The sequence below is a fragment of the Schistocerca cancellata genome, chromosome 2 (assembly GCF_023864275.1).
Source record: "Schistocerca cancellata isolate TAMUIC-IGC-003103 chromosome 2, iqSchCanc2.1, whole genome shotgun sequence".
Lineage (NCBI taxonomy): Eukaryota > Metazoa > Arthropoda > Insecta > Orthoptera > Acrididae > Schistocerca > Schistocerca cancellata.
Window position 1 is genome coordinate 552,747,139 of NC_064627.1, and position 144,179 is coordinate 552,891,317.

A 144,179-nucleotide genomic window follows, 5' to 3' on the forward strand; every position below is an offset into this window, starting at 1 on the left:
CCTCAGTTGGACCAGCGTTCGTGCTGGACGTGCAGACCGCGTGAGACGACGCTTCATCCAGTCCCAAACATGCTCAATGGGGGACAGATCCGGAGATGTTGCTGGCCAGGGTAGTTGACTTACACCTTCTAGAGCACGTTGGGTGGCACAGGATACATGCGGACGTGCATTGTCCTGTTGGAACAGCAAGTTCCCTTGCCGGTCTAGGAATGGTAGAACGATGGGTTCGATGACGGTTTGGATGTACCGTGCACTATTCAGTGTCCCCTCGACGATCACCAGTGGTGTACGGCCAGTGTAGGAGATCGCTCCCCACACCATGATGCCGGGTGTTGGCCCTGTGTGCCTCGGTCGTATGCAGTCCTGATTGTGGCGCTCACCTGCACGGCGCCAAACACGCATACGACCATCATTGGCACCAAGGCAGAAGCGACTCTCATCGCTGAAGACGACACGTCTACATTCGTCCCTCCATTCACGCCTGTCGCGACACCACTGGAGGCGGGCTGCACGATGTTGGGGTGTGAGCGGAAGACGGCCTAACGGTGTGCGGGACCGTAGCCCAGCTTCATGGAGACGGTTGCGAATGGTCCTCGCCGATACCCCAGGAGCAACAGTGTCCCTAATTTGCTGGGAAGTGGTGGTGCGGTCCCCTACGGCACTGCGAGGGATCCTACGGTCTTAGCGTGCATCCGTGCGTCGCTGCGGTCCGGTCCCAGGTCGACGGGCACGTGCACCTTCCGCCGACCACTGGCGACAACATCGATGTACTGTGGAGACCTCACGTGTTGAGCAATTCGGCGGTACGTCCATCCGGCCTCCCGCATGCCCACTATACGCCCTCGCTCAAAGTCCGTCAACTGCACATACGGTTCACGTCCACGCTGTCGCGGCATGCTACCAGTGTTGGATGGAGCTGTGATACTTACCAACATATGGCTCACAATTTTAGACGAACATTTAATAACAGGTAGGTTTTTTAAATTAAAATACAGAATGTAGATACGTTTGAACATTTTATTTCGGTTGTTTCAATGTGATAAATGTACCTTTGTGAACTTATCATTTCTGAGAACGCATGCTGTTACAGCGTGATAACCTGTAAATATTACATTAATGCAATAAATGCTCAAAATGATGTCCGTCAACCTTAATGCATTTCGCAATACGTCTAACAACGTTCCTCTCAACAGCGAGTAGTTCGCCTTCCGTAATGTTCGCACATGCATTGACAATGCGCTGACGCATGATGTCAGTCGTTGTCAGTGGATCACGATAGCAAATATCCTTCAACTTTCCCCACAGAAATAAATCCGTGGACGTCAGATCCGGTGAACGTGGGGGTCATGGTATGGAGCTTCGACGACCAATCCACCTGTCATGAAATAGGCAATTCAATAGCGCTCCAGCCGCACACGAGCTATGTGCCCGACATCCATCATGTTGGAAGTACATCGCCATTCTGTCATGCAGTGAAACATCTTGTAGTTACATCGGTAGAACTTCACGTAGGAAATCAGCATACATTGCACCATTTAGATTCCCACCGATAAACTGGGGGCCAATTATCCTTCCTCCCATAATGCCGCACCATACATTAACCCGCCAAGGTCGCTGATGTTCCACTTGTCGCAGCCATCGTGGATTTTCCGTTGCCCAGTAGTGCATATTATGCCCGTTTACATTACCGCTGTTGGTGAATGGCGCTTCGTCGCTAAATAGAACGCGTACAAAAAGTTTGTTATTGTCCCGTAATTTCTCTTGTGCCCAGTGTCATAACTGTACACGACGTTCAAAGTCGTCGCCATGCAATTCCTGGTGCACAGAAATATGGTACGGGTGCAATCGATGTTGAAGTAGCCTTCTCAACACCGACTTTTTTGAGATTCCCGATTCTCGCGCAATTTGTCTGCTACTGACGTGCGGATTAGCCGTGACAGCAGCTAAAATACCTACTTGGGCATCATCATTTGTTGCAGGTCGGCCGGCCGCGGTGGTCTAGCGGTTCTGGCGCTGCAGTCCGGAACCGCTGGACTGCCACGGTCGCAGGTTCGAATCCTGCCTCGGGCATGGGTGTGTGTGATGTCCTTAGGTTAGCTAGGTTTAAGTAGTTCTAAGTTCTAGGGGGACTGATCACCACAGATGTTAAGTCCCATAGTGCTCAGAGCCATTTGAACTATTTTTTTTTATATGCCCAATCATGACCTAAGATGTTGAGTCCCATAGTGCTCAGAGCCATTTGAACCATTTTTTTTTTGTTGCAGGTCGTGGTTGACGTTTCACATGTGGCTGAACACTTCCTGTTTCCTTAAATAACGTAACTATCTGGCGAACAGTCCGGACACTTGGATGATGTCGTCCAGGATACCGAGCAGCATACATACCTCACGCCCGTTGGGCATTTTGATCACAATAGCCATACATCAACACGATATCGACCTTTTCCGCAATTTATGACGGGTAATGTATCACGAAGCAAATACCGTCCGCTCTGGCGGAATGTTACGTGATACCACGTACATATACGTTTCTGACTAGTACACCGCCATCTGGTCCCGGCGGAGGTTCGAGTCCTCCCTCGGACATGGGTGTGTGTGTTTGTCCTTAGCATAATTTAGGTTAAGTAGTGTGTAAGCTTAGGAACTGATGACCTTAGCAGTTAAGTCCCATTGGGACTCACACACATTTGAACATTTCGAATATCACAAAGCGAAAAATGTAGTCCAACTAAAACATTCATGTATGAATGCAGAGTCTCGCGGCGACAACATTGAATAAAATGTTCTCGGGTTTCCAACCGCGTCAATTGGTTAAAACTACACGAGCTTTCGGCCAAGCACTCCTTGGCCACTGTCAAGTGTTATGACAATGGCCAAGGAGTGCTTGGCCGAAAGCTCGTGTAGTTTTAACCATTGATGCGGTAGGAAACCCGAGAACCTTTTATTTAAAACATTCATATTTCTTTGCCTACTACACGAATATGTTATTAAAAAATGAGGGTTCCTATTTAAAAAAACGGAGTTGTTATCCGTTTGACCTATGGCAGCGCCATCTAGCGAGCCAACCATAGCGCCATCTGGTTTCCCCCTTCAAGCTAGACGAGTTTCGTTCTTTGTAGTTTTTTCGTTTCATGCATATTTTGTGAGATATTTGGCCCGGTCACTATCAATAGACCACCCTGTATACTGGAGTCCCCTGCGCCTTTTCCCAGTCGCTTGGCACTTTGTATGGGCGAGAGATTCACGACAAATGGAAGCTAGTAATATTTGTGAAATCTAACTGGGATTCCATCCGAAACTGATGCTCTCAAATCTTTCAGTTGTTCCTCTGCACCAGGTATGTTTATTACTATGTTGTCCATACGGGAGTCTGTCCGATTGCCAAATGACGGTATGTTTGTACGATTCTGCTGTGTGAACGATTTCTTGAACGTGAAATTTATAACTTCGGCTTTCGTTTTGCTATCTTCAACTGCCACACCAAACTGGTCGACAAGGGACTGAATGGAAGCCTTAGACCCGTTTAGCGATAGGTATGTTGCGAAACGAAGGCAGTCGAGAAGAGGAAACTCCATTCATTCACTATCGCTGACACGTACACAGGAGATTGGTCTCACAGGATATAGTTGTCGAACTGACGGGTGCATTACATTATAATATGGGTATACCGAACAGCATCAAGTCGACCATCCATCCTGTGAGGTCCACGGGAACACATCCAGGCCCAAACTGCTACAGACACAAGGCCACTGCGGGATGACTCATGGATATATTTGGATTTGAAAGGGGCGACTTGTGGTCTGTATGCTCTTACTGGGCCATCATTCGCTGAGGACAATACCAATTCGTCGGAAAGTATCAGGTTCTGTCAATCACAATTGACATCGTCCTCAGCAAACGCTAAATGGCTGAGCAGAATTATCACGGACTCTCTTCTTGATGGCCGGACGTTTGCTAAGTAATCCGGGCTCCCGAAGCCGGCGCCGAACTCTAACCACTGATCAGGGAAACGCAATGGTATGTTGCAACCACACCGCGTTTAAAAAAAGGATTTTGCCGTGACGTGTTGACAAGCTCGTTATCCTGGATAGGTGTTGTTTCACGCCAAAGTCCAGTTCCCACACGCATTCTGGATTTTATTCGTTATCACGCAGTGCCCTTGTGAACGCTGTACCGTGTCTCGGCCTACGACGAAGCATGGAGCACGAATAATGTGATTTTACAGAAAACAATGTTGTGCAGGTATCTGACCTTACTCTTGTACTGTCGTTGACTACTGTAGGTGACAAATGACTGTCTTACATACCCAAGTCGCCCCGACAGACTGTCAGACATTTACCGTATTTTCCGTATGAAACTGTGTGAATGATTATCACGAATTGAGTCGAATAGAGATAGTGAATATTTTTCCACTCCAAGGAGTTCATTCCCCACCATAATATCATCAATTTGTAGCCAAAATTCTGACGTATTTTCTGTGGGATATTAGCTGCCATAGTCGAAAAGCGTTTCAAATAATGGAATGGCCGACTTTCCAGGCGAGAGGAACCACGGTCAGGGGCACAATATAGAGAAAAAGCATCAAAATTAAAATACAGGCTCGAGCGAACTTCATTTGTCAAGGTCGTGAGTTTGAGTTCAATTTTTTTTTGTGATGCCTCTAATGAACATGATATTGGTAACTGACTCTATGAATGCACACCATGCCATAACTGATGTGGCTGGAGGTGTTATAACTGTCATCACCAGGAGCAGCCCCATCAGTCTAATTTTTGAGGAATGTGTTTTGTGCAAGGAGTCTGAGGTGAGCTGTCTGAAATTACATGTTAGAACTGAGTTGTGACCTGTGCAGGAGGTTTTTGCAAATCTGATAGTGACCTGGACTCACAATCTAGTGAGCATGAGAGGAATGCTGTTTTCATGGGCATTGTGGACAGGTGTATTGCTGGTGCGAGAGCCACAGACACTAATCCAGTGGTACTGTGTCATGTTCTGAGAAGCCATGCCCGAGTATTTTCTGACTCACTGGGGTGATCAGTGGATTTCTGTACCACTTTACATTGTGTGAACATCTACAGTTTCTTGTTAAACCCTACCCTATTCCACTGGTGTACAAGAGTAACATGGAAGCTGAAATAAGTAGGATGCTGGAACAGGGTGTAACAGAGTGAGCAAGGAGCTCCTATAACTCGCCATTACTCATAGTACCAAAGCAGGACAAGTCTGTGCATTTGGTGTTGGACTCGTGACAAATAAATATGATTATTATGTCGGAGATGGATAGGCCAGAAAGACTGGAGGAACTTTTGTAATGCCTTCACGGTGTGAAAGTTTTATCGTCTATTGATCTCCAGTCCAGCTACTGGCAAATAATGCTGGACTTGTCATGGAGGCAACACACTGCATTCCTCTGCTATGGTAGTTGCTACAAGTTTAAATGCCTCATTTTTGGGTTGAATGTTTCTTCAGCCACCTTCATAAGAGGCCTGAACAGCATACTAGCTGATGACCTGAGAGCACGCATAACTGTGTACGTGGATGACATTCTCATTGCAGAGAAATCATGAGAGGAATACAACTGGGCTCAACGTATTCAAGAAAGTTGGGGTGATTGTGAATCTGGACAAATTACAGTTCAGACATGAAAGTGTAAAGTTTCTGGATCATATTGTGTCAGCAGATGGGATTCATCCAGACCTCGACAAACTTGCAGCCATTGTGGAGTGTGTGACACCTGCTTCAAAGTCCCAGCTCAGGAGTTATTTGGGACTCTGCAACTTCTACAAAAGATTTTTGAATCTCACTGTTTTGTGAAGCCCTCGTTTGTGTGCACTGACGGGATCTGGGACAAGCAGGCACACAGCGAATTTGAAGGGCTAAAAAATTCACTGATTAGCGCTCCATTGCTCATGCGCCCAGATTTGAATCAGGAGTTCTGTCTGATGACAGACAGCTCACTGACTGGGATGGGAGCGATATTGTTCCAGACGGAAGGTGGAAAGGACTCGTCTACCTGGAAAACTTTTATGTATATAGAGAACAACGGCGGTCTTATCACATTTCCATGGGACAATCCTGACGATACCCTTGTCGCTGATGAACATTCACTGTCGAAAACAACATACAGAATTCCATTATTTAAGAAGTCTCTGAGCCACTCACATATACACTCCTGGAAATTGAAATAAGATCACCGTGAATTCATTGTCCCAGGAAGGGGAAACTTTATTGACACATTCCTGGGGTCAGATACATCACATGATCACACTGACAGAACCACAGGCACATAGACACAGGCAACAGAGCATGCACAATGTCGGCACTAGTACAGTGTATATCCACCTTTCGCAGCAATGCAGGCTGCAATTCTCCCATGGAGACGATCGCAGAGATGCTGGATGTAGTCCTGTGGAACGGCTTGCCATGCCATTTCCACCTGGCGCCTCAGTTGGACCAGCGTTCGTGCTGGACGTGCAGACCGCGTGAGACGACGCTTCATCCAGTCCCAAACATGCTCAATGGGGGACAGATCCGGAGATGTTGCTGGCCAGGGTAGTTGACTTACACCTTCTAGAGCACGTTGGGTGGCACAGGATACATGCGGACGTGCATTGTCCTGTTGGAACAGCAAGTTCCCTTGCCGGTCTAGGAATGGTAGAACGATGGGTTCGATGACGGTTTGGATGTACCGTGCACTATTCAGTGTCCCCTCGACGATCACCAGTGGTGTACGGCCAGTGTAGGAGATCGCTCCCCACACCATGATGCCGGGTGTTGGCCCTGTGTGCCTCGGTCGTATGCAGTCCTGATTGTGGCGCTCACCTGCACGGCGCCAAACACGCATACGACCATCATTGGCACCAAGGCAGAAGCGACTCTCATCGCTGAAGACGACACGTCTACATTCGTCCCTCCATTCACGCCTGTCGCGACACCACTGGAGGCGGGCTGCACGATGTTGGGGTGTGAGCGGAAGACGGCCTAACGGTGTGCGGGACCGTAGCCCAGCTTCATGGAGACGGTTGCGAATGGTCCTCGCCGATACCCCAGGAGCAACAGTGTCCCTAATTTGCTGGGAAGTGGTGGTGCGGTCCCCTACGGCACTGCGAGGGATCCTACGGTCTTAGCGTGCATCCGTGCGTCGCTGCGGTCCGGTCCCAGGTCGACGGGCACGTGCACCTTCCGCCGACCACTGGCGACAACATCGATGTACTGTGGAGACCTCACGTGTTGAGCAATTCGGCGGTACGTCCATCCGGCCTCCCGCATGCCCACTATACGCCCTCGCTCAAAGTCCGTCAACTGCACATACGGTTCACGTCCACGCTGTCGCGGCATGCTACCAGTGTTGGATGGAGCTGTGATACTTACCAACATATGGCTCACAATTTTAGACGAACATTTAATAACAGGTAGGTTTTTTAAATTAAAATACAGAATGTAGATACGTTTGAACATTTTATTTCGGTTGTTTCAATGTGATAAATGTACCTTTGTGAACTTATCATTTCTGAGAACGCATGCTGTTACAGCGTGATAACCTGTAAATATTACATTAATGCAATAAATGCTCAAAATGATGTCCGTCAACCTTAATGCATTTCGCAATACGTCTAACAACGTTCCTCTCAACAGCGAGTAGTTCGCCTTCCGTAATGTTCGCACATGCATTGACAATGCGCTGACGCATGATGTCAGTCGTTGTCAGTGGATCACGATAGCAAATATCCTTCAACTTTCCCCACAGAAATAAATCCGTGGACGTCAGATCCGGTGAACGTGGGGGTCATGGTATGGAGCTTCGACGACCAATCCACCTGTCATGAAATAGGCAATTCAATAGCGCTCCAGCCGCACACGAGCTATGTGCCCGACATCCATCATGTTGGAAGTACATCGCCATTCTGTCATGCAGTGAAACATCTTGTAGTTACATCGGTAGAACTTCACGTAGGAAATCAGCATACATTGCACCATTTAGATTCCCACCGATAAACTGGGGGCCAATTATCCTTCCTCCCATAATGCCGCACCATACATTAACCCGCCAAGGTCGCTGATGTTCCACTTGTCGCAGCCATCGTGGATTTTCCGTTGCCCAGTAGTGCATATTATGCCCGTTTACATTACCGCTGTTGGTGAATGGCGCTTCGTCGCTAAATAGAACGCGTACAAAAAGTTTGTTATTGTCCCGTAATTTCTCTTGTGCCCAGTGTCATAACTGTACACGACGTTCAAAGTCGTCGCCATGCAATTCCTGGTGCACAGAAATATGGTACGGGTGCAATCGATGTTGAAGTAGCCTTCTCAACACCGACTTTTTTGAGATTCCCGATTCTCGCGCAATTTGTCTGCTACTGACGTGCGGATTAGCCGTGACAGCAGCTAAAATACCTACTTGGGCATCATCATTTGTTGCAGGTCGGCCGGCCGCGGTGGTCTAGCGGTTCTGGCGCTGCAGTCCGGAACCGCTGGACTGCCACGGTCGCAGGTTCGAATCCTGCCTCGGGCATGGGTGTGTGTGATGTCCTTAGGTTAGCTAGGTTTAAGTAGTTCTAAGTTCTAGGGGGACTGATCACCACAGATGTTAAGTCCCATAGTGCTCAGAGCCATTTGAACTATTTTTTTTTATATGCCCAATCATGACCTAAGATGTTGAGTCCCATAGTGCTCAGAGCCATTTGAACCATTTTTTTTTTGTTGCAGGTCGTGGTTGACGTTTCACATGTGGCTGAACACTTCCTGTTTCCTTAAATAACGTAACTATCTGGCGAACAGTCCGGACACTTGGATGATGTCGTCCAGGATACCGAGCAGCATACATACCTCACGCCCGTTGGGCATTTTGATCACAATAGCCATACATCAACACGATATCGACCTTTTCCGCAATTTATGACGGGTAATGTATCACGAAGCAAATACCGTCCGCTCTGGCGGAATGTTACGTGATACCACGTACATATACGTTTCTGACTAGTACACCGCCATCTGGTCCCGGCGGAGGTTCGAGTCCTCCCTCGGACATGGGTGTGTGTGTTTGTCCTTAGCATAATTTAGGTTAAGTAGTGTGTAAGCTTAGGAACTGATGACCTTAGCAGTTAAGTCCCATTGGGACTCACACACATTTGAACATTTCGAATATCACAAAGCGAAAAATGTAGTCCAACTAAAACATTCATGTATGAATGCAGAGTCTCGCGGCGACAACATTGAATAAAATGTTCTCGGGTTTCCAACCGCGTCAATTGGTTAAAACTACACGAGCTTTCGGCCAAGCACTCCTTGGCCACTGTCAAGTGTTATGACAATGGCCAAGGAGTGCTTGGCCGAAAGCTCGTGTAGTTTTAACCATTGATGCGGTAGGAAACCCGAGAACCTTTTATTTAAAACATTCATATTTCTTTGCCTACTACACGAATATGTTATTAAAAAATGAGGGTTCCTATTTAAAAAAACGGAGTTGTTATCCGTTTGACCTATGGCAGCGCCATCTAGCGAGCCAACCATAGCGCCATCTGGTTTCCCCCTTCAAGCTAGACGAGTTTCGTTCTTTGTAGTTTTTTCGTTTCATGCATATTTTGTGAGATATTTGGCCCGGTCACTATCAATAGACCACCCTGTATACTGGAGTCCCCTGCGCCTTTTCCCAGTCGCTTGGCACTTTGTATGGGCGAGAGATTCACGACAAATGGAAGCTAGTAATATTTGTGAAATCTAACTGGGATTCCATCCGAAACTGATGCTCTCAAATCTTTCAGTTGTTCCTCTGCACCAGGTATGTTTATTACTATGTTGTCCATACGGGAGTCTGTCCGATTGCCAAATGACGGTATGTTTGTACGATTCTGCTGTGTGAACGATTTCTTGAACGTGAAATTTATAACTTCGGCTTTCGTTTTGCTATCTTCAACTGCCACACCAAACTGGTCGACAAGGGACTGAATGGAAGCCTTAGACCCGTTTAGCGATAGGTATGTTGCGAAACGAAGGCAGTCGAGAAGAGGAAACTCCATTCATTCACTATCGCTGACACGTACACAGGAGATTGGTCTCACAGGATATAGTTGTCGAACTGACGGGTGCATTACATTATAATATGGGTATACCGAACAGCATCAAGTCGACCATCCATCCTGTGAGGTCCACGGGAACACATCCAGGCCCAAACTGCTACAGACACAAGGCCACTGCGGGATGACTCATGGATATATTTGGATTTGAAAGGGGCGACTTGTGGTCTGTATGCTCTTACTGGGCCATCATTCGCTGAGGACAATACCAATTCGTCGGAAAGTATCAGGTTCTGTCAATCACAATTGACATCGTCCTCAGCAAACGCTAAATGGCTGAGCAGAATTATCACGGACTCTCTTCTTGATGGCCGGACGTTTGCTAAGTAATCCGGGCTCCCGAAGCCGGCGCCGAACTCTAACCACTGATCAGGGAAACGCAATGGTATGTTGCAACCACACCGCGTTTAAAAAAAGGATTTTGCCGTGACGTGTTGACAAGCTCGTTATCCTGGATAGGTGTTGTTTCACGCCAAAGTCCAGTTCCCACACGCATTCTGGATTTTATTCGTTATCACGCAGTGCCCTTGTGAACGCTGTACCGTGTCTCGGCCTACGACGAAGCATGGAGCACGAATAATGTGATTTTACAGAAAACAATGTTGTGCAGGTATCTGACCTTACTCTTGTACTGTCGTTGACTACTGTAGGTGACAAATGACTGTCTTACATACCCAAGTCGCCCCGACAGACTGTCAGACATTTACCGTATTTTCCGTATGAAACTGTGTGAATGATTATCACGAATTGAGTCGAATAGAGATAGTGAATATTTTTCCACTCCAAGGAGTTCATTCCCCACCATAATATCATCAATTTGTAGCCAAAATTCTGACGTATTTTCTGTGGGATATTAGCTGCCATAGTCGAAAAGCGTTTCAAATAATGGAATGGAGGGCTTCGTAGACAACAAACTGTTACCCCCCCCCCCCCCCAAAAAAAAAAGAATGACATGGATTCGAAGTTGAAGCTGTACGTTGTTTACTCAGCTACAGTGACCATTTACGAGCTTAAATATATTCACTTAACATGCAATCTATATATTGGTAACAGCAGCACATTCTTCGACGTACCTTCTTGGAACAGATCTGAACTACTGACAAGATCAGTTCCTTGAAACATTTGAAGTAATACTTTCTCTTCTGCATGCTCGAAAGGTATATAGAAAAAGGTGGCATTTTTCATTTCATTCGCGTCCCTTTTAAGGTTTCTAGTTTTTTTTTTTTTATTATTCAAGGAAAGTGAGGTGAGCTTTATATTTTCATTGCGTGTGTCATATTTCATAATTCTACGCTAAACATTTTCCAAACATTGGTTTTTAATAGTAGGTATGTTACACCACAGAGGTTTGGAGCACAAGCACTGTGATCTCTGGTTGCTGGTAGAATTGTCGTTGCAGTTGGGATTCATGGAGCAGACTGTAAAAACGTCGGGTGTTGCCTACGATATAGTGCTGATGGATATGGCTTGCAGGTCACAGAGATATAGAAAAGGATGAATTGTGAATTATGATTTGATAAAGGTTAATTGGACAGGTGAAGAGATTTCTGGTAAGGTGTTGCTGCGTTGCTTACTTGCACGTAATCGTGATGTGTTTGAAAGATGGAAAGTTTTTATAATTTTCTTCTTTATTGGTGTGGGTTAGTTAGTTCATTGTTCAGACTAGAGTAAGTAAGGTTATCTGTTCACGTGGCATGCACCGAGAGGTTGTAGATTTTACCACTCCTTTACCATTTCCACGAAGTAATCTTGGCAGAGCAAAATGTGTTATAAATGATATTTTTTCGTAATAATGACTGTAATAGTCAGATAAAGAGTTTCAGTTTTTGCAGTATAGTTTTTTAAAGGTCAAACATTTACCAAGATCGAATTCCAGCAGCGTCTCCACACGAAAGAAAGTCATTTTTCAAATTGTTCGTGTCGCCTCATTGCTCTTTGCGGCACGCAGTGATTGAAGCACAAGCTGCTTAGAACAGTTTCACGAACTTGCGCTGTGCTGCACAAGACTTTCCTTTCCTTTCAGTTTACTTGCTGCAGTTGCTTATTTTATGTACAGTTCGAGCAGTACCGAGTTTTCGTTGTCACAAGTAAACCACACGAAGTTTTTTAGGATCAGTTTACAGTACATTTAGATCATTCATTTAGCTATGCTTTTCAAATTCATTATCAGATCAGTTTGTTTCAGATCCCATTTCATATGTAGACAGCTACCCTCACAGTGCATTGTTACATTTGCCTGTGTATTATTCAGGGATTGCAATTTTTTTCAGTCAGATTACGTACGTGAATTCACAAGGGATCTTAGAGAAACGTTTGGGTGATTCATTCTTTCAAAGTTCAATTACTAATTTTATGTTTCATTTTCATTTTGTTGACTTCGTATGTTGGAACTGCAAGTCACGTATTGTGACGTCACTCATTGCAGCACTGTTCGCAGTATCGCACAATAGTTTCACAGAACAGCTTATTTAATTTCACGACCCTAATGGAGCACGTTCACCAACGATAATTTATTTGTGCTCTGTGCTGTGGTAAGCAAGTACTAGAAAGACATGCCTTCAGTAGCCTTCCTTCACATTGAATAATGTTCTGATATTAGTTAATATTTAACACGGAAGCTGTACCGTCAGTGCACCTCATTTATATAATTATATTCCATTACGATTTTCCCATAATACTGAATTACACTTGTATGTCTACACTTCTTTCTTTTGTTGAAATATTATTGACCTTGAGCATTCTGGTACATTTCTGTTTTCCACGTTAAAAAATGAATGAAATTTCCAGTGAAACTCAGCTTCACAGTTCCCATTGTGTATCCAGCGGATCCATCCTAATAAAACATCTGTAGTCCCTGATGAGTAGGGACTCGTTGCTTGGTGTACAGGACGACACTAAAAAACAGTTAGCAAGACGTCCTCAGGATATACTGAGCGAAATAACGTTGCAAATATATTCGTCAAGGACGCTCATTCATTCGAAGCGCATTAGGGAATGACGTAACGCCATTTGCCTCCTTATCTACAACTGCTAGCTCTTACCATATCCGGTCTAGATAAAGCATCATGCCGCATTCAGTAAACACTGTCAGTTTTATTTATGACCAAGTTTCTACCAGTAACAGATCTTGCACTGGCTCAGTTCCTAAACTCGTTTTTAATAATTTTTTTAAAAAATCGCAATTTTATCCTAAAAAATCATATTGTTATCCAAATACAAGCGCTATTGGATTCTCATAGCAAACCGTTCCTTGGTCTGATGTCATCTCATGTCAACACTTGTTCCCGTATGTCAATAAATAATCAATAAGATACAGATATCATGAAAGCTACGAAGAGAACATAACGAAACTTAAACATTAAAAGTAGTGACACCAAGTAACAGCACAGCACGTACGTTGTTGTTACTATACTTTGTGTAAGCTTCATAGGCTCTGTTATCAATCTACTTGCTTTTTTATTTGCTCGTATCAGAACGTGCACACATACAATTAAAAATAAACTTGATTACATAACAATCACAGTGACATATACGTAGATTACAAAAAACTAAATTAACAAGACAAATGAATTGACCCAATCTGCATTCACATAACATTTTTCCAAAACTGAGTCACATCAAGGGCAATATCACCGGCAAGCAATGAATTTAGTTCCGAACATGAAAACAGACAGAGAGGGCAGTGGCACATATTGCTGTTTGTTCTTGACCACACTCGAACTTGCTGTCCTCAAAAGCCCCAAGACTTAAATGATGACTTAGCACTACCGACAGCAATTATTATTCGATTAAGGGGTCTCCAGTCCTCGCTGTAACCAGCCGGAAGATGCTCACCCGGCTCCATCCAGTTTTGGTGCTGGTATTTCCACAGTGAGTCTTGCCTTATCTGGCGCTACTTCCAAAGACATTGGTATCTGGATCAAACTTTTCAACGATTTCAGCCTAGTTGAAATTATTGACGGCCAAACAGTGAGTGAGCTTCAACGTTCTCTGCCTTCAATCGTTCTTGATCAGCAGCGACTTCTCGACGAACACTTTGAGTTGCAGTGCCAGCAAAACAATGTATCTTTCCACACAGGGGTGGGTTTTAGGCACCCATTGATTAAGTCGCAAGCTTCGTTCAAGGCAGGATCCATGATCTTGGCATGGGATCACGTATGCCACACAGGCGATGCATATTCTCCAACAGAATAACACATAGCCGATGCTGTGGTTCTGAGAACTTATGGTTTTGCATCTCAATTTGTACCTCTTAACTTCCTCAGGATGTTATTTCTGGCACAGACTTTATGCCTAATGTTGGAGCAGTGTGTTCTAAAATTCAGGGAGTGGTCCACCGTTATTCCGAGATACTCTGGGGTGAAAGAAGAGCTATAATTTTCTTGTAGCCTAGTATTCCTGAGGTGTAAAGCGCGAATTTGGGATTCTGATGGATTTTGCTTGAGATCGTTAGCCTTCTAGTATGTGACAAGTTCTTTAGAGTTCTCTTAAGGGTGAGTTCTACCTTACGAGTTTTACCTCTTCAAAGGTTACGTGCTGGCAAGCTAGTAGAAGGTCGTCTCCATAGGTAAAAGTCTTGTGTTGTTGGGGAGAGGTTGGTGCAAATATTGAATAGTAATGGAGATATCACGCTGCCCTGGGGCATTCCATTTTTCTGTATTCTCCGCTTAATTTTTTGACCCCGAAAATCAACAAAAATCTACGATTCCAAGGCAAGATTGACATGAATCTGGTAAGTTTGGTGAATGAAAACCTTTTCTGTGAGAGTATGCTGTGGTTCACTGTGTAATTTGTAACTATAAGGTCAATGAAAGATACATCTGTGATCCGTCGATTTTCAGATCTACTTACAAACCTGCTACCATCATAACGAAGGTCCATAGAGCAAGACAGCGATCAGCAAAAGCTCACATTTTCAAAGAAAGAAAATTAAACTGAATTTAATAAGGTAAGATATCTTTTTAATTTACCCTTCACCTCTTCTTATACTGCAACAGTCTTTGCATCTTTAAATAAATACTACGCCCAACATTTCCTATATATTGTTCTGTATGTTTTATTCTTTGTCCCAAGGAATATGCAATTGTAAATTTTAACTGTTACACCATGAACGCCTTGACAGGGTGCTACCGAACTGATTCTCCAATAAGTTCGTAGGCTTTCACCGTCAGTGTCATTTTCAATAAAATAATTTTGCATATTAGGACGCGCCATAGTAAACCACTAAGGCAATTAAACTGCCAAGTTGCTGCGGTCGTCTTCAGGACAGTTAACCACCATGAAGAGGACCGCAGCAAGTCGGTCAAAACGTCGGCGATTTAGTCAAAAATGTTCAAATGTGTGTGAAATCTTAGGGGACTTAACTGCTAAGGTCATCAGTTCCTAAGCTTACGCACTACTTAACCTAAATTATCCTAAGGACAAACACACACACCCATGCCCGAGGGAGGACTCGAACCTCCGCCGGGACCAGCCGCACAATCCATGACTGCAGCGCCATAGACCGCTCGGCTAATTTAGTCGATTTAGCGTTTTGCAATGACGCGACCTAATGCCAGAAATTATTTTATTCAAAATGATTCTCCAAGATTTATATGCCTGTGAGCTATATTTACTGAAAATTGATCCTTATGCGACCTTAACTGTAGCTCAGAAAAAGCCATTCCTACAAATGAACAACAGTGTGAGTACATGATGCTTATTGTTTATATTTGCCATGTCGTTGGTTCAGATAACTTAACACAAAATGGTTCAAATGGCTCTGAGCGCTATGGGACTCAACTGCTGAGGTCATTAGTCCCCTAGAACTTAGAACTAGTTAAACCTAACTAACCTAAGGACATCACAAACATCCATGCCCGAGGCAGGATTCGAACCTGCGACCGTAGCGGTCTTGCGGTTCCAGACTGCAGCGCCTTTAACCGCACGGCCACTTCGGCCGGCGTCACTTAACACATTATTTTCCGCTACAAAGTTCATTTCAGTAAGTGTTCACACGAATTATTAATTAGCTGCACTGTTTGCACAACCTAGCCCATAAATTTTATAATGCATGTCTGAAAGAACACATCATTACGGTTACACTTTCTGTGTTTATACAGTGTCTCTATGTTCACAATACGATGTCCTTCAGACTTGCATACACATCTGAAGGAACAGCACTGTCACTGACGATTACAGCTGTGGTAAACATTACGAAATATGACGGTCATTTCAAAAGTCCTGCACACTGCGTTTGCGCAACCGTCACGGTGTGTGATCTAGTTGAAATTCATGTCACTTGTGCGCGAGGCTTTTGCGTGACGGTAGTATATGTATTTGCTGGTACACGTGGCTGTGTGTTCAGTAATCCCTGCATAGAAAGAACCAAATGGAAATTTACATCGCTTTGGGAGGGGGTGTGTGAGAATAGTGCAGTGGGTCGTAGCAAGTATCATTGTGGTCTGCTCGTATCCGTGAAGATTGGGTAAGCACTGAGGACAACCCAAGAAGTGGAGGGATATTTACTGCAACAGACTACACCTCCAGGTTATTAGTGGTGACATTTTGAGAGAGGATCAACGAAAAACATGTGAGGAAAATGGATATGAGGCCAGAATGTCTGTCACATTAGTTTACAGAATTATTACCGGAAAGTTAAAAGATGAGAAAAGTTGCTGCCAGATGGGTTCGGTATGATCTGAATGAAGAACAGGAAACAGGTCGCAAAGAAATCGCAGAAGAACTGCTCCAGCGTTCTAAAGATAAGGAGAATACTTTCTGAAAAAAATTGTTCCACTTGAAGAAACCTGGATACGACATTTTGAGCCAAAACTGCTGTCTGTCGTCACATAGGAAAAGTCCCGATCCTCCAAGACCGAAAAATTTCCGCCGCCGGCAATTAAAGGTGAAAATGATGATGATTTTCGCGTATGTCATGGATAGAGACGTGCTGCAAATAAAATACCCTAAGGACGTCTGTAAAAGGCGCGTACTACAAGCTGCTTTTGCAAAATGTTTTGGTCCCAAAAACCCGTAAAAAACCACTCATTTTCAACACTAATGCAAGACCGCATATTGCCCTACCTGAGAGAAACGCTCAACAAATATGAGTGGGATATACTTCCCACCTACCGTACGGTCCTGATATGAGCCCAGCTTACTTTGATTTGTTTCCCAAATTGCAGGAACAACTCCGTAGAAAACGTTTTGATACAGTTGATGAAGATTCCAGCGACGTGACCCGAATAACCAGACAGCTGTCCAGAACACAAAAGTTGCCAAAACGTTGAAAAGCTGCCATAAGCAAGAATGGAGATTACTCCGAAAGTCTGTAAAGGTATTTTGTAAAATAAATTGTTTTATTCAATTCTAACTTACTATTTGAAGCTTACTGCCATCTTTTGAACTTCAACAAAGATCGAATCATTGGTATGAGAGACGTGGAATGTTCATGTCGATATGTCGCTCAGTTTACCAAAGTGCAATAGCTGAAAAACGGGTGGTGAAGAGAACGCGAGAAGGGTAGGCACGGCCTCTTCCAAAATGACTGCACCACGAAAAGATCGTATTATTGTTCAACTGCCTCCTACCAGTGGATAACGACAGCTTGATCCGGTCAGAGGTTACAGACAGAGAGCCATGCCGAACTGTCGGAACAGGTCAATAGAATTGTAAGGTGTCAGGCAAATCCAACACCTTCCATGAAAGCTCCGAATAAATCCTGACATTAAATTAACCAAAGTAATACGGTCAACGAGTGAGCAAATGGAATACCACAGACTAACATAAGAACGCCTAAATGCATGTCATACCTTCCCACTGCGAGACAGACGTAGTTCCGAGGGGAGAAACGAGAACAAAGCCGAGAGCAGAACCGGGTTAAGCTAGAAGGCCCTACGGTAAGGGACGGACACCCACACTCCAGCCGACCGCCAGGACCACCCCCCAGCCCATGTTAAAAGATAGAGCCCTGCAGAAGAACAGTATAGATCTTATGATAACACTAAAATGGCCACACCAACTGCAAGTTTTAGCATGAGACTTTTTCGCGTCTCTGTTACGTAGCAAACATTAAAAACATTGCCCCAACACGAAAAGTATAACGTTTCTCAATGGATAGACAGAATTTTTGTAGGCAGAGCTTAAGGTTAATACTGTGACCCTGATTGGTCAGTTGAAAACACAGCCAGATAGCTTTTCTTAAATCAACTTCGGTAAATGGTAGTAAGGAGAATTTAGAAGGAGTTGCTTCCGAGACGGCGAGATGTATGGTGCTGTCCCGCCCGCCGCCCCCTGACGCTGCCTAACCAACGACAAGGTAATGAACGCACGCGATGACGCATAAGGCTTCACTCAGAACTGCAGAAGTCTCATCTGTTACACCCCCTTTTTGCATAATACTAATGTCGATCGTCAATTAAATCTCATGGTATTCACATTTGCTATTAGAAGTTAAAAATCTGAAACGTGATGATTTTTCTGTTATATAATTATTGAGAAGCCACATCAGCCACTGTAATTTACGACAAGTTAAATAAGTAATTAAAGATAATTGAGCATCACTGTAGACCATTTTGATAGTTTTCTCTTTTATGAAACTTAATTTAAACCTAGATTATAGATGTGATATAGCATAGGTCATCCTTCAATCCATTATAGAACTTGGAAACCCATTCAGGGAATATTTTTTCACATTTTTGTTGAACGCAGCTGGTTTTTATCATCCTGTATTAAAATATTTCCTTTTATCAATAGTGCAATTTATAAACAATGTTTTGTGAGTAAAATAAAATTTCCAATGGTAAACTTAACTGCTTTTTCGACGTTGTTTTACCAGCTAACTAAAAATAGGAAATCCTTGAACCCCTTCCACTAAATTTAGTTAATATTAAAATTCTTTTACAGGGAGTGCAGTGAAGCTGACGCTGAAATCATTAAGTATTTGATTATATCGTCGCTAGTCTCACTGAACTCTTCTGAACCCCAAATGTCATGTGTGGTCTGTCGTCTCCTTACCAGCAACAGGTCCCAAGTTCAAACTAGTCAATTCCCTAAAAAACACGCTCAGAGCGTCGTTGCGCGAAAGTGGTAGGGAGACACGACTTAGAACAGACAGGCACCATTCAGAATGTTAGAGAATCATCGCTGAGATCTGTTATCACGCGCCGTTTCTCGCTGGCATTAGTCCACAGACGCTGTGCATGCTGCAGAGCCAGAGCCAACCGGGACAATGAGTGGCGTTCTACGGTGTCCGGCATGAGGCTCGACTGTGTATACGTAAGCGACCTGCTGAAAGATCAGCAGAAAATCCAAACTGATTCTGTCGAATGTAAAGTACCCAGAGGCAAGACACAATCAATACCTTCACTGTGCAGTAATTTTACTAATGACAGTGCCACCAAAGCTGAGTTGCTAAATACGGTCTTCTGAAATTCCTTCAACGAAGAACACGAAGTAAATATTCCAGAATTCCAATCAAGAACTGCTGTCGACGTCAGTAGCTTAATAAATATCCTCGGTATGTAAAGCAGCTTAAATCACTTAGCAAGTCCTCCGTTCCAGTTTTATACCAATGAGATGCCTTTCAGAGGACCCCGATATAATAGTTCCGTACTTAACACTCACGTAAAACTGGTCGCAGCGATAGATACGTATCTGAAGACTGGAAAGATGCACAGTTCACATCAACACTCAATAAAGGAAATAGGAGTAAACCCATTAATTACAGACCCATATCACTGACGCCGATTTACAGTAGGATTTTTGAACATATACTGCGTTCGAACACTGCGAATTACCTCGAAGAAAACGATCTACTGACTCATAGTCACTGTGCATTCAGAAAGAATGGTTCTTGTGGAAAATTAAATCTTGCTTTATTCTCACGAAGTAATGAATTCTATCTACAGAGGATGTCAGGCTGATTTCATATCTCTAGATTTCCAAAAGGCTTATTTTACCGTTCCTCACAAACGGCTACTAATCAAATTGCGTTCCTGTGTAGCATCGTCATATTGTGCGACTGGATTCGTGATTTCCTGTCAGAAAGGTCACAGTTCATCTACATCTACATCTACATCTACATCCATACTCCGCAAGCCACCTGACGGTGTGTGGCGGAGGGTACCTTCAGTACCTCTATCGGTTCTCCCTTCTATTCCAGTCTCGTATTGTTCGTGGAAAGAAGGATTGTCGGTATGCCTCTGTGTGGGCTCTAATCTCTCTGATTTTATCCTCATGGTCTCTTCGCGAGATATACGTAGGAGGGAGCAATATACTGCTTGACTCTTCGGTGAAGGTATGTTCTCGAAACTTTGACAAAAGCCCGTACCGAGCTACTGAGCGTCTCTCCTGCAGAGTCTTCCACTGGAGTTTATCTATCATCTCCGTAACGCTTTCGCGATTACTAAATGATCCTGTAACGAAGCGCGCTGCTCTCCGTTGGATCTTCTCTATGTCTTGTATCAACCCTATCTGGTACGGATCCCACACTGCTGAGCAGTATTCAAGCAGTGGGCGAACAAGCGTACTGTAACCTACTTCCTTTGTTTTCGGATTGCATTTCCTTAGGATTCTTCCAATGAATCTCAGTCTGGCATCTGCTTTACCGACAATCAACATTATATGATCATTCCATTTTAAATCACTCCTAATGCGTACTCCCAGATAATTTATGGTATTAACTGCTTCCAGTTGCTGACCTGCTATTTTGTAGCTAAATGATAAAGGATCTATCTTTCTGTGTATTCGCAGCACATTACACTTGTCTACATTGAGATTCAATTGCCATTCCCTGCACCATGCGTCAATTCGCTGCAGATCCTCCTGCATTTCAGTACAATTTTCCATTGTTACAACCTCTCGATACACCACAGCATCATCTGCAAAAAGCCTCAGTGAACTTCCGATGTCATCCACCAGGTCATTTATGTATATTGTGAATAGCAACGGTCCTATGACACTCCCCTGCGGCACACCTGAAATTACTCTTACTTCGGAAGACTTCTCTCCATTGAGAATAACATGCTGCGTCCTGTTATCTAGGAACTCCTCAATCCAATCACACAATTGGTCTGATAAACTACAGTTCGTAGTAATTAACGGAAAATCGTCGAGCAAAACTGAAATGATAACTGGTGTTCCCCAAGGAATTTTTACAGACCGTCTGCCGTTCCTGATCTATATAAACTATATAGGAGACAATCTCAGCAGCCCTGTTAGATTGTTTTCTGTTGTTTACCGTCTACTACAGTCATCAGAAGATCAAAACGGAATTGGCACTAAATAATAAAAAGTGTGAAACCTCCCACCCGTTAAATTTCGGTTACACGATAAATCATGCGAATCTGAAGACAGCTAAATACCTAGGAACTATAATTATGAACAACTTAAACTGGAACGATCACATAGATAATGTCGTGGGGAAGGCAAACCTAATACTGCGATTTATTGGCAGAACACTTAGAAGATGCAACAGGACTACTATAGGGACTGCCAATACCACGTCTCTTCTTCCTCTGCTAGAGTATTGCCGTGTATTATGGGCTCCTTACCACAATGGATTAACGGAGCTCATCGATAAAGTCCAAAGAAGGGCAGCACGTTTTGTACTATCGTTAAAAAGGGGACAGAGTGTCACGGGTATGATAAGCGGATTGGGATGGAAATCATTAAAACAAAGGCGTTTTTCGTTATGGGGAGATATTTTCACGAAATTTCAAAACATTTTGATGACATCCACGTACATGATCATTGTCACAAAATAAGAGAAATCAGAGCTTTTACGGAAAGATTTAAGTGTTGACTTTGTCCCCTATTTTTAAAGAGAGGAATGATAGAGATCTAATGCGAATTTCTTTTTATGAACCCTCTGCCAGGCACTTAGGTGTGAATTTCAGAGTAGTCATATAAATGTAGATGATGTTGCGATGCTCGAGACCCATACCTCTCCAACTCCTGGAACCATAATGTGGGATCTATTCCTGCTGGGTATGATACAGGTTTGATTTATTACTTATTGAATTGAGACACAAGGAGGGTCTGGGAAGCGATGATAGGACGCACACTTTAATACCAGCATTCAGCCAGCACTCTTGATGAACTGACACAGTATATGTTTCAGGAATTTCAAGAAGTTCCTCAACATACCATTCGGTTGCTGTTAGCCTCCATGCCACAATGAATACAGGACTGTATTGGTGCCTACGGGGATTACAAGTCATATTGTTGTCGATTATGGTCATCTTTTCCGAATGGAATGGAAGTTCATTTAATTCAGCTTTGCTCCTCCCTAAAGTTTTATAATATTGGACTTAACGCTACACGATATTAACACTTGTTTCTGTCAATGTATTTCTCCCCACTGCTCCTGCTAGTACCAAGTGGATCTTAACGGTGAACGCGCCATTACAGTTAAAAAAAATAAAGAAACCTGTCACCTGAAGATGCAGCTCCAGTGATGCGAAACCGGTTGCGACTTTTTAATAAAAGTATTTTGACAGCCAACGCGGAAGATTTTATTCATCAAGCACTAAGTTAACCATCTCCGGACGTTGTAGCAGATGCCCCACGAAACTTTCCCTTCTTATTGTGTTTTTCCGTAGATTTCTTTCCTAACCTGTAGTTTTTAGCATTTAATTTCGTACTCTACCTGTCCATTTGTTGCTTCCATTGAAAGTATCACTCACGATTACGTATGGCCCCTCGTTTCACTGCTGTAGCACTCTGTCCTGCAGCGAACACTTTCACTGTGGAGATGTTTAATTTAAGAAAGCTTTTTTTTGCCAACGGAAATTTGTTTCTGCTGTCTTGCTTCGGACACCCTTTCAATTTTACTTCGTACTTAAGTGAATTACTTCATTTCCGCTTCTACTATGTCATTCCAAATTCTGACGTTGCGTCGTCGTTCTCCTTCCTACTGATTAATATCACGTTAGCTGACATGTGCTTCTACCAACTCAATTCCGTCTAACAGCTTTCATAAAGTTTCATTACTTCCAGCCAGAGGGGCTAAGCTTAATTACAGCAAAGCTAGGTATCTGTCACCTATAGATCCACAAAATGTTAGCTCTGAAGGACGCGGATGGCACAGTTATTAAAATTTTATTCTCTGTTAAGCTGAGACCGAATGGAATTTATGGATTAACGCAACGTTCCATCTCTGTTTCCAAAGAAAATCTTCAGGAGAGTGGAGAGTGAGTTTATGGCTTCGATTAACTACACATAGTGACTCACTGTTAAATCAAGACAAATTTCGTAGCAAGATACATCTGTGTCAGCGAGTGAAGTCACGCAGTTTTCTAAATCACACGCAACTGGACTTACTTTTCGGTGCTGGAGACCAAATACATAAGACGATAATACCTACTCTTTCCTAGTGACGTTATTATCGAATTTGCCAATTTCTATAGCTTCTCTGTGCAGCCTAACATAGTATCAGCTTCAATTGTTATCTCAGGAACTGAAGGGAACGACAGGATCCCACCTACTAATAGCACGGCAAATTATGGAATTTACAGTTTTGTTCCTCTTCCATAACTTCTTTTACATATAGGTTGAACAACAGCAGTGATAAACTGTGACCGTATCTTACATCCGTTTTAACGCTGAATTATCTTTACTGAGCTTTCTCTCAAATTTCTGTGTTTTGTCGTCTTGCATATTTTTCGTCTGTTCTGCATGCCCATTTGTAAGAACGCACTGCCTCGCGGCGATACGAATTAATAAAATCTCCTCGGTCTTCCAGCCACATCAGGTGGTTAAAAATCCCAAGAGCTTTTGACAGGGCTCTACTCTGGTAAATAACTGCCGATTCGATGTGCCGTCGCCGTTATATAGCCCCGCTGCTGCCTGTGACGTCACTGGTGCTCGCTTCCTCACGAAATGTGGTATCTTTTCCTTGCCGCGTCCGTCGCACACGCTTCAACCTCAACATGATAGGGTCCAAGACCGTGCTGAGCTGCAAACGGCAGTCCTTATTAACGCTATTTTCAGATATATTTATTTTTATAGCTTGTTTAATTACATTATCCCACAATCCGCATGTGGGTAGTTATGTGCATCACAAGAAAATCGAGGATTTTATTAGTCACAATTTGGGGTAGGTGACATAATAGTTAACTTTGACGTGGTCTCCCTATTTACGCGTGTTCCTGTCAAAGACTGTATAGATCTCCTCTCCCAGTTATTTGATAGTACAGCAGAGGGATTGTTTAAGCACACATTGACAGTATCATATTTCCTAGATGGCGGACTATTTCGACCAGTTTGACCGCGTGGTAGTGGCAAATCTGCTAGGTATATTCATAGCCAAGCTTTTTCTCTATCCATGACGTACTCATTCGCGGCCAACCAGTGGATACCTTAGCCACATAACCTACAGGAAATCTGCACACACGGATCGGTATCAGCACGCTGTCAGTCTCTATCACCCGGCATAAAAACGCGAAGATCTGAACTACAGTCGCCTCAGTGCCGAAAACCTGCCACTAGAACTAAGCCACCTCCGAAGAATCTTCTGAGAAAATGGCCAAAACCACTGCCAGGTATCACAGGCCGTTTCTGGTGGATGCGCAAGAGAAAACCACCGAAGGAGAGAGCAAGAAACTTGCGTTTTGTACTTTCTGTGGAACAGTGTCAGGTATGATTAGCCCACGCGTGTGAAAAAATGTGTTACATATCGTATGGTCACCGCGGGGATAGTAGTTGATATTGGCTTAAGGAAAAATGATAGTTATCATGGGTCAAAGTATATCGTTGATAAAAATGGGTAACATACAGTTGTTGTGTGGTTCTCAAGGCAACGATTGTCGATGTTGATGACAGCAAAAGCGAGGATGTTCGATTCAAAGAAAAGCGCACAAGACAAAAAAATTAAGCACCCCTTGGAAGACATGGCGCTTACACTGTTTTCAACCATGATGGGAAGAGAGAGCACAAGTCTCTTCTGGTAAGCCGTAACCCGATGAAGTCACTCATTAATGATGAGACATCGCAGAGCTATCGAATTGTGGCCTGTTGATTTCTAAGTTTCGCCTGCTGTTCAAAATAGTCCCAGACATTTTCTATGGAATTCATTTTGGGTGATGCCTGCGGGCGAGTAGGGATCGGATAGGTGGCTCGGCGACCTTAGAACTATGAACGTAGGGAAGCGGTCTTTTAACACGGTTGTTGTCGTCTTCAACTTTCTTAAGAGCCCAGTGATTACTTTTAAGGGAGTGAAGAATGTTTTGTGCGGCGAGATTACTGAGAGAATGACTAAAAAAAATAATTACCACCAGGATTGGAAACGCCATTACCCCCTTACTTAACCGCAACAGAACGGTTTTTTACCCTTTTCAACAGCTGTCATCTTTGTTGCCACTGTGATTACTTATTCCAGTACAATCACTAATAATTTCAGATTACAACTTCACAGCTGAAGAAATACGGTTTTTTAATGTTAGAAGAAATTATTTCATTTTGCTGACATTGTATCCATTCTCTGAAAATTATTTTTACAGCTTGTCTCAGTTCTTCCAAAGAGTGCTATCGTTAAAAAAAATGTATTTTCAGTCTCCATTTTAAATCAAAGGAAGACACGTTCCTGAAAGGTTTCCACAAGTTCTACAAATTCTCTTAGTGTTACTGAATTTTCAATGAGGTGACACAGTCGATCATTTGGTATCATTGTATACACTAATATATTAATTATTTAGTAATTCAACATGTGGAGAATTAAGGGAAATTATAGTTCAATCTTCCCTTGATGGCGAAATAATCGGAGGTGGATGACTGCTGAGTTATGCAAAGACGACTATGAAAGGCATATGAATATTGACGAAAACAAAATCCTCAAAAGAGCGAGTACGATTCGCACATGGAGGTTTGCGTACAGACTTAATTACGAATAAGATAGTTCATCCACCCTGGGAATCGAAAATTTTGATCCTTTTTGCATGTTATCGGTACCGATACTAAAAGATTTCAAAATGCGTGGCATATTCATACGTGTACACGTCCCTTAAGTTAGACAGACATTCGGACGTACGGAGGCTCTATCGAGATGTCGACTTTGTCGTTCGATTTGAGTTCCGAGTGTGTTGCAGTATGGTCATTGGCTGAACAGATGTTAGTACTTCTATCTCGGTATTGAGAAAACAAGATGCCTGGATCACGCTTGACATTCGACAAACGAAGTGGTTTTTCAAGTTTGATAATGCCGTTGAAGATGCAACGTCAGTGGAGGGGGGAGGGAGGAAACAGAACCGCCAACCCGCCTAACAATAAACATCTCATTGTCAAGTCCGAATTGCATGGAACGATTTGTGATATTCACAAAGGAAGATCAGGAAGACAGCGTACAGCTATTACAAGTCCTGCTTCGTCGGCTCTGGTGTCGGAAACGTTTGTTAATTCTCCAGAGAAGTCTGCTATGCAATGTGCACGTGAAGTGGGGGTTAGTACAAATGCACGAAGAATTCTGAAAGCTGTAAAATGGGAAGCTTACATTCCACGATTACTGCACGTGATTAATGATAACGAGCTACATCCACATGTACATCTGCATTTATACTCCGCAAGCCAGCTAATGATGTGTGGCGGAGGGCACTTTACGTGCCACTGTCATTACCTCCCTTTCCTGTTCCAGTCGCGTATGGTTCGCGGGAAGAACGACTGCCGGAAAGCCTCCGTTTGCACTCGAATCTCTCTAATTTTACATTCGTGATCTCCTCGGGAGGTATAAGTAGGGGGAAGCAATATATTTGATACCTCATCCACAAACACACCCTCTCGAAACCTGGACTGCAAGCTACACCGCGATGCAGAGCGCCTCTCTTGCAGAGTCTGCCACTTGAGTTTGCTAAACATCTCCGTAACGCTATCACGCTTACCAAATAACCCTGTGACGATACGCGCCGCTCGGCCGCGGTGGCCTCGCGGTTCTAGGCGCGCAGTCCGGAACCGCGCAACTGCTACGGTCGCAGGTTCGAATCCTGCCTCGGGCATGGATGTTTGTGATGTCCTTAGGTTAGTTAGGTTTAAGTAGTTCTAAGTTCTAGGGGACTGATGACCACAGCTGTTAAGTCCCATAGTGCTCAGAGCCATTTGAACCATTTTTTGATACGCGCCGCTCTTCTTTGGATCTTCTCTATCTCCTCTGACAACCCGACCTGGTACGGATCCCACACTGATGAGCCATACTCAAGTACAGGTCGCACGAGTGTTTTGTAAGGCACTCCTTTGTTGATGGACCACATCTTCTAAGGACTCTCCCAATGAATCTCAACCTGGCACCCGCCCTACCAACAATTAATTGTATATGATCATTCCACTTCAAATCGTTGCGTACGCATACTCCCCGATATTTTACAGATGTAACTGCTACCAGTAACTACGATCCTGATCGCCGACTGCAATTTTGCGAATGGTATCAGCAAATGGTAACTGATGACGAACAATTTGTGACGAAAGTAGTGTGGAGTGACGAGGCACAATTGAAACTTAATGGAACCGTGAATCGGCATAACAGTGTGAATTGGGCACCGGAAAATCAGCATGTTTATCTGGAAAAAGCGGTCAATCTTCCAGGGCTTCATGTGTGGTGTGGACTGTCATCTAGGGGCTTTGTAGGACTCTTTTTCTTTGATGCTACTGTCACTGCAGAAGTGTATCTGGAAATGTTAAGCACATCAATTTTTCCAGGTATACATGCGCTTTATGGATCTGATGAAGATGTCTTCTAACCAACAGGACGAGGCGCCACCACCCTACCACCCATTATGAGTTCCTTCCACGGTCTCCAGATCTAACGCCTAAGGACTTTTACTTGAGGGGAACTGTGAAAAATAACGTCTATTGACGTAAGCCACGCACGCTGGAGGAACTTCGCCAGGAAATTACAGCGACATGTGCAGCTATCTCCACTGTAACAGTGACTGACGTAGTTGTGGCGACCGCTCGTCGTTCTGTTATGTGTCTAACTGCCAACGGTGAACATTTTCAACATTTAAAGTAACTATGTGGTAAACTGAAGGTTGTACAATATGTGTGATCAATTATTAAATGTAAAATAAATACATAAGTAATACCTTCTGTTTTCGATAGAGATACTGGTAAGATAAAGGGAATTGAGGGGAACTGAGTATATATATGCAAACGTAGAAGATTTAATAAAATCTTTGTTATTTATTTCTAAAACATGACTGCAGCTTACATTTTATGTTTGCTTGCAGTAATGTTCGTCTATTACGCTTTTGACCTAAGATGAACTCAATGTATTTCCTAACGGCAAAACGATGATTTTATCTGATATGAATTTTCAGATTTTTTTTTCTTTACTTGTACTGTGAAACCTTATTTCTTGACAACTTCATGATTCAATGTAAACGGGAAATATCTTATCGGTTTTTGTGAGCCGAATCTTTTGGTTACGTTGACTTATGATTTTAAATTTTTTATACCACCACGGGACCGTAGACCTTGGTGACATAAATTTCAATTCTATACGCCAAGCTACTCATGAGAAAAAAGGGTCGTAATGAAACGGACAGAAAAACAGAAAATAGTATATTTTCGTGTTACATAATCACAAATTAACAATATTCGAATTTTTAATTTACCTGTACTGTGAAACTTTGTTTCTCGCGGAATTTCATGATTCCAGGTCAAGGGGAAGTACCCTAAATGTTTTGATGGGTTGGTTTCCGAGTATCAAAGTATGCGATATAAATGGGTGTATCTTTTGTTTGCATTCACTTAGAAGCTCAAAACTTTCCCGCTGCCGAGTGACCTTCGACCGTTTTGTATGATACCAGAGGCTGAAAATACTGCTACAGTTGTAAAGTTCTTTTTATTATCACTGGACCGGTTTCGGGCTCTTATGCGCCCATCTTCAGGTGTCGTAATTTGGTGCTTTCCAGTACGAGCGCCGCGGTGGACGTGTACAAGGCGCGGTGTGCTACCTACGAGCCGTCCGTTACATGAATCTTGCCGAGGGTAGCAGAGTGTTAGCGTCAGATTCTTGTAATCCATCTTTGGTCGTCTCAGGGAATGTTCTATCCTTATGTTTACATAATTCAGTTCAATAAGTATCTACAGTTTAATTTTTCATATATTTGTTATCATCGATGTATATTAATAGCTCGATCACTTCGTTTTGGCTTTTCACCATAATAGTGACCACAGTAGGATCTGCTGCTAGAACGCGTTTAAAATGGCTCATTTAAAGTATATTTCTCCCAACTAATACCCTTAAGGAACACAACACGGTGCTATAAGAGTAGCACATAGACTGACATTTAATAACACGACCCGATTTCTGCACATTTTTCTTCTTCCAGACACACCCAAAGAGAGAATGGGATACCATTTGCCTGCTACTTGGCTGCAAAGAATCCTGAGTAGCACATTTGTCATGAACAGATATGGCAAAGTATAAGATAAACACACTGAGATCAAAAACTTTCTCAGTAAATGTGCCGAAGTTCCAGTTTAGTGACATTGCAATAGATCCAAAGTTCACATCTGCCAGTTTTACTGTCAGATGGTGCTTCAACATACACATGAAGATACTCATTAGAAGACGTGGTTCTAAATGAAAACATGTAAAATACGTACTATGAGCCCAGTTCGTTAGGCGCAGTTTTCCGCAATAATACTTGGCACATCGACCACTAATGATTTAATGTGGACATCGTGATAATTTAAAAAATTAAAATATTTCTTGAGTTTTCCTCCGTTAGGTTCAATCCTATCTAAAAATGGGTGTCTAAAATTTAAGTTCTGTAGGATAAGGAGGGGTGACCCTGAGCCTTCAGAATAGGAAAATCGGTAATTTGTCAAAATATTATATACGAGTAATAAATTTATCTTTTACCTAATGTAGTTTGTTTACTTCAGTTTCCTTAACTGAATGCATTCTTATCTAGCGGGTTGGGGATGTGATGAAACAATGACAAAAGGCACGTAACGAGATTGCAGAATGAACCGAGCCGTTCTTTTTTTACCACCAGTCCGGGCCAACCGCAACAGTCTTTTACTTTCTAGGAAGGCAGAAGTCGTCCCAAGTACAATGTCTCCGTTTATGAGATATAACATATATTTTCTCGCGTGTTATTCTCGAAGCAACTGGGAGTAACCTGCCATCTGTCAAACCAATTTATAGGTTTTTTAATAGTTTGCAAGGGTCTGTATTAACTGCCCATTAATGTGCTACAGAAATGTGAGGAACGAGATAATTTCTTAGGAAACGTAAAAATTATAGTACAGGAGCTGAGAAACTGAATTCAGAAGGTTTGTATAAACAACGGAGTCAACTACAAAAATATGCTGAATGGTCAAAACTACTTGTTTTCACAGTCTTGAGGATCAGAACACATGCTAATCCTTTAAAGGTCCATGCTATTGGAGATGGTAGCCAGTTATTCATCAATCAGCAGTTGAAAGGAGGACTATGCTCATGCATGGAATCGATCACAATTGTTTGAAAAAGAGAGTTTCTGAGCAAACAGAGAGAGATGTGAAGAGTAGAGAATTAAGTGATAATTATACAGGTCACTAAGTTTTTTACGTATTCATGAACTTACGGCACGGGAACTTCCTAATTTGTTTAAAAAAAACATCGTTAAACAGAATTCCCTTTTCTTTACGCAGAGGTACATTCAAGATTTTATTTCATTCCGTTTTGAAAATTATTTCTTGAAGGTGGCCTCCGTTATGATCAGTGCATTTGGAGAGTCGAAATCAGAAGTTTCGGTCCACTTTCTCCAGCATGTCTCTGTCTATACTGGCAATAGCAGCAAGATTTATTGCTCCGCAGCTCACCAGGATTTGTGGACGATTGGTAAACAGCAGGGATTTAAGACCGCCTCTTACGAAAAACTCCTATGGCGAGAAATCTGCCGAGCGTGCTAGCCAAGGAAGATCGCACATCAGAGACATGACACAGTCGGGGAAGTGTTCGCGCAAGAGAGTCATTCACATTCGTGCCGTATGAGCCGTGGTGCCATCTTATTGGAACCAGACATCCCCCACATCCATTTTTTCAAGTTCGGAAAGAAGAAACACCCCTTCTGGGCATAATCCTAATAAGTGACCGTAACAGCCCTAACGCTCTTTCCGAAATACCATAGGCCAATAATGCCAATTTCGGGTAATGAACATCAAGCAGTCACACATTCTGTACTCAGGGGCTACGAGTGAAGCTCTCGGAGGGTTCGTGTCGCAGCAGTATCGCAATTGATTCACGCAGAACGCAATGGCGTCATGGGGCAGGTTTTCGCTCAAGCCTTCACGTGAAATTTTTCGTAAAACAAAACCGCATAGGTTAGGTGTGTGCATCACTGCCAGTTTGTGCGGATGAAATTTGAAGACTTAATGAAACATTAGTGTCACTGTGAAATCACAAATTGCAAGAGCAGCTGAATGTTTGCGTGCAGATCGTTTGGAGGAATTCAAAATCTCCAGCCTTTCTTTCTCTTTATCCGGTGTCGTGGTGGTTCTCGAAGGTCTTGGTTGCTTTATCTGCTCACTACATCTAACCATAAACGTGTCCACCCACATAACACTCACTTTTCGGTCAGGGACACGACCTGCAGTGCACTCTGGGTTGCGACGACAGATTAGTCACTGGAAAAGTAAGGCGCCACGGTGAATGCGTGCTGCTCTCTAGTCCACTGCATGATCGCTACGAAACTAATCTTTTCTTTTTTTTAAAAAAAAAAAGAAAAAAAAAAAGAAGAAGAAGAAGAAGTCAGCCCAGCACAACATTGAATAACGGCGGCTGTGTGGCGCGCGTTTCAAATAGGGAAGTTTCTGCGCGACACTACATGTAATAAACTTTACACGTATATTTACTTGAAAACAAAATAAAGAAAAACCTGCTGCCCATTCACTGACGGTTATTTTACGTATACTGCCGTATTGTATTATGGAAAAGAGCAGGTGAACATTGTAAATCGAACTCTTGCGGAATTAACCGCGATCTCACTTGTCGATCATCTGAAGCAGTATCTTTTCGTGCTGTAGGGCAGTGTTTCCCTGAGTTCCACGGAGCACCGGTGTTCCGCGAGAAATGAAGAAGCGCTAGGCGAAAAACAATTAATAAGATGGCGGTTATTTCGACAGTTTGAGAACACTATTTTCTTAATTTTTGTGTAATTAGTTATGATCTAAAATTGAAGTATTCAGTGATTATAACAAGTTTCTCATTTCTTAAAAAAAATGTTATTAACCTTCAAAATAAATAAAGCATTCCAGCAAACTATCAGGCTTCTCAAAGTGTTGCGTCAGAGGAAAAGTCTCGGAACCTACTGCTCTAGGGCCTATCCGTCATACAAGAGAAATAGAGAAAGCTATTTGTTGCTTGAAAATGTTTATGCCGCAGTTAATTTGAAATCTGACTACAATGAGAGAAGCAGTTCACTATATTTCTATTTTCTTTATCATTGTGCGTATCAAACCCCGTCTGAAAAACTGAGTCCTTTCTGAAGCCATGGCACCTTATATGGATTTCAGTATTCTTTCAAAACGTTATAAATACCATATTTGCGATTGTGGTATAGTAGTGTTTCAACAAAGGAAGCTTGTTGCCCTACGAGTTATGTCGCCGTCACGATGTATGCGATGCAGTAAACTTAGTGATTTATTTCACCGAACGATAAATGATTTTCTTGCATTAAGCCTGTGTTGCAAAATTCTGAAAAACCTTTGAATTTTTTTGTTTGTCGAGTCGACAGATGAATCTGCTAGAGTGATTTGCAGATGTGGCGCCGGATCCAGTTATCACCAACCCGACAGCCATTTCTGGCAAAATGATGCTTTCCACTGAGTCAAAACGCAGCTGACAATGCTTGAGAAATTAAAAAATTAAGAATGTGATCCATATTGTAAAAATGACGCATCAGTTAGTGTCAGCTACGTTTGCTAGTAGACTTACGTGAATTAACACAACGTTTTCTGTTACATGGTAGTAGAATGTACACCGTGAATGAGTAATAAACAATTGAAACTGTTCCCACCAATTCCGTGATCGTGTTAACTGGAAACCTTTACCTAAATTCTGGAAGCAAAATAAAAACTGAAGGCTAAAAAAGACGACGACATGTTGCTATAGTGTGATCTCTGTATTTATGATGATTGGTTCATATGGAAGAATCTTTCAGTGTGGTATGAGATACAAAGATCTATGAACTATATGTTACAGATAGGGTGGCGTTCAGCTTTCAATATCTGGAGATGAAATCTAAGTACATGTCAAAAAGCCAGAGCTGTGCGAGAGCTTTTATCCATGGCTGCCGCTGTAGCTTAACATCTTTGGCCCATTGCTTGATAATAGCACCTCGGGCATCCCGCTAGGTGGCAGCCGCGTTGCTCTTTGCGCGGATAAAAGCTCTCCTCGAGCCAATGCAAGAAGGCTGGTTGAGCGACCATTGCAGTAGTGGACTTGCGGGTGACATTTTGCTAATTGCTTCGCGTTATGGGCGAGGGAATGACTTCGGCAGTTCGCATGGAATGTTTTTTAGTTCGGCAGCTCATTTGAAACGTAGTTGGTCTCCTGGGGAGGATAGTTAAATTGTAATGTTCTTCATTTTGGTAATTTGTTCTGTCTGCCGACTCGGCTGTTCCTAAATGCTTTTTTTGTATGTTTTGCTTATTTTGGTTGCCAACTAAGACGAGCTACTAGTTGTAACTTTTAAACACATTAGTCACTAAGAAGACGCTTAGAGAATCACTGTATTTTTTTGTTCTATTGCCTTTTGAGGTGGCCAGTAGTTAGAATAGGTTTTCATATTTTATTGCTAGTACCGTCATTATCCTGAGTGTTTTTCATATCATAAAATTTAATGGGGAGTAAATTCCTTTTCTGTAGTGTCTGTCTGGAACATTAAGAGAGCTAAAACTTATTGTTGTTTCGGTATTTGATCTTGTCGTTAAATAAATTTATTACCACTTGGAATATTCTGTGCTCTTGCTAAAGCTTTTGATTGTGTTAAGCATGATATCCTTATACAAAATTTAAAATATTATGGGATAACAAGCGTAGTGGGCTCATGGTTTGTGGGGCGGCGGGTGGATATTTTTGTCAAATGTTCCTATTATTTATTTAATGTTGTTGTTTGCCGTTCTCAACACTGGCTCTCTAACTACAATATTGGCAACCAGAAAGTGGTTAGCAAAACGTGAAGCCCGTAATCAGAATTCCTAGTGTCCACTTCATCTGAGAAATACATTTATAGCGTCAGCTTATAGCTCTGAGGAATTGGGAGATTGTCTGGGATTCATAATCAAAAACCATTCTCTCTAAAATGTTAACTATATTCTGAAAGTCACGGACCAAAAAGAATCCACACAATCCAACTACCAGAGCAGTTCAGAGTCTAAAGCGCGGATGCAACTATAACTGTTCAAATTAAATGTTTAAGTGAATGCTCGCCATAATTTGATGATAATGTTCATCAAACGCCACGCTAATAATGGTAGAATGTCTGTCCTGCGGCGGCACGTGAAAATACGACATACGCAAACTAAAGATAGATCATTAATGTCATCCCAAAATTAACACTTCACTCGAAAACGATTTCATGGTTACGCGTATCCCGAGTAACTTATTATTGCATCCAAGGCTGTTTATATCAACGATACCGACGCGACGCGACTCCCGGCACAGGTGGTGGGCTAATCAGTGTCTGGAGAGAACTGGGGCCCTTCCTTCTCACGCAGTGGTCTTACATATAAAGCCGCGGTGCGGACGGCTAAGGGAACGCCTGATCAAATCGGCTCTCCCGACTAGCCGCTGGGCTAGTAATCCACCAGTTTAAGTTATTGAATAAATCATCGCTTCCTTTGCTGATGGCAGATGAAGCTCTCAATTTAAATGCGCAATCAGCACACACGTAAGTAATCATAATAAAAGTCTGACGTGGCTAAGTCAATTATTTTTGGCGAGAGAATTAATTTAATTACACTACACGCAGTAGACGAGCTCTGAACTTGCCCTTTGGAGATATGATATCGCTATAGTTTTATAGTTATTCTGTTGAAACTTCTCACATTTTTATGATTATAGCGGATCTCCCTTCTACTTAAATTTAAACATCCTAGCTTTATTTATTCGCCTACTTAATCTATCTTGCTTCCTTAATTTCTAAGACAAAAACCAGAAAATCATGAATTTCAACTAAAATTTTAATTTGTGAGATCCAGAATACTGTTTCTACTAAATTATTATGCAAAAGGAATCTAAACATAAATTTTTAAGTTTCTGGCTCTTTTCTGTTGCGCCAATGATTTTTACAGAAAAACATCCAAATTTCGAAAATGGTTAAGTTATTGAACTGATATTCAACACATATTGATTTAGTATTACTCCTGACATGCTAGAAACGTTTCAGGTTCTTTACCTGATTTTTAAAGTATTGCGCAACATTTATGACGTCAGAGCTAGTTACAGTGGGCTGGCTGGCACACAATGGAAAGACTGATGTGAATTTTATAAGGCGTGAGTAGGCTGTTTCCCTACAGGTTCTCATCGTATCTTTTTAATAGAAAACAGTGTGTGTCTGTATCAGGCTTACCATATAACAACAGTCATTCAAAATATGAAATCATCAGACAAGGGGTGCCCCAGGACTCAATTTTAGGTCCCTTGTTGTTCCTATTATATATTAATGACCTTCCATATGCAGTGTCACAAAATGCAAATTTTGTCTTATTTGCAGATGATACAAGTATTGGTATAAAAAACAGTACCTGTGATCGCACTGGGCAATCAGCTAATGAAATGAAACTTCCTGGCAGTTTAAAACTGTGTGCCTGTCTGAGACTCGAACTCGGGACCTTTGCCTTTCGCGGGCAAGTGCTCTACAATCTGAGCTACCGAAACACGACTCACGCCCGGTCCTCACAGCTTTACTTCTGCCAGTATATCGTCTCCTACCTTCCGAACTTAACAGAAGCTCTCCTGCGAACCTTGCAGAACTAGCACTCCTGAAAGAAAGGATACTGCGGAGACACAGTTTTAATCTGCCAGGAAGTTTCATAACAGCGCACACTCCGCTGCAGAGTGAAAATCTCATTCTGGAAACATCCCCCAGGCTGTGGCTAAGCCATGTCTCCGCAGTATCCTTTCTTTCAGGAGTGCTAGTTCTGCAAGGTTCGCAGGAGAGCTTCTGTAAAGTTCGGAAGGTAGGAGATGAGATACTGGCAGAAGTAAAGCTGTGAGGACCGGGCGTGAGTCGTGCTTCGGTAGCTCAGATGGTAGAGCACTTGCCCGCGAAAGGCAAAGGACCCGAGTTCGAGTCTCGGTCGGGCACACAGTTTTAACCTGCCAGGAAGTGAAAATCTCATTGTGGAAGCTAATGAAATATTTGTAAGTACTAATGGGTGGTTCATAGTAAATGGATTGTTACTGAATTTTGACAAGACCCAGTACATACAGTTTAGTACCTCACAAAGAATACCTGACCCTATAAGTACGAGGGTTATTCCAAAAGTAAGGTCCGATCGGTCGCGAAATGGAAACGACTATGAAAATCCGATAAAGCTTTGCACAGATGTGTTGGGTAGTGTCTCTAGTATAACCCCAGTTAGCATCACGTCGCTCTTCTCATTTCTGAGCTCGCAGTGAGTGCGTAAAGATGTCTAGAAAATAGTGTCTGCCGCCAAGTACGAGGGCCTGGTGAGAAATTTCGCCTGAAGCTATGCAGCCAACATTACATAACTGTCGTGCTGTTTCGTCTTCACGACAATTCTCAGCCGCATTCTGCAGGGGCAATGAAGATGCTCCTGCATCGTTTTCAAATGGAAATGTTAGATTACCCACAATACAGTCCGCAATTGTCTCCCCCTGAGTTTCATCTCTGGTCACATGAACCGCTGTCTTTGACGACAACATTTTGACACAGACAACGAGGTGTAGGCCAGCGTGGAGAATTGGCGGAAAGCACTGGCGGCTGCCTTCTATGATGAGGCTATTGAAAAGTTGGTACAACGCTATGACAAAAGTCTAAGTCAGAACGGCGACTACGTAGAGAAGTAGCTGAAAGGTGTAGCTAATTGTTACAAGTAAAACATTTCTGATGTTCACTGTGGTTTCAATTTGGCAATCAATCGGACCTTACTTTTGGAATAACCCTCGTACCATGTATTCAAACAATGAAATTAAAGCTGCAGACACGGTAAAATTTTTAGGGCTACATGTAGGAATCAACATGGATTCCGGAAACAGCGATCGTGTGAGACTCAACTCGCTTTATTTGTTCATGAGACCCAGAAAATATTAGATACAGGCTCCCAGGTAGATGCTATTTTTCTTGACTTCCGGAAGGCGTTCGATACAGTTCCGCACTATCGCCTGATAAACAAAGTAAGAGCCTACGGAATATCAGACCAGCTGTGTGGCTGTATTGAAGAGTTTTTAGCAAACAGAACACAGCATGTTGTTATCAAAGGAGAGACGTCTACAGACGTTAAAGTAACCTCTGGCGTACCACAGGGGAGTGTTATGGGACCATTGCTTTTCACAATATATATAAATGACCTAGTAGATAGTGTCGGAAGTTCCATGCGGCTTTTCGCGGATGATGCTGTAATATACAGAGAAGTTGCAGCATTAGAAAATTGTAGCGAAATGCAGGAAGATCTGCAGCGGATAGGCACTTTGTGCAGGGAGTGGCAACTGACCCTTAACATAGACAAATGTAATGTATTGCGAATACATAGAAAGAAGGATCCTTTATTGTATGATTATATGATAGCGGAACAAACACTGGTAGCACTTACTTCTGTAAAATATCTGGGAGTATGCGTGCGGAACGATTTGAAGTGGAATGATCACATAAAATTAATTGTTGGTAAGGCGGGTACCAGGTTGAGATTCATTGGGAGAGTCCTTAGAAAATGTAGTCCATCAACAAAGGAGGTGGCTTACAAAACACTCGTTCGACCTATACTTGAGTATTGCTCATCAGTGTGGGATCCGTACCAGATCGGGTTGACGGAGGAGATAGAGAAGATCCAAAGAAGAGCGGCGCGTTTCGTCACAGGGTTATTTGGTAACCGTGAATGCGTTACGGAGATGTTTAACAAACTCAAGTGGCAGACTCTGCAAGAGAGGCGCTCTGCATCGCGGTGTAGCTTGCTCGCCAGGTTTCGAGAGGCTGCGTTTCTGGATGAGGTATCGAATATATTGCTTCCCCCTACTTATACCTCCCGAGGAGATCATGAATGTAAAATTAGAGAGATTAGAGCGCGCACGGAGGGTTTCAGACAGTCGTTTTTCCCGCGAACCATACGCGACTGGAACAGGAAAGGGAGGTAATGACAGTGGCACGTAAAGTGCCCTCCGCCACACACCGTTGGGTGGCTTGCGGAGTATAAATGTAGATGTAGATGTAGATTGACCACAACCTAAATTGGAAAACTCACACTCTAGACTTAATGAAACGATTTAGTTCAGCTACATTTACAGTACGCATGACAGCAGAAATAGGTGATTTAAAAATGAAGAATTTAGTTTATTGCCGGCCGGAGTGGCCGTGCGGTTCTAGGCGCTGCAGTCTGGAACCGAGCGACCGCTACGGTCGCAGGTTCGAATCCTGCCTCGGGCATGGATGTGTGTGATGTCCTTAGGTTAGTTAGGTTTAATTATTTCTAAGTTCTAGGCGACTGAAGATCTCAGAAGTTAAGTCGCATAGTGCTCAGAGCCATTTGAACCATTTACTTTATTCGGCGTGCTTCCATTCACTAATGAGTTATGGAATCATCTTTTGGGGAAACTCCTCTTACAAAGAGAATATTTTCAAAATTCAGTAACGAATCATCAGAACTATGCCTAGTGTCAGTCGTCGATCATCATGCAGAGACCTCTTTAAGAAACTTGGTATTATAACTATTACTTCTCAGTACATTTACTCATTGATGTCCTTTGTCATTTCCAACATGTCTGTTTTTACACAAAATAGTGCAAAACATGATTATAATACCAGAACCAAAAACAATCTTTATAAGGACTATAAAAGCTTAACATTGGTACAAAAAGGAGTCAAATACATGGGTACTCATATATTCAGTAACTTATCAGAGCACGTCAAAGGTCTTTTAAGTGATAAAGATCGGTTTCAGAGTGAATTAAAGAACTTTCTGTTGGCTAACTATTAATACTCCATCGATGAATATCTTCACAAGGATTATAGCTCATAACTCTGTCTGCATTAGAATTGTACAATACTCATATATCTGAGGGAAAAAAACCTGACTCTTTCCACATCCTAGAGACTCCTCTCCATGGGATCCATGGAAAACGATAAATTTAATGTAACGTAATTGAAACTGAGTCGATTTACATGGATATGTCTGGATAACTTAGCGACCCAATCAGTGACTACAAGAATGCTATGCAACTTTGATTGGTGAATATTTTAATTAAAATATTAGAAGATACAATGCCCCTGACTTTTTTAAGGATTTTTGAAACAGGAAGCTGCAACCTTTACATATCTCCGGAAAAATCATGCTGTACCGATCAATTGCATAAAAGGAAGAATGTTACGAAAGTGATTTACGCACAAGAATAATAAATATTTCATTTGCTTCCGCAGATAACGTGGCAGCGTATGCTTATAACACAGGGTGTGGCAGGGAAGTATTACGTCTCAGACTCCGCTATAACTTAAGTGGTGGCGGAAGCATCGCATGCCCAATGATTGATGTACATTAGTATTAGTTGCCGTTTCAGTAGCCATAGAGCCTTGGTCTTTGTTTAAGACATCTTTGTTGTAATCGGTCATTCGGTAGTACAGGGACTTCGCCATCAGTTTAACGTTAGTCGACACGGTGCTGTCCCATCTCGACCAACAATAATAAAGTCGTTCAAAATAATAAAGTCGTTCAACAGCTTCAGAATGAGAGGAACAGTGAGCACTGCAACAGCTCGGGGAGGTATTCGGACTGTTAGAACAGCAGAAAACATCGAGCAAGTTCGACACGCTATGGCCCTCGACACTCAACGGTACTTTGTGTGTTTCAGACAGGTCAGTTCGCCGCGTTTTGCACTTTGATATCCACTTTCATTAATATTGCGTTATAAAAATTAAAAAAATTGTTTACCATAGCTGACTCCTATTGTGGTCTTAGTCATCTTTCATCCTAATTAGACTTAAAAATCAAAAACGAAAATTGTTGATGCATTGCACCATGACGCAGAGCCATCGGTTCTATAAATATTAAGAGGACTAAAGTAGGACTCGATAAAATATTGAAGATGATGAATAATGGAATTGAACAGAATGTTTCTAATAAGAATAAGAGTATTTTTTAGCAGATTTGGTGGTCTGAGGGGCAAGTTCCTTAACAAAGATACTGCGTAGTCGAAGGTAAATGAAGATTTCATCAACGCTCAACACCAAGTTGTTAAAATGGAAGTTTGTGTTTTGCTCAAGGCGGAACGTAACCAAAAACAAATTTATTTGAAAAAGATGTCAAACTAATGGAGGATTATAATAAATAATTAACACACAAAACGAGAAAAAACTATGTCATCCATCTCGTATCAAAGTATCGCTGCAATCTTCCATTGGATAAAGAGACTTGTCAAAAAATGAATAACCAGTTTTGGTGGGAAAATAAGATTTTCTCGTCATGATGGTTTAATAATAAAGTTAACATAGTGGTATTAACAACTGAGCTGCAGGTAATAAAGTAATTGGCTAATGAGTTACTTTTGAACAATATCTTCAGGTAAAAAAACATACATGATTTCTGCGTTTTTTTCTGCCATGAGAAGGGACGCTTAGTTTTACACAATATTCATATTTTGCACCGTGTGTCCACTAGCAAGCGCTAAGTCCACTTTCAACCAATACAAAACACGAGCCATATCGCACTTGACTCTTTCTCCACTGAGCTTCAAGAACAGACCATACTCCTAAAATTCCAACTATACGTTATTCATTATACGTTAAGGCACATTAATTTATAATTTTGAAACATACAACTGAACATCAAGACCAGAGCGTGAAAAAAGCGGTGAAAATATGTGTTTAAAAAGAAATTGACATTGATTTGTAAATAAGCCGAAAAGGTAGAAATAGCGTATTCGCCCAATTGTTACATTTACAGTATCTTCTTCCACAGTATCAGTGGACACTACTAAGCATAAGTGGATTCTGGAAATGTTACCATGTCCGACGCGTGCATGTTTGTGCATTCACGTAGAATAGTTAGATCTATGAAATCAAAAGACATTACTAAGTTAAATAATGGAAACGTTACCATCACTGGAGTAATTAACAATATCTGACAGTTGTGCTTCTCCTTATTGAAACACCAAAATAACATTGCTCAAGGAAAAACCAGACCAACTGTATAGCGCGTGTGTTTGAATACAACTTGCTAACTCTCGAAACGCTTGATACGAAGTTGTGGCAGTAATACGTGACTGGATGCTATGGAATTTTGTTGTATTCATGATGTGAAGTATATCAATACAGAGTTGAGTGCTTTCAATTAGATGAAATCCCCATTCAAAGACACTGCAGTTGTTTAGAACACGCGAAGCATTACCGGGCAGTGCTGGTAAATGTAAGTGAGCTGCTACATTAAGCGATGCTAAGAAGTGACATCACGGAAGCGTTTGCATGGTAAGCAGCCTTCACACGCGCATCTCGGCACTTCTCCAGCTGGGAAGAGCGGCTGCTTCCGTTGCGCAACCGGCGGCAGACACTGACAGCTGTCATGGCTCCGGACGCCAGTAGTCGCAGTCCGACCTCGATACGCGTCATGGTGAGTCACACTAGCCACTTGCAGTGACCCAGTCACCAACTGTGTCATGGCCAGTTCTGTCTGCGCTCTCCTAGATACAGCGATCAGAGCTATCTTCTTAGTGCGAGTAATCCATTTTACTTTCTTTTCTGTAGAGGACTGGCAAAGGAAGACTGATGCTACAAAATTTTTATTTGTCAAACATGTGAAATATGTTGGAAGGCATTGATAACATCCTTTCGTAATCTCTAATATCTTTGCAGGAAGTGAAACCAAACGACTGCTCAAGCTGAGGAGAAGAATCTACGAATCTAGAGACATAACGTCAGACGTCTGGAAAAATATTATCCGCACAATCTCGAAGAAAGCAAGCGCAGTACGACAACTGTCGCACAATCAGCTTTAGAGCTCAAACATCCTTGTTGATGACAAGAATAATATACAGAAGACTGGAAAAGAAAATAGAAGATCTGCTGGATGACGATCAGTTTGGCTTCAAGAAAGGCAGAGGCACAAGAGAGGTAATTCTCAGATTGCGTTTCATAATGGAAGCAAGACTTAACATTTCCATAGGATTTGTTGACCTAGAAAAAGCGTTCGACAATGTAATGTGGTGCAAGATGTCAGAAATTATCTCGAAAAAAGGTGTAAGCTAGAAGGATAGACGGGAAGTACGCAATATGTGTGAGCATCAAGAGGGAACAATAACAATGGAAGGCCGAGAACGTAAAGGTCAAAGCAGAAGGGGTACAACACAGGTATGTAGTGGTTAGCCACTACTGTTCAGTCTACTCATCGAAAAAGCGATGGCGGAAATATTCAGGTTGAAAGTTAAGATTCTCAGCTATCCTCAGTGATACTGAGGAACTGCAACGCCAGTGCAGTGAAATAAACAGTCCCGTGAACAGATACTACGTACTGAGAGTAAAGGAAAACATTTCAGCATGTATGGAAGTGTACTGTGATCTATGGAGAAAATGAAAAGAATTGATGCGTTTGAGACGAGATGGTGTGGGTGAATGACGAAAATGAGGTGGATTGATGATATCAGAAATATGGAAATTCGAGGATAGTAACAAGAGGAAATCATTGACAAGAAGAAGGGATTGGCTACTAAAGACACGTCTTAAGATATCAATGAGTAATTTCCGTGCTACTAGAGCGTAAAAGCTGTAGGGGCAGATAGACTTTGCTTCTAAGTGCTACTCTAAGTTGAAGAGGCTGACTGAGGAGAGGAATTCGTAAAGGGGCTACATCAAACCAATCACAACGATGATAATCACAAAGAGTGTCCAATCAGGATTTCCGTGGACGCTGCAAATCGCTTAAGGCAAACGCTGCAGCTGTTACTTTGAAAAAGACTTCGGCCTCCTCTATCATTGTCCTAAAGACGTCACCGACGGACGATTCAAGTATAATCTTTCACTTTTTCCCTGGGTACGGTGTTTTCATGTTTCAGTTATGCTTTGTAAGAGTTCTATGCACAGGATAAGTTCTTCAATTTTCAAGCGTTTGATTGTTGTAGTTATTTGGGAAATTTATCCCAGATTTGAAAATTCTTCGAGACCAAATATTTTCAGCAAGCATAATTAATAGATCATCAAAATTTGCTGAACGTGTGGTCTCAAATGGACTTCATATTACAACTAAAACAGGTCACTTACTAGCTGCAAGGCAAAAGCAATGTTGTTCTTTCAGTACAAGAAGAGAACATTTTGTTTGTAACGAAAATGATTCTAATTCTTGTTGATTTAGAGAATTTGTTTGAAGATGCTTATATCAGGCGTCTCAGAGATCTACACCACTGATCATTAAAATTGCTACACCACGAAGATGACGTGCTACAGACGTGAAATTTAACCGACAGGAAGAAGATGCTGTGGTATGCAAATGATTAGCTTTTAAGAGCATTCACACAAGGTTGGCGCCGGTGGTGACACCTACAACGTGCTGACATGAGGAAAGTTTCCAACCGATTTCTCATACACAAACAGCAGTTGACCGGCGTTGCCTGGTGAAACGTTGTTGTGATGCCTCGTGTAAGGAGGAGAAATGCGTACCATCGCCTTTCCGACTTTGATAAAGGTCGGATTGTAGCCTATCGTGATTGCGGTTTATCGTATCGCGACATTGCTGCTCGCGTTGGTCGAGATCCAATGACTTAACAGAATATGGAATCGGGGGGTTCAGGAGGGTAATACGGAATGCCGTGCTGGATACCAACGGCTTCGTACACTAGCAGTTGAGATGACAGGCATCTTATCTGTATGGCTGTAACGGATCGTGCAGCCACGTCTCGATCCCTGAGTCAACAGATGGGGACGTTTGAAAGACAACAACTATCTGCACCAACAGTTCGACGACGATTGCAGCAGCATGGACTATCAGCTCGGAGACCATGGATGCGGTTACCCTTGGCGCTGCATCACAGACAGGACGAAGCTGGGTGCACGAATGGCAAAACGTCATTTTTTCGGATGAGTCCAGGTTCTGTTTACAGCATCATGATGGTCGCATCCGTGTTTGGCGACATCGCGGTGAGCGCACATTGGAAGCGTGTATTCGTCATCGCCATACTAGCGTATCACCCGGTGTGATGGTATGGGGTGCCATTGGTTACACGTCTCGGTTACCTCTTGGTCGCATTGACGGCACTTTGAACAGTGGACGTTACATTTGAGATGTGTCACGACCCGTGGCTCTACCCTTCATTCGACCCCTGTGAAAACCTACATTTCAGCAGGATAATGCACGACCTAATATTGCAGGTCCTGTACGGACCTTTCTGGATATAGAAAATGTTCGACTACCGCCCTGGCCAGCACATTCTCCACATCTCTCACCAATCGAAAATGTCTGGTCAATGGTGGCCGAGCAACTGGCTCGTCACAATACGCCAGTCACTAATCTTGATGAACTGTGGTATCGTGTTGACGCTGCGTGGGCAGCTGTATCTGTACACGCCATCCAAGCTCTGTTTGACTCAATGCCCAGGCGTATCAAGGCCGTTATTGCGGCCAGAGGTGGTTGTTCTGGGTACTGATTTCTCAGGATCTATGCATCCAAATTGCGTGAAAATGTAATCACAAGTCAGTTCTAGTATAATCTAACTGTCCAATGAATACCCGTTTATCATCTGCATTTCTTCTTGGTGTAGCAATTTTAATGGCCAGTAGTGTAGAAAGAGCTTTACGACTTCACATTAAAATGCCTAAGGGAAAAAATCATACTACACTCCTGGAAATTGAAATAAGAACACCGTGAATTCATTGTCCCAGGAAGGGGAAACTTTATTGACACATTCCTGGGGTCAGATACATCACATGATCACACTGACAGAACCACAGGCACATAGACACAGGCAACAGAACATGCACAATGTCGGCACTAGTACAGTGTATATCCACCTTTCGCAGCAATGCAGGCTGCTATTCTCACATGGAGACGATCGTAGAGATGCTGGATGTAGTCCTGTGGAACGGCTTGCCATGCCATTTCCACCTGGCGCCTCAGTAGGACCAGCGTTCGTGCTGGACGTGCAGACCGCGTGAGACGACGCTTCATCCAGTCCCAAACATGCTCAATGGGGGACAGATTCGGAGATCTTGCTGGCCAGGGTAGTTGACTTACACCTTCTAGAGCACGTTGGGTGGCACGGGATACATGCGGACGTGCATTGTCCTGTTGGAACAGCAAGTTCCCTTGCCGGTCTAGGAATGGTAGAACGATGGGTTCGATGACGGTTTGGATGTACCGTGCACTATTCAGTGTCCCCTCGACGATCACCAGTGGTGTACGGCCAGTGTAGGAGATCGCTCCCCACACCATGATGCCGGGTGTTGGTCCTGTGTGCCTCGGTCGTATGCAGTCCTGATTGTGGCGCTCACCTGCACGGCGCCAAACACGCATACGACCATCATTGGCACCAAGGCAGAAGCGACTCTCATCGCTGAAGACGACACGTCTCCATTCGTCCCTCCATTCACGCCTGTCGCGACACCACTGGAGGCGGGCTGCACGATGTTGGGGCGTGAGCGGAAGACGGCCTAACGGTGTGCGGGACCGTAGCCCAGCTTCATGGAGACGGTTGCGAATGGTCCTCGCCGATACCCCAGGAGCAACAGTGTCCCTAATTTGCTGGGAAGTGGCGGTGCGGTCCCCTACGGCACTGCGTAGGATCCTACGGTCTTGGCGTGCATCCGTGCGTCGCTGCGGTCCGGTCCCAGGTCGACGGGCACGTGCACCTTCCGCCGACCACTGGCGACAACATCGATGTACTGTGGAGACCTCACGCCCCACGTGTTGAGCAATTCGGCGGTACGTCCACCCGGCCTCCCGCATGCCCACTATACGCCCTCGCTCGAAGTCCGTCAACTGCACATACGGTTCACGTCCACGCTGTCGCGGCATGCTACCAGTGTTAAAGACTGCGATGGAGCTCCGTATGCCACGGCAAACTGGCTGACACTGACGGCGGCGGTGCACAAATGCTGCGCGGCTAGCGCCATTCGACGGCCAACACCGCGGTTCCTGGTGTGTCCGCTGTGCCGTGCGTGTGATCATTGCTTGTACAGCCCTCTCGCAGTGTCCGGAGCAAGTATGGTGGGTCTGACACACCGATGTCAATGTGTTCTTTTTTTCCATTTCCAGGAGTGTATTTCCACAATTGAAAATTTTAACTGCAATTATTGACTTTGAGAAGCTGCGAATATTTTCCTTGTTTTGTACGAATCATGCATCTCCCTCCTCTTCTACGTTTCTCTTTTCACATCCAAGTAACAAGTATATCCAAAACCCTATTAATTTTACAGTTTTCCTCAAAAATGGCTCTGAGCGTTATGGGACTTAACATCTATGGTCATCAGTCCCCTAGAACTTAGACCTACTTATACCTAACTAACCTAAGGACATCACACAACACCCAGTCATCAGGTTACAGTTTTCCTCCTCCGCATTTACTTACTTCCCAAGTAAGTATTTCGGGATGGCCTGGCAGATGCTTTCAAACCAAGTACTCATATTTCCAGACGTCAAGGCAGATGTCGGCACATTCGGATGATCAATGAATTGTGTGGTCTACATTAATAACGGTACTATTTTTCCAAGCTGACGCTTCTTTTGTGTCAGTTATTTCCAGCAATTTCTTCCCTCACCCACTGTCATTGCTACGGTTTCATATTCTCCCGCATCTGTTCACACTTGTTTTTCATTTACATTCTTCGACTGCGCCACATTTCAGATACGTTCAGTCTTTTTTTTCGGGTTGCACATTGACCACGTCTCATGGCTAGACAGACATGTGCTCCGGCTGAGCCGTGCATGGCTCGACGCCCCACCATTTGGTACTTTACATCCTGTTTTGAAGTATTTCCATCTAACCACGTTGATTTAAATTAATAGTGTTACTGAGTTCTGTGTTGCCTGACCGTCATCGGCGCTAGTACACTTATCGATAGGATCTTTGCTCGGCTGCTATGACTTCCCGGTTGTCATCTGTCGTGGAGTGAATCGGAACGTGCGAGGAGGATAGTTCACGGCGGCAGTTCGGGTCGTGAGTTTGGTCCTGCCAGCGAGATGCAACGTGTCTGGAGCGCAGCCCGGGCCATCCAGTCGCCGGCTTGCAGCAGCAGTGAGCCCTGCGTGGAGCCCCAGCGTATTTTTACTATGCGAATGCACGCTCCGTCGTGTGCTAACGATTTGGCGGTGATATTGCATGCACGCCATCTGTTGTCTTGCGGCTGTGTAGTTAAAATTATGGCCTCAGCACAATAAAATTAGCGACGTGGAGTGGCCATCTTCAGTGTAAGACACCTGAATATGGCTGGATGGCTGCCACCCGAAATTTTGTGACAATATGTTGACGTTATACTCATTACGTTGGGAAAGCTTTATGGATTACAATTCTTACTCCATTTGAAATAACTGTTTCGGAGAGGTGATTTCATTGAAGGAAGCTTCATCGTCTGCTCCTGCCTACCGATCCTATTCCTTATTTCTGACAGCCTGTGAGATTCCACTTCCTGAACAGGAGAATTCTTTCGCGAGCTGTGATACCGAAAAATGCCCAGTTCGCGGTTCTCCTTTCCATCACTCAGCATCGCTTGTTCTTCGCTTTGTTACCTACAATGCTTAATTCCTGCATATTTCGTCAGCCATGTTGAAGCCTTCCTTACTTTCAGTCAGAAGGGTGAAACTTAGTTTCGCTCTATCTTTCAAATGTGTGTGAAATCTTATGGGACTTAACAGCTAAGGTCATCAGTCCCTGCTTTATCTTTCAAGGCTTCTCGAATACAGGAGGCAAGGCACAGTAGCTATCAGCTGCAGTCCTGCCTTACACTTTCTTAATACGAACGTGTCTTTCTTGATGTTCCTCTTTCATAACTCATTTGGTTATCGCAGAAAATAGACATAGCTTCAGATTTTTACGTTTCGATAACCCAATGCGAGAAACTGAAAGAGGTAAATGCTATCGTGTTGCGCGTTAACAGTAGTTACCATAAAAGAACTACAGAAACAGATTTAATTACTTTAAACACTTGGAACAAACTTTCGCACGATTTGGTAAAATAAGTATTTGGTATTTATTAGAGCTATAGCTTCGCTAAATGATTTTCGTGAATGTTAACTCAGTAACCAAATCACTAAGTGATGACAGAAATAAAAAAAAAAAGCTGATTAGCCACAAATGGAATATCAGGACATTTTTAAGAATTTCAGTTGCCTGATAATGACTACAGTCAATAAAGCTGGCAACAGTTCTCTTATTGTAATAAGCACACAGTCAGCAGTTCTACGTGTTGTAATACCGCTTTAAATCAACGTTTATCATTAAAATACTTTAACAACTGATAATTTTTAAGCCGTTGTCTATGACAGGATTCTCTCTTCTATAGTTAAGGTATGGTAATAAACGAAAATAATTAGATCGCATGTTAACTGAAAATTGTTTATTTCCTGTAGCCACTTCTTATAAACATCGGCCGAGATTAGTTAAGTTTTAGCGATACTATTGCTTTCTGTTGTTATACCAACCTAATAACGCGTATCTTGTTCGACATTTCTTCCTTTCATTGGTTCGATACCATCTTTCTGACTAACAGCCCAACCAGCCGGGGAAATGTAATGCTTTGATACCCTTTCGTAATTGTTAATTTGCACTTTTAAACTTTTAAAGTAAACTGGAAAGTTTAACGCATCTTAATACCACGCACCTTAACTCTTAATTTTGTATAACTACATCGTTGCTTTTTCTTTTCTTCTAGAAAACCTGAGGGAGGCTTAACCATGTGAAACGCGTTATTTATAATAAACTAGCTTTGCAACCGAGACTTTCTTTTTCCGTTTGGGTCATAAGAACCAGGTGCCGATTTCAATGCTTCCTCCTTTTTTGTTCGTTCTTCTTCTTCCAATATTCTTTCATGTTCTCAACATGTGTCCTCCTATCCTCAGACCATTTTGTCCGTCTCTACGCCCTCCTACCTTAGAATGCTTCAATATTTAACATGTTCTTAAAAATCTGTTGCATTTTTTCACTTATGTTTCTTTCCAAAACTTTGCTAACTTCTTGTATCCAGGCTATTGTTGACTTCTTGTCCCCAGGATATTTAACAATCTTTTGAGTTAATCTGCTGCCGTTCATTCTGTATAAACGTGTAAAGAAACATCCATCACCTGTTCTGTTGCGTTTCAATTATGTTTTCTATGATGCGATATTCTTCATTACTTCTTAATGAATGCCTCTGCATTTCTTAGCGTACCGTGTATTTTTTCTAATGATTCTTCTTTCCAGGACTTCAATTTGTATAATGGGTAATTTAGTACTAACATTCACTTACATAGATACATTCTGTTTTTACTACTGTCTGGTAGTATTATATTTTCAAATTTTTAGGCAGATACATCTTGTCCTTTTTACGTACTCTTTCTTCCACAGTGAATTTCTCTAAACCATTTTCTGGAATCACTTCTCTTAAAAATTTAAATTTGTTAATCCTCTATTTGTCCAATACATCTTATGAGAATTTCTGGAGAATTACTTATGTTTTCCAGATTGTGTTTTCTACAGAAATTCTTTAACCTGCTTTGTTGACAGTTGCTTCTAAGAGGTTGATTTTTATTACTGCATTAGTTAGGTTTTAGAAAGAACGGCAAAATCATCTGCAAATGCTAGATTGAATTTGACTATCTTTGTTTATAGTCCCCAATGTTACTGATGCAATGTTCTTTTAGTTTCTATTCGCTTACTATTTTCTTGGGGAGGGGAGAGGAGAGGAGAGGAGAGGAGAGACAGGGCCGGGAGGAGAGAGGAGACAAACCGTCACCTTGCCTTAACCTGTTTTATTTTGAATCCCTTAGATATTTCACCCAGAAACTTTTCTTTTGATTTGGTGTCTGTGAGCGTGTCACGAATAAGGTTTGCTATTTTAAATTTAATGCCAACTTCTTGGGTCACTTTATGTAGTGTTTCCGTACCAACCGAATCAAATGCCTTTTAAAACTGATAAATCTTCCAGCTATTAGTTTAGAGTTCGTAAGTATGTGACGGATTATCGATTTTACGTTGAAAATCTGTTCTGAGCAAGATCTGCCCTTTGCAAATCCATTTTGATATTCATCCAAATGGCTATTAAGTGCGTAAGACCTTATTTAGCAAAATTGTTGGAAATATTTTATAACCCACTGGCAAAAGAGATACCTCTGTAGTCATTTGTATCATACTTGTCACCTTCCTTGTGCAAAGGATAGATAATAGTCACTTTCCTGTCTCCTGGAATCATTTCAGGTTCGCGTATCTTTTCATACATGGTCATAAGGTTAGTTATAATTTTTTGTTGAGACCATTTTATAAGTTCAACTGTAATACAGTCTTCTCCACTGGCTTTTTTGTTTTTCAGGGAACTTACATTATATATGTAATAATTACGAAAAACCGGTTGGTGTACCAGTCAAACCATCATGGAACGGAATAAGCTTTACAAATATATAAGATTTCTGATGACTGATGAGGAGGTTAAATGAATTAGTTATAGAGTCATACGCTGTAGCGCCAGATGATAGAGTACACATGGAAGCATCTTTTTAACAACTGTGTCAATATTCTATATATTTCAAGTAAAATACGTATCGATAATACATAAATAGGTACTAGAATGAACGTCGTTAAAAAAAAATGTAATTTTTGAAATAATAACATATTTGTGAGAGGATTATAGTTACGTATGATTCAAGAGACAGAGGCAGTAGAATTTCCTTCTGTGCTAAATTCAAAGAATAATGTAGTTACTGTGATAAAAGTATCTAAAAAGCTTTATTTAGTATAGAACTCTTGTTTCTAGCTTACAATGCAGGCTAAGTCATGTACGAATCAAAGCGAAATACACATTTTATACATAATGCATGTACACATCTGAAGTACTATAGTATATGAGCAACCTTTAATTAAACAAAATGTAACTTAACAAAAAGCAAGCATAAATAATATAAAATACGTACAGTGTGTCTTAGTTTATGTGAGTGGGATATGTATTTGTTTTAGCCAGTATAAATGCAACGAAGTGGAGGGAACGTAGTTCGGGTATCACTGTTATCCGACAGCATACTGAGGAAATCATCCTGACATTCGCCTCAATCGTGTAGGTAAATCACGGGAAACATTAATCCGAGTATCCGAAGGGAGATGTGCATCCGAACGCGAAACAATATTTTAACCACAGCCTTATTGCGGTAGGTATATGTGAAATGAGAGAGCTTGCTGTGTGTCGATCCGTGGCAAGGACATAACGACAGGCAAACTTTCATATGTCCAGTGAGACAGGTACGAGTGGCAGAACAAACTACACCATAAACATGGTTTTCCTTATATGCCCTTGAATACTACTTCTGTTCACTGCTGTGTGGTTGCAAGGATATGACTACATAAGAACATGTAACTGTTTCTCTTCAACTTTAAACTGTGAATAAGCATTGATTGGTTTCCGACATGCTCTTAAGTAGCAAATTATTGTTGTTACACTTTCTTTTCCTTCACCCATATTCTCTGTTGTCTCTCCCATATATATATATATATATATATATATATATAAAAAACAGTCGCACGAATAATAGAAACTGGAAGATTTTAATGAAATCTTAACGCTTATGTCAGTGACTTAATATTTTTCACGCAGCTGCCCATGAAAAATTCTCTCGTCCAAACAACAACTTAGCTATAATTTCTGCTAACCTCAAAGTCGTGCGTCTTTGGCGTTCTGCGGTAATCGAAGTTTGTTCCTCTCAAGAAAGCGACGCTCAGATGCAGAGGAGGTAGGACGCTGGATTGCATCCGTTAGTGCACGATCAAAATACAATTGTTACTATTGACGTTAACAACTTAGCTATAATTTCTGCTAACCTCAAAGTCGTGCGTCTTTGGCGTTCTGCGGTAATCGAAGTTTGTTCCTCTCAAGAAAGCGACGCTCAGATGCAGAGGAGGTAGGACGCTGGATTGCATCCGTTAGTGCACGATCAAAATACAATTGTTACTATTGACGTTAAAGTAAACAGCGACGATGATTACTTACGGAACCAAAATTTCAATAATCAGAACTAAAATTGTGGCAGTGAATTACTCCACGGTGCGACGGCGTATATAAAGACACATCAAAATGTCACGAGAGGTCAGTCATTTGCCAGTGACCTGCATGTGTTCATGTTAATAGGTCAACTACAGGCTGACCGTTTTTAGAGAAGTTGTGGTTAAACGATATTTTAAAATATATGTCGAAATATAACGGACAAGTCATTGTCTACTCCTTAGATAAGAACCACATTCAGATGGGCTACGAACAACTGTGTATCGATAAGAATAGCAAGAAAGAAGGCAGAAGATTGTGATTTAGCGTTGCATCGACGGCGAGATGATCAGAAATACAGGCTGTGACTGGAGGAATAGCAATGAAGGTTAGCTTCTAACATCCCGTCATTAGATACGGAACCTCAGACTGGAAGACGATGGAGCAAGGAAATCGCCCGGGTCCTTTTTTAAGAGACAGCAAAGGAAAGTTTCCATCTAGATGGCCGGAAGGGAATTCGAATAGAATCGATTCTACTGCGATCTCACTGAGCATATTTACTCAGTTGGATGAAGAGCAGCGGCGTGAGTGTTTGGGTCGGCTTTAGTGCGGACACAGACACTGATTGCCAATCCCAAGTCCGGCTAGAACCAAGTTCGCCCTCCTCCTACATACCGACAGACATGGCACAGTTATAAGCGCACTGGACTCTCATTCGGGAGGACGACGCCGGATCAACCACATGTCGTGCCACCCATATTCAAATATTTAGTCAGTTGCTCAATTCGAGCTCATGACTACGTCGTCGGCCGGACATTAAACTGTCATATCCCACCCTTCTTCGTTTTACGTAAAATGTTTACGTCAAGAGCGTTGAAATGAATATGGTTTATTCTACCTTTACTTCAAACAACCCTTTGGAGTCAAAATGAGGGATCAGGTACTCGACGTAACGCAGGAACCTTTCATTTCTACAGTGCTTCTGACAGAACTCGTCCGCCTGCTCTTGGAAATTTTCCAGTGTCATGTCGGCCATCTGCCCCGCCATGTGGGTGTCGAGGATGAGCGGCAAGATGTGGAAGGTGACGTAGACGCCGACCATGCCGAAGCGGTCATAGTCGCGGCGTAGGCTGTCCAGCGGGTAGGCGTCCGCCTGCTGGTGGCGGCCCAGGGCCCGCAGCGCGCGCTGCAGCTCCACGTGGTATTCTGCCAGCAGCTGGTCCACGTGGTCGCGCAGCACCTCCAGGCTGGCGCTCGTGTGCAGAAAGTACTGCAGCTCCACTGCCGGGCACCCCACGTACATACCCTGAAACGTCGAAGCAAAGTTCATGCAGCCGGCTCAGCCCCTCCTGAGATTCCTCACATCCCTTTTCTAAGGTGTTTCTGGAGATGTCCTAGTGAGCCAATATGAAATGGAATGATCATAGGGGTGCGTCTAAAGTTAAGCATGTGACACACACCATGTGTTCATTGGTAGGAAATTAGGAAAACGTGATTAGTCTGCATCTACATCTACATCTACATCCATACTCCGCAAGCCACCTGACGGTGTGTGGCGGAGGGTACCTTCAGTACCTCTATCGGTTCTCCCTTCTATTCCAGTCTCGTATTGTTCGTGGAAAGAAGGATTATCGGTATGCCTCTGTGTGGGCTCTAATCTCTCTGATTTTATCCTCATGGTCTCTTCGCGAGATATACGTAGGAGGGAGCAATATACTGCTTGACTCTTCGGTGAAGGTATGTTCTCGAAACTTTGATAAAAGCCCGTACCGAGCTACTGAGCGTCTCTCCTGCAGAGTCTTCCACTGGAGTTTATCTATCATCTCCGTAACGCTTTTGCGATTACTAAATGATCCTGTAACGAAGCGCGCTGCTCTCCGTTGGATCTTCTCTATGTCTTGTATCAACCCTATCTGGTACGGATCCCACACTGCTGAGCAGTATTCAAGCAGTGGGCGAACAAGCGTACTGTAACCTACTTTGTTTTCGGATTGCATTTCCTTAGGATTCTTCCAATGAATCTCAGTCTGGCATCTGCTTTACCGACAATCAACATTATATGATCATTCCATTTTAAATCACTCCTAATGCGTACTCCCAGATAATTTATGGTATTAACTGCTTCCAGTTGCTGACCTGCTATTTTGTAGCTAAATGATAAAGGATCTATCTTTCTGTGTATTCGCAGCACATTACACTTGTCTACATTGAGATTCAGTTGCCATTCCCTGCACCATGCGTCAATTCGCTGCAGATCCTCCTGCATTTCAGTACAATTTTCCATTGTTACAACCTCTCGATACACCACAGCATCATCTGCAAAAAGCCTCAGTGAACTTCCGATGTCATCCACCAGGTCATTTATGTATATTGTGAATAGCAACGGTCCTATGACACTCCCCTGCGGCACACCTGAAATTATTCTTACTTCGGAAGACTTCTCTCCATTGAGAATAACATGCTGCGTCCTGTTATCTAGGAACTCCTCAATCCAATCACACAATTGGTCTGATAGTCCATATGCTCTTACTTTGTTCATTAAACGACTGTGGGGAACTGTATCTAAGGCCTTGCGGAAGTCAAGAAACACAGCATCTACCTGTGAACCCGTGCCTATGGCCGTCCGAGTCTCGTGGACGAATAGCGCGAGCTGGGTTTCACATGACCGTCTTTTTCGAAACCCATGCTGATTCCTACAGAGTAGATTTCTAGTCTCCAGAAAAGTCATTATACTCGAACACAATACGTGTTCCAAAATTCTACAACTGATCGACGTTAGAGAAATAGGTCTATAGTTCTGCACATCTGTTCGACGTCCCTTCTTGAAACGAGATTGTTTACAAAACATTCATGTTATCTATTATGCTGAGAGACTTGTATCAAATAGGATTACAGCGGTTACTGAACTAAAGAACATAGCACAAATGATTACAGGATTGCTCGACCATCATGACAAAAGGATCTAAACTAGCTGACACTTTAACATAGAAAAAACTGTCCCCCAAAAGCCTATTTACAGACGTCACCAAATAGCTTTAAATGAGAAATCTAGGAGTATACCACAACCCCTACGTACTGATCTGCAGGTATCGTACTCACAAGTTTAGACTAGAAATCTCCTGGCAGATTTAAACTGTGTGGCGGACCGATAGTCGAACCTGAGACATTCGCTATTCGCAGGAAAGTATTAGGTTGGTGCATAAGCTGTGGTGTATTTCTATAAGTTTAACAGAACAGAGACTTTAGTCATCAACAACAGTCTCCTCCACTATTTACAATTGACATCGTTAGGTTAACTTTTCGATTCCGCGACTGTAGAAATCACGTGGTTATGATGCGAAGAACCGATCGAGCCATTTTCGTACCACTTTTTCATCCGGAAAGGAAGTTCCTTGAATGTTGTTAGATGGAGAGCGGAAAAAGTGAAAGATGTGATGGCGCAAGATCATGTGAATAAGGTGAGTGCGGAATGACTTCCCAATCCAACTCTTGTACAGTGCTCTTTGTCAGTCTAGAATAATGCGACCGGGCGTGTATCGTTGTCGATTAATACGTTTAAATGATCATCAATTTTCTTGTAATGCTGTGTGTACTGGCAATATTGCCATGCACAGCTGCGTCCTCTACTGTCACCCATCTGTTTAACTTAAGCAGAAGAATATGTCGGAAATATTCCGATTTATCCACATAGCACTCCATCTTCTAGCTTCCATAGCTCCACTCTTCTCCAAATGACATAATGACAATATGTAAAATCAAATGGCACCAGTGTACTACAAATAAAAAAATAGATAATTAGATCTATAGTAACCGTATTACCAGCAAACAGAACAAAAATCCCATGAACTTACACACCAACATAACACACAGCGAGAGAACTGGCGCTGTGATCAGTACCTGAGACTCGCTTTCGGGATGACGATGGTTGAAAGCCGAGTCCGACCGTCCAGATTTAGTTTGTCCATCAGTTCCCCAAATCGCCATGCCAGCATGGTTCCTTTTGTTTCCCATCGTTAACAAATGGTCTCTCGTTGGGAGAAATGTGTTTCTCACCAGTCATTATGTCGAGAAATAAACATGTAGACATGAAGAATAAAGATGTGGAATGTGTGTTTTATTCATAAAGCTTTAACAATCATCACATAAAAATTGAAGGCACTGCCTTTCTCCACACCCTAATATATAAAATGCAATTAATGTAAAACTAAAACGTATACTGTAAATACCATAGTATTATTTATGTTTAGTTTAAATGTTTGCTGCTTCTTTGTACAAAGATACTTACAGAATTTTTGTTCAGTAAGTGGTTTATTCATATGGAATACCACTAAGAAGGGGACGCCACTGTGTTGGGACCACAGATTCGTTTGTCAGAAACGTAATTTCTATTAAGAACGTTGTTTAGCTTTTTGCTCGGGTGATAGGCTATACAGTTCATAGAGTTAACTATAGGCCTACATCGTACATTTTCTTTGTGTCTTTTGTTGAGATTGTAATTTAAGAACTGAGACTATTTTACCCCATCACCTTTCAGTTTTGTCAAATAAGGTGTCCTTACTGTTTAACGCTTTTTTATATAAGTATCTGAAGTATGTTTGTTGGGCTTCTGCCAATGCATCTTCTGTTCTTTCTAAAAAATGCTCGTGTTTTATTGAAGTACTCTTGTTAATTGCTACAATAGTTTCTGAAATGACAGCATCATTATCTTTTATTTTGTCATTTACAATTTTGCTTTTTGTGACCAATTGAGTTGTTGGAATGTTTATTATTATGCTTCTTGATTATTGTGGATCTTTTACTAACTACATTGCTTTATCCTGCTGCTGGATGTTTTGTTGCTTCTACTGCAATTTTTACATGTCCAATCATTTCTGCTTTTACTGCTATGGTATGAATCTTATCAGTGCTGTAAGTTCAACATTCTGTAAACATTTTTGATGATAAGTTCGATGTTGGGAAGGTCTGACTCTTTTAGAATTCAAATTTTCTTTTACAATTTGTTTTTCGTTACACGAGTTACTTATTAGTTAGTGAAGATTTAATGTTCTTGTTGTGTTGATGTCTAATCGTGTATGTTCGTTTATGTTACATGTAGTAATAATGTTCATCGTAATGTTAAATATTGTGTTTTATGCTAGCTTGCCATTTTCGAGGTATGTTATGTGTATTTGAGTATTCAGATGCTCTGTCTTCTTGTATTTCAGTTGGAATTTTTCTTTCACCGACATCACGTCTTATGTTTTATTTAGTTGTTGACTTGGTACCGATCATATTGTGAAATGATTTGGTTTTTCAAGCACTTGCTGTTAGAATGTATGTGGCTTTGCAATAAAGGCATCGTAGTAGTTTCATAAAAATAATAATTTCATTTATTATTCTCTTTCTGAGTGAAGGAATGATGTGTGCATTAATTCTGATATATAGGGGATCAGCAAGTAGGTATTGCTACTATAGTAGCGTGGTACTATGTGTCTCCTTTGTTTTTATTCAGTAACAATCCAGTTTGGATGTTTGCTTTGTCGAACGCTGATCGTTTTTAATTTTTGTTTCTCCGTCAGCATGAACAAAATTTTAAATGTAAGTAGAAAAAGTGAAATTTCAATATTTATCATGCAGTCTTAATGACATGAATAGACGACAATGCAAGAAATATTCCGACAGTTACTTTGATTTTAGTTTTACGTGTACTGTTGCTGGGGAGAATGAATACAGGGCATCAGTTGTTTCAAAATCCTAGCTAATAAAGGTATGTTTCATAATAAAACGTAACGACTGTTGTCGAATCACGGTAATTCAGTAAACAAACCAATAAAACGTTTTTTCCCCTCAAGTTAAAAGAAATGGCAGAACAACGAAAGCATTCACTAAATAAGCTACGATTCCTACAGAGGACCTTCTTTCATTTTAAAAAGTTGTCTATCATGTAACAAAGGAAAATCTTAAAATATGAGAGCTGTTCGGGACATACTACATGTTATAACTACTCAATCGGCTACCAAGCAACTGTTAAAGTTCATTGCCAGAACGAAGAGGATGAGCCAGCCACTCTGTAGTACACTAAAATCGAAATTTCCACAATAGGCCAGACACAGCACGAAACTTTAAAATCTTCACCACAATCACCATCAAAGGGCAGGCTCACAGCTAAATCAGCTTCTGTCCATTTAATACAATATAAAAGGCGCCCAGTGAAAATGTAGCTTTCAGTAATTTGTAGAACACATGCATCACAGACCGGTGGGCGTGATCCTCCTGCCAAGGTACAAACCCGTATGTGAGGGGACAGTTTCCAATTTCGATTCACATCAGGGACACTCATCTTGCCTGTGCAACCAGGAGGAGGAATGCCAGGCTAAATAGCTGGATTCAATCAATCACAGCTTATTGTCCATCAGTAGCAGCCACTCCTCCTCATATGTGTATCTCTGACACTCAAACTAAATGACAGCTTGAAGGGGAATAGCACATTGTGCCATGCCGTGTTCACAGCAGGCCTGCTTGGCGGCTTACTCTGCCGAGCCCTCATACCCTGCTTCCTGGCAGAATGATACCCACCACCAACACTGCTGAAGCAAGTGCAGTTTGTCATGTGTGAGCTGGGCCATTTTCTTTGCGGGTGTATGTGTTGCAACGAGTTTATGACAGAAAGGGAACTGGGGCAGATGAACTATTTGCCCAAAAGATGTCTCATCTGCTTCATTGCCTTTAGAATCGCATGGACCTCTGCAGTAAATATAGCATGTTGTTGTTGTTGTTGTTGTTGTTGTTGTTGTGGTCTTCAGTCCAGAGACTGGTTTGATGCAGCTCACCATGCTACTCTACCCTGTGCAAGCTGCTTCATCTCCCAGTACTTACTGCAACCTACATCCTTCTGAAACTGCTTAGTGTATTCATCTCTTGGTCTCCCTCTACGATTTTTACCCTCCATGCTGCCCTACAATGCTAAATTTGTGATTCCCTGATGCCTCAGAACATTTCCTACCAACCGGACCGTTCTTCTTGTCAAGTTGTGCCACAAACTCCTTTTCTCCCCAATTCTATTCAATACCTCCTCATTAGTTATGTGATCTACCCCTCTAATCTTCAGCATTCTTCTGTAGCACCACATTTCGAAAGCTTCTATTCTCTTCTTTTCCAAACTATTTATCGTCCATGTTTCACTTCCAAACATGGCTACACTCCATACAAACACTTTCAGAAACGATTTCCTGACACTTAAATCTATACTCGATGTTAACAAATTTCTCTTCTTCAGATACCCTTTCCTTGCCATTGCCAGTCTGAATTTTATATCCTCTCTACTTCGACCATCAGTTATTTTGCCCCCCAAATAGCAACACTCCTTTACTACTTTAAGTGTCTCATTTCCCAATCTAATTCCCTCAGCATCACCCGACTTAATTCGACTACATTCCATTATCCTCGTTTTGCTTTTTTTGATGTTCATCTTATATCCTCCTTTCAAGACGCTATCCATTCCGTTCAACATATTCTTTGGAAATCTGAATACTGAAGACACGATTTGGCATGTAAAACGTTAAAAAACGTTTTTGTAGCAATTTCCACAACAAGTTTATCAACACTACTGTATCAAAGATCTTTCCAGTAATATTTGTTTCCTCATCATTGCTTTAGTTTCGGAGCTTAGTGAAACAGGACTATCTCCAAGTAGGTAACAAGACCTCACATGTTTTGTAACTTTTTGCAACGTAGTACTTGGGTAGCTTTTTCAGCATTCGCAGTTATCAACACGAAATATAGATTTTACACTAATATGGAGAAAGAGATGCGAGCCGCAATTTCCATTGTTTTGCCAAGATTTGTGGAACTGATGTACAGAAGCAAGCTCATCCTTTGAATTGATTGCATTGAAATAATAAGATGTAATAACATTTTAAGTTGATTAAAATGTATTGTGTCAACAGTTAATAATGTATAACTATTCTTATATCAAGGGATCTGTGGATCGAAAACGTTTGAAAACCAACGGAACAGGAAACCCATGTTCCACATCATAAATGTAACACCACTAGCCAACAGTTGAAAGTCACCACCTAACTACTGCATAACTACAGCATATTGCGTCAAGAATGTGTTTCTGCATTAAACCACTCAATCTGGCCCCAGTATGTCGCTATGACCATTTTTCAGCATGACACTTGGGCATTCCAACATGTGACTACAGGATACCTTCAGCATCTACATCACAACATGCTGGATCACAACATGCTGGATCAAGGTTGCGTCTAAGAAACTCCCTCTCAAGCAACACAGGGCAGCGTGTCAGTGGCCAATTAAATGGGTTACCGCCCTATCGTCCAGACAGTCAATCAATCGCTGTCCGCTGGTGCAGTAGTCAATGTCAGTATTGTTTAACTAGATTGTCTGCCATAGGTTCTCCATCTGCAATCGGCTGTCCTGGGCTTTAAACTGGACCCATACTAGGCTGTCGCTGGAATCTGGCAGGACTGGTGTTACAGATTTTGCTCCACAGACGACATCGCCTTCAACAGAAGTCACTGCCAGGAAGGCTGTCTCTCCCATCTGTTCACCATGTTGACAGGAAATAGAGGTGAGTCACCATCACTAACCCGGCACCAGCAGCTGCTGAGCTGCCTGTGCAGCAGTAATGCTCTGACCCTGAATCATGCTGCGCTGTCTATGGCCACAGGCGGGATGATAGCATACTATCTCTGAGGACGGTGGGTGCGACGCCATCCCTCCCCACTGGACGTGAACCTGGGGCATAGTTGAAATCTTACCAAGATCATCATTGGTACCCCACTAGTGAATTCACACTTGGAGGTTCAAACGAGTACTTTGACAAGCTTCGACCAAACCGCGAAGCTGACAACATTGTATAAAGGAAAATAACTGCAGTTATCCGTTGAATTTCAGAAAGGAGTTTTGAAACTCAAAGAGCACAGAACATGTGACAACTTAGTCTTTTTGTCATTATCTCGTACAAAAAAAATTGAGAAATTCTGCTGACAGTTGAAATATCGTGAAAGACCGGCTGTCGCAAACTTTTTCATCAATTTCCTGCACCAGTTTTTTGCTTACTATAGATGACCAGCATTTGTGCATCTAATCTTAACTAACGTTGTAAGTGACTATCACTTCCACTTATCATATTCGGTCCATATACAGCATTAATTCCATGATGAATCTCAAGTACTTTGACATTTTGACCATAAAAACCGTATGAGAGTTTACTTCCCATTACTTCAGCTATGGATACGCTGATCTACTGGGTTAGAAAAGATGGTTACTGTTAGAAATGGGGGCTACTTTTCGCACTGACCTCATAGAAAGACACCTTTGCATAGTTTCTCTCCAGTCTCGAGTCACACATACAAATAACTTTCATGTACACGGTTATCAACTGCTTATTCCTTTGTGCCAATTTCTCAGAGTCGGTTTACTGGTATAACAGTGCATCTCCAAAAGGATTCCATACTGATTAATTTAACAATATGAAAAAGTTCTCCAGTATCTCACCTGAAAATCGAAGACGCGAACCTGTAGACTTTCCCCGTCCCTGCGAAACATCATGTTGTTCCTGTGGAAGTCGCCGTGTAGCATAACTCTGAAATCTACTTTCGACTTTGTCACCACATCCACTGTCGTGCGCAGCAGAGGAAGCCCGAAATCGCTCAGCTTGCCCTTGTACTTGTGAAACCAAGCGTTTTCTTCGAAGATCTTTATCATTTTACCAAATCCGTCCGCCATTGAGGACTCGTACATCTCGAGCATCTTTTCGTTGAAGATGAGCGACTGGTGGAATAGATCGTCTGCATACAGCTCGTCGTCCAGCAAGGCGACGGAGGCGGCGTGCAGGCGGGCTAGACCTCTCACTGCGACCGTACACTGCTCCAGGTCCAAAGAGACGGCCTCGTCCACCTTACGGAACCCGGAAGCGTCCAGGTCTTCAATCACCAGAAAGTCGCTCGGCGTCGAGCCCTGATAATAGAACTTGGGCCCCACAGGCTGCCACTCGTCAAGGTCAACCGCTCTGAGAGCAGCTTCCACGGCCGGGAGGAAGCTGCTGTAGGCGATCTTCTCCTTGGTGAACACTCCACTTTCGATTACGTCCTTGAGGAGACCGTCGGAGTTCGGCGCGATCTTCACAATCAGCGACGTGGTCTTATCTCTCTGGGTCGCCCCAGTCACGGTGTTCCGCGCGACAACCCTGTAGGTTTCACTCAGGTAGCCGCCACACACCTCCGCCACAGAGACGATCTGTACGCTGGATTCATCGGTTGCTGGGTCAGAAGCTTTCAGGGCGCCGGCGACAAAGGCCTTGTCCAGCCAAGACGGTGGCGTCACCTGTTTCGCTCCATCTCCTCTCGGCATGGCTGATTTATGTGCCTCGACCTTCGGAACAAAAGAATCACATACTACGTTAAATCAGGAAATGCTATAGTATGACTGAATTTTTACATAACAACATTCAGAAAAGGTGTCTTAAAACCGCCAAGAGCATTTATTTATGATAAAATATTAATAAAAAATAAATAAAAACAGTATCGAAACTGAAATTTATGGGAGAAATATCTGAAGCCTTGAGAATAACTACAGGTATATAGCAAGGTGATGACCTTTACCCAGTTCCTTCAGATTGTGTTCTAGAGAAAACAGTGCGAATTTGGTATGAAAGGCTGAATGAATGTAACAAATTTCTCATAATAGAGGTAAGAAGGCGCTATCCGTAATTGGTTTGGAGTAATTTTAATAGTCAAGATCGTATTCAGTACTATTATTCCTGATTAACAGTTTCAAGAGTTAAGACTCGTTAAAAAAAACTTGTTATATGTCCTGTTCCATTATTACTGTATCACACATACTATGTCGACATTCTAGTGGGTATTATGTAGGACAGTTGACACAGGTTTGTTAAATAATGTAGATCAATGGAGTATTTAATTCGTCATGTAAATGTAAGCAAGTGCAGCAATCATTTTATTTGTGAAAACGGAGTTATAATTTTGACAAACCTGTGTGGAATACCCAACACAATATCCACTAGGATGTCAACATGGTATGTGTGATAGTCATAATGGAACGGGGCACGTAACAGCAAGTTCTTTATCTCTCAGAAGACTACAGTCTGTTGAAACCCATAACAAGGAATAAATATCACTGACTATTAAATTTTTTCGAATGAATGTAATATTTCTCCAACAACGTCGGGAAGAAGGATGACTTTGCTACTCTTTCTGAAAATGTGACATCTGCTGTAACACAAATTAATGCTTTAGAAGAACATAGTAAATAAAACTACCTCAAGAATTTCTGTAGAGAAAAAAATAATATTTTTTAAAATCATTAAAAATGCACAAAAATTTCTGAAAACAGATATTGACCAAAATGAAAAATTTTAAAATTTAAATTTCTTGTTGAGATGATGGACGTGAATTGTTTGTAAAAAGTTGCTATGAAGGAAAGGAAACAAAATGGGGAGCGCATATGGTATAACTCGAGACTTCTACAACAAAAAATGCCTGTCGAAAAATACAAAACTAGGACACTGCAATACATTAGTGAAGCCAGAATGTCTATGAGCCAGTGAATGTCTAGCGTTAAACTAGGATTCAGACCTTTAGAAACACTAGAAAGCGGATCATTATGAAAATATTAGGCCTACGAAAAACTATGCGAAAATGGAAATTACGGAGTAACAATGAACTTTATCGACATTGGGAAAACTGATTAGAAATAATGAGAAAAAGGGGCCCGGTAATTTTTGGAAACTTGTGTCGAATGCAAGACAGTAGACCAACAAAAGACATCTTCAAATTGTGTATGCACTGAAGCGGTAGAAGCATGCTTATTCAAATACAGAGATTTGTAAACATTCAGAATAAGGCGCTGTCAATATAAGACAACAAGTGTCTGCTGCAGTTGTCAGATCTGTTACTGCTGCTACAATGGCAGGTTATCAACATTTAAGTGAATTTGGAGGTTGTGTTATAGTTGGCGCACAATCAATGGGACACAGCTTCTCTGAGGTAGCAATGAAGTGTGGATTTTCCCTTACGACCATTACACGAATGTATCTTGAGTAGCAGGAATCCGGTAAAACATCAAATCTCCAACATCGCTGCGGCCGGGAAAAGATCCTGCAACAACGGGACCAACGACGACTGAAGAGAATCGTTCAACGTGACAGAAGTTCAATGCTGGGCCATCAACTAATGTCAGCATGCGAACCATTCAACGAAACGTCATCGATACGGGCTTTCAGAGCCGAAGGCCCACTTGTGTACTCTTGATGACTGCACGACACAAAGGTGACGCCTCGCCGTATATAAACATCCCGTCTGTTCACCTGAATCCATTCCTGTCCGTTTTTCATTCCGAATTACTTGGACAATTCCAGCAGGACAATGCGATACCCCACACATCCAGAATTGCTATGGAGTGGCTCCAGGGACACACTTCCGAGCCCACCAATAAGTGGTTTTGGACATTCCTGCATGACTCATGGTGTCAGTTCCCTCCAGTACTATTTCAGACATATTATATATATATATATAAAATATTGGGACTCGAGAAGGTCTACGATTCTACGATTTTTGCCTGTATCGATATCGATACTTGCAAGATATTAGCCCAAAGGATTCAAAATCTTATCAAAATTTCCGCTGTAATTCTTCCGATTAGCCCGGACACACAGAAGGAGGCGAGCAGGGGACTTCAGTTTATGTATAGGTAGAGAGGTATCATTTAATAAAATGATCTGTTTATTAAGAAGTGACTACAACTTACATTTTACGTTTGCATGCATAACTGTTCGTCTTAGGCTTTTGAGCGATGATGAACGCAAAGTATGTTCAGATGGCAAAAGATTTTTATGTGATGTAATTAGAGTTTAACAAGTTTCAGATTCTTTCCTTTACTCGTCCTGTCAAACCCTAATGAATTTCATGATTATAGGTTAACGGAAAGTACCCTATTGGTTTTGATGGGTGATTTTTTAGCAAAATGTGCGATATTAATGACTACCTTCTGATTGCATTGACTTATAAGCTTATATTTTTTAAACCACACTGTGACCTTAGACTTTAGTATGTAAAATAAATTTGAATTTGATACGCCAACGTGTTTCAGAAAAAAAATGGTCGTAATTGATGGACAGACAACAAAGCGATCTTACAAGGGTTCAGTTTTACAGACTGAGGCACGCAACCCTAAAAATGATAAAAAATTAATAATCACAAAAGGCGAATGGTTACAGTTGTTTCTGAAGAAATTTTAATTAATAATAATAATTATTATTATTATTTTACTGGCTTAGATTTTAAATAATCATGTTGCCAAATAGTACCGACACAACACGGCAGAAAGATTCGTTGAAATTTGTTGGTGTGAACGTGATGTAAAATGGAAACTAGTCTGAAATAATAATAATAATAAACAGTTTGGCATTTTTCTCTTTCGCCTACGCAGTTCTAACTTCAAAGAACTCTTAAGGTTTGAATCCATTCTGATTTGTCGAATTATCAACTACAGCTATAATACACTAGATTCTTCTTAATGCAGTGAACTTAACCATTTAAATCAATTATGTGTGTGTCTTGATTCACAACGATGCAATTTTAATCTCCAGATACCATTCGTTAATACACCGAATCTTTATCTTGTGCCAGGTATATATTTCATCGGTAATACTTATGAAGCAAAATTCTAATTTGTGTTGGCACTCTAACCTGGATGCCTGACAGTACTTTCTGAGCTACGTTGTCCAAGCTAGTCTTACGAGCCGACCTAAACCAACTTTCCATTGACCTCAACCCTTCCCAAACGGCTCGGGCACGTCCGTGACGCGTGCTCCAAAATCACAATTGGCAGCACACTGTTCATGAAGTCAGAAATGTGCTAGGAACAACAAAGAAAGGTGCTAAACTGCACTCGTCTGGAGTCAATGAAAGCAGCTGCGAGTAAGGAACAGTGTATGTCAGTGAGACGGTGAGATCTGTTATGAGAAGCCTCACCAGATACGAGTGACATTTATGCTGTCGAATCTAAAGTATCTGGACATGCCCATGTAATGCGGAACTGACAACTAGAAGTCACGAGAGGAGGACCGCCAGTGTAAAAGACAGCTGTCAGGAGCCCACAGTGACTTCGAACTGGGATAGTCGATGGTAACGTAATAAATCAGCCAAATCTACTGCTGGCGACGTGAATGGAGTAGAAATGTGAAAGGGAAACCACAGATAAACCATGACCAGGCAGACCTCATGTGCTAACAGAGAGGGACCGTCGAAGACTGCTGAGGGTTGTAAAAAAATCGCATGAAATCAGCTGAAGGAATCATTCATGTGATCCACAGAGCTGCCAGCAGTCCAACTTTCACAGTGACAGGATATGGTGTTAAGAATGGGCAGCTCCTCGTAAGCCATTTATGTGCGTAGTGAACGCACACTTAAGACGGTGTGAAGAGCGACACCACTGGAGAATGGAAGTGGATAAGTGGAAGTGGATAAGTGGAAGTGGATAAGTGGAAGTGGATAAGTGGAAGTGGATAAGTGGAAGTGGAAACGAGTGCTTTGGAGTGTTGCATCAAGCTATACCCTGCTGCAATCCAATGGAAGGGTTTGGGTTTGCCTAATGCATGGAGAATTTTACCTCTCATCAGGAGTAGTGCCAACACTGAAAATGGAGAAGATGGCGTCACAGTATGGGCGTCTTTTTAGTGTTACAGTGCGGTGCACTTATTGCTCTTAAGAAAACACTATATGCGGAAGGATATGAATTTACAGCATTGTGCAATGGGTAGAGCAGAGGAACAGTATGGAGACGAGGATTCCTTCCATAAGCACTACAATGCAACATATCATGGAGCAGCATCCTTTAAGCTATCGTTTGTGGACATTCCTGAAATGGGCGAACCTACCCAGAATCCCGACCTGAACCTATTGGAATACCTTCGACATGAGTAGAAACACGGATTTTGCTCCAACCCCTACGTTCAATGTCACTACCTTCTCTGGTTTCGGGTCTGCCATTCCTCCTCGATCATTCAGTCACCTCAATGAAATTGTCCCCAGCAGAGTTCACGCCATCACAAAAGAGAAGGGTGAACACCACTAATGGGTGGTCGGATACTTTTGATCCGAGAGTGTATAACTCGTACAACGTAAGTAAGCGGTGACGAGCTTCACAGTGAGTGCACAGTTCCAGAAATCTCTTACTCTACCTAGGAAGCCACTCACCCAGGATATGAACACCATTTGCAGCATTGTGTACTGTGTACATCAGAGGTACAGCTGGGGGACGAGGAAGATACTAGAAGCGGTTGAGATTTTTTGATGCAGCTTCACAACATTGACAGGCTTTCGTCATCACGGCCGTCAGATGCGATTGGATCACGGCCTCAAGAGAATATTTAAGAACGAGCAGCGCGTTATGTCGCAACGACGTTTAGTAACCATGCGAGTGGCGAGGAGATGCTCATAATACTCCACTGGCAGACATAACAAGAGTCTTCGAGGACATAAGGGAAGTGTTATGCATTACGGAAATGCTTAATGTTAAAATTCACAGAACTGACTTTCCACGAAAAGTCTCATGGACATGTCGTTAACTGACCGTAGCCGAGCGAGTCTGAGGCGCCTTTCCACCGTTAGCGCTCCTCCTCCCCCCCCCCCCCGCCCCCCACCCCGCCCTGTCAGAGGTTCGACAAATTTCCAAACTGACCATAATCTGCAATTTTCATAAATCCAGAAGCATACGGAGGTTCATCGACAGTCATCCTTATGGTGTACCATTATCGCATGGCACAACGACGAAACAAGAGGCAACAAGAACAGAGAATAAAAAGATGCATTTGTTAAGATAGTGGCAGAGTATATTCTACTTGAAGCCCGCCCGGTTAGTCGTGCGGTCTAACGCACGGTTTTGCGGACTGGGAAGAGCGCCTGGTCCCTGGCACGAATCCGCCCGGCGGACTTGTGTCGAGGTCTGGAGAGCCGGCTAGTCTGTGGATGGTTTTTAGGCGGTTTTCCATCTGCCTCTGCGAATGCGGGCTGGTTCCCCTTATTGTGCCTCAGCTACACTATGTCGGTGATTGCTGCGCAAACAAGTTCTCCACGTACGCGTACGGGAGGGGTGGGGGAGGGGGGGGGTCCACCGGAGACCGAACCGCACAACAACCCTGAAAGAGCAGTTCGGTGTGGGGTGGCGGAAGGGTGAAGTGGACTGCGGTAGTCGTCGTAGGGTTGTGGACCACTGCGGCTGCGGCGGGGACAGAGCCTCTATGTCTTTTGTAGGCCCTGGTTACCATACAATACAATACAATACAACATAATACTCTACTGGACAGGCAGAGGAAAGAAGCTTTCAGACAAGAACTTGCTATAAAGGTGACAAAAGTCATGGGATAGCGATATGCACATATACAGGTGGCGGTACTACAGCAGACGCAAGGTGTAAAAGGGCAGTGTATTGGCAGAGCTGTCATTTGTACTCAGGTGATTCATGTGAAAAGATTTCCGACGTCATTATGGCAGCACGACGCGAATTAAAACACTTCGAACGGGGAATGGTAGTTGGAGCTAGACACATGGGACAATCCATTTCGGAAATCGGTAGGGAATTCAGCATTCCGAGTTCCACAGTGTCAAGTGTGTGCTGAGAATATCATTTTTATGCATTATTTCCCACCACGAATAACGCAGCGGCCCACGGCCTTCACTTAAATACCAAGAGCAGCGGCATTTGCGTACAGGTGCCAGAACTAACAGACAAGCAACACTGCGTAAAATAACCACAGAAATCGATGTGAGACGTATGACGAACGTATCCGCTATGACAGTGCGACGAAATTTGGCATTAATGGGCTATGGCAGCAGACGACCGTCCCGAGTATCATGGCTATTTGCATATCATCGCCTGCAGCTCCTCTCCTCGGCCGGCCGTGTGGCCGAGCGGTTCTAGGCGCTTCAGTCTGGAGCCGCGTGACCGCCACGGTCGCAGGTTCGAATCCTGCCTCGGACATGGATGTGTGTGATGTCCTTGGGTTAGTTAGGTTTAAGTAGTTCTAAGTTCTAGGGGACTGATGACCTCAGATGTTAAGTCCCATAGTGCTCAGAGCCATTTGAACCAATCCTCTCCTGGGCTCGTGACCGCATCTATTGACCCCCTAGACGACTGGGAACCTGGTCTGGTCAGACGAGTACCGGTTTCAGTTGGTTAGAGCTGATGGTAAAGTTCGAGTGTGGCGCAGAAAGCTGATGGTGGCTCCATAATGGTGCTGTAAACATGGAAAGGATTAGGATCCTCTGGTCCACATCAACCGATCGTGAACTGAAGATCGTTGCGTTCGGCTACTTGGACACCATTGCAGCCGTTCAGTGATGGAATTGTTATGGATGACAACGCGCCAATTCACGGGGCCACAATTGTTCACGATTGGTTTGAAGAACATTCGAGACAATTTGAGCGAATGATTTGGTTAAAATGGTTCAAATGGCTCTGAGCACTATGGGACTTAACTGTGTTCGCGGCACTTCACTTCTACAGTGCGGACTGTGTCCCCAATGTATGATTTTCCGCACTGACAGAGAATTTGACAAACGCCTGGTTTTCGAAGAGTAGAAGAGAGGTGCCGCGAACACAAGCACCATACTGAATTACGCCAGACCAGTAAATCAGCCGTGGTTGATCATTGTATAAAGACTGGCCATACTATGGACTATGAAAAAACAAAAATACTATGTCAATCCTCCTACTTCTGGGACTGCGTTACGAAAGAGGCCATCGAAATCCGACTACAGGACGATCTAAGTAATAAAGACAGCGGCCTTCAACTTAGTCTGGCCTGGAACCATGCACTCAGCCTGGAGTGAAAGATGCGGTCCCAGAGATCGAGAACCGCCCCCGACAGCGGCAGCAGGGAGACTGCAGACCCCAGTTCAGACCCAGGCGCCGCTTCCCCCACCACCTCCGGTAGACGCCGCGCCGGCCGCACCAAAGACACCAGGAGAGGAACGGTGGAGGTGGTAACGGCTACTACATATAGGGCGCGGAGAGGAACAGCACAGCATTCGTCAGGAACCACCTGAGGATGGCAGCGTGTACTTCTGCCGAAATATTGTGGAGAAATTACGACGCTTCCCGGTCGGCTACCCGAGAACTGTTCAAATTGGAAATACGCCGGGAAAACTTCAGATCGCAAGTCTCTAACTGCCTGCTGTACATCCTCGTCCAACAGGACTCGTCAACGCTTCAGGGCGTTTTTTTTAAGGACCAAAAGCGTGACAATCGTATGAGGAGAGAATGGGGCTATAGTACCGGTGCTCAGGTGTCTCCCAAGTGAGTCGGCGTAACTTCAGCGTTACTACATTTTCGATATGGGGACGTGCGTCGTCATGAAGCAGCAGCACCCAACAACGGCGGCTTTCCACAAGCATGCTGCTCCGTTGCTCCCTACACATTCTGCATTCTCCGATGGACGTCTACGTCCATAGTTCCACGTTCCCGCATTTACCGCACGCACGCCGGAACGATACGAATGCCACTCTAACCCCTAGCCTACACGTCGGTGCCACATCGGAGTCGCGCTTCGTTACATTCACGCTACCGCGACACCCTGAAAGACGTGCACTTCATTCATCATCCAGTGCTCGTATTTCATATTTCTAATCCCAGCATTCTAGTACTCGGTAAAATAATAACTCAGGTAATATTAATAATTTAAATTATGGATTGCCTGATTTATTTGACGATTTTTATAACCTGCCTCTCACTGATCTGTGAGAGGAGCTTGGCGCTAGAAATTTTCTTTATTTATGGGCGAGGGCAGCAGTCTTTCTTGCAGCCATGATGGCTTCCCGTTTCCCATCCCTTTTCCGATCACCAGGGTAGCACGTGGTGTCGTTTGAAAGTTCAGTAGTGGCCAAAATTTCTCCTGTTCTAAGTTCCCCAACCTGCCTTACCAACCTTGTAACTGCTATTTCTGTTCGATTTTAACGTCGCGAGATCACCTCCCTGTGAAATTCTAGCCCTATGATTGGCCAGTTCAGGTGCGCGCGCGTTTTTCGCGGGTAGGTGCCAACCGCCCTCCGCGGGTGGATAGTGCGCAAAGGGGCAGTAGCTCAGTTCTACTGTGACCGCGTCGGAGACCGGAGGTGCCGCTTCCAGGAGATCGGTAAGCATGAGCGTCGACGTGCACTGTAGATTCGCGCCCTGCGGCCCAGAGGGAACCTGATAGGTCATTGTGAATAGTTCCGCGTCTTGCGGGCTTTATTGCTTTAGTACGGGAGGCTACCTAGCGATTCACCCAAGTAGCATCTTTTCTTAGTCTTTGGCTGATTCATGGTGGTGGTCGTTGCATGCCTGCAACCCCTCCCTTTAGTAAATTGGACCTTATTTGATAATACGGCGATCGTTCCAAAAATTCCTTTTCTCCTGCTATGAACGTACGTTGGGGCAGGCTGCTGAACTCGAATCTCCCCCCCCCCCACCACCACCATTTGGTTGTATTATTGTTCGATTCTCAACTGTTTAATAAATGAGTCCGTTAATCTTACATTCTCTCTCTTTCATTACGTGAACTCACCCCTAGTGTAACAGAATAATGCAGAACTATAACGGTTGCTATAAGGTCGTGCAGGTCTCGCATCATTAACGATAGTATAAAGATTACATATCGCACGCCAGGCACGACCATTGCACGCATGGCACGGATAACAGTAGTAATCATGTTCAAATTATTCCGCATTGATATACTGGGAAGTGTTCACGGCTCAGTGTGAGCACTAAATCCACTTGATGTGGTGGAAGTAGTGGCCTCTGTTTTACCTTGCTGGTTTAGACAAAAAATATCAAAAAGTCACAGTCCCTACAGCAAGGAATAGTAACCTGAAAATAACGAGCCACCGCTTTTAACCCTCGGACGGGGACTTTTTGATCGCCCCTTACAGTTTAAAAAAACAAGACTGAACGCCAGAACAAGTCTCACGGACTGGTGCTGCTGCTGCTGCTAATGGTAAGGACGGTAAACGCCAATAATAGGATAAACACTTACTTTGAAGCGAAACTAAATGCGATCACTACTGGCATGCTTTTATGAACAACCATTCACTGATACGTAACAATTCCCTGGCAGAGTTTGTATGTTCGCAATCGCGGAACAAACGAACTGAATTAGCAGTCTCCCACAGTGATGGGTGGCTTGCCGTCTTCCGGTGGCTCATTACGTTACCAGTCACGGCAAATCACGCTGATGAGGTACTTCACCAAGCCGTCCCTCCCAGAAATAAACACCTGCACTGAAAACAGGCGTCTCCTGTACTTGACTACCGCTCCCTGAATACTACAAAACTACAGTTTCCTATCCGCGTCGTCAAACACGTATACAGAGGAGTCCAAGGAGTTTTTACCAATTTTTTGCGCATTGTTAAGCATTTGTGATTCATCCTCCCAGCACTGTTTGGCACTTTCTTCCTCATTAGTCATTAGTTTTCTGGTATGTTAGCATATTCTTGAGGAGTCTGTTTAGGTGGTTTGTGCCCATAGTTCTCCCATGAACGCAAAGGAAGCAGGTATTTCTGCCACTGCCGATAATATCGTACGACAGTTAGTGGCGACAATTTTGAAGCCCGCTACTTCCTTCTTTTGCCGTTCCATCACATCAGTGTTGGGTGCCATTGTACTTAGCGCCCCCCCTCCCCCTCAAAAAAAAAAGAAAATGCTTTGCCGTATACTGTTTCCACGGACACTTGGAATATTTAATATTTGTCAGAAATCTCGAGTGTTCCACATTTGACTTGCTTCTACGTCACTAACAAACTCGAAAGCTACTACATCTGCATCATCTGCATTTACGTCTATACTCCGCAAGTAACTTCATGGTGCGATGCGGAGGGTACTTTCTGTGCACTTGTCACGTCTTCTGTTCCAGTTTCCCGGTCGGCGGAAGGAACAGTTCACCAGATGATTAAGTACTTGATAAAGTATCAGCTCCAGTTGCGTAAAAAGGTTTTTATTGAGAAAACTGCCTTTGGCCCCAAGGTCCTCCTCAGGTGATCTGCAGTTAGTAACTGTGAAAATAAAGACATACAGGAAGTGTCTTAAAACAAGCTACACGCAGAGTGATTATGAAGTAGGTCGCATAAGAACTCATCACAAAGTTTAAGAAAACGCATGTACAGAACAAACGTTTCGGATAAATTTACACCAAATCTTTTCAGTGGATAACACTAACATCTTAAACTCTTTCTCAACTCGACATCTCACTCATATACACAAGTACTGACTCAATTTTTACGCAAGCAAATAAGAAGCTGCTGTACAGAATATGAAATCAAAAATCATCGTTGTGGTCCTGATCTCAGCTGATTGTGCGAATAGTTTGATTCTTCTTGAAAAATGAACAGCATAGCACCAACTTTTTAAATTATGAAATAACTTTTTTCTTGCAAGTAGACTATGTATGAACTATGAATAAATGAAATGGTATTATACTGTACGGGTAAGCCGAACGAATTTGCACATTTTTAACAGAGTAGAAGTCGGGGGCTCTAATAGCCATTTGGTTATCATGCTATATATCTTCCTTGTTTTCCCTAAGTTACTGCAGTCAAAAACCAGGATTGCTCCTACTATAAGACCACAGTCTATTATATTCCCGCCGGCCGCGTTGGCCAAGCGGTTCTAGGCGCTGCAGTCCGGAACCGCGCAACTGCTAAGATCGCAGGTTCGAATCCTGCCTCGGGCATGGATGTGTGTGATGTCCTTAGGTTAGTTAGGTTTAAGTAGTTCTAAGTTCTAGGGGGACTGATCACCACAGATGTTAAGTCCCATAGTGCTCAGAGCCATTTGAACCATTTTTTTATATGCCCAATCATGGCCAAACTAGACCTACAACAATTTAATTATATCCAATATCCTTTGGAAGTGTCAGCAGTGCGTGCGGAAGATGAACTGAACAACAGCTGGTCACAAATGAAAACTATAAAAGAGCACGTTTTGAAATGAAATGGTAATCCCGTAATACATGCAACCAGACATTTTCGAAAACAGCTCTGTCAGTACATATTAAATAGTAAATAATTCACCTTACATGGGACGATCAGAGTACATAGACGAAGAAAGAACCTGCACGGTAAGACAGAAATGAAATGACAGATTGACCAACAGAAACATCTCTAGACAAAAGTATCGTTTTTAGTGGATTTTCATGTGTGTCCTCGGGCTTTACAGTGTACGATTCACTTTCATACAATGCTATGTAACAAACGTACATTCTCAGACGTTTATTCTTTAAATTAAGGCCTATGTTTCACACTAGTAGACTTCTTTTGGCCAGGACTGCATTTTGTGCTTGTGCTAACCTGCTTTTGTATCCTTATTTTGTCAGTCAGAGGTTATCATCCTTTCAATGTAGCAGAATTCTCTAACTTCATGGTGACCAATTTGTGTGATAAATTTATCTGTAATCTCTTTTCTACTATTCCTCATTACATTCATCTTTCTTCGGTTTACTCTCAAACCATAGTGTATGCTCAAGAGACTTCATTCCATTCAGCAGATCCTGTCACTAACTTTCACTGAGGATAGCAATGTCATCAGTGAATCTTTTCGTTGATATCCTTTCACCCTGATTTTCATTCACACTAATTAACCTTCCTTCCTTCCTTCCTTCCTCCCTCCCTTCCATTTCCGACATTTCTTCTTCGATGTCTAGATTGAACAGAAGGGGTGAAATGCTATAATCCTGCTTAATACCCTTTCTGATCTGAGAGTTTCGTTCTTTGTATTCGATTGTTATTGTTTACTTTTGCTTCTTGTACATATTGTATATTATCTGTCTTTTCCTAAAACTCACCTCTATTTTCCTCATAATGTCGAACATCTCCCACCATTTGACATTGTCGAACACTTTTTCCAGGTCGATGAATCCTACGACCGTGTCTTGATTTTTCTTTAGTCTTGCTTCCATTATCAAACACGTCAGAACTGCCTCTATGGTGCCTTTACCTTCCTAATGCCAAAATGACCCTCATATAATAGAACCTGAATTTTCTTTTCTATTATTCTGTAAATTATTTTTATCATCAAGTTGGATGCATGAACTGTTAAGCTGTCTGCGCGAAAATTCTCGCACTTGTCAACTCTTTCAATCTTCGAGATTGTGTAGATGTTTCTCCGAAAGTCAGCTGGTATATCTCAAGTCTGAAATTCTCCACACTAACGTGAATACTCGTTTTGTTCCGCATGATTAAAGCCTTCTCCACAAGACGAACTGTGTCGCGTCTCACTTAACCTGACAGCTCGTATATTAATAACAAACAGAATAAGAATATGCAATAGAGGCTTTCACGGCCGGTATTTGTCCTATATTCTTTGTGACACGTGTTGTACGGGCTTAATTCGAGAGTTTTTCTGTGCCTAAACTTTTATCAAGTTCCAATTATGACGTTGAACAGAGGTCTCAGAAGTTCGAACCTAAAAAAAGTAACGTTAAAAGGAAGTAAGAGGAAAAACCAAAGTCAGACAAGTTGTATACCTTAACGCTAGACGTACAAATTATTCTTTTATCTGTCACTGTTATCACTTTTATTAACGCCGCCATCGCCACCACCACCGCCATTGTTACTGTTCCTATAGTCACTACTAGTGGCTGCAGCTGCAGTAGTAGAAGTAATGCCAATATTAATTTTGTTAATTCATAGTCAGTATAATTTACTCACACGGGCACTGCAGATACTCAGATCATTTTAATACCAGTCGTCTTACTAAAACTGTTATTTATTTAGGTTACTATGATGTAATTTATACTGTATGTGAGAAACCCAGCCCGATGTAAGGGTGCCTGAAGGTTCTAATAGGTCAGTATAAATAAAGAAATAAAAGACGGCGAACTCTTCTGCTGTTTAAGTTACGGAACACGCATCAGCATGACTGTTATTAGCGGTCGGATGGCGTCACAATTGACAGCTGTGAGGTTACCAATAAAAAATTCTATAGTTTCGGCTAAGTTTGAAAATTAACTAATTACATTTTTATAGCTACTGAGGATATCTCCCGCAGTGGCGGACGAAACGTTAGACACAAAAATATGCCTCGGAGCTTTGTCAAACATACCTTAGAGAATTGCAACTGCCCATGAAACGAATGTCAACTATAACATCAAAACCTGGCAGTTAGTTTCTCTGAGACATGTCAAAACATCTCTTACTGAAGTCATTGATGCGTAGAGGCCTTAAGTGGCCTGGACTCTCAACAGGATTATTTTTCAGCGTTGTAATGGTACTGGTCTGGAACGATAATTTTACGTTCCAAGCATTCACCGTTTGAAATAGGTGTTTTTCGGGCAAGTTTCTCACAATACTGCAATTTTCTTACTCCAGCACTGTACGGGGACGTGTTGCCAAATCATCACAGCGCTCGCATGCAGACAGGTTCGCGGAGCCTCAGGTATTTCTCCTCTCTTGCATCACGCCAGTACTGCAGGCAACGACTGCCGCCAGCAGCCGTGACGTCGGTGGTGTTGCAAGCACTCGCTGCCCAAAGGCCTCGCCTGCTCTTGCTGGGAAGGCCACGTGCCGGGCGTCGTGCATAGCTTCGGTCCAGCTTGTTCGCCACGAAATACACCTCTACTACCACAGTACCATCTACAATCAGCATCGGTGAAACACAAACTATTCACTGCGCGTACTTTCGCGATTCAATGCCAACTGGGATGAGGAGCTACGTTCAAGTTGTTCAGACAGAAATAATACTTTTTGACCGCGGTAGGTACTTATACACTGAGCCCAAGCATATTTACGGCCCGCCGCGATATTGAACGTCTTTGCGGCCACATGACGCTGTCAAGTATTATTTTTCAGCCATAATGGGTATGTTTGTGAACCGTGATTGTGTGGGATAATTATTTATTTCAAGTTTCTGCTACCAGTCACTTTTTATTTTATGCTTAATGTAACATAATGCAACGCGTTTCGAACACGTCCTGTTCATTTTTAGGTGTTTACACATTTATACATACACATAGAGAAATGTTACTTAAAAATAAACAGTCTTAAACTAGATTAATCTAGAACACTTTGTCCATTGTTGTTTACTGTAGCTGCTGGTGTGGCATTTGGGGGGAAGGCTAGAAATCGAAATCAGTGATGTCCTCTGGTAGTTTTCTTCCTTATGGTTGAGTATATCACAGCCTGTATAGAGTGCAGATAGATTTGCATCAGTTATGTTACGAAAATAGTGTGAAAGGCTTTTATATGACAGTTGATCACTTACAATTTAATCATCCTGCTGCTTCGCTTGCATCACTGGTGTAATGGCGGAGCTGTTGATTGACATTACACTATTGCACATTATATTTTGTAAAGTATGCTCTGAGGTGACAAAACTCACGGGATAGAGATATGCACATCTACTGATGGCGGTACTTTAACATACACAAGGTAAAAAACGGCAGTGTATTGGCGGACCTGTTATTTGTAATCAGGTGATTAATGGGAAAATGTTTCCGACATAACTATGGCCGCACGACGTGAAATAAAATATTTTCAACACGGAATGGTAGTTGGAGATAGACACATGGGACGTTCCATTTCGGAAATTAGAGAATTCGATATTCCACGATCCACAGTGTCAAGAGTATGCCGAGAATACCAAATTTGAGGCATTACATCGCACCACGGACAACTCGGTGGCCGACGGCCTTCACTTAACGATCGAGAGCTTGCGTAGAGGTGTCAGTGCAACACTTCGTGAAACAACAGCAGAAATAAATGTGGAACGAACGATGAACGTATCCGTTGAGACAGGGCTGTGAAATTTGGCGTTAATCGGTTATGGCAGCAGACTCCAGTACCTTTATTAACAGCACGACTCGCCTGCAGTGTGTCTCGTGGGCTTGTGACCATATCGGTTGGACCATAGCCGACTAGAAAACCATTTCCTGGCCGTGTGAGTCCGGACTTCAGTTGGTAAGTATTGATGGTAATGGTTCGAGCGTGGCATAGACCCCACAAAGCCATGAACTTAAGTCGTCAACATGGCGCTATGTAAGCTGGTGGTGCCTCCATACCGATGTGGGCTGTGTTTACATGGAGTGGTCTGGGTTCTCTGAATGTTCGACTACTTTGAGACCATCTGCAGCCGTTCATGAGCTTCGTGTTCCCAGAAAACGATGGAATTTTTATGGATGTCAATGCGCCATGTCACTAGGCCACAATTGTTCGCGGTTGGTTTGAAGAACATTCTGAACAATTCTAGTGGATGGTTTCGTCACCAGATCGCCCGACACGAATCCCAGCGAACATTCATGGGATGTGTGGTGTCACCGCCAGGCACCACACTTGCTAGGTGGTAGCTTTAAATCGGCCGCAGTCCATTAGTACATGTCGGACCCGCGTGTCGCCACTGTCAGTAATTGCAGACCGAGCGCCACCACACGGCAGGTCTAGAGAGACGTACTAGCACTCGCCCCAGTTGTACGACGACGTTGCTAGCGACTACACTGACGAAGCCTTTCTCTCAATTGCCAAGAGACAGTTAGAATAGCCTTCAGCTAAGTCCATGGCTACGACCTAGCAAGGCGCCATTAACCATTTATAGAGAGAGTCTCACTTGTATCATCAAGAATGCTGTATACAAATGACGGATTAAAGTTAAGTATTGCCGCAGCTACGTACTTTTCTTTATAGCATTCATTACGTATCCTGTTCCAGATCTCACGCCAGTCTGCGTTAGATTATAGCGTGCATTTCGGCCTCCTCTAACTACAAGGTGTTGGCACATGTGCCAACACATCAAGATGTATTCGGAGGCTCAGTTCGTGCACAAAATCCTGCACCGGCGAACACATTCGCAATTATGGACCACCACAGAGGCAGCATAGCTCAATATTTCTTCAAGGGACGACTTGTTGAGTCCATGCCACACAGTTGTTGCACTACACCGGGTAAAAGGAGGTCCGACACAACATTAGCAGGTATCCCACGAATTTCGTCATCTCAGTATGTAAGCGGAGCAGAGACGATGGGGGAACATTCTAGCGACGATACGGGTCTAAAATGGGGAAATCCGCTGACGAACTATTTAGATAAATGGCAGAATGTTATGGCTCGGTATCTGGGGACAAGAAACTCGCAAACGGCAAAGCTTGTCAGCTGTCCGCTTGCTGTCATGAGTATGTATGGAAACTTACTGAAGGACTGTGAAACCACGAGGAGGCCACACGGTGTTTGGACGTTCGTTTCTCATCCCCGGATGTGGATGTCAGACACTTTAATGCCCTGTGAAGTAGAATAGGCGAGGATCTGTTGTGGATCTTACACGAGAGTACAGTGTTGGTGCAGGCTCAAATGTTTCAAGGCTTACAGTTCAGGGCACATTGTTGGATATGTGGCTTCCCTGTTGACCCAAAGGTATCGTCAACTACGATTTCAGTGGCAAACGTGTCGCCTAGTCGGATGAATTACATTTGTCATTGTACACTCCTGGAAATGGAAAAAAGAACACATTGACACCGGTGTGTCAGACCCACCATACTTGCTCCGGACACTGCGAGAGGGCTGTACAAGCAATGATCACACGCACGGCACAGCGGACACACCAGGAACCGCGGTGTTGGCCGTCGAATGGCGCTAGCTGCGCAGCATTTGTGCACCGCCGCCGTCAGTGTCAGCCAGTTTGCCGTGGCATACGGAGCTCCATCGCAGTCTTTAACACTGGTAGCATGCCGCGACAGCGTGGACGTGAACCGTATGTGCAGTTGACGGACTTTGAGCGAGGGCGTATAGTGGGCATGCGGGAGGCCGGGTGGACGTACCGCCGAATTGCTCAACACGTGGGGCGTGAGGTCTCCACAGTACATCGATGTTGTCGCCAGTGGTCGGCGGAAGGTGCACGTGCCCGTCGACCTGGGACCGGACCGCAGCGACGCACGGATGCACGCCAAGACCGTAGGATCCTACGCAGTGCCGTAGGGGCCCGCACCGCCACTTCCCAGCAAATTAGGGACACTGTTGCTCCTGGGGTATCGGCGAGGACCATTCGCAACCGTCTCCATGAAGCTGGGCTACGGTCCCGCACACCGTTAGGCCGTCTTCCGCTCACGCCCCAACATCGTGCAGCCCGCCTCCAGTGGTGTCGCGACAGGCGTGAATGGAGGGACGAATGGAGACGTGTCGTCTTCAGCGATGAGAGTCGCTTCTGCCTTGGTGCCAATGATGGTCGTATGCGTGTTTGGCGCCGTGCAGGTGAGCGCCACAATCAGGACTGCATACGACCGAAGCACACAGGGCTAACACCCGGCATCATGGTGTGGGGAGCGATCTCCTACACTGGCCGTACACCACTGGTGATCGTCGAGGGGACACTGAATAGTGCACGGTACATCCAAACCGTCATCGAACCCATCGTTCTACCATTCCTAGACCGGCAAGGGAACTTGCTGTTCCAACAGGACAATGCACGTCCGCATGTATCCCGTGCCACCCAACGTGCTCTAGAAGGTGTAAGTCAACTACCCTGGCCAGCAAGATCTCCGGATCTGTCCCCCATTGAGCATGTTTGGGACTGGATGAAGCGTCGTCTCACGCGGTCTGCACGTCCAGCACGAACGCTGGTCCACTGAGGCGCCAGGTGGAAATGGCATGGCAAGCCGTTCCACAGGACTACATCCAGCATCTCTACGATCGTCTCCATGGGACAATAGCAGCCTGCATTGCTGCGAAAGGTGGATATACACTGTACTAGTGCCGACATTGTGCATGCTCTGTTGCCTGTGTCTATGTGCCTGTGGTTCTGTCTGTGTGATCATTTGATGTATCTGACCCCAGGAATGTGTGAAAGTTTCCCCTTCCTGGGACAATGAATTCACGGTGTTCTTATTTCAATTTCCAGGAGTGTATTAATCGGATGGTCGTGTCAAGGTGAATAGCTGCTCGAAACATGCACCGCAACGTGAACACAGGCCGGTGGAGTCAATGTTATGTTATGGGAGAGATCTGTGGTGGTAATCGAATCCATCACGACCACGTGAGCATCATTGGGGACCACCTGCAGCCCTCCATGCTTGATGTCTTCTCCGGCGTCGAAGGTGTCTTTAGCTGCGTCACAAGACCGGAATCGTGCTACAGTCGTTTGAGGTTATAATAGTGATGTCACGTTGGTGTCTTGACCACTAGATTCACCGGATCTGAAGCCGACTGGTCGCATCTGACAGCAATGGGGCGCCAGTTCCGTAGCCACAAAGCACCGGCTTGTAATTTAAAGGAAATGCGTGACCTGTGCTTAGACGTCTGGTGTCACATACCTTCGAAATCTAACAGAGACTTATCACGTAGAATCGGTACAGCACTGCATTTCAGAAATGTGCCAACACGCTATTAGGCAGCATAATGTCATTCCCCTTCACAGCATGTTACAGTGATTTAAGTCTTTGACATCAATGAAGTAGTAGAGAAAAGCGAACAAATATAGACTATTTTTGATTGCGTAGTTATGTTTTGATAAATGTGAGTGATGAAATGCTGTTCTTGTAAAGAGGATAGAGAATCATTTACCAGATACAGCAATTCAAAGTTAGCGTTTTGCTTGATTTCTCCAAATCGTTTTACGTTTACTGTCAACAATTAATGGCTGACACTTTCCACAGTTAATATTTTGAAATTAAACTCTGATCCAAGGAATATATCATTATCATCATCATTATCATGTTCACTACTATTTTAATTTTGGCATTTGTAACTCCTTGCTTTACCGTCCACTTTCCTCCTTTCTGTAGGCTCTGGATATTTTATGATGTATTCAACGAAATTAAGTTACTAGCAAAGACACCACTCAACGAAAATTAAATACAAGGTAAGTAAGTGTATCATTGCTGGCTAACATAGATCTTAACGAATTTCTGCTCTTTTAGCCTTATAGCATACGTCGTGATTACGAAATATATGACGAGGGAAGAAATTATTCGTCTTAGGCAACAAATTATATCGTTTTCGAGGAGGAACGTAATCAGAAACAAAGTTAACGTGCCCTCAAGGATCTGTAAGAGGACCAAAACTATACGACCGATCGTAAGAAAGTTGTAAGACGACTTGTTGATAAAGCAGTGCTTGGTGCTATGATTGGTAGCAGGCCCTCAACGTACCATATGAACGTACAACAAATGCGCTGAACAGGCAAAGATAGATTGAGATAGATTGGTTGATTGATTTTGATGGGGTTGGGGCCAAACGGCGAGGTCTTCGGACCCATGGTCTAGGATGGCAGAAATCAAGTCAAGAACACAAAGAGCACAGTCCGGTCTAGGGAAAGGGACAACAGGAGGGTAAAAAAAGAAAAAGACGTCAGGGCAGTAGGGAGAGGAAATAACAGGAGGGGGATGGGTGGAGAACAGGCAAAGAAACCTTTATCGTTTACATCACCAGTAATTAATCATTTGTATCAATTTTAATTATAGCAACTAGGAGCTATTTCATGTTGGTAAGGCATTAACATTCTGAGTGCATACGTTCCTAGGCGAGTGAAAAAAACGAATTACTTTCCCGCACTTATATCTCAAATAAGAGCCATGGCTGTATAATTAGAAAAATTCAGGCACATACGATGGCATGTAGACTGCATTCATTTTCGCACACTGTCCGTGAATACAGCAGGAAGTGGGGAAATATATGCTTTTAACGCAGTGTGCCCTTTTACTTAGACCGTACGGTGGTTTGCAGGAATCAAATACAGACAGTCGAACACGGGCGACAGAATGCTACCAGTGACTGCATTACGAAAATAGTCCCTCATGTACTGTTCCCTCGTACTCATTTTTGTGTCATTTCCTTACAGAGGACGACTCCAGAAGATATTTATTGCTGAAAGTTTTTCAGGCATGTCTCTTTAGAACGTTAGGAGCGTCCGTCTGATTTCTGTAGTAGTGTGGCGGTGGAGATTCCATCTTGCAGAAGCCACAGGGTAAATGGTACATCTCAGATTAATCCGTTGCGCAGAATGACAGAATAGCACCCACGCGCTCACAACACATGAAAATCAGACGGGGCGAAGCCGGGGCTGTGTGGAGGATGATCGATGACAGCGAAGCCAAGGCGTCTTATTATTGTAGACGTCGCAGAGCTCGTGTGTGGTCTGACACTGGCACGCTGAAGGCGAGGGTGTTCCCTGTGTGGACAAAATTTTCTAATTCTGAACTGGATTACAGCACGCTATTTCTCACGTGCCGACATGGTTGCACCACACACCAGAATGTCACATACTACAATTTGGATCCCTCTAGCGGCAGAGTATTACAAATATGCTGACATGGAGAAAAAAGTTTAGAACCTTAATGAAGTTTGTTTTATTTAAAAAGCTTTAAGAGTTATCATATAAAAAATTCGGATGCATTCCTTTACAGCTCGCTCTCGTATTTGAAATGTACCCTTGAGACAAAACGACTGTGTGTGAGAGTTATCGTAAGATTGCAAAAGAACCGCCCGTTAGACTCCTGCACAGTGTCAGTTACGTCATGATGGCGACAGACCTGACCAAGAGTTTTCCAGTGAAGTGAGATCACCTTATTTCAGCGGCGATGTTGGGTCTTTCTCGTATCCGTAAAAGCCTAGACTCGCGGCTGGACCTTGCACCCATCTGAGAGGCCACGGACAGCTTCGCGCAGCTCGACCTCACAGTGGCCGCTTTGTTTTTGCTTGTGATCGCCTTGCGGGTTGAGACCGCCACGCAAGCGGCTGCAAGCAGCTGACATGCTGAACAGGGTGACCCCACGCTGCAGACTGTTCCTCTTGCGTGGCATGCTGGACAGATATGCACATATGGGAGAAGACGCATTCAGACCCCCGTACGCCACTCATATTCCTTTTTCCCGCAGTTCCATCAAATCGCTTATCGCCAATGTAGGGATGGATACTTCGAAACCGACATGGACGACTTCCAGAACGTCCTTGTTCTATACGAGACTGTTGCTCCCCCTCTAATCGTAGCGTCATCGACGAAAAATTTAACGTTGCACTCCTCGCGTAGCTCTCCCTTCTCACCATGGATGCATACATGAAGGAGATTGTACTGTAACAAATGCAGTTACTGTATCAACACAGACACAGTCGCTATTAATAATATAATCGCGCCCGGCGGGGCTAAAATGACGATACAAAAAATATTAGATTGGTGTATACGTTCGCAACGATGAAACGGAACTTGTTGTACCGTTCCAATGTTTTATTAAATTGCTAGCACGCAGAAATTATTAGCAAGAGTTTCTTCTCTTGCAGGTAATACCTCAGCTGGTGTCCAAAAGGAGGGAATGGACTAAACAGTGTTATTTATTGTATTTTTTATGTTGTGTACCACGTTTCCCATTTTCCTTTCCTTTGTGCGGCCTGGACGGTGTAAATGAGTGACTGTGTGAACTAGCAGAAAGCTTTAGACACAGATTTTAACAGTGCATGAATGGCCGTTCTGGAGTAGGGTAGTACCAACCCCCCAAGCGTGAACAAGTTTAGCAGAGACCAAGTTTAGCAGAGACCAAGTTTGCAGGTCAGGGCAAAGATAACACGTAGGCTCGCGTATTGGCTCTGTCAGGTTGGCGCGCCACCCCCAACACGTTTGTAAGCGGAACGGTTAGGCGAATTCGGTTGGAAGAGCACTTGTTCCTCGCCCTTGCGCAATATTAGAATAAAATTTGATTTTAAAGATACAAAAATATGTTGATTCTGACAGTACTATTCGACAAAGATTTAAGTTAAACGTTTAAATTTTCTTTAGCGTTTTCGTGTGTGTGTGTGTGTGTGTGTGTGTGTGTGTGTGTGTGTGTGTGTGACAATTCTGTAGTTATTTAGGAGGACATGTGGTTATGGGACGTCCACAGGGTAGCCCAAAGGTCGGGTGTCTGAGAACTCAGTACTTAACGGAATAACGTAGGTAGGAAGGTAAAATGCTTGAAATTACATGGGGTTTTACAGGAAACAAAAAAGTGCACAAAATGAGCAACAGATGGCGCTTCATAAGATGCAAAAAAGATAGTAAAATCGTAACAATTGAGATTTAACAAAGACGATGTTCCTTACAGTAAATGCTCAACATGTCGGTCGTCATTCATCAACACAATACCTGTAGTCGAGGGACAGCGTTGGGAACTGCACTGTACAGCATATCAGTAGGTATGGTGAGAAATTGCCATCCCTAATAACGTTGGAAGATCGCGGTAAACTTGCGACTTAACGGAACCCCTTAATAAAAACACACGGATTGAGAACTGCGGCCTCAGACGCCACGCATGACTTACCTGGTGGCTCAGCACACGATCCTCACCAACAGTTGTACGCGAGAGAGCATTCACTTGTGTGGCAATATGGGGTGAAGAGCCATCCTGAATGAAAGTAGTACCTTCTGGCAAGTGTTTACCAGCCGCGCTAGAGATGATCTCGATCTCTCTCTCTCTCTCTCTCTCTCTCTCTCTCTCTCTCTCTCTCTCTCACTACAGCTCATTCTATACACAAATCTCGTGTGGCGTCACTGGCCGATTTCTGTATAGTGCCATCTGCTAGCCAGATTTTGTACTCTTTTGGTTTCAATATACCCGCAAGTCATTTCAGACACGTGTGTCAATTTTTACGTCTCTACCTACATTATTCCGTGAATTAGCGCATTTTCAAATGTCAACGGACTTTAACGTCACCCTCCTTATAAAGAATGTAGTCCTGTCGATTATCTTCCGTGATGACTTAACATGCTTCATTCAGGCCCATCCAGACTTTTTTCGTAATTGTTAACATGAGGCAGTGAATTTCCTGTTAATTATTGTCCCACGACGGTACTGTAGCCCAAAGTTGATCCCGTGAAACAATTTATCATGAAAATGTTAGTGAAGAAGTTTATTTACTTACTGAAATTTTCAATTTATCACGATTACCTTGTTTTCTAATACGTGCATGTGGGCGGTATAAACTGACGACCGGAATATTACCTTGCTAGAACTAGTAATAACAGCTTTGTGTAAACTAACTGTAACATTTCTTGAATTTTGTATGTATTATTATGGTGTATTTCGAAGATGAATTTCAGTCAGATTTCTTAAACAACTGATACACAATCACAGTCAAAATTTAGAAAATAAACAGCAAGTGACAAATACTTGTGAGGTGCTGTTATATACTGAAAATGTGAATCCTATTACCTGTCGTTCAGTATGTTTTGCACGAAAACCAAGATCCATTACCAAACGACTGCAGAGTATATCCGTACAACATCAACAAGTAGCGACACACTTTACGGTCTAACTCTGCGGCTGATCAAGTGCGTTATACTAACCACAACATGTTGAGAGCTTTGTTATTTAAGTACGCTGTCGGAATTTGTTTTTAATTTCTTGCAGAAAGTTAAGACATCCGATATGACTTCCTAGGAGGTAAAGCGACCAGATTTACGTCTCGATAACGCACTGAATCACCAAAACTTTGCAGTTCTGAGAATCTTATGCACGAATGCGTGACACTTCCTTAAGCCGTTAAGGCGTCGCACAAACAAACTTCCTCGATGCCTTTCGACGAATTACACATTCTCCTTGAAATGCTAATCGGCAATATCTACACATGTAGCACGCTTACGGAGACCGACAACAGTTTACAGTTATGAGCATCTCACACTCTTGACACTTATTTAAGCTCCTAATCCTTTAAGCCGACATACAAATTCCCTCGAAATATTCGACGAAGTACACCGTCGTCATGCGCTACTATCGGAAAGTAGCTAGACATGCAGCATTCCTTATGTTTCCAGTATTCGGCAAGAGTTAGCAGTTCTGAGAATCTGTCATACAAATGGCTCTGACCACTATGGGACTCAACATCTTAGGTCATAAGTCCCCTAGAACTTAGAACTACTTAAACCTAACTAACCTAGGGACATCACACACACCCATGCCCGAGGCAGGATTCGAACCTGCGACCGTAGCAGTCCCGCGGTTCCGGACTGCAGCGCCAGAACCGCTAGACCACCGCGGCCGGCTCTGTTATACAGGACACTTCCTTAAGCCACCATGCCGTCAATATGGCACACAAACTAACTTCTCCGGTGCGTTTCGGCGAACCACGACCTTGAGATGACAGACAATGTGGTGTGAGGTACCGATGACGGATGGTTTGTTCGGCACGGGTATCGAGAGAAAGACCACCTAAATTGTTGTCCTCCTCTGTGATTGGCTGCTGCGTTCGGAAGTTGTGCGCCAAAATGATAATATTCTGTTATTAATATCAGAAAAGCTAAACAGCGTATTTACTTGCATTTCATATTAAAGCAAAATGGTTCAAAATGGCACTGAGCACTATGGGACTTAACTTCTCAGGTCATCAGTCCCCTAGAACTTAGAACTACTTAAACCTAACTAACCTAAGGACAACACACACATCCATACCCGAGGCAGGATTCGAACCTGCGACCGTAGCAGTGGCGCGGTTCCAGACTGTAGCGCCTAGAACCGCTCGGCCACTCCGGCCGGCATATTAAAGCCTCTCTCAATAACTTCCTATCATTCCATTATTTCAAAAGTATTAATAACCAGCAAAACAAGAAACAGTTGCTAAACGTAAAGACAGACGAACCACTTCGAAGATCTTCGAATAGCGTCGAACATTCATGGCGGGCGAAGTGTTTCGGCTGTCAAATCAGAGCTGGTTCGACAGTGTCGGAGAACAGACATGTTGTCTACCTCGGTCGGTATCAGATTGAGATTTCGTTAGTAATGTATGGTTATTTGGACATGTAGTTGACAACAGTGTGACAGAATTACGGAAATACGCAAATCATTATTTTGTTGAGGAATGGAAATTATTTGTGACTCTAAAGTGGAATTTAATTGTGCAGTTTTTCGTGTCTTTTAATAAAAATGGAGTGGCATCCCGTATAAAAAAAAACTGAAAATATAATTATTCACATAATATCAGTTTCTCGCTAAGAGTTTCTTACAGCCCCATGATAACGGATTCACGATCTACGTGCTGTTTTTCTGCGCAGGGGACAACAGCTGTAGAAGACGTGGGGTTGGTGAACATTAATTAAAACTTACGCATTACACTCAGAGCGGTGGAAGCAAATAGGCACATCGCGTGTATTGCTATCTTAGTACATATGAGATCAGTGACACGTCATCCGTAGCAACACACACGAGGCATGAAGGAAAGAAATTTTCGAGGGAAGGGGTTTAGCATACACACGTATATACAGGGTTGTCCATTAATAGTGACCGGGACAAATATGTCACGAAATAAGCATCAAACGAAAAAACTACAAAGAACGAAACTTGCCTAGCTTGAAGGGGGGAACCAGATGGCGCTGCCATAAGTCAAACGGATATCAACGAGTTTTTTTTAAATAGGAACCCCCATTTTTTATTTCATGTTCGTGTAGTACGTAATGAAATATGCACGTTTTAGTTGGACGACTTTTTTAGCTTTGTGATAGATGGCGCTGTAATAGTCACAAACATATGGCTCACAATTTTAGACGAGCAGTTGGTAACAGGTAGGTTTTATAAATTCAAATACAGAACGTTTTTATTTCGGTTGTTCCAATGTGATACATGTACCTTTGTGAACTTATCGTTTCTGAGAACGCATGCTGTTACAGCGCGATTACCTGTAAATACCACATTAATGCAATAAATGCTCAAAATGATGTCCGTCAACCTCAATGCGCTTGGCAATACGTGTTAAAACATTCCTCTCAACAGCTAGTAGTCGCTTTCCGTAATGTTCGCACATGCATTGACAATGCGCTGACGCATGTTGTCAGGCGTTTTCGGTGCATCACGATAGCAAATATCCTTCAACTTTCCCCACAGAAAGAAATCCGGTGAATGTGCGGGTGCTTCGACGACCAATCCACTTGCCATGAAATATGCTATTGGCTCTGAGCACTATGGAACTCAACTGCTGAGGTCATAAGTCCCCTAGAACTTAGAACTACTTAAACATAACTAACCTAAGGATATCACACACATCCATGCCCGAGGCAGGATTCGAACCTGCGACCGTAGCGGTCGCGCGGTTCCAGACTGTAGCGCCTGGAACCGTTCGGTCACTCCGGCCGGCTGAAATATGCTATTCAATACCGCTTCAACCGCACGCGAACTATGTGCTGGACATCCATCATGTTGGAAGTACATCGCCGTTCTGTCAAGCAGTGAAACATCTTCTAGTAACAACGGTGGAACATTACGTCGGAAATCAGCATACATTGCACCATTTAGATTGCCATCGATAAAATCGGGGCCAATTATCCTTCCTCCCATAATGCCGAACGATACATTAACTCGCCGAGGTCGCAGATGTTCCACTTGTCGCAGTCATAGTCTGTTGCACAATAGTGCATATTATGCCGGCTTACGTTACCGCTGTTGGTGAATGACGCTTCCTCGCTAAATAAAAAGCGTGCAAAATATCTTGTCGTCCCGTAATTTCTCTTGAGCCCAGTGGCAGAACTGTACACGACGTTCAAAGTCGTCGCCATTCAATTCCTAATGGACAGAAATATGGTACAGGTGCAATCGATGTTGATGTAGCATTCTCAACACTGACGTTTTTGAGATTCCCTATTCTTGCGCAGTTTATCTGCTACTGATGTGCGGATTAGCCGCGACAGCAGTTAAAACACCTACTTGGGCATCATCATTTGTTGCAGGTCGTGATTGACGTTTCACATGTGGCTCAAGACTTCCTGTTTCCTTAAATAACGTAAATATCCGGTGAACGGTCCGGACACTTGGATGATGTCGTCCAGGATACCGAGCAGCATACATAGCACACGCCCGTTGGGCATTTTGATCACAATAGCCATACATCAACACGATATCGACCTTTGCCGCAACTAGTAAACGGTCCATTTTAACACGGGTAATGTATTACGAAGTAAATACCGTCCGCACTGGCGGAATGTGGCGTGATACCACGTACTTATACGTTTGTGATTATTACAGCGCCATCTATCACAAAGCGAAAATAGTGGTCCAACTAAAACATTCATATTTCTTTACGTACTACACGAATACGTAATAAAAAATGTGGGTGCCTATTTAAAAAACGCAGTTTATATCCGTTTGACCTAGCAGCGCCATCTAGCGGGCCAACTATAGCGCCATCTGGTTTCCTCCTTCAAACTAGACGAGTTTCGTTCTTTGTAGTTTTTTCGTTTGACGCTTATTTCTTGAGTTATTTGTTCTGGGAACTTCATTGTATGTTCTTATGGTCAGTTCTAATTGGCTTTTTAGTTTCTGTACTAGGTAAGGTAATCTAGTTTTTTACGAAATATGAAAACTGTGTCCAAAACAGTCACATTACAATGAAGCTGTCATCATGAAGGGATTTTATGAGTGAAATCTCACAATAAAAGTGATTTTTTTTCATCAGTCTTCTCACTGGTTTGATGCGGCCCGAGACGAATTCCTTTCCTGTGCCAAGGCACTTGCACTCGATTCGTTGACTGTTTTCCAGTCTCTGTATTCAAATGGTTCAAATGGCTCTTAGCACTATGGGACTCAACTGCTGAGGTCATTAGTCCCCTAGAACTTAGAACTAGTTAAACCTAACTAACCTAAGGACATCACAAACATCCATGCCCGAGGCAGGATTCGAACCTGCGACCGTAGCGGTCTTGCGGTTCCAGACTGCAGCGCCTTTAACCGCACGGCCACTTCGGCCGGCTCTCTGTATTCCTCTACAGATTTTACCCTCTACATCTCCATCGAATACGATTGAAGTTATTCCCTGACGTCTTCACACATCGTCTATCATCCTGACTCTTCTACTATGTAGTGTTCCTCTACTCACCGATTCTGCTGAGAATCCACATAATTTTCGATGTCATACTACAGCACCGCATCTGAAACGCTTCAATGCTCTTCGTTTCCGGTTTTCCCACCGTTCATGACTCGCTTCTATACCATTCTTTGCTCCAAACATACGTTATCAGAAGCTTTCTCCTCAAATTAATACTGATATTTGATATGAACAGATTTCTTTTGGCCAGGAATGTCCCCTTTACTCCTGCTAGTCTGCTTTTTATGTCCTTGTTTCGTCCGCCATTTGTTATTTTGAGTCGAAGATGGTACAACTTCTCCGCTTCGCATTTTTCGTGGCACTCAGTTTTGGTATTTAGTTTATTGCTGATCATTTCTCCTTTTGGTTTTATTCAGCTCACTGTCAATACATTCTGTGTGCTGAATAGTCTGTCCATTCCAATCAACAGCTTCTGCAATTCACCTTAATTCTAATAGAGGATAGTACCCAGCCTGAATTTTCTTCCCACTCCTGAACTCTCATTTCCGACATTGTATAGACTGAACAGCAAGGGTGAAAGACTACGTCTTTTTCGTATTCCATTTCCAAATTAAACATTTCCACTACTTTTTCCTCTTGTTTGTCTAACGAATAAGAATCCAGAGCATACTGTCAGTCACTGCCCTATCGTCAGGAGTATGATGCATATGGAGGAGCGAAGTGGCTTTCCTAACAGCTTAACGTGCTGATGAGGATCCGTTAAGCTGGAAGATGCAAACCAACAGTGTCTCAGAGACTGGAATGGCGGTGGTCGGATTTCATCCTTCTCACATACCCCTTTCGAACACTGACGAATCCAATATGCATGCATATTCAGCATGTCACGAAGACACGAAGCCGTTGCGTTAAACTGAGATACAATGAAGCGGAACTGAGTGCTCCAGTTAAATATCCTGCAAATGGTACTGTATACAAGTTGTTAATGTCCCGATCACTGAAGTCCTAAGAAACACCCATTAAGTATAAGAACAAGAGTCATAACTCTTACAAAACGAAGCATGTATTCATAACTTTGACAATCTTTTGTCAAACAATAATTTAAGGGATATTTACAGTTCAAATGGTTCAAACGGCTCTGAGTACTATGGGACTTAACATCTGTGGTCATCAGTCCCCTAGAACCTAGAACTACTTAAACCTAACTAACCTAAGGCCATCACACACATCCTTGCCCGAGGCAGGATTCGAACCTGCAACCGTACCGGTCGCGCGGTTCCCGACTGAAGCGCCTAGAACTGCTCGGTCACTGCGGCCGGCAAATTTACTGTAACAAGGAACACTTATGACAAGTTTTTTCGCTTCTTTGGTAAAGCGATTCAATAAAATAGAAACAGGTTATATTTGTCAATCATTTCTTAGCTCCAGAGAAACAAATACTACTTGTGCCTCGTGGTACTTCAGCGGGCTTACTGCAGATGTATATTCCTGCTTTGCAGCAAATATCGTTAAAAGAGTCACATAAATATACTTGAAGTTAATATTTTAAGTAGTCCTGGCAATTGCGCACACGCAGAGAGAGAGAGAGAGAGAGAGAGAGAGAGAGAGAGAGAGAGAGAGGGAGAATGAGTGGGTGGGGGGGGGGGATGCAGGCACAGATGACACATTCGGAATCGCCGAGACGTTCACGGCATGTGACAGAGTGGCGTTATCACCTGAAACAAAGGCTTAGTATCAGAAGACCGTAGCTATAATCTAAATTAGAACATAGTTGCTCCCTGGAGAATCGTCGTAATGGAGACTGACAACGTGCGAAACAAGAAAGGTTTCGTTACGTCTGAGCTCGAATGTGGCCACACAGACAACGTCCCACATAATGTATACACCCTTTATGTACTCTTCTCTATTCCAAATTAAAGTTTCTGCAAAGTGATAGTGGAAGTTGTTGCATGCCTCATTCTCATAAAATTCTCACTTGCTGAAGTACCGAAGAAATAATCTGTCGTTTTGTGGAATACTGAATTTCATGAAAAGCCGTTACACAGATCCTGGAAAGCGGCTTCCTTTGTATACTCCGAAACTTTTCGCGAAACATATCAGGAAATGTGATGATAATTTAAATACAGTTATGTTTGATATATGAAGCTAATTTAGCATGGTAATTAGGTATAGGTCTTGCTTTTAGCTAATCTCAAATTTATTTTGCCGATATATTTCTTACAAAACAGTTTTTTTCAATCTTAGAAGTTATCGGGCGTCGCTAAAAACCCTAGTTCCATTTAGGAAACACTAGCTGCTACTTTAATATATCTGAAACAATTTATTCTATCTTTATATCTGTAGAATATTAGGGTTGTATATGGTACGTAGACTGGGAACGGCTTTTGGGGCGTTCGGTTCGTAATCCCAGGTTGTTTGTCAACATCCTGGGGTCAGTTCCAACCCTCAGCGTAGATATTTATCGAATGGGTACACAAAGAGCAAGTTGTTTCTGGTCGTTCCTTCGGATGATGTTGCTAACCTTGTCTTTGTGCGTCTCGAGAAGCATAAGTTACTAATTTTCTTCTTTCTTTTACTTTATAGGTCTAGTTCCGTAGGACCAAATTGAGAAGCAAATGGAACGTGTCAGTACATAAAATTGCAAATAAAAATAATAACAGACAAAATAAAATGTTTATGAACCTGAAAAAGTCAAGCCATAAGTTAAAGTAAGCGCAATCAACAAAACAACAACAATCAGCTTAATTTTTCAAAGAACTCCACGACAGAATAGAAGGAATGTCCAATGATGAAACTCTTCAGTTTCGATTTGAAAGCGCATCGATTACTGCTAAGATACTTGAATTCTTGCGGTAGCTTGTTGAAAATGGATGCAGCAGTATACTGCACACCTTTCTGCAAAAGAGTCAAGGAAGTGCGATCCAAATGCAGATTGGATTTGTGCCTAGTATTAACTGAACGAAACCTGCTAATTCTTGGGAATAAGCTGACATTGTTAATAAGAAACGACAGTTTCATATATATATATATATATATATATATATATATATATATATATATATATATATATATATATATATATATATATATATAAGAGGCCAATGTCAGAATACCCAGACTAGTGAACAGAGGTCGACAAGAGGTTCGCGAACTTACACCACTTATTGCCCGAACTGCCCGTTTCTGAGCCAAAAATATACTCAGAGTGGGAAGAGTTACCCCAAAATGTAATACCACACGACGTAAGCGAATGAAAATAAGCAAAGTAGACTATTTTTCGTGTCGTACCATCACTTACTTCAGATACCGTTCGAATAGTAAAAATGGCAGCATTAAATCTCTGAACGAGATCATGAAAGTGAGCTTTCCACGACAGTTTACTCTCTATCTGAACACCTAGAAATTTGAACTGTTCAGTTTCACTAATCATATGCCCATTCTGTGAAATTAAAACGTCGGTTTTGTTGAATTGTGTGTTAGAAACTATAAAAACCGAGCGGCAGTTAATTTTCTACAAGCCAAGAACTTATGTCATGAACTGCACTATTTGAAACAGAGCCAGTGTTGAACACAACATCCTTTACTACCTAGCTCTGGATTTCACCATCTCCGTTCTCATATAGAAATCGTCAACTACACAGAAACAACATTTCACTTCACGATCGCCGAAACCACACAATTACATACAGGCTTCATCTGTGATTTCAGGGATAGGGGTACTGTCTCGTTGAGCTGACGTCACGTTTTGGAATCCGTCATTGTGTATAAGTGGGGGCTTTGCATGCATTGAACTATTTGTACATTCCATAGACTTCAAATTGGATGTTTATGCAAGTATAGAGGGTAGCTACTGTTGGAATTGCAATAAGTTGAGTTGCAGTGAGTTAGTACAATCTTCCATAACTGTGTCCACAAAATATCAATTGTGCAAACTACCGTCCACCATCTACTATACTAGAATTCTGCTGTGACTTGACAATCGCTAAGAAGCCTTCTGAATTAAGATTCTACGTCGTGTCCATCCTCTGCGCTATATGCTGGAATGGTTCGCTAACCTACGAGTCGGCGGATACATGCTTTCCAGATGTATGTCCAAGCCAAACAAGTACTTGGTTTCCAGTCACATTGTCTCGGACAGAACTTTGAACTGGAGGGTAAGCATATTATCAGTGCGAGACAGTCCTAACTTTTGGTATATACGGAAGAGAAGGCGTGCTGAACTCTAACGTGCTTCCAATGGGCTACCCACCCCCACACCGTAACAATTCGGTGCACAAAATAAAGCTTCTTTTATTAACATACGTTATATTTTTTGTAAAATTACGAGTGACATTCAATAAGTAATGCAAAACTTTTTTGGTACCCAGTTTCGGTTGAAAAATGCCGAATTCTTTGTGGACATCATGGAATATTCCCGATTCAGCCCCTATAGTTTCATGAAGTTTCGATAGGTGGCAGCGCTATACGTAGCCTTCAAAATTGCCATGGATGTGCGTTCCAAGCAGAGAGATATCACTGAGGCTCTTTCGGCGGAAAACCAGATCATGGAAAATATCCTTCGGCACTCTTGTGTCATTATTGCAAGAAGAGTCTTTTAGCTAGCGTTGCCGCCTCTGGATCACGGGGTCCCGCGTTCGATTCCCGGCCAGGATGTGGATTATCTCTGCCTGGGGACAGGATGTTTGTGTTGTCATCACAGTCATCATCCATGAAAGTGACTAGATTGGATTGTTTAAAAAGTGGACTGTGCAAAAATGGGGACTTTGAACGGGCGCTGATGACCGTTCAGTTGAGCGCCTCACAACCCAATCATCATCGTCATCATCATCGCAAGGAGGTCGCGCTAGCCTGTCTGACATCCAGTGTGCCTGCCGGCCGCACACAGCTCTGACCCCTGCATTCTTAGATTGTGCCGGCAGACTCATTGGAGGTGATCCACAGATCACAGTCAGATACCTTGCTGCGTAACTGAACGTCTCTGTTCGTAACGCTGACAGTAGTTAGTGTACTCAGGTGTTAGCCCGCTGGGTTTCTCGAAGCCTAACAGAAGACCATTAAGCGCAACGAAGGACCATATGTGCGAAACTGCTAATCGTGTCAATTTTTTGTTATGGGTTCACCACTTCGAACCGGAAACAACAACAATGCATCGCATGGCGCCACACCACCTCGCCTTCGAAGAAATGTACAAAGCCGCACCCCCAGCTGGTAGAGTCATGGCAAGGGTCTTCAGGGACTCTTAAGTGGTTATTCTGTTTGATGTACTCCCTCACGGTGCAACCGTCAACTCTGAAGTGTACTGCGCTACTATCAGGAAATTGGAGGAACAACTTCGGCGTGTTCACCGCTACAAAAATACAAACTAATTTCTGCTTGTCCGTGACAACGCAAGGCCTCACCCAAGACTGGTACCAGAGACTAGCTCCTAAAACTTCATTAGACTGTTCCTCATCCACCCTACTGCATGGATCTCGCGCTTCCGACTTGCACCTGTTTCGTCCAATAAAGGATGCACTCCGCGAGAAGCAGTAGCTCAATGATGTGGAGGTTACTGATGCATCGAGATGTTGGTTCCGACATCTCGACCAGTACAGTGGTACTGTGGGGGTACAGAGGCCCTCCCAACAAGGTGGCTTAGGGCCGTCGCATTGAAAGGAGATTATGCTGAAAAATGGGGCTTTGCAGCCAGAAGAGTGGGTATTATTAAGGAGTATTGGAATCCTGAACAATACCAACCTGCCTACAGGAAAAGTGTTTCATTACTTATTGAACTCGCATCGTAGATTCCACATTACTTATTTCATTGGCCAACAAATGCGTATCCTTCTTGCACCATGATGTATCATAGGTAAGCCTTCGTGTAAATTTGATATTCATTCTTGTGACATGCTTGTCCCGTCCTGTGTCTAAAACTACCAATAGTACAATACTACTTATATTGTGTTCCCTCGATGTTACACAGGAGCAGCATTAGTGTTTTCTGTGGCTTAGTTACTACGTATCCTTTGCGCAGATCACCTTCAAGGACAGTACGGCGATGTCTGAGTTGAGTCGCCCATTTTTTGACTGTTGGTAATAACGGAGCAGGTTCTTTATGAAACCACCAATTCAGAATAGGTTTTGGTTGCCGATCAAACTTCCAGACTAAAAAAGTTATGACGACCCAGAATTCGAAACTATTCATTTGAAAGCAACATGAACAATTTAAAATAGCCGTTTAAAACACAAAGACTATTTGGAAGATCAAATTGATGCTTGGCTTCCGTTACGGCGGAACATGTATCAAATTAACAAAAAATAACTTTGAAATCGACACCATTTCGACTGTAGTCCGAGGTCTTCACTTTATCCTCGGATAAGTAACAACTGCAAATCTCTTCTTTCTAGCAGTTCTCACATCCCCCTCTCGAAAGATCATTAATTTCCTGAACACGGATGCAAGAGTTATTTTAAATGTCACAATCGATTATTTCAGTTAGAGTGTTTACGTGTAATTAAATTTTAATTTTCGTAACTGGGTTTGGAGTAAAACTCAACCCTCCAAAACAAACAGAACCTTGCGTTTCATCATAAAATTTTACTTACCGCCTTTATACTGAACTACCATCCCATACCCAAACAAACGTTTGACGGAATAGTCACACAGTATAATGAACTCAAGTGTTCCTGTAAAAGACCCGTTGCACCCATAGACGGGGCCCGTTCGTTATCAGTGCACTAAATGTCAGTCAGAATGTCATTTTTCTTGTTTTTCGACCGTTTCTATTCTAGTAAGTCACATGTAAAGTTAAAATTGCAGTCATACTGTTTTCAGCGGAAACCTTCCCTATTCTACAGGTCATGGCAGTCAGCTTACAGGTGGATATTATACTTTCACCAGCATGTTGATAACTGCGCCGCAACCTTCTTTGTCTGGTTTTACACGCAAACAGTTTATCCTAGACTGTACTGATCAGACTAAAGGAATAAACGAAATACCGATAAAGAACTGGCAATTCGAGGCTTGTCAACAGCGACAGTACCGCAGTTAAAACGAAGAATGCTGGTTATACTGTTAACTTTCGTGGCATTAGTAAATAAGACTTCAGATTACAAATTCTTAAACACTTGCGTCAGAGGCGTAAGTGACGGAACAGGAGCAGCTTTGTGTGTCCTGAGCATTTACTGCACTACAGCTGGCTATGATTACTGATAAAGAAACTACGATCCAGTAACGAGCTGGTCCGATTTGTAGCTGGAGTAGTCTTTTCTTCGTAGTTACAACACAGCCCGTAATCCTCTGAGGCCAGACAATTCCAACCTGCCTCGTGGAACTTTGCAACGACTGTTTTTGTCTACAAATTGCGTCACTGAACTCATAATAAGTTACGTTAGTTGTAAGCTAAGATTTTTCACGGATGGCGTTGTCGAGAGCAAACTGCGCGAAAATGCAACTTGGCCTTCAAAAGGAATGTATATGCTGTGGGTACCGCCACGTCTTTTAACCGACAGACTATAAGGTTGTGCTCTTCTCCGAATATAAGAAGCAGAAAGCCCACAGCTACGCAACAAACTGAACGGAACTCTAACTTGAAATAAGAAAGAGAGGAAATACTAACTAGATAAGGACTAAATTCTTAATTTGTGTTGCAATACTGTCCGTAGTTTGTGAGATTACGTAACGAGTTTCAATTCTGTCCTTGCAAATACTAAAAATACGCATTTATTCTACCGTAAGCGTTTCGTTTAATGGGTTACATACACAGAGTGTTGCCTGGATTGAAATAGACCAAAAATGTAGCTTTCCTTTAGATCTAGCATTAGACGTGAATTTTAAATCTTTCTGACTACAAAGCGTCGACAGCGCTTTAAATAAATGAAAAGAGGCGCTTAAGAACGTATAATAGCGCATTATTTAATAGGTGCACAGGCAGTTTTGAAATATGTTACTAAAATAATGAATAAGTTCAGTAGTGATTAAAGAAAATGATTTAGCAACGCTAACAGAAACCTAACAAAAGGATGTGAAAAGACTGGCTATAAACCGAAGATGTCGAACAGCTGCTTACATGTGCCATTGTGGGAGTAGCGCAATGTTGTCCGGCGGCACACCCTAGAATTGTAAATACAACAGTTCTTATTGTGACCGTAAGTCACAAGACTGGTTTGATGCAACTCACCATGCTAGTCTATCCTGAGCAAGTCTCTTCACCTCCGAGTAACTACTAAACCCTGCATCCTTCTGAACCTTTTACCCACTGCACTTCTTTCCAGTACTAAAGTGGTGATCCCTTGATGTCTCAGAGTGTGTCCTATCAACCGATCCCTACTTTTTGTCAAGTTGTGACAAAAATTTATTGCCTCCCCACTTAAGTACGTCCTCATTAGTTACGTGTTGTACCTGTCTATCCTTCAGCATTCTTCCGTAGCACGGCATTTCAAAATCTTGTGTTCTCTTCTTGCCTAAACTGCTCGTCAGCAGAGTCGAAATCGTATCGTTTGTTTAGAATGCGTGTCGAATCGCACTGAGAGCTTACAGAGAAGTGCAGCATAGATGACTGCTTCTTTCAACATAATCTAATATTCCAAAAAAAATATGTTTTCTGTATCTGGGTTTAATTGGTGAAAAAAAAGGTTACAGCAAATCTTCTAGAGCCTCAGGATCACACAAGAAAGGAGATAAGAGAAAACATTAGATACAGTACTGCATTTATGAGGGCAAGTAGCTTATCAAAAAAAATGGCTCTGAGCACTATGGGACTTAACTAACGATGTCATCAGTCCCCTAGAACTTAGAACTACTTAAACCTAACTAACCTAAGGACATCACACACATCCATGCCCGAGGCAGGATTCGAACCTGCGACCGTAGCGGTCGCGCGGTTCCAGACTGTAGCACCTAGAACCGCTCGGCCACTCTCGCCGGCAAGTAGCTTATCGTTTTTACTTCAGAAAACGGAGGGAAAGGATGGAAACATCACCACTTCAATTTGATTTGTATGCGACAATAAATAGCAAATTAACCTCCAACGCTCTCGTCAACAGCAGTCGGAGAGAAAGCTCTTTCAGACACAGTTCAACGTGAATAACATGGCTACAGGTGTGCAATTTCAAACACTAAACGTCGAGATGGATGAAAAGTCGCTTTTGGCGAACTCATGGAAGTCAAACGTGTGTTGAGTGAATGCACATGCAAAACCCGTCCACAACAACTTTCAAAAGCCTCTTGATAACTAGCAGCAAAGCGGAAGGTAGGTACAACACTTTAGGAGATGGCGTGGAGTAACTAACCAATAAGCTGTCGGTATCTGCCCGCAGGTTCTGGCGGCGCGGCGGCTGGCGGTGTGCGTGCAGACGCTGCTCAGTGCAGACTAAAGCTGACAGCAGCCGGCAGCGCGCCTCCGCCGTTCCACGGCCGGCATATCGTGTGCCGCAGGCCGGGCAGAGGGGCGTCACGGACAACGCGTTGCGCAATCGTCAATTCCCAGAGAACTAGCAGGTCGAGGACGTGCGCACTACAAATGAACGTCCGCGAAAAGACGGCGCCCGTCCTCCGCTTCCTCTGTGGGTCTCTCGGAATGGTTCCCAGGGTGATGTCGCTAACCATGCACCGCTATACCACCACTACCAGAATGTGGTAGGTTCCTTCCTTGCAAATGCTTTGCTTCAGAGGAGCGTTCTACCAAAATTACGGTTCGGTAGTTTTGACAACATTAAAAACGCAGTAAATGGTATTATTACCGGTAACAGTGGTGGCACTTGAAGGGAAAGAAGCATAAATAAATATGTAAGAGAGAAGCTGAGACTCAACGACTGCTCGTTGCTTTTTTTGTTTCGTTGATTGTTTTTTCTTTGCACATAATTAGAACCACACGTCATTCGGTGTTACTCCATTGTGTATTTTATATCCTTAAGGAATATAAATTGCATTTTTATGAGTAATGAAAATTAACTGATTGCGTGACTTAAGCACTTTTGAGTAACCAAAGCGCCGGCCGCGGTGGTCGTACGGTTCTAGGCGCACCAGTCCGGAGCCGCGCTGCTGCTACGGTCGCAGTTTCGAATCCTGCCTCGGGCATGGATGTGTGTGATGTCCTTAGGTTAGTTAGGTTTAATTAGTTCTAAGTTCTAGGGGACTGATGACCACAGCAGTTGAGTCCCATAGTACTCACAGCCATTTGAACCATTTGTAACCAAAGCAAATCCTTTTGATGTAAGTACAGTTTACATGCACAATGTGAAACTTGTTTATGAATAACAGAAATGTGTTTTATAGAACTTCGACCAAGTACTGAAACGATGTTTGATATATTTTTGTTTTGCTGTTTACTTTATATTTCCTTTGTGATCAGGAAATTGAATTTTCTAGCACTATGTGAGAAACCTGTATTGATTTCATTATTTTTACGACTGCGTACCTCTGTTTCACGTTACAAATCAACTATTTTCGAATAAAACCTGAATTAAATATTGCAATTGCAGTTTTTCTATAAGCAACAGTATAACAAACTGTAGCTGGACAACTATATAAATCAAAAATGTTCCGCAGGTTACCCGGCCCTTTATATATCCTCATTCACTCTCTAGATAGTTTGTCACTTCTGGCTAGCCGGCCGGAGTGGCCGTGCGGTTCTAGGCGCTACAGTCTGGAACCGCGAGACCGCGACGGTTGCAGGTTCGAATCCTGCCTCGGGCATGGATGTGCGTGATGCCCTTATGTTAGTTAGGTTTAAGTAGTTCTGAGTTCTAGGGGACTGATGACCTCAGAAATTGAGTCCCATAGTGCTCAGAGCCATTTGAACCATTTTTGAACTTCTGGCTATCAGAGAATCCAGTAAGACACTGTTCACTTACGTAGGGAAAGTGATCGTTACCAGTTAACGCCCGATAGGTATGCAACACACCTAACATACAGGTAAAGCAGGTATGACCATAACAGGCCAAAGCTGCTAGGAAAACTAACTCCCGCGCAGGGTTACAGAGGGGTCTAGGGCGCTGCAGTCATGGACTGTGCGGCTGGTCCCGGCTGAGGTTCGAGCCCTCCCTCGGGCATGGGTGTGTGTGTTTGTCCTTAGGATAATTTAGGTTAAGTAGTGTGTAAGCTTAGGGACTGGTGACCTTAGCAGTTAAGTCCCATAAGATTTCACACACATTTTGAAAACTAACGTATTGTTTACTTACGATAGTCTACAGTAGCCTTTCCTCCACGCTGTTTTCTTCTTTTTCAGGCTATCAGTGTACTGACTGTTTTGATGGCGTTTGTCACGTATCCCTCTCTTGTGTAAACCTCCTCATCTCAGAGTGCCACTTGCACCCAACGTCCTCCGTTATTTGTTGGATGTATTCCAAACTCTGTCTTCCCCTACAGTCCTTATGCTCTTCAGCGCCCCCTAGTATCATAGACTAACACATTTTTATCATGCCCTGCCATCTACTTCTCCAAGTTTTCCACATGTTCCTCTCCTCGCCTACTCAGTAGAGAACCTGCTCGCTTATTATCTTACCAGTCTCGTAAATTTTCAACATCCTTCTATAGAACCATATCTCAGATTCTTAGATTCTCTTCTTTTCTCTTCTTTATCCCACAGTTCATGATTCACTTACATACAACTCTGTGCACCAAACGCACAATTCAGAATTTCTTCCTCAAATTAATGTGAATAATTGACGCTACTAGAACTCTTGTGGTCAGGATTGCCCTCTTTGCATGTGCTTTTCTGATTTTCACGTCCTCCTTCTTGCGTTTGTCATGCCTGTCATGTAGTTTTTGCTTCCAGTGTAGCACAATTCCTTTGCTTCGTCTACCCCATTAAGCTTATCGCTAATCCAGTTTCCGCTATTTTTAGTCATTTTTGTCTTTCTTCGGTTTTCTCTCAATGGTGTGTGCTCATTACACTGTTCATTCCACCCAAAAGGTCCAGCATTACGTCATCATTTACAGTAACAGCAATGTCACTGAGAAGTCTTATAATTGATGTCGTTTCATTCTGAAATTTAATTCCACTCCTGGACGCTAATTATATCCCTTTCTAATGGCTTTTCTAATTGAAGCACGTCGTTCTTGCTCTTCCATTCTTATTTTACCCTCTTTGTTCTCGTACATATTGTATACTACCCGGATTTTCGTGTTTTGCTCAGAGCTTAGAACACATTTCAATACTTTACGTTATCGCACGATATTTTGGCTCAACAAATAGTATGAAAATGTACTGTTTCTTATTAAGTTCTCGTTCCATTATCAAACGGAGCCATTACTGACCTCTCCGTTTCCTTTATTTTTCCTAAAGTTAATTGGATTATCACAACCAGATCCTCGAGTTTCTTTTCAAATCTTATGTCCATTACTTTTGTCAAAACCTTGTGTGAATGAGATGGTAAGCTAATTGTGCCATTGTTCTCACACGTATCTGCCCTTGCTAACTTCAGGGATATGTGGATGATATTTCTACGAAAGGATAATACTCATAGATTCTGCAACCAACTTGATTAGTAATTCGATTGCGACTTCTTCCAATATTTTCAAAAATTTTGAAGTAATGTTGTCTATGACTTCCGCCTTATATGCTAGTAGTTCTTCCAAACCACCGTTGCACTATAATGCTGCAAAGGCACTGTGCCTTTAATGGAGCAATTAACACTGCCTTGCATGTCCTCATGCCGTTGATCATTTCTGATTCCTTAGGGGCCGTTTCTTACCGCAAGGATAGCAGGATGCCCCGAACTTTTGTCAACCTCTCCGCCCTCTTTGGTAAGGCCAATGTCAGAACGAAGCTGATTACTTATACTATAACTCTTCAGCCGCTTGGCCGACGGTTTTTATTTAAATTTTTAGCGGCGGGTGGAATCGAAACCAGGACCTAACACGTTTTCATTACAAGCCTTATATGCTAACCCTACACCATTGCACTATAGTGGCATGATGATTATCTACTAGCTGTTTAAAGTATTTCTGTAACCAATGCGTTCGTTTCGCTTGAATGAGTTCTATGAACGTCTGTATGTTTTTGCTGGTACTTTCAGGCAAAACTGTGCTTTCATATCATTTCGGATGCTTGTAGCTACGTCACTTTATAATCGGAATCGCTCAAAACTGCGTCGCTGTTCGCTGTGTAGGCTTGTGTGTAACTACTGGCTTAAGAGAACGTACACGTCTCGTCGACCTTCTCGTAGTTAATGGGAGAATGTATTTTTTATCGTGGTCCAGATGAGAGCAGCGTCTTGCTGTGATGGTATTTGATCCCGCTGTGTCTGATCCGACAGGCGTTGACAAAGCTTTTCGAACAGTGTGGTTTTCTTCTATCTTTCACACGTGTCTTGCAGCTTAAATTGGGAATTTATAGACTCCTTATTTCAAATTATTCGGTGGGTGAGAATTTCGCGATATCAGCAGAAATGCGTATAATTGTAATAACCAAATGTGACATATGAAAGTTTCTATCAGGCTGGGATTCGAGCACGGCACAAATTTGTCACAGTTGGATAACATATCTGTAACTTTTAAAGCACACGTCACGTAATTCGCATTTTATACGGGTGCTTATGTCTAATTTAAAAAAATTGAGAGCTTTGTTTATGATGGACATAAAAATTTTAAGAGACTACGTAATGGTAGCAGATTACTATAATGTCAGCTGCTATATATGAAGTGGATTGCTGCAGAAAATAAGAGACGTCGTACTGTTCTACATATACTCCAAGACAAAGAAATGACGCACCACGAAGAAATTATCGGACTGGAACGGAAATCGGCAGATGTGATGTGCATGTACAGACAAACTGATGATTACAACTTCAGAAAAAAATGAATGGTTCTTTCAAGAGAAAGAGCTTCACAAATTCGGCAAATCAATAACGAGATGGTCCACGTCTGGACCTTATGGAAGCAGCTAATGGTTTGTCATGGATTGATAGATTTGTTGCATGTCCTTCTGTGGAATAACGTGCGAAGTTATGTCCAATTGACTCTTTAGGTCGTCAAAATCGCGAGCAGGTTGGAGGGCACTTTCAGTCTGGAACCACGCGACCGCTACGGTCGCAGGTTCGAATCCTGCCTCGGGCATTGATGTGTGTGATGTCCTTAGGTTAGTTAGGTTTAAATAGTTCTAAGTTCTAGGGGAATGATGACCTGAGATGTTAAGTCCCATAGTGCTCAGAGCCATTTGTGGGCTCTAATCTCTCTGATTTTATCCTCATGGTCTCCCGCGAGATATACATAGGAGGGAGCAATATACTGCTTGACTCCTCGGTGAAGGTATGTTCTCGAAACTTCAACAAAAGCCCGTACCGAGCTACTGAGCGTCTCTCCTGCAGAGTCTTCCACTGGAGTTTATCTCCGTAACTCTTTCGCGATTACTAAATGATCCTGTAACGAAGCGCGCTGCTCTCCGTTGGATCTTCTCTATCTCTTCTATCAACCCTATCTGGTACGCATCCCACACCGGTGAGCAGTATTCAAGCAGTGAGCAAACAAGTGTACTGTAACCTACTTCCTTTGTTTTCGGATTGCATTTCCTTAGGATTCTTCCAATGAATCTCAGTCCGGCATCTGCTTTACCGACGATTAATTTTATGTGGTCATTCCATTTTCAATCACACCTAATGCCCACTCCGAGATAATTTATGGAATTAACTGCTTCCAGTTGCGGACCTGCTATATTGTAGCTAAATGATAAAGGATCTTTCTTTCTATGTATTCGCAGCATATTAAACTTGTCTACATTGAGATTCAATTGCCATTCCCTGCACCATGCGTCAATTCGTTGCAGATCCTCCTGCATTTCAGTACAATTTTCCACTGTTACTACCTGTCGATATACTACAGCATCATCCGCAAAAAGCCTCTGTGAACTTGCGATGTTATGCACAAGGTCAATTATGTATATTGTGAACAGCAACGGTCCTACGACGCTCCCCTGCGGCACACCAGAAACCACTCTTACTTCGGAAGATTTCTTTCCACTGAGAATGACACGCTGCGTTCTGTTTTCTAGGAACGCTTGAATCCAATCACACAATTGGTCTGATAGTCCATATCATCTTACTTTGTTCATTAAACGACGGTGGGGAACTGTATCAAACGCTTTGCGGAAGTCAAGAAACACAGCATCTACCTGGGAACCCATGCCTATGGCCCTCTGAGTCTCGTGGACGAATAGTGCGAGCTGGGCTTCACACGATCGTCTTTTTCGAAACCTATGCCGATTCCTACAGAGTAGTTTTCTAGTCTCCAGAAAAATCATTATACTCGAACACAATACGTGTTCCAAAATTCTACAACTTCTCGACGTTAGAGATATAGGTCTATAGTTCTGTACATCTTGAAAACGGGGATGACCGGTGCCCTTTTCCAATCCTTTGGAACGCTATGCTCTTCTAGAGACCTCCGGTACACCGTTGCAAGAAGGGGACCAAGTTCGTTCGCGTACTGTGTGTAAAATCGAGCTGGTATCCCATCAGGTCCAGCGGCCTTTCCCCTTTTGAGCGATTTTGTTTTTCTATCCCTCTGTCATCTATTTCGATATCTACAATTTTGTTATCTGTGCGACAATCTAGAGAAGAAACTACAGTGCAGTCTTGCTCTGTGAAATCGTTATGGAAAAATACATTTAGTATTTCGGCCTTTAGTCTGTCATCCTCTGTTTCAATATCATTTTGGTCACAGAGTGTCTGGACATTTTGTTCTGATCCACCTACCGCTTTGACATAAGACCAAAATTTCTTACGATTTTCTGCCAAGTCAGTACGTAGAACTTTGCTTTCGAATTCATTGAACGCCTCTCGCGTAGCCCTCCTCACACTACATTTCGCTTCGTGTAATTTTTGTTTGTCTGCAAGGCTTTGGCTATGTTTATGTTTGCTGTGAAGTTCCCTTTGCTTCCGCAGCAGTTTTCTAACTCGGTTGTTGTACTACGGTGGCTCTTTTCCATCTATTACGATCTTGCTTGGCACATAGTCGTATAATGCATATTGTACGATGGTTTTGAACTTTGTTCACTGATCCTCAACACTGTCTGTACTTGAGACAAAACTTTTGCGTTGAGCCATCAAGTACTCTGAAATCTGCTTTTTGTCACTTTTTCTAAACAGAAAAACCTCCTACCTTTTTTAATATTTCTATTTACGACTGAAATCATCGATGCAGTAACCGCTTTATGATCGCTGATTCCCTGTTCTGAGTTAAATGTTTCAAATAGTTCTGGTCTGTTTGTCACCAGAAGGTCTAATATGTTATCGCCACGAGTCGGTTCTCCCTTTGAAGTATCCCCGGCTGTTGTTGTACCTGCCGGCACGCATTGAAGACGCGAGCCTGTAGTGTCTGCACATCGTAGATTGGCGTGCGTGGCGTAGACCGCTTCTTTCAAGTGTCCGCATAATCAAAAGTCTAGGAGATTGAGGTCTGGGGAACGAGCAGGCCAAGCTATATCTCCCTCCCTGCCCCCGACCAATCCAGCCGTCCCACCACTTCCCTCCCCACGACCAATCCAGCCGTCCCAAAATGTCTCTGTCAGATGTTCCCGCACATTGTTTCGAAAGTGTGCTGATGTGCCATCGTACACGAACCACTTCTTTATTCATTGCTGCTATGGCACAGCCTCCAGCAACATAGGGAATACATTGACGAGAAAATCCAGATAATGCACCCCAGTTAACCTTTGTTGTAGATAGTATGGCCGTATTAATCTGTTGCCAAGTACGCCTGCCCATACGTTGATTGAGGATCGATGGTGATGCCCTCTTTCCTGTATTGCTTTGGTACTTACAGCTGCCCATACATGCTGGTTATGTAATTCACAACACCATGTCTTGTGAACCCGTCTCATCGCTAAGTAAAATCTTGGATGTGAGAAGTGGATCTGCGGCAACAGCCACTGACAGTACCGCCGTCTGCGACGAGGATCCTGTGACCTTAGGGCCCGCCAGATAAGAGAGTGATGCACGCATTCTGCTGCTAATAATCGCCACACATTGGCCCCGGGGGTTTCTTCCATCGAACAGAGTACACGCTCCTCCATGTCAGGCATGTGAACTGTGCGGGACCTTCCACTGTCGGTCTTCCGAGGTGCAGTGGCACCTGTGTTCCTCAGACGCTGGAAAAGTCTGCCGAACAGCTTATCAGAGGCCACTCTACGCTGTGGATATTTTTCAGCGTAGAGGACACGTGCTCGCTACCTAGGTCCATTTGCTAAACCGTAGCAGAATATCATATCCGCCGTTTCAGTTGTCGAGTAATAGGCTTCCATTGCTAACAAGTGGTGAAAGAGAGGAAATGTAAATGTACTGCACCAATAACAGTAAACACATAAGTTAATCTGCGCTTGGAAGAAGGGAAATCACCAGGATACGTACCAAGGCACACAAACACGACCAAAACTGACGTAACCTACAACACGAGTCGACCCATAAAACTGCCTGCAGACTACCTAACGGTAGGTGAAGTACTGTAAGACATCATAATACCCTGCTGACACATTTGACGGAGCACCAATGCAACGACTGTGCTAATATCCGCAACCAGTCATCGCGCTACCCTCCCTATAAACACGTGTTTATCTCGTGAAGTATGCGTTTCGGGTCGCATATTTATCGGACTTATTTTTCTTATTTCGATGAGTACTCCCACCTCTCAAAGTGTTCCACACTTGTATTCCACACTTTTTTGAACACCCTGTATATCTGTATTCAGATTATTACACTAAAGGACATATTTTTTAATAAATGATAATTAATTGAAACCCTCAGTTGTCGACAGGTGTTTGTGATACACCTCGATGGGGACAGCTGAAAATGTGTGTCCCGACACGGGAGGCGTGCAAGGGATAAGTCCCAGCAGTCGCGCTATTCATCTGTGTCCTTTGTGGCTTTTGCCGGCACAGTAGCTCAGCGTGTTCGGTCAGATGGCTGCTCGCCCTCTGTAATAATAAAAAAAAAAAAACTGAGTAAAGGAATCAACGATCAACTTGAACGGATGTCTTGTGACGTCCGCCCAGACCAAACGCAACGAACAATACCGAAAAAAAGGAAAGAATTGGATAGAGCGTCTGCCATGAAAGCAGGAGATCTCGGGTCCGGGTCCCGGTCGGGGCACACGTTTTCAGTTGTCCCCATCGAGGTATATCAACAACACCCGTCGGCAGCTAGCTGAAGGTTTCAATTAATTATCATTTATTCTAAAGAAGCTACGCGGTCATCAATGGTATCTGTTCTTTCGAGAACAGTTACTGTCTTCATATATATTTTCTAATATTTCAAAGCTATATACATTTACGTGTTCAAGTTACTAAAGGATATATTATTTTTTAATATTCCCGAGTTCGCTAGCAGAAAAACAAGAGAAAAACGTGTAATACCTGATATGTTTTATGGTTACTTCATTCTTGATTGTTCTATGAAATTTCTCTTTCAAGCAACTCGCATATCATTGTATTTCTCACAGTTGGCAACATTTGTCATTTCCCCACCAAATTGGGTCAGTGTAGGTTCGCAGGGTACACCCTTTGAAACTGTGTTTACAACATTGTTTCATGTTTCTGTGGTGAACTTCAATTTGGTTTTTATTCTACAATCTTCTTGCTACATAATAAGATCTTATATAACCTGTGAACTTGAATGTGTTTCGTGTAGGAATAAACCTTGAAGGTGCCAAAGAAAGAACATACTGAAAGCTTTGGATCAAGGCAGTCAGGTAGATGCAGTATTTCTTGATTTACGAAAAGCAATTGACTCAGTACCACACCTACACTTACTGTCAAAATTACGATCATGTGGGGGATCAAGTGAAATTTGTAGCTGGATTGGGGACTCTGTTAGGGAGGACGCAGCATGTTACCTTGGACGAAGAGTCATTGCCACATGAAAAAGAAACTTCAGGTGTGCCCCAGAGAACTGTGTTGAGACCCTTGCTGTTCATGCAGACAATATTAACAGTAACCTCAGAGTTTTTGCGGATGATTCAGTTATCTGTGTTGAAGTACTGTCTGAAAGAAGCAGCATAAATATTTAGTCAAATCTTGATAAGATTTCAAAGTGGAACATAGATTGGCAGCTTCCTTTACGCGTTACTAAAGGTGTAACTGTGCACTTCACAAAACGAAAAAAATGTAGGATCCTATGACTATAATATCAATGAGTCAGTGTTGCAATCGGCCTACTCATACAAATATCTGGGTGTAATACTTTGTAGGGATAGAAAATTGAATGATCACACAGGCTCGGTTCTTGGTGAATCAGGTGGTAGACTTCGGTTTATTGGTGGAATACTGGGGAAGTACAGTCAGTCTACAAAGGAGATTGCTTACAAATCTTCGTGCCATAGGTCTAGAATATTGCTCAAGTGTTCGGGGCCCCGTACCAAAAAGGACTAACAGGGGGTGTTGAAGTACGCAGAGAAGGTCAGTACGAATGGTCACATGTTTGTCTTATCCGTCGGAGAATGTCACAGCTGTATTGAAGGAACTCAATTGGCAGACTCTTGAAGATAGACGTAAAATATCTCGAGAAAGTCTATTAACGGTCCCGAGAACGGGCTTTAAATTATGACTGTAGGGGTATACTAAAAACCCCTACGTATCGTGACGTAGGGATCGTCAGGATAAAATTACAATAATTACTGCACGCACAGAAACATTCAAACAGTCATTATGCCTGCGTCCCATACATGAACGGAACGGGAAGAAATACTAATAACAAATACAATGGGAAGTACCCTCTGCCATGCGCCTCACGGTGGTTTGAGAGTATATATGTAGATGTCGATGTAAAAGTAGATGTAGATGGGAAAGTCAAAACACATTTCAACTAGGAAAACATTTGTCGCGGTAGTACGTCTTGCTGAAAACCGTTATACACAGCAAGAAATTTGCGTCACTAAGAGAATATCACAGAAAACTGTTAGCAGACTCAAACTTCCAGTGTGCGAACTTGCTGAATACTAATTAAACACAGGAGGAAAATGTGGATGTAAAAGAAAATCACTCCTATAATAATAGAGAAGACTCCCAAACATGGCAAACAATGAACCGTTAACTTACTTCTTCTGACTTTAGCCATCAGCTGAAAGGTTTAGGTTTTGAAGTTTCTCCTGTGACAGTGAGGACGCAACTGGTTGAATGTGTTTTAAAAGCATGCCGACCGATGAAAAACCAGAAAATTACCACAGCTGACTAAACTACACTCCTGGAAATTGAAATAAGAACACCGTGAATTCATTGTCCCAGGAAGGGGAAACTTTATTGACACATTCCTGGGGTCAGATACATCACATGATCACACTGACAGAACCACAGGCACATAGACACAGGCAACAGAGCATGCACAATGTCGGAACTAGTACAGTGTATATCCACCTTTCGCAGCAATGCACGCTGCTATTCTCCCATGGAGACGATCGTAGAGATGCTGGATGTAGTCCTGTGGAACGGCTTGCCATGCCATTTCCACCTGACGCCTCAGTTGGACCAGCGTTCGTGCTGGACGTGCAGACCGCGTGAGACGACGCTTCATCCAGTCCCAAACATGCTCAATGGGGGACAGATCCGGAGATCTTGCTGGCCAGGGTAGTTGACTTACACCTTCTAGAGCACGTTGGGTGGCACGGGATACATGCGGACGTGCATTGTCCTGTTGGAACAGCAAGTTCCCTTGCCGGTCTAGGAATGGTAGAACGATGGGTTCGATGATGGTTTGGATGTACCGTGCACTATTCAGTGTCCCCTCGACGATCACCAGTGGTGTACGGCCAGTGTAGGAGATCGCTCCCCACACCATGATGCCGGGTGTTGGCCCTGTGTGCCTCGGTCGTATGCAGTCCTGATTGTGGCGCTCACCTGCACGGCGCCAAACACGCATACGACCATCATTGGCACCAAGGCAGAAGCGACTCTCATCGCTGAAGACGACACGTCTCCATTCGTCCCTCCATTCACGCCTGTCGCGACACCACTGGAGGCGGGCTGCACGATGTTGGGGCGTGAGCGGAAGACGGCCTAACGGTGTGCGGGACCGTAGCCCAGCTGCATGGAGACGGTTGCGAATGGTCCTCGCCGATACCCCAGGAGCAACAGTGTCCCTAATTTGCTGGGAAGTGGCGGTGCGGTCCCCTACGGCACTGCGTAGGATCCTACGGTCTTGGCGTGCATCCGTGCGTCGCTGCGGTCCGGTCCCAGGTCGACGGGCACGTGCACCTTCCGCCGACCACTGGCGACAACATCGATGTACTGTGGAGACCTCACGCCCCACGTGTTGAGCAATTCGGCGGTACGTCCACCCGGCCTCCCGCATGCCCACTATACGCCCTCGCTCAAAGTCCGTCAACTGCACATACGGTTCACGTCCACGCTGTCGCGGCATGCTACCAGTGTTAAAGACTGCGATGGAGCTCCGTATGCCACGGCAAACTGGCTGACACTGACGGCGGCGGTTCACAAATGCTGCGCAGCTAGCGCCATTCGACGGCCAACACCGCGGTTCCTGGTGTGTCCGCTGTGCCGTGCGTGTGATCATTGCTTGTACAGCCCTCTCGCAGTGTCCGGAGCAAGTATGGTGGGTCTGACACACCGGTGTCAATGTGTTCTTTTTTCCATTTCCAGGAGTGTATTTCAGGCGTGGACAAGTGAGGTCTTGGCGAAGGTATGTAACATGATGGTAAATTAATTGGGAGTGAAATGTAAAATTAAGAGTTTGTGCTCCAAATTGTGGCGTTTTATTGACGTCAAAGAAATGCAAATTTGAATTTTGGGATTGTTCAGGTCTCCTTTGCTACAATTCACATCTTTTCTAATTTGGAATTTTGTATACATCATCGAGATATGCTTCAGTGACGATTCTGTATTCTCTGCGATGGAAGAAAGCAGCCAGTTTGTTCGTCGGAGACCAGGAGAAGCGTTCCAGACCGAATGCTTGTAATACTGTGCGAAGCATCCAACTTCGGTTAGGCTCTAGAGTGGAAGACCCTGGAAGATAAACACTGTCGGAAGGGCAGTGAGGTAGGACAATATAAAGAAATCCTTGGACAGAAATTTTTTCACCAAATCAATGAGTGGCTCCCCAATAAATATGCCATTTTTATGCATGATGTGGCACCTTGCCACAACGGCAAAAGTATTGCGAAGTGTTTGGAAGAAAAGCAATTGAAAGTGTTGCCCGGGCCAGGGAACAGCGCTGATACAAATCCCAGTGAAAATTTTTGCTCTATTGTTATACGTAGGACAAGGAAATTTACAATAACCACCAAACTAGATCTCATGGATAAGCTACAGGAAATGTAATAGCACGACAATGACATTAAAATGTCATGTGAAACGTTGATAAACGCAATTCCGTGAGGATAAAAATATTGATCAAGCATGCACACAAACTATTTAATGGAGGTAAATGTGCAATATATGTAAAGTTATGGAAAAACACGTCTGTTGTCTAATAATTTGAACATATCTGTAAACACATATAAAGGGTGTTACAAAAAGGTACGGCCAGACTTTCAGGAAACATTCCTCACACACAAAGAAAGAAAATATGTTAGGTGGACATGTGTCCGGAAACGCTTACTTTCCATGTTAGAGCTCATTTTATTACTTCTCTTCAAATGACATTAATCATAGAATGGAAACACACAGCAACAGAACGTACCAGCGTGACTTCAAACTGTTACAGGAAATGTTCAAAAGGTCCTCCGTTATCGAGAATACATGCATCCACGGTCTGTCACATGGAATCCCTGATGCGCTGATGCAGCCCTGGAGAATGGCGTATTGTATCACAGCCGTCCACAATACGAGCACAAAGAGTCTCTACATTTGGTACCGGGGTTGCGTAGACAAGAGCTTTCAAATGTCCCCATAAATGAAAGTCAAGAGGGTTGAGGTCAGGAGAGCGTGGAGACCATAGAATTGGTCTACCTCTACCAATCCATCGGTCACCGAAATTGTTGTTGAGAAGCGTACGAACACTTCGACTGAAATGTGCAGAAGCTCCATCGTGCATGAACCATATGTTGTGTAGTACTTGTAAAGGCACATGTTCTAGCAGCACAGGTAGAGTATCCCGTATGAAATCATGATAACGTGCTCCATTGAGCGTAGGTGGAAGAAACTAAAATGAGCTCTAACATGGAAATTAAGCGTTTCCGGACACATGTCCACATAACATCTTTTCTTTATTGTGTGTGAGGAATGTTTCCTGAAAGTTTGGCCGTACCTTTTTGTAGCACCCTGTATAGTGTAGAATCATCTGCCTACTCATTTGTACGCGTTCCGTGGCTTTTCTGTGTACCACAGCTAGTTGCCAGTACCTCGAAGAACGAAGCTTTCTCGCTCTGTGGACAATGGGACAGTCTTTCGCTATTTCTCCTAAATTGGTGGTGATCAAGGACGTCGAGATTTCATTAAGCCCTTATGACTTTCCCAGGACAGTGGGTGGAGACGTCGAGATTTCATTAAGCCCTTATGACTTTCCCAGGACAGTGGGTGTTTTCCAATACCTCTTGGCCACAAAGTTTTGAAAGCAGCACTTTCTATAAAAGTTTTATTGCCGAGAGCACAACATTGGCCAACGAAAATGTCTGAATTGAGTTCCTGAAGCTGACTGGCTAAAAGAAACATATTAGTCGCTTCGTGTGAACTGTCAGAGTACCTCCTGTTGTAGGCTGCACTCAGAGGCACTGAGCGCGGTCACTTATCGCACTTATCGAAACTTTTCACAATATTACTACGCCTGCTGAGTGAGTTAATGGGTACGTTTGGTACTGTAATTGTTTGGCGAGCTAATACTGGCGTACGCTACTGCGTGCAGTCCTCGGATTATTATTTCAATTACACCTTACGATAAAAAGTATATATGTGGTAACCGTTAGTTTGGCAGACTTGTACCATGCATTGCAGTCCGAGTGACTACATCGCCAAAAAGAGAACAAAAGAGTCTGCACACACAGCCGGAAAAAAAATGAAACACCCTCAAGGACAAGGTAATTTCATTTACAAGTGACGTGTCAGGCAATTCACTATTATATATTACTGCCCATTAAAATTGCTACACCACGACGATGACGTGCTACAGACGCGAAATTTAACAGACAGAAAGAAGATGCTGTGATATGCAAATGATTAGCTTTTCAGCGCATTCACACAAGGTTGGCCACGGTGGCGAAATCTAAAACGAGCAGACATGAGGAAAGTTCCCAACGGATTTCTCATACAGAAACAGCAGTTGACCGGCGTTGCCTGATGAAACGTTATTCTGATGCCTCGTGTAAGGAGACGAAATGCGTACCATCACGTTTCCAACTTTGATAAAGGTTGGATTGTAGCCTATCACGATTGCGGTTTATCGTATCGCGACACTGCTGCTCGCGTTGGTCGAGATCCAATGACTGTTAGCAGAATTTGGAATCTATGGGTTCAGGAGGGTAATACGGAACCCCCTGCTGGATCCCAACGGCCTCGTATCACTAGCAGTCGAGATGACAGGCATTTTGTCCGCATGGCTGTAACGGATTGTGCAGCCACGTCTCGATCCCTGAGTCAACAGATGGGGACGTTTGCAAGACAACAACCATCTGCACGAACAGTTCGACGAAGTTTGCAGCAGCATCGACTATCAGCTCGGAGATCGGAGACCATGGCTACGGCTACCCTTGACGCTCATCACAGACAGGAGCGCCTGCGATGGTGTACTCAACGACGAACCTGGGTGCACGAATGGCAAAACGTCAGGTTCTGTTTACATAATCATGATGGTCGCATCCGTGTTTGGCGCCATCGCGATGAACGCACATTGGAAGCGTCTATTCGTCATCGCCGTACTGGCGAATCATCCGGCGTGATGGTACGGGGTGCCATTGGTTGCACGTCTCGGACACTTCTTGTTCGCATTGACGGCACTTTGAACAGTGGACGTTACATTTCAGATGTGTTGCGACCCGTCGCTCTACCCTTCATTCGTTCCCTGCGAAACCCTACATTTCAGAAGGATAATGCACTACCGCATGTTGCAGGTCCTGTACGGCCCTTTCTGGATACAGGAAATGTTCGACTGCTGCCCTGGCCAGCACATTCTCTAGATCTCCCACCAAACTGGAAACGTCTGGTCAATGGTGGCCGAGCAACTGGCTCGTCACAATACGCCAGTCACTACTCTTGATGAACTGTGGTATCGAGTTGAAGCTGCATGGGCAGCTGTACCTGTACATGGCATCCAAGCTATGTTTGAGTCAATGCCCAGGCGTATCAAGGCCGTTATTACGGCCAGAGGTGGTTGTTCTGGGTACAGATTTCTCAGGATCTATACACCCAAACTGCGTGAAAATGTAATCATATGTCAGTTCTAGTATAATATATTTATCCAACGAATACCCGTTTATCATCTGCATTTCTTCTTGGTGTAGCAATTTTAATGGCCAGTGGTGTAGGAGTATGTGCTAGCAAATTCAGACCAAATGAAATATATGTGTCATAGTACAGGATGTCCAAACACACGCACCGCTACGCAGTGTACTCCTCTCTGACAGCAACGCAAGCGTGTATTCCCGTATGCAAACGATCGTAAGCAGCCTTATGTAAACGAGCGTTGTCCTACTGGAAAAGCGCAACAGTTTCCTATCTAAGAAATGGCAGCAGCAGCGGTTAGCAAGCGGAGTGATTCGGTGGGCACTGGTTACTCCACCCTGCAGAAACACCAAATGTGGCTACGATTTGTAGCTGATGGCTCCCCAGATAATGATGCCTGTGGTGAGACTTGTGTATCGCAGGCGAATGCACTTCAGAGCAGGAGGCTCAGCAGCTCTACGTCGTACACGTGTCCGTCAGTCACTCACATACAGACGGAACCTACTCACCTCACTGAATGCCACTGCACTCTCCAGTCGAATATTTCGCGACACCAGAGTACCCGTGCTTGGCGGTGTCGCGATATCATTGGTAGCCTGGTCATAGGCACACGTGAGTTTTCGAAGGAAACATACTATTACCTAATATTTTAAGGAGAAAAAGCACATTAGCCAGATATCAAACCCAGCAACCGATCTCGTTTCGAGTGCAACGTTTAGCAGACGCTCTACCCCAATTAGCCGCCTTATGTCAGATTGCCAAGTACTGTACAGCGGATAGATAAGCAGCGCCGTCCTATTCGTGGGCTGCTGAAGACGAGGGAAGATTGGATGGAAGGGGGTCACGTCTGCCGAACGTGTTTTGAAATATTGTTTGAAAACACGTGTTTTACGTGAAAACAGTACGTAGTATGTCAGCCTGACACACGCACACACAAACACATACACACACACATAACTCAAAATGAATAAACGTAAGCAACTTGTTAGTTACTATTAAATGGAGTTAATTACTTTAGATTTACAATTTAATAGCTTAGCTCCTGTGACGTTGGAGAATAGCGCAACTTTTGCAAATTTACTTCACCTTAACACTGTCAGATTTTCAATCGAAAGAAAATGACGCACAGTACCTATTTTAATAATTAAATAGCGTTACGCTACTTCTTTAATGGCACACTTATTCATTTTATTAATTTGCTCTGTACTTGTTAATTGCAATATAAAAGCGTTCAAAGCAGAGAGTTCTCTGGCACCTATTACAGCGTAGGAGCCGTGCACTTTGACACAACATGCAATGCACTCTCGCTTGTTGCTTCGCCGACTTAATGACCGCGCTGTACAGTACTTCCCGCTTGGTCAGTTAGTTGGCGATGTTTCCTTGTTAGTCCTGCTGCAAGCAGACAGTTTCCAGTGATGCTCTGTGACTGAACAGGTGCAACATGTCCGCAGATTTCTTACTTGGATGTTGTTTGGTCGACCACCGCTGCTCGCACAATGCGTCGATTTTGGCGTGCGTCTGTACTATTTTTATACGGGGACGACCAGAACATGGTCTACGAGTGTGAAAATGTTCCACAGAGCCCTGGTAAAAGCAGCGACAGACCACCGGCCGATTCATTACGCCCAACACGTGCTGCAATCCATCGATAAGTCAATCCAGCTCTCCACTGGCCCATAAGGCGATCCTGTTCAAATGACTATCACAGTTTCACTGGAATATTTACACGGCAGAGGGGCATGGTTGTACACCTAGAATGAATATTGCAAGCACTGCTCACTCTAAATTCTGCACAGTTACTGAAAGCAGATACAAAAGAGAGGGCGCACAAACACACCTCCGAGCGCCATGTAGTCGCCGATGGCTGTGCCAAATGAATCACCAACACTACAACCCCTCAGTATGCACATATTGTACCCTGGTGCCACTGAACACAGTCCTTGAGGATGTTAAATTTTTTCCAGAAGTGTGTATAAAAGAAGAGATAAATAGTTCAAAATAATTTTAATCTTATTTTACCGTCGTATTAAGAGGGTTAAAAGCTAAAAACAATTCTGTGGAGCCCTTTTGGTACTAACCCACCTTGACCAATTCACCGCTTGGTGCAACAAGTTGTTCCTCTGTATCAACCCCTCCAAGACCCAGGCTATCATCTTAGGCCACACCACCCGCTCCTTCCATGATTTCTACCTCACCATTTATGGCCATCCTATCCACCTCACTCCTACCATCAAATACCTTGCCCTCACCCTTGACCGCCACCTCACCTGGACTCCTCATCTCCTTACCATCCAACGCAAAGCTCACAACAGACTCCGCCTCCTGAAGCTCCTGTCCAGCCGGACATGGGGTCTGCATCCTTCTACCATTCTTCACACCTACAGATCCTTGATCCGCCACATCCTCTGTTATGTCTGCGTAGCTTGGACTTCCGCCCCTCCCAGGTTCTATAAATCCCTCCAAATCATCGAACGCCATGCGCTCCATCTCGCCTTCTGCATCCGCCTTCCGTCCCTCACGCGCATCCTCTATGATTTCATCCCCTTCTCCCACATTCTCCTTTTCCTTGAACACATCCGCACACTATATATTGTCCGCCACATTGATCCCCCTCACCCCCTTGTGTCTCCCTTCCTCTCCACCCCCAGCCCACTGCTGCGCCTTTACCCTTGTGTCCCACCCTCTCTCCATCTCCACACCCTCTGCCTCCTTTCCCAACGCAACTTCCACCATCTGCCCCTCCCAGATGATGAGCTTTGCCCTGACATCTACCCTTCCTACCAACTCTAACCCCGTCTTCCTCCTCCCTCCTCTTCTGGGCTCCCTCTCCTCCGCTCTCTTCTCCTGAGAGGCTTTCCCCTCCTACGCCCCCTCCCTCTCCTGTGCTCCCCCTCAGCGTCTCTTCACTCCCTCCTGCCTTGCCTTCCCTCTTCATCTCCTGCTCCACCAGTCTCTTGCCTCTTGGTGTAGCCGCTGACGCCCCTACTCTTTTCATCCTGTCCCCTCCCCTCCTGCACCTGCCTCTCCCCTCCTTTTCCATCCTCTATGGCCTCTCCCTCGGCAGGTCCCCCCTGGCAGGTGTATTCTTCATCGTGTGTGCTCCAAGTGGGTTTAAAGTGTGTTGTCCTGGAGTGTTTTTAATACTGTGGCCGACTTTTAACCTGTGTGGGTGTCTTCAGTGTCTTCTTTGTGTTTTAAGAATCGCCAACTGTGTTTTTTTTAACTTTATGTCGACTTTTTTTTTAATTGTCCTCACATGAACGTCTCCATGTCAGTGTATTTTTACCTCAATTATCTCCCCTTACTCTGTTTTATGTCCCCCTTTTTTATCGCCTTATATGTAACATTTTATTCTCGTATTAGCTGTCATGTCACTCGGCTGAAGAGCGGCGGATTGTGCCACTGACAGCTCTCCCCTGCCCATGTGGGGCAGGGGAATGAAATCGCAATAAACAAAAAAAAATTGGTACTCACGTCCCTTTTGGGGAGTGTATAAGCCATACGCCTTCTGGGACGAAGATGGCTTTTTTCCATGTGTATTTCTGAAGTCATGGGCGAGTGATATTTCGTGATCAAACAAGTAACCTTTTGCTGCGTGGTGAACTGAGAGAATCCGAAAGCGCATCCCTGTGCGCAGGACTGGATTTCTGGTTCAGTCATTTCCGGTGTTGCAGGCCAGCGTTACCTTTTAGTGAGTGCACACAGCAGGTAGGGCCCTCAAAGTCCACCGTACAGTTACACTGATGCGCCCACCTGTCAGCAGCCTGAATAATCACCTTTAGCAGTGCGAACCGCTGCGAGATGCGCAGGAAGAGAGCCAATGAGGCTCCAGACTTCAGTGCCGTGGCAAGCTGCGCCAGGTTTCCAAGTTGAGCATCCATGGCTCGAACAGCCCAGTCGACGTGGTCCCACAGATTCTCTATCTGGTTAAATCCTGGGAGTTTGGTGGCCTGGGGAGTATGATAACTTATCGTGTCGCTCTTTAGACCACTCGTGTGCACTGCGAGCTGCGTGACAATTGCATTTTACGGCTAGTAGGTGCCATCACGCTGAGGAAAAACAAATTGCACATAGGGATGGACGTAGTTCCCAAGGATAGGTGCATACTTCTGTTGAAGCATCGTGCCTTCCGAAATGATGAGATCACCCAGCGAATGCCACGAAAACATCCCCAGACCATAACGCTCACTTCTACAATCTTCCGATGATTGTTGCAGATTGTTTTCAGACGTTTCGCGCCGTATACTCCAATGGAGCAAAACCCGTTGTATGTATGTTCGCCCATACACATCGCCGCAGCCGTCGCTCACCCCTGACTCCTCGTGCACCGCTGATGACCACGCTGTTTAGCGCCAAAAAACCTCAAACCACACACACACTCGGCGCTACGCGCGGTATATTTTAGCCACAGACGCATGCACACAGTTTACAAACTTCGCTGTTTCGTAAACGCTGCCGCCCCTGCGAAAGTAAACGATTATTCGCTTTCTGACGTCAGACAAATTGCTCCTTTTCCGCAATACGGCAATGACTGCATTAATTCGGCGTCGCCCCGACTCTCCATTGCTTGTGCTGTCACGAGCCGTCTGTGAGTGGTTATTGCACGCTGACGTCACATTAACATTACTGGCACGCGTATGTTGCGGAAACAAGAATCTAGATGCACGGTAATGTTTAATGAACGAAACGGACTTGAGCGCCAAACTGCTAAACTGTAGCAAGCGGCCACATAAAAAGGGCATTTTTTTGTGAGTCCCATCACATCGTGACAGAATTTTTCCATAAGCGAGATCCTTAAGGAACTTTAAGGTTTTCATAGGAAGGTGTATCGCAGATTGTGCATCGTAGAAGTGACAGATCAATTATTTGTTCTTCAGTTAACAGGGACACTTTGAGTCTGCCTTTGGTGAAATCCAAGTCCTCACTATGCGGCGGCTTGTTGCACAAAAATCAGTCACACAAGCCTTACCACCTCGCATCCTGGACACAGATCTCCTCATCCTTTCGATACCATACATAAAGCTTATCACCCATCTTGAAACCCAGCCCGGCTTAATATGCCTTCTCCCCACAACACCTTTTAGTTTCCTTCCTACTGGTTGCCATCACCGTTTCTTCTTACTATGCCGCTCCGTCCTATTGATCTGCTTACACAAATTTTGAACTAATTGACCAACATTATTTAAAACAGTTTCATTATAAATCACACTCACACATTGTAGAGGATTGTAGAGGGTGTTTCATAATGCATGATACACACCTCTAGATGCTGTAGAGGGGTCTCAGTAGATTAAGTTTTTCGGAGGAACCCCACTCCCTCCTCCATGGACGTTACAGAGTGTTAAGGTTATTGACACCGGCGCCTGTAAATGTATTTATATACAGGGTGTTTCCTTGATGATATTACAGACTTCCTATGATGATAGAGAAGGATAAATGTATCAGTTTGAGGTAATGGTCCCTGTACCGGAAACGACCGAGTTGGAAGTTATAAGCGAAAACCGTTCTGATACCTCTTACATTGGGATACATGCACTGGTACTGTTGTTGCTAAGATTGCAGTGAAATCTCAGAGGTGGTAGTACGGACCAAAACAAGCAAAAATTGTGGTAAATATGTGCTCTAAAATGCATATCTTAAGAGCTATGAGCACTTGTTTAGTGGAAGAGATGTGTTTCACTGTAGCGAAGATGAACTAGTACTCACAGCTCCTCAGGCATTCATTTTAGAGACCATCTTCACTAGATATCTTTTCCTTCTTTTGGACATACTACCAACTCTGGAAATTGCCTACGCCACAATCTTAGAAACAACCGTACCAATACACATATTCCACTGAAAGAGGTATATGAACGGTTTTCGTTTACAATTTTAGATTCCTTCGTTTCCGTTACAGGGATCCTTATATCAAATGGATACATTTATCCTTCTCCATCATCCTAGAAAAATTATAACATCATCACAGAATCACCGTTTACATACATACAGCGCCTATAACTTTGACGCTCTAGAGCGCCGTTGGATGACGTTTACGGACGTGGGTTCCTATGTGAAACTTGATCCACCAAGCCCCCCTCCACAACCTCTAGAAGTGTGTAACATCAATTTGGAAACACTCTGTTTATTTACAATTGATATTTACTCATAAAATATTACGTTAACAGGGACAATTTTTTTCTAACCTCAGACGTAAACAATACGCACAATATAATGACGGGTACTGGTGTTGAAGTTTGTAAAATAATTTGACCTTGTTTTTCATGCTGCGATCTGTGCATTAAATGTTTGTAAGCATAATTAAATGTAATTTCCAGCTCGCCGCAGGACCACCAAATGTGTCAATGAACAGTTTCGATGTCTTAGGCAGGTTGTAGAGACGATGGTCCTGAGTATCTGGCTAGTGACTTTTCCTGCGTTACTGAAAAATACAGTTCGTCTGAATTCAATTCTTCGATGGGAACTACGCATATTTAATCATTCCTATGAAAGCAGGCGCACTAAATTGATACTGAATTACGTAATTTATTTTCATAGAATATTCACTACATGTGATGCATTACAACAAAAATAAGAAAGAGAACACCGGCAAGATTTGCGTGGTGGCCGCGAACATAAACCGCTGCTCCACGTTCCCATGGTTCAAACGATGCTAAAGCCTGTCTCACACGGAGTACGGGCGAGTCCATTAATTACGTTACGTAACGAGTTTTCTTTAAAATTTGGACCAACTTCTCCCCTTGGTGAGATTTCGTCAGATAAGGTGGGAACCATCCTCCTTCCACTCCGCCTCCCTAGTCGAGCATATTAAACAGTGTTTTAACACATGATTAAAAATACTATTTTAAACATGCCAATTCTGAATATTATTAGGATGGACAGAGAGAGAGAGATAGATGGACAATTAGTATTAGTCATTTTGATGTATCACAAATACTAATCTTTTGTTTTTATATAATAAATATACAGTAAATGTCATTGCATCTTTACACAACATTGTTTGTACCTACCTTTGAAATGTACAATTCGGTAGCTTTTCAGTCCCTTGGTTTATAGAGTCATTAAGAGAACTTTGGCTTAGCTTCCTTTCACAACATTTAACTTCTGGCTGGGACGTGTGTTTCGGTTGTCCATATACAGCTTAACAGACATGTTGTAAAAATTTTGGTACAAATTCATGTTCAACATAGTAACATCAGCTTTATATGCGATGCAGAAGATCACGATTGATTCACTGACTCACTCGCAGTGATTCTGACCATCTGGCCGGAGAACTCCCCGAATGGAATCTGACACTTGTTTCAAATCAGGGAATTCACACATGTAAAACATTCAGTTCAGTTCAGAGAGGCCACAAAGATTGGTGAGCATTTTAATATTGTCTACACTCAGGATACATAAAGTAAAAATATGTCCATTTTAACAACATATGTTGTCTGAATTAAAAAGCTTACATCATATTTCAATTGGTTCCCCCTTCCCTTTAAATGAGATTTGTTGAGATTTTGCCAGATCCTTGCCGCCCCCCCCACCCCCTCCCTACATTTTGAGTTAATGTAATTAATGGTCCTCCATAAGTTTGGTAGATGGCGAGCATGACAACCAGCTTGCATGCGGAACCTTGGCGCAGGAGATAGCTGGCTGGGCTGGATGGTTTGACTCCATGAACTCCGAGGCATGCAAGTTGGCCAAACAACAATCTTTCTCAAATGATATAAAATAAAGTATTCGATTAAAATTTGATTTTTGCTTATCTCATAGCTTAATTCGTCAGCTTGATGATAAACTGGCTATCATTTCTTTAACTATCATATATATTGTGATATTTCAGGATTAACCGAACTAATGTAAGTATTTTGGAAGGTTTCTAGTGAAAAGTAGAGGTAGCTATAATTTGCATTTGGTGCAGTTTGTGGCATATGTATCTGTATATGAAATGTAGCTAGCATAGCTAATTATCCTTAGAACTTGGAAGGATGTTGCTATTTGTCATAAATATCGAGGAAATGGGTTGTATGTGAAGCACTTCATCCTGAACTTGCACATCAGTATGAAATCCAAAATGAAATATTCACAAAATTCCTGGTATCGTAAACAGTTTCAGATATGGAACTAAGATTTTGGCAAAGAGTACTTTGGCATATAATTAATATGCCTCACTTCCATATCTGATGCAGTCTTCAAGGTGACTAAAGATTCTTCCAATTGAGTAATATAATATTTAAGAGGCATCGATAGGCGGTAAAACGAGAATTGCTATGCTTTTGGAATAATATGTGTGAAGTAATTACTCACTTTCATAAATTATTGACTTGTCCTTCCATCAGTTGCTGTTTCACGATTCTGTCACAATTACAACTGCATTAGAATGTCAGTGAGATGAATATTTATAAAGTCTGCTGTGTTTTTGCGAAGGAGCAGATTGGATTGTGGCAGCAAGGGAACTTAACGTGTTACTCAAAACTCGTCACTGATAGTGTCTCTCTGAAGAAAAGTAAAGGTAATAAGAAGACTGGATAAAATCAATCGCTACTTCTGTTGAAATTTCAACAGACCACTATACTACACTGTGTTTTTAATAATGAATGATGAGAACTGAAACTGTGCAAAGAATTTCATTTCGCTACCTCACTGATTTGAGAAATATGAAATAATTTAAAATTTCAAAATACTGTCAACTACCCATCATGACGTAAACAGATTACCAATATCTTTGACAAACTTGGAGATGTTTGTGGTGAAAAAGTATAATCCTGCACTCTGTATAGAGATAGGAAAGAAAACAAGGCACACCAAGTGCTGCAAATTGTTCTCTCATTTCTTAGATTTTTGAGATACAGAAATAAAATCCGTGGGCCAGTTTCAGTCCGTATCACTCATCATTAAAAATAAACGGCGGTATAGGATTCCGTCAAAGTGAGGTAGCGATTTATTTTCCCCAGATTTACTTTACATTTTCTTCAAAAAACTGTTATCAGAGACGAGTTTTGAGTAATACGTAAGTCTCCCTGTTGCCACGTTAAAATCTGCTTCTTTCGCCAAAATATAGCAGCGTTAACAAATGCTCTATTCACTGGCATTAATATATGAAATTGCCACAGAAGCATGGAACAATATATTACTAAACTATCGACTCAATTGTTTCCTATTCTCAGTATAAACTATAATTTCTTCACATATATTTTTCCGAAGCCACAACAATTCTCGTTTCACCAGCTATCGATGGTGCTTATACATTACATTATTTGATTGAAAAAATGTAGTTACTTGAATATCACGCTAGGTATGGAAGTTCCGCATATTGTTCATGTAATGAATAATCTCCCCTTTACGTACTATAATTTCCCAAAACCTTGTGTCAATGTCTGGAACCATTTACGAGATATGAGGAATTTTGTGAATATTTCATTGTGGCTTTTTCACCGGTCCACAATTTCAGGACAAAGTGCATTGCATACAGCCCATTTTCTCGAGATTGATATTAGATAGCAAATACCTCTGAGCACTATGGGACTTAACATCTGAGGTCATCAGTCCCCCAGAACTTAGAACTACTTAAACCTAACTAACCTAAGGACATCACACACATCCATGCCCGAGGCAGGATTCGAACCTCCGACCATAGTGGTCGCGCCGTTCCAGACTGCGCCTAGAACCACTCGGCCACACTGGCCGGCATTAGGTAGCAGTATGGTTCCAATTTTAAAGAATAATTCAAAATATTAGCTACATTTCGTACACTGCAATATACGACTTAACATGCACCTAAAGTTAATTCATAGAGACCTCTGTTCTTCACTGAAGACTTTTTGAAATTCTTGCAGTAGTTTGCTTGACCCTGAAATCTCACAATAAATATGGCAGTAGACGAAATAGTCCGCAGTTGATCATGAATCTGACTAAGTGAACTACGAGATGTCTGAGAATCAATTTTTTTATCGAATAGTTTCTTTAAAATCATTTGAGAAAGGTCACAGGTCAGCCGACGGACGCATGACATTCTGTTTTGTCTCGAGGGTTAGCTGGCGTTGTCTGATAGTTCCCACCCTGTAGGCTGTAACATCAGACGCCCTACAGGCCAGTACAGGTAGCAATCAGGCAACGTTACTAGGTCACACAAGGAAATTAGCACCGGTTCTATCATGGAAAATATGCTCAGCTCCCTACAGTGCACTGCGCTAGCAGACGACACAGAGCACAAGGGAGCTGTCCCGTGAGCCGGCAAGTAGGTTTGCAGCGAATCTTATTCCATGTGAAACCGGCTTAACGTTATGGGTATAGGGGAAAAAAACTTCAACATCAATATTCTGAGAAACTAGGAGTCGCCGAGTGAAATGCGCTAATCAGGCACTCAGTACAGGCCCCTCTACAACATACCTAAGACTCATCAAAATCCATGATCAACAGGTCTGTCAGTCGTTTCTGGCAACAGTTCATGTGGAGACGCGCAGTGCCTTTTGGTTAAGCCGCTTGGGCCTTCCCAGATACACACTACTGTACCTGCACTATTTGTTAAACATCTCTGCCACTCCTAATAGCATACCAAAGAGCACTCAGTAAGATAATACCCGTTTGAGCTCTCTGAATTTGAAATAATTTGGTCCCATTTACATACAAAGACATCCTTTCCTACAAATTTTCTGTAGGAACTGCCATAAAAATTTTCAGAGCTGGGCTGTGATCTCGTGGCTTAAATATCGTTTCTTAAATGCTTTATATCCACTGTTCCTTATTAGAATTGTGTAAATCATTGAAACCCACACATGGGAGTTCCCTAGCAATCATTTGTGTGCCTTGGAGACTCCATCGAAGCCATTCTGAAACCAGCTCTCCACCATGTAATTTCTGGTCTGTTCAAACCAAACACAGGTGTTGCCCCACTAATCTTTCGGACTTGTAGTTGGACGTAATTCAGTAACAGGTTTGATCTCAAAGATGTGCAGGGATGTTGACTTTCTAACAGACTGCTAGTAGTATGCCTAGAATCATTCCAGCACACCCCTCAGCCCTGGGTTTGGACCTAGAGGTCCCGACCTCAGGACGCTATTGGCAGGTTTGCCAGTATCTATGGGTTTGCCTAGATGCAGGACAGGGTGATGTCGTCACGATCCAAGACAGTGGAATGCAAGGTGGCACTTTTGGGGAATTAAAAAGAAATGCAAGATGGCAGCTGTGGGAAGTTAAAAAAAATCAAATGAAAGATCCAATCCCAGCTCAGTATTTTACTGGTCATCATAATGGAAAAGCCCAACCAGTACATAGCCACCGTGTTCAAAAGTATCCAAATAAGCAAGATTTGCGCCATGTTGTAAAGTGTCCAAATGACCTGTATTATTTATTAAAAATACATAAGCGTACACACACACACACACACACACACACACACACACCACATGCACACATGCATGAACGCACACACACACTTAGATCTCTCAATTACAGCACAGGATTTTACCACTCAGTGGGAGAGCTTTCTACGTCAAGGATGATATCATTCTGACAACAATTGCACGACATCTGCACATGACTGTCGAAAGCTAACTTTGGTAGCTGTAGCAAAGAAGAGCAGCATGATGTTTTCGTCAGCAGCTTTGCCAAATCTGGACTCGTCTACTTTTGTGGAAACCTGTCACATATGGCGTAATATCTGCATTTGTTTGTCTGCGTACAACGTAGTCCTTATCCTGGACTCTGTTATATGAGGTGCATTCAAGTTCTAAGGCCTCCGATTTTTTTTCTCCGGGCTGGAAAGAGATAGAAACATGAGCATTGTTTTAAAATGAGGCCGCGTTCATTGTCAATACGTCCCAGAGATGGCAGCACCGTATGGCAGATGGAATTTTACCGCCAGCGGCGAGAATGAGAACTGTTTTAAATACTTAAAATGGCGACGTTTTCCTTACTTGAACAGCGTGCAATCATTCGTTTTCTGAATTTGCGTGGTGTGAAACCAATTGAAATTCATCGACAGTTGAAGGAGACATGTGGTGATGGAGTTATGGATGTGTCGAAAGTGTGTTCGTGGGGGGCACAGTTTAATGAAGGCAGAACATCGTGTGACAACAAACCGAAACAACCTCGGGCTCGCACAAGCCGATCTGACGACATGATCGAGAAAGTGGAGAGAATTGTTTTGGGGGATCGCCGAATGACTGTTGAACAGATCGCCTCCAGAGTTGGCATTTCTGTGGGTTCTGTGCACACAATCCTGCATGACGACCTGAAAATGCGAAAAGTGTCATCCAGGTTGGTGCCACGAATGCTGACGGACGACCACATGGCTGCCCGTGTGGCATGTTGCCAAGCAATGTTGACGCACAACGACAGCATGAATGGGACTTTCTTTTCGTCGGTTGTGACAATGGATTAGACGTGGATGCCATTTTTCAATCCAGAAACAAAGCGCCAGTCAGCTCAATGGAAGCACACAGATTCACCGCCACCAAAAAAATTTCGGGTAACCGCCAGTGCTGAAAAAATGATGGTGTCCATGTTCTGGGACAGCGAGGGCGCAATCCTTACCCATTGCGTTCCAAAGGGCACTACGGTAACAGATGCATCCAACGAAAATGTTTTGATGAACAAATTCCTTCCTGCACTGCAACAAAAACGTCTGGGAAGGGCTGCGCATGTGCTGTTTCACCAAGACAACGCACCCACACATCGAGCTAACGTTACGCAACAGTTTCTTCGTGATAACAACTTTGAAGTGATTGCTCATGCTCCCTACTCACCTGACCTAGCTCCTAGTGACTTTTGGCTTTTTCCAACAATGAAACACACTCTCCGTGGCCGCATATTCACGAGCCATGCTGCTATTGCCTCAGCGATTTTCCAGTGGTCAAAACAGACTCCTAAAGAAGCCTTCACCGCTGCCATGGAATCATGGCGTCAGCGTTGTGAAAAATGTGTACGTCTGCAGGGCGATTACGTCGAGAAGCAACGCCAGTTTCATCGATTTTGGGTGAGTAGTTAATTAGAAAAAAAATCGGAGGCTTTAGAACTTGAATGCACCTGAACACTGTATGAAGAAGCTGGAATAAGCTGTCTGCTATGGAAGTTCAGATAAGACGTGATACGCAAGAAAAACACTGAGCTACATACCTAATAACATATTATGGAATATTACATTGAAAAATACAGAAGAATTCTCATAATACATTTTCAACCTATTGATTACAATCACAGCTTTAAAATGAGAGTCAAAAGAAAACGAGACAGATGGAAAAAAAGTAAGTAAACTATTTAATATTTCAAAATTAAGCTCCATAACTGTTAATATATTCACCCCACTGTGAGACAAAACTGTCAGTGCCTTCATGTGAATATAGTTGCAGTTGCATATGGAACCATGATTGTACCAAGATGTGCACCACTTCATCTGAAGCAAATCGACCACGAATGTTTTTCTTCAGTTCTTGAAAAATATGGAAATCGCATCGGGAGAGATAGGTACTGAGCGGAGGTTGTCTAAGGGATTCCCTGCGAAATTTCTGCTGCGTCGTCGAAAAAATATTGGGAACGTGTGGGCCAAGCAGTTCCCGAAACTTCAAGATACGTAATTTTAGCTTTTCAGTCATACAGGAATTTGACTGACGATGACTGCAACCTATTCGATGGAATAACATAATAGTTTTCTAAACGTATCTGAATGCGTTTAAATATCCTGAAGAGAATTATTCAATTAATCTTAGCACAAACAATGCTGCACAACCATATGAAATGTACTGCAGTCGCTGTATTGCGGAGAGAGAGGGCTATGGAGAATCTGCTCTTGGGCAGAACAGAGTTCCAGAAGTGCCCCAATCATCTCATCTCATCGATTGTTCGCAACAAGATGAAGAAACACTGAAATCGTCTGTCATTGGTGTGAGAAATGAAGTGCAAAGAAAAAAAAACTGTTGCCTACAGAATACTGCCAGGTTAATCACGATTTTGTCATAGAAATGACGCCTGCAACCAGTTGAGTAACAACGTGTACTCATATATCAGAGATTTAATGATGCTATGTAAATAGGAAACACTGTACATATGAAACTGAGCGGAGTAAAGAAACAACAATACTTTTTTTAAAAAAAATAAAGTCAGCTTCTTTTATTCCTCAGTCTCTAGACCTGTTTTGTTCTCTTTACATCCAATCCCTATGTTATTAGTTATAGAAATAGCAATATAGAAACTTACATGTAATATCAGTAGAGATTTTGTAGTGGTATCCTTTTCACCATTCTATCATTCTCTAAAGAGGGATGTAGTAGTCACGCATTTTTCGCAGTTTCTTAATGGCAGGCACACATATAAATTTAGGAGGCATCACCAGAAGTAATTGTAATCATCATGATCACGTGGTTAATAATGCAGCTACCTTCGCTCTTTGAAATATATACACCAAGCCATGACAGCGGCACTCCTCGTCAGTAGCCTATTATAGTGGAAACTGTAGTCTCAATTCACAGTTGTGTGTACATTGCAGGAGGTACACATCTTAATCAGGGTAGCTTCTCTCATACTTCAGGAGCGAATTTCATATATGTTGTTAGTTTAAGGACTTGTTGCCAGAATATGACACCCATAATATTGAGGACAATAGTTGCCCCTCACTTCCTGCGCTAAGACTAACAATGTGTATTGAAAAATGAAAGCCAGTTAATACAATGTTAAATGTGAAGTTTTTGGGTCAGTGGTGGTGCGATTGTCACATCAGACATTTCCCATTTGAAATTAATGAGTGAAAGCGATCTTGTTGTATAAACGAAAGAAATGTAATGTTTTCATAATAAAATTTATACCTAGAGCATTTTCGTTTATTTTCTCTTTGTCCTCCCGCTCTTTAATATATTTTATACTGAGAAAAAAATCGCAACACCAAGAAGGGCTTGTGCGACAAAAAGATAGTTGATAGGCGTGTTTCTACATCTGAAACATGATGTCTATTCAGATTTCACGCCAGTCGCGTAAGAGTGGCGCTAGTAGCTACGAGAAGCTGAATGTTCCTTATGCGATACTGCAAAAAGACTTGGGAGGAAAGTAGCCACTATACATCATTGCTGGCAGTGGTGGTCGCGACAATGTACAGTCACAAGAAGACCGGGACCCCGGAGGGCGACGAGGTACTACGTACCAAGAGGGAAGACTATCGTGTTTGGCATATGGCTCTGTCTCATCATCTGCAGCAGGAATTTGAGCAGCAGTTGGCACCCCAGTGACACCACGAACTGTTACTAATCGGTTACTTCAAAGACAGCTCCGAGCCAGACGCCCTGTAGCGTGCATTCTACTGGTCCCAAACTAGCACCATTTGCGACTTCAGTGGTGTCAAGCGAGACCTCTTCGTAGGGTAGTTTGAAGGTCTGTTGTATGCCCTGATGAAAGCTGGTTCTGTCTCGGTGTCAGCTAAGACCATGTTTGGTTAAGAGGCGGCAAGTTGAGGACCTGCAACCAACATGCCTGTCTATGCGCTAGATATACTACATGGTCTAAGGTGCGACTTCAGATGGCAAGAGGAGCACTCACGTGATTATCCCAAGCACCCTGCCTACAAATTTGTTCGTCAGTCTGGTGACTTGACTGTTCTGCTGCAATTCATGAACAACATTCTAGGGGGTGTTTTCCAGTATGATAATGCTTGCCCAAATATCGCTGTTGTGACCCAACATGCTCTCCGGACTGTCGACATGTTGCCTTAGCCTTCTCGATCAGCAGACCTGTCGCCAATCGATCTCATATGGGACATCGTCGGACGACAACTCCAGCGCCGTCCACAAACAGCACTAAGCGTCCCTCTACTGAGTGACGAAGTGCAGCAGACATGGGACTCCACCCCGCAAACTGACATACGGCACCTGTACCACGTAATGCATGCATGTTTGCATGCTTTCATTCAACATTCTGGCGGTTACGCCTGTTGCTAATCCGCTAGCATTTCACATTTGCAATGGCTTGTCTCGTGCTTACATTAATCTATGATCTTGCAATATTAATCACTCAAATGTGTTACTTAGACAAATGTAACCCGAAATTTCATTATCTTACATCATTTTTTGGTATTTCGATTTTTTCCGTCGGCCCATATGTAAATACTTTATTGTTCATGGCTCATTAAGATGAGACTGTGCCCTTGTTGCTGACTTCATTGTAAACATTATGCGAACTGAAATAGATGAAGAACTGCATTGCCAAGCGTACAAAATTTATGCAAGGCCGGTACTTCAACTGAAAGGAATTGATGAACATCAGACTTATTTAGTTGATCTGACTGCATATTCCAAACATTATAGAGTTATAAATATTAATTATCGTTAATTGACGTGTAGTCCCAATTTGCATGGGTTGCCGCTTTGAAGGCTAAAACCGGTACTGAGGCCCCAGAAGTTCTTAGAAAAATATACAGAAGAGATAGAGTCGTTTACAAACCGGCTCGAGTAAGAAATTTTACAACACTCATTTCAGGAATCTAATGCAAAAACGTAAGGTTAAACACTACTCATCGTTTTTAACCTTACAAGCTTCAGCTGTGGAGCGGTTCAGCAAAGATCTTAAAGGTAAGAAGTTTAAACGTTCCACTGTACAAGGCTCTTTCAAAATGGACTGATATGGCACAAGATTTAGTAAGTAAGTGCACAAAGCACAGAAAATTAATATGAGACTTGTTGATGCGAATGATAACAGGTTTTTGTCTACTGTGTATAATAATATCAGGGTGAGATCCACGAAAAACGAAATTCAGAGCTAGAGATTTTATTAGAATTAGAAAAGTAAGATACCTTTCGAGATAGCCTTCACCCCCAATTGATCTACCAAAATACTCAAAATTCGACCACGAAACATATCCAAGAACGTATCTGCTGGAAGATTATATGTCACATCCTGTGGCAGGAGGTATTTGCAGCATAGAACTAGAAAAACCCAAATACTCGTCCACATATCTAATTCCAATATACTATACAAACAAAAAGAAACAAAACTTTTATAACATTGCTTGGGTTTGATAAAACAAATAATTCCTATATTATTTTGTAAGGAACTGCACGTATAAGAACTGAGCTGCATTCAGCAAAACACGTGCAGACGTTACACAATGTGTGCCAGGCTTACGTCAAGTCAGACAAATCCAGACCTGACAGGGCTGTTTTCCTCTCGTTTCCTCCACTACCACAATTAACTTTAGACAATCACGTGCAGACGTTACGGAGTTAGCGACGAGAATGATATCATCTTTGACGTACGAAGATCTGTGAATGGCTATTCCAATTGTGTAAAAGCTTATATATTTTTGATAAATAATACTAGTCGTTCAGATACTTTTGATCACGTACCGAAATTCATATTGTTCAAACATTTTTGAACATGATGCAAAATTCAGATAGTGGAAATACTGTAAGGTGTACCCTTTACACATTTTTGGTAACTCATTCAGATCTTTTTAATGCTTTTGAACATGGTGCAATACTGGTTGACTGTTTCGTTTTAATGACAAAACGCTGGGCTGTGATAGGCTGTTTTATTTTAACGGCTGGCAAAACTTTTGAAGTTCTCACCAACGCCATCTCGCAGTTATTTTTTTATTTCCTACCAGCGCCATCCTACATTACACCATCTGGACTACGACATTATTGCCCTGCTCCTGCATCCTGGCAACCCACAGATATTTACAAAACTACCCTCACTGAGTCCAGACGCGGGCACCTCTAGGTGTGCTGGAATGCCTATAATTTGGTTATTCTTTTGTTTCTTATTTGAGAGTAAGATTGCTTTGCTTGATTCACAAAACATATAGTTCTATTTCTTGCTCACCTTAAGTATAAGCCCAATCACATTCGCAGGCACGCAAACGTTTTTTACTCAGTGAGTTTCCCAGTGGAGAGCACTTACCCGTTTCGAAGTTATTGAATAAGATATACAACATTGCGCGTCTGCCAGAAGCAGCTTCTTAACCGCTGTTGTAATGATGCTCCGAAAGATGTTACCCTGACTGCAGTTCTGCTATGAGTCAATGTTATTGGTTTGCTTTATAACGATCCCATGAATACTTATTGCTACCAGTTGTTGCCTATTGGAAGGTAACTAGCAAGCCTAATGTGCTAACCAGCTTTAGAAACCCGTTTTATTGGCTCTCCTGTACACTAGAGGTATGAAGTAGAAGAAGTATGAAGTAGAAGAATGAAGTTCTACTACCGGTCGTAAAGGAAACCTTTTCTTCTTCCGATTTCAGCCACACTAGATGCCCACATTCTTCTACCTCTCCTGACAGAGCTCACCTCAACTTAGGTGATATATTGGCATTGTTGTAGATTGGAAGGTTAGCAACAATTAATCATTATCACTTAAGCAAATACCAAATTATTATGCAGAGAACTGGTATAAAATCATTATTTCGTGAGATATTTGGCCCGGTCAGGATCAATGGACCAACCTGTATATGCAGATGTATACACGTCCTTCATAAGCTGACGAGGAAATAAAAAGAATCTATGTGGAGATTGAAAATATTGGCGCTGGAGTCTTACACACCAGCATCCTTCAGTAAAGTCTCCGTGGTTTACAAGCCGTGTCATTTAAAATGAAACACACGAGCTTCGATAGCTGTCTTCGTCATAGTCATCAGAGGTTAAGATCGCTGACTGCCAGGACTCGCAATGGGTCCGGCTTATATAGGTGCGACAGTAACATCTGGAACCAGAATTGGGTGGTTCACAGCGGCTCCAGCCAACCGCGATACTGGAGCCAACAAGATATGCGGGCCCTGCAACGAACTTGTGACGGCATACTACTCGGCTTGTCCACCACACTTTGCGAAAGTTCGGCTTCCTGAAGGGCTCACGGAAAATCAAATTTCACCGAAAAGGTACTCCTAAAGGTTTTAATTTTGTCGTGAGCGAGAAGTGCAAGCATTTATACACAAAGTCAGAATTGTTAAATTCTTCTAGTTACTCGAACCGCGCCAGCAGCGCCGGCTTTAGGGTGGGGCGACCCGGGCGGTCGCCCAGGGCGCCGGGGCCCAAGGGGCGCCATGTACTAAACGCATGTAAAAAAAAAAAAATTACAATTTACAATCACCCATTTCGCGAAAGTAAAATATTATTCAGTCTCATTCAACATACGTCACTAATCTCACGAATGCGCGATGAATTCGGGGTAGCAGAAGAGAAATCATGCTGAATGCAATCTTCGTATTGTCTGCAACCATCCATGTTTGACGCGGGCTAGCACGGGCTCTACCAAAGCGCCCCTCTTATTTGTTTCAAGAACTGCAACAAGGAAGACCCCATGCAGCCGCACCATCTCTCGTTCACAACAGAAACTACCAGTCGCTCCAAATAAAAGAAAATACAGACTGTGAAATATACATTACATTATGATTTAATTAATACGAATGTATTTATATCGAATATTTGTGACTTAATGACTCATGTACATTAATTAATAGATCATGCAATGCGTGCACTTCATTCATAGAGAATTCTCCCCTAACGTACTGAAATAATACAGCGCCACACAATGTTTGTTAGACTGCATATGTTGGCAGCGCTCCGATTTTCACCCGCATGTCAGTAATTGTCAGTAAGAGTCGGAGGCAGCGGTCATGTTTTCGTGGCTGAATAATTGTGAGTGAAACGAGTGTCGTGACTGTGTCAACATTTTAATTTTCTGGCAAGTGCGAAAAACATTTTTATCTTTCAGTTCAGGTTTTTTTCTAGTTACGTCTACTGATAGGTGAATTTCTTTATTTGTTATAGATCGAATATTGTGGTCGCGAAATAGAGCAGTGTCCAAGCAATAATTTGTCAAATTATTAAATCATGCCAGAAGGGAAGGAAATGATTAAAAAAAAGCTTTCTGGTTCAGAAAATCGGAAAAGAAAAGCTGAAAAAGAAAAAGTTCTTGAAGAAACTAAAAAGCACATGAATATTTATAAGTACCTTAAAGGATATACTTCAGATATTGAATCAAAAGTCCATGTATCAGCAAATATTTCTTCAGACTGTGAACAATTATACACAAAAAATATACAATCACCTATTGAAGGTGATCAAATTGACCAGCGTGGTACATCTTTGCATGAATCCTCTGATATTTCTCCAAGTCAAAATCAACACATGACATCTGTGGTCGATGAAAGTATCAACGTTCTTGCAATAAAAGAATACAATGTTTCTGATGTAGGTACGTGGCCAAAAGTACTTAATGCTAGAGATATAGATCGCATTATAATATGTGGACCCTCACAAGTATGTCTAAATAACTTTCCAAAAGATGAAAATGGGCGTCATTTCTCTTCAACTCATTACACAAGAAAACTATCAAACGAAGAAACTATCAGACGACGGTGGCTAGTTTATTCTGTATCAAACGACAGTGTGTTTTGCTTTTGTTGTCGACTGTTTGATTTAAAATCAACTACTAATTTGACTACCACTGTGGGTTTCAGAAATTGGAAACATTTAAGTGAAGCTCTGAAACTGCATGAAAATAGTCCTAACCACAAAAAAGCATTTACTCAATGGACTGAAGCTGAAATCAGGTTTAAAGCTGGATTAACTATTGACAAGGAAGAACAAAAGCTAATTTCTAAAGAAAGTTTACGATGGAGCAATGTGCTTCAAAGATTGATGCACATTACTTTGTATTTAGCTGAAAATAATACGGCATTCAGAGGGTTATCAGATAAATTATTTACCCCAAATAATGGAAAATTCTCAGGTCTTGTACAGTTATTGGCAAAGTTTGATCCAATCATGGAAGAGCACGTCAGACTGGCATTGAGTGGTGATTTGGCTGACCATTATTGCGGCAAAAATATACAAAATGAATTAATAGAACTCATGGCATCACACGTTATGTCTACAATCGTATCCCGCATAAAGGGTTCAAAGTATTATGCAATCATAGCTGACTGTACTCCAGATATAAGCCACAAAGAACAACTTTCGATAACTTTAAGATGCCCCGACATAACAGAGGATAGCGCAAGTGTAAAAGAACATTTCATCTCATTTCTGCAAATAGATGATACAACCGGTGAAGGTCTCACAGAAAGCATTTTAAAAACATTGAGTGATCTTGACCTTAACATTAATGACTGCAGAGGACAGGGCTACGATAACGGCGCGAACATGAAGGGGAAAAATAAAGGCGTCCAGAACAGAATTAAGAAGTTAAATCCACTAGCTTTTTTGTGCCATGTGGATGCCATAGTTATAACTTGGTATTGTGTGATGCGGCAAAATCATCAGTAAAATCCGTGACACTGTTCGGAATGTTACAAAAAATGTTTAATCTATTTGCTGGATCGGTAAATAGATGGAAAATTTTGACCGACCATTTGAAGATATACACCCTGAAAAATGTAAGTGACACACGCTGGGAAGCTCGAATTGATAGCGTCAAAGCGGTCCCTTATCAATTATGCGAAATGCATGACGCTTTGGTTTCCTTGGCCGATGCTACTGAACAAAGCGATGCTGTGGTGTCACACGAAGCGACAACACTAGGAGGACAATTAAAAGACTTCAGCTTCATTGTTTCTCTCGTGACATGGTATGATGTTCTGTTTCAAATTAACGTTGTGAGTAAAGCAAGTCAGTCACCCACAATCAACTTTGTAGAGTTTATGGGAATCCTTGACAAATGTTGCTCTTATTTGGAAACATATAGACAAACAGGTTTCGAACAAGCTATTGTAACAGCAACTGAACTGGCTTCGGATCTTGATACGCAGCCATCATTTAAACCACAAATGCGATTAAGACGTATTAAACGCAGGCCGGTTGAAGAGGCTGTTGATGATCAAATAACTGATCCAAAAAAGAAGTTTAAAGTAGAGTTTTTCAATGCACTGTTGGACACCGTGCACATATCCATGAAAGAAAGATTTGAACAGATGCAAGAATTTTCTGCGACGTGGAGTTTCTTGTTTGACATTAAAAAAAATCAAAGTAAAGAAGAACTAATACAATGCTGTTCTAAATTACAAGAAAAGTTAACTGTCAACATGAAGTCAGATATTGATGGAAATTTGCTGTGCGACGAAATTTTAGGCCTGCAACACTATCTCGAAGACAGCCAGGCAACGCCTATTGAAGCCTTAAACTTCATAAAAAAGCATAATCTTCAAGAGTTATATCCCAACATCTGTATAACGTTACGTATTTTGCTAACAATATCAGTGACTGTCGCAAGCGGCGAACGCAGTTTTTCCAAACTGAAGTTGATAAAAACGTACTTGCGGTCTACAATGTCTCAAACAAGACTAACCAGTTTGGCCTCACTGTCCATTGAAAATGAAGTTGCAGAAAACCTGGACTTTGCTAATCTGATCAGAGACTTTGCCGACAGAAAAGCGAGAAAAGTAAAATTTTAGTTGTTTATAATTGTTTTTCATTAGGCGTAATATGTTTTGTGTTCAGATGACTGACAGAAAATATAGGTTTATGGCTTACAGTTTTATTAAATTCAATAAAAATATGATACCCAATTCAAAATTAGTGTTTTTTCGTTATACATATTACCTCCTATATATAAAAATCAATTGTTGTGTGTTAGTCTCACCAAAACAAAGAAATGGCTTGACCAATTTGAATAATTTTTGTTTTGTTTTGTTCGCTTTAGTACAGAGGTGCTTCAGAAAAGAAAATAAATATTTGGGATATACGAGCCTGTTTAAACCACATTTTACGCATCTTTTCTTTGTTTGGAACACGCAAAAACAATTTTCTGGAGTTTTTGTAGATGTACAGTGCAGTACTACGCAATATTTTTAGACAAAACGTGAATGCCCAAACAATATATCACTGCTATACTGACTGTTACGGCAGCATGCTGGACTGACGTCACAGGCTACACAAGACTCACATGGAGCGTCTTAGCGGGCTTTCAGATTATTTGGATTTCATTTCCATTTAAAAAAATAAAATACTCAAATTTACGATGGAAAAAACCATGTTATGATCATAAGATGACGCCATTAACCACTTAAGACGATTTCTAGAAAACAGTCAAATACCGTGTTGCAAAGCACTGCCAGGTTCGCTATTTATACAATAAAGGGCGCCAACTGGACGACTCGCCCGGGGCACCTGGATGGCTAAGGCCGGCCCTGCGCGCCAGAGACGGCTGCTGGCACTGGTAAGACCAGCAGAATCACGTGGTGTGACGTACGCGCTACGACCCGTCTTTCCCGTCGGCCTCGCCGCGAGCCAACTGACGTCAGGTCGCACGATGCACCGGCGCCGCGTTTGAAACTGTCGCTCCCGCATCCCTACAGACATCAACGATCTGTCTTTGCTCTTGTCTACCACAAGAACAGTGTCTAGCCCGACATTAAGTTTACCTTTAAGATTAAGAGATGGCGAGCTTCTGTTCTCGTATGCCTTACCTGAGCGGAAGGCAGGAGGCTGACTTGGTGTACAATGTACAGAAAATCTATACACACAGACTGGTACTTGAACGCCAATCGTTTTCACCACCCTGTTCCCAAGAAAGGGGTACTGAACACGTTAGTACGCAGACAAACGAATATTTCTGACAATGACCATCAACAGTTCGAATTGCAGCATTTGAAATGCGCGTTCAGGGAAAACGGTTACACCAAAAGAGAGATTGCAAAAGTTTTCAAACGCCACCGACGGAAAACGTCTCATGAACTGGCGGAAGAGGCCAAGCCAGCTGCATTCCTTCCAAATGACTAGCAAGACAGGATGAATGCTGCAGAGACATGGAATGAGATGAGAGATACGACGCCGGCCGCGGTGGCCGAGCGGCTCTAGGCGCTTCAGTCCTGAACCGCGCAACTGCTACGGTCGCAGGTTCGAATCCTGCCTCGGGCATGGATGTGTATGATGTCCTTAGGTTAGTTAGGTTCAAATAGATCGAAGTTCTAGGGGACTGATGACCTAAGATGTTAAGTCCCATAGCTCTCAGAGTCATTTGAACCATTTTTTAGAGATACGACATGATACATCATATTAAATACAACACAGGTCTTTGAGATCCTGACATGCACGGTGTCCCTGTGAATGTGGTAGCATTCACAAAGGACAAACTAATCGCACTGTTGCTGAGCGCTGTGTTGAAAACTCACAACATATTACGCACAGGGAACTTGAGAAGTCGGTCGTGACTCAGCATTGGTTGGCAAACGTACATTATATACAAGTCCAAAAGTCGAGAGTCTCGGTTCCTGTATCATGCATGACATTGCGATTCTGTTACTAAGGAGGCAGAGAAATTAGAAAAAAATAGCCATAGTTGTAATGGGTCAAATGGTTCTGAGCACTATGGGACTTAACATCTGAGGTCATCAGTCCCCTATAACGTAGAACTACTTAAACCCAACTAACCTAAGGACATCACACACATCCATGCCCGAGGCAGGATTCGAACCTGCGACCGTAGTGGTCGCGCGGTTCCAGACTGAAACGCCTAGTACCGCTCGGCCACCCCGGCCGGCCATAGTTGTAGTGGAGACCGTGGGTACACACGTAATAGAGCCTGGGGGCTGGCTCTGGATATCAAACCACTGCAAAGACGGATGCTTGATGCTTGTATAAAGGAAAGAACAACAGTTTGAAAGTGGCGCCACCCCCTCGCACTGGCTGGCATAATTTACTCCCGCGGTAGGTGAAGGCTGCTTTGAGCTGTCCAACTCGCCTTCCGTGCATGCATCACTTCGGCGCTCTCTGGAAGGCTCCAGATGCTGCTGTCGCACGTATAGGGGGAAGAAATTATATAAACCGACAAACTCTGAGAGGTTGCACGGGAACCCAAAACAAACATTTCTCTCTAATATAATTACCTGTGATCATTTTTTAATCCCGTAGAGACCGTAATCGCTCAGCCCCAGCGCAGTTGCGCAAAACATGTGGACAAATCGGAAGAATGTAAGAATCGTCCTTTATGAGCAGTTGTTAATCTGTTTCACTTACAGGATGTGCACAACCTGGAACCAGATTATTATCAGAGCGCAGTTTCCGCAGTGATACACGGAAGAGTATCAAAAGCATCCGTCCACTGTGCTGTTTACAGATGTAGTAATGTTGGGGTGCGAAGGCATTTTAGCACCCACAATTCGCTTGTTTTGAGTGAACTTAATCCATACGCCACATTTACTCCTGTTCATCCATTGCGCTTCTGCATGAATGTGTGGGTAGATGTTGATGGTCATGTTTAATTGGGTCTATCTCCTACCTGGGTCATTAAATGACGGTCATTTTTACAATTCCGTTGCCAGAGGATTACCAGAGTTGCTGGATGACATCCCACTGGCTATAAGACATATGGTTCCAGCAAGACGAGGCGCCGGCAAATTTAAGTCGTCCTTCTTGGATCGACGGTTTCCAGAAAAGTGGTTTGGCAATGGTGTGGTCCTATACTATGGCCTACTCCTTGATTTTAGCCCTATGGGCTTTTTTTGTGTAACGATGCCGTGTTTACAAAACCCCTGTTGCATCAGAAGACAATATAGTTGCCCAGATAATAGCAGCAAGAGTAGGAATTAAGGGCACTCCTACAGCCTTTGACCCTTTTAGACAGAACATGATCCACGTGTGTAACTTCTGTTTACAAGTTAATGGAGGCATTTTGAATCTCTGCTGTACTTGAAGTAATTGTGATGTGTTAATGATATTTTCTCTTGGTAATGAAGGGTAAAAACTTGTTTGTGTTATTTTTTGTCCATGAAGGAAAACATATTATAAAAAGTGTTTCCATTGTCCCATGCAACCTCCCAGAGTTTGATAGATAAGTTAATTTTCGTTCAGAAAAAATGCCTCTACCGGTTTAAAAAGTCCACAAAGGAAAAAATAACATTAGAGAAAAATATTTGTTTCGGTGTCCCGTGCAACCTCCCAGAATTAGTCGGTTTCAATAATTTTCATCCTGTATAAGAGGAACACTGTGCCATCCCCCCAGACAGTAATTTTAATTCCTTAAGATGATGGCGGAGACAGCTATCGCAAGTTCGAATGTTTTATACGAAATGACGTAGCCTGTAAATAGAGCAGATGTTATTGAAGTTAAAGATGTCATATAATGCGTAATGACTGACGATAATTTTGTTATCTGGGATATTCATTTAGTGGAACGAAGCCCACTGAAACCATATTTATAGAGGTGTATCTACCCCCTTCAAATATATTTTCATTTAACGTCTTTGGGCTGCTTACGTGTGAGACATCATAGGTGGAACTGTATTATGTAGGTGATTTTGAGGAGTGCGTATGAAATCTCGCGACGTGTTTGTTATGGTTTTGTTGATAGTGACGACGATGATGGTGTAGAGACAATCAGAAGGTGATCTCACTGGCAGCACATAGCCTATTCCTCTCGTTTTCACAGGTGGGCGTGCATCCACACGCGATGAATGGATCTTCAACAGTGTATCAGTACCCCTTTCCTTACTCTGTGCGACATTTTTGAGAGGCTTCGAATTTCATCCATAACACTGGCCTTAAGTCTGGTGATCATGAATTTTTTGCCATTATTTCTCGTCCTCTTCCAGACGAAATATCAGCAATGATTATTTTTCTCAAGAGACAGCGGTAGTTCAAAAAACAATCCAGCTTATAGACGAAGGAGGAAAAAGTCAAAGGATGGGTATGGATGAAGAACATTCCAATATATTGGTTACAAATTAATAGAAAGCTCGAAGTTTGTAAATGATAAAGGATGTGAAAAATATGTAAAGACGATGAGAAAAGTTGCTTGTAGAAAATTTCAGATCAATTTTAGCAGGATCAGGATGGTACCGAGCGTTCTTTTGTTGTAGGCCATGACTTTGGTATAGAATGGGAAATGGGGCAGCATGTAAGATGAACCAGCTCCTCGCCAGCATCAAGACTTGGAGCATCCCATAGACCCATGGATAGCAGAGGAAGTGTCTAGTAGTAGTTAAGTCTGGGTGACCCTCATCCAATCGACGACTCACTTTAAGTACTTCCCAGCATAGGACACATACTATGTACAGCACATCTGGAGTGGGCCATATTTGTGATCGCTTGACCGCCCAGTTCTGATGTAATGTCACTTTCCATTGAGAGAGAACAAGTTACTCTCTCACCTGCATTTCGTACACCGGCAATTATTAAAGGTTTTGTTACAGCCTGACACACCTTGAGCGAGACTCTAGAAAGTTAACGGCCTGAGTAGTAGACGTTGATGGAGCCTGGTAGGGCTTTAAAAGCATAAGGTATTTTTATGTTTCTTAGCTCATAGAAACGGCATGTTGAGAGGAAAGCAATTGGTGGGTAGCCCATCCCTCAGTAAATTTTGCTGAACATGTCCACAGCCATACAGGGCAGTCAGGGCAGCCCCTCGTTTAGACAGGTCTCCAGCAGAACAATGCCAATCTACCTGCCATGGCGCCAGCAGAGGCCTGGGCTGGGGGCGACAGTCTGAGGGAATGCGTCTACACAGTAAAGATGTAAACTGGACATCGTGAGCACAGCCACATGTAATAAAAATTCACAAGTTTTCGTGTTAACCAATAATGCAAATAGGCCAGTGAACCCCTTCCCGGCCACCTTAGTTGGATAAGAAAAAATCTGGCGTCTGAGAAACTTTTGGAGATAGAATCTTTATTACACCTCATAGCTAGGACTAACAAGCTCCAAGGCACAGGCGATTTAGATAAAGATCTTTAAGATTGTACCTGTTCCCTTGTTGCCATTCGATGCGACACAACTTCAGAGAAAATCGTCTCTTCTCCCTCTACAAAAACATAAGAAAGCCAGTAATTGGAGGTTTCTTTCTTCCAGAGACTCAGGTTTATTAACTCTTGCTCTGGATTGACATGACTTTGTGCTGTAGAGTG

At 42.9% G+C, this 144,179-nt stretch overlaps 1 protein-coding gene across 1 annotated transcript; it reads right to left on the reverse strand.

The window, feature by feature from the left end:
* Positions 1-52,160: 52,160 nt before the first annotated feature.
* LOC126162144 (uncharacterized) lies at positions 52,161-100,472 on the reverse strand. Its single transcript, XM_049918440.1, has 3 exons — positions 100,353-100,472; positions 61,843-62,718; positions 52,161-53,647 (listed from the first exon to the last, which is right to left on the reverse strand). Exons 2-3 carry the CDS (start codon positions 62,695-62,697, stop codon positions 53,231-53,233), a joined length of 1,272 nt encoding a protein of 423 aa, XP_049774397.1. The 5' UTR covers positions 62,698-62,718; positions 100,353-100,472; the 3' UTR covers positions 52,161-53,230.
* Positions 100,473-144,179: the final 43,707 nt, after the last annotated feature.

Coding starts and splice junctions, on each gene's coding strand:
- LOC126162144 (XM_049918440.1), bottom strand. CDS start 62,697: ATGCCGAGAGGAGATGGAGCGAAACAGGTGACGCCACCGTCTTGGCTG. Junction 53,648..61,842: donor TTCGCGTCTTCGATTTTCAG/GTGAGATACTGG, acceptor TCGACGTTTCAG/GGTATGTACGTGGGGTGCCC.